Raw genomic sequence first — 136811 nt, 5'->3', positions numbered from 1 at the left:
GGTCATCCAGGGGAAGGTAGGGACAGGAGCTAGAAGACTGGTCATGTGCTCCACAATCAGGAAGCAGATGGTAATGAGTCCATGATGCTCAGCTCCTTTTCTCTACTTATATAATTCTGGACACCAAATGGCACCACCTACAGCAGGTAGGCCTTCACACCTTAGCCAACTCAGTCAAACAAGCATCACCAACAGGCATGCCTGGAGGTTCTTATCCATTCTAGGTGATTCCAGTGTCTCTGAAGTTGACAATAGCAAAAAACATGCATTCCAAAGAAGACTGAGGAAACATAGACTATCAGAGAAGTGAGAGGAGATGAAGATGATAAAATATATCAAGCCTAAAAAAGAATATTAACATTTCACTTGAGTTATATTAAAAATCCTTCAACAACTACCAAATTGGACTATGAACAAATTTCTCAAGCAATGTGCCATTTCAAAATGGGTCAGTGTCACCAATCTTGAGAGTCAAGTGTGGATCCCCTATTGACTCAAACAATGGGTGACCATGTTTACTGGAAAGGATTAGCATCTTGTTTTGTTGATTTAGTGTTTTCCCATTAATGTATATAATATCATATATTTTTGAAGAAATTTTTATTTATATTTTCAATAACATAAAATTTTACAAAAAAACAATTTGATATACTTTTACTAACAGTCAGCATGATAGTTCCTATTTTCATTAAAAATTATTGATAGAACTATAGATAAACAATATTTAGAGTTCAGAATGGAAGTAACCAATTGCAATCAGTGTAGATGGTCCCAAGAGAATCAGAAAATGAATCTCCATACCTATCAATCACTTAATTATTTATGTTGAATCACACAATAGATGATACACTGAGCATGTTCAATGAATTTTTGAACACTCAATCATTGTATGGTATATTAAATTTGCTAGTGTTCTGTGGCACAGCCCTCCTGAAGAATATAACATGATTCCTGAGGGAAATTCATGCTCCAGTTATGGGTTTATCTCTTGACACAACCTTCAGGATGATGGGTTTTTCTGGTTGGAGAATTGGTTGACTGCTCAACTTTGGCGGGATCTGTAATAGTTCAACAATCACAGTGAGAAGCAATGGGTAACACACCAGCAATGATAGAAGCAAAGAGAACAGATACATTAAAGAACATGTTTTATATACATAAAAACACTATGTATCAGTATCCTATATCCTGAGTTTCTTATACCTAAATATTCACTGAGACTGAATGGGAAAAGCACTTATCTATCTTTTTAATCAGACAAGTATTAGTTGAGCACCTATTGTGTGTACAGAGCCAGGGAAAAGGTTATGTTGGTTTGTGTTATTTAGTGATTTAAATTTTAAGTCAAAAGGCCACGTTAAAAGTTTAGATTATTTCATAAACATAAAGAAAATGAATTAGAAGGCAATATAAAGTTAATTTTGCATTCATTGAAGTATAAGGTAATCCTGAGCCTATATCACAATTCTGTCCCTATGGAGTGACTCAATTATCAAAGTGCCTGGACACCAGCTTTGCTCATTCTGGTTGATGGTGGACAAGGACTCCAGGAAGCATCGGCCCTGGTTCTCTTAGCTTCTCAGGGTAATTTGAAAGGTAACCTTGAGTAATTCAATGTTTTCATATAATCATTTGCCTTAGTTTCTTCAGTCTTGAGGGGATGAGGAAGCATACAACATAGCTGTTTGCTCTTATTACAGGAAAGGAAAGAAAACTGTCATCAGAGAAGGGTGTCAGACTGTGGGTGACTGGAGCTTATCTGCTGTCCCAGAGTCTTGTTTGCTTCCAAGACAAATGCTCTGTCCATCTATTCATCTAAATAACCCACTGCACACATTTACAGGACAGCTACATTGCAACTGTAGGCTGCTTATATCCTCCTCAGCTCCCATGAAGAAAGACAATGGAACAGGAAAGCACTGCATTCTTCATGCATGTGTGTAAGAACTTAATTATCGGGCAGTGATTTACATAGCATGTTCATAGTCTTAGTCACCATTGTCTTCCTATGAGGAGACACCATGACCATGAGAGCTCTTATAAAAGAAAGGATTCAATTGGGGACATGCATAGTTTCAGAAGCTTGGTCCATTACCATCATGGTGGGGAACATGGCAGCAGGCACGGCAGCTGTAGTTCTGGAAAAGGAGCTGAGAACTACGTCTTGATCCACAAGCAGAGAGACTAGCAGCATTGGGCCTCGTGTGGGCTTTGTAATCCTCAAAAGCCATCCTTAGTGACACACATATCCTGTGTCACATCAGGGACTTTCAACTTTGGTTGTGAAGGAGACTAACCTGTATCTTTAAAAGCCACACTCTGGGTGAATCATTTCAACATGTCTGATATGACCAGACATTGTGAATGTTTAAGGCTCTTTAGCAGTTCTAAAGCACAGCCAGTGATTGGGAGCCCCTGACACCTGGAAACTTCTCTTAAGTCCTAATGACACCCACCAGTCACACATCATGATCAGGTCTTTATTATATGCTGTGTGTACAATATCTCTCCATCTCCAGTTAATTTGAATTCCATTTCAAGGAGATTTCATTCAGTCTTCCACTAATCTGCACTAACTCTAAATGAATTCCTTATTTGTGTTTTATTCAGATTCAGTTCAGTATGAAAGGACTCATATCAGACAACAAATACATTCTTTGTTACATGCGTTATTAAAATGTCAGTGAGCAGTGTGGTGGTTTGCATGAGAATGGCCCGCACAGGTGTATGTTTGAATACTTGGCCCCCCAGTTGCTTGGGAAGGATTAGGAAGAGTGGTCTTGTTGTAGGAGCTGTGTCACTGGGGGTGGGCTTTGAGGTTCCAGGAGACTGTGCCATTCATTTACAGTCTCCTCTCTCTCTCTCTCTCTCTCTCTCTCTCTCTCTCTCTCTCTCTCTCAACTCTCAGCTGTATCTGCTGCCATACCTTCACTCTGCCACCATAAACCTTAATCCTCTGGAACCATAAGCTAATTTAAGCACCTTTTAAGATATAAATTGTCTTAGTCATGGTGTTTTATCACAGCAACAGAAAAGTAACCAAGACAAGCAATTTATTTGTGTATGTAACACTGTAAGTTTTTTAAATAAAAGTTACTGAGAGTTTTCTGCCTCACCTGAGTTTCTTCACAAGGCTGGAGGGTGAAGTTCTGCAGGACGCTGATGACAGCCAGTTTCATGCTGATGAGGGCAAACCTCATGCCAAGGCAGTTCCTGGGTCCATTCCCAAAGGGCATGTACACATAAGGATCAGTGCTGCCCTTGTTCTCCTTGCTGAACCTGGAGACACAGTAGGGATGAAAACGAGGCTATGGAACATTGATCCAAAGATCTCTGTTTGGAGTCCTCACACCCTCAACCAGAGTGGTTCAGCATACATTTATGGACTTGAAACAGAACCCTTGCTGCAGGTGTCTGACAAAGGAATTGTGAGCTTTCACCCCAAACAGGCATTCTCTATCTTGTTGAGACAAGTGGAAATGAATGCTTTTTGAAAGAAAACACATCCTTAAACACAAAATATTCCATTCCAGATGGTGAAGTGTTCTATTCCGAAGGACATATTGGGATTGGCCAAACTGATGGCAAAGTAGTCTCCTGCCTCACACTTAGGAATGGGGAGACAAAAACTCTCTCTGTAACTATCGGAAATGCTAATCCCCTACCCCATTACTTCCTTTTCCTCTCATTACATTCCTTTTTTTGTAGCTTCCCCCATTTGTATTTTCCTTGTCCACTTCTTCCTCAGAATTGCTTTTGCTTTCCCCCACTCCCTCCACAGAATGGCTAAAGCCAATTATCTTTCTGGCTCACAGGATGAGGCTCTACTATAGCATCATGAATGACATCCAAGTCTACCTTCTCCACTAAGCTAAAAATATGTACTAAACATGTAGCCCTGAATTTATTGAAATTTGACTTTTCATTAATTGATTATATAAGTGAAAAGAAATTATTGTGAAAAAGTGACAAGAACAAGAATACTCGGTGTTTTAAAAACTGTTTTGTTAATTTGTAGGGGGAAAAGAGAGGTATTTACATATAAATGCTATGAAATAACAGGAGAGTGTGGACAAATTAGGCTGTGTGTGGACAGGGAGTTCACATAGGTGAACACGAGAAGTGTATTATATAATTGTATGGGAGTTGGGAGGTGGTTTAGGTAGTAAGGTACTTGTCCAGTAAGTGTGAGAGTCTGGGTTTGTTTCCCAGAAACTACACAGAAAGCTGGGCATGGTTGGGATATAGGAAGGGTGGATTCGGGAACAGCGAAGTATATATACTAACTAAGGGAGCCATCTTAGGGTTGGCAAGAGACTTGACTCTAGAGGGGTTCGCAGATGTCCAGGGAGATGTCCCCAGCTGGTACCTTGGGCAACTGAGGAGAGGGAACCTGAAATGACCCTATCCTATACTGATGAATATCTTACATATCACCTTAGAACCTGCATCTGGCGATGGATCGAGGTAGAGACAGAGACTTAATTTGGAGCAACGGTCTGAGCTCTTAAGGTCCAAATGAGGAGCAGAAGGAGGGAGAACATGAGCAAGGAAATCAGGACCACGAGGGATGCACCCACCCACTGTGACAGTGGAACTGATTTATTGGGAGCACACCAAGGCCAGCTGGTCTGGGACTGAATGAGCATGGGTTGAAACTGGACTCTCTGAGCATGGCGGACAATGAAGGCTGATGAGAAGCCAAGGACAATGGCACTAGGTTTCGATCCTAATACATGAACTGGCTTTGTGGGAGCTTGGCCTGCTTGGACGCTCACCTTCCTGGACGTAGATAGAAGACCTTCGTCTTCCCGCAGGGCAGGGAATTTGGACTGCTCTTCAGTGTCAAGAGGGAAGGGGGAATGGTGTGGGGGTAGGAGAAGAAGAGTGGGGATAGAGGGAGGGGAGTGGGGGAGGGGGCAATATTTGGGAGGAGGGGAGGGAAATGGGAAACGGGGAGCAGGTGGAAATTTTAATTAAAAAAGAATAAAAAAAAAGTCATATTCTGCAGATCTTTGAAATAAAAAAAAAAGAAAGCTGGGCATGGTGGGGTGTGTCTGTAATCCTAGCAGTGGCAAGATAGGAGGTGGAGATGAACAGATCCCTGGAATGTGCTGTCCAACTGCACACACATTTCACACATACATTTCACAGATGTAAAGGGGTACAAAATTACATATATATGCTTTTCTGTAAGAGAAATTATGGTGGTTTGAATAATAATGGCCCCTATACATTTGAATGCTTAGTCACTAAGGAATTGCACTATTTGAAAGGATTAGAAGGATTATTAGGTGTGGCCTTGTTGGAAGAATAGTGTCACTGGAAGTAGCTTTGAGATTTCAAAAGCTCATGCCAAGTCCAGGGTCTCTCTCTTCTTACAGAGTCTCCGTACCTTTCAGGGCGGAACTCCTCAGGCTCTGGCCAGTACTCAGGATCCCGATGAAGAGGATAGATTGGCATCATAACTATAGTCCCTTTGGGAATGAGCATTCCATTGATTTCCACATCCTTCTTTGAGACCCTCTCTAGCCTGTTAGCAATAGGGTACAATCTGAGAGTTTCATTCACTACCATGTCCAGGTACTCCATGTCCATCAGGGCATCATAGGTGACAGGTGCCTGGGAAGAGGAAACATGTTTGCAGATGAGGTTTGGAGTCATGTCATCTCAAATATATTAGAATCTCAAAGGGCTAACCTCGATTAGTAAAGCTTATCCTTAATCATTCTACTCTGATGATGACCTTCATCCTGATTATGGCCCATTAGGATGTGAAGCATAATTTTTAGCACAGGAGCCATTTGGGGCACTCCTCTATCCAGATCCCCTCATTATCATGCACTGATTTCTTTCCCATGTGAGCATATATAACCAACATCTTATGTCAGTTACACTCAGACATCTCCATAGATCATCAGTCTATACCGAGGAAATAAGTCATGGCAAGGAACAAACTCCTCACTCCTGGTCCAATGAGGCTAAAATTGACAATGCCACATCTTGGTAGCCCCTTTGAATATGGGATTAGTTCAGTGAAAGGTACCATAAAGGATTCTGGGTAAGATGACATACTTAGAAGCTGCTTCTGTGTGAGTTGGTTATAGATAAGATTTTGAAGGAGATATATATATATATATATATATTCTAGAGAAAGAAAGAGAAGAAGAACTTCTGCAACATACAAAGGAAGTGGCAGGACAGTTGAAAAGTATGAGGGAAAAATGGATTAACTCATGGAAAAGAAGCCAAGCTGAAGTTGGCTTCAGCTGCCCTTTGCCCTAACATAGGGAGGAAAGTAAGTCAGGGATACTTCAAAAGTTAAAGCAGGTGTTCTGATGGAAAGAAACTGGGGCCCTATCTACAAGAGAAGCTCCTAGCCCTCACAAGCCTAAAATCCAATTTGGGTCTGGGTGAGATAACAATTGTTTCTATGACACATTGAGAGTCCCATGGTCACTCAGTATGACTCAGAGAACTTACTGTTGCAAAATAGCCAGTCACTGGGGCCAGCCAATGGGGCACAACCACAGGACATGGATTCTTTAGGTGCTTCTAGGCTATATATAGGTGACAGTTAATACTATCTGGAACACACGCACACACACACGCCCTTAGTATATATCTAGAAGTCTCTAAACCAGCACACTACAGAGATGCTAGTCAACAGATATTTATTGTTGCACTCTTCACAGTAGCTAAGAAAAGGAACAAAACTTGATGTCCAGCTACAGGTGAATGAGGAAAGCAAATGTGGTACTTATGCAAAACAGAAAGTTTTTCAACCACAGAGATGAATGACACCATAAAATTTGCTGGAAACAGGTACAAGTCGAGATCTTAAGGTTAAGCAAGACAAACCAGACTCAGAAAGAATGCAGACAGAGGGAGGGAGGGATATATGAAATGAAGGCAGCTCTGCATACTCTTTAAGGGAAGGAAGAAGCCCGATAAGAGACATCAGGGAGGATGAGGGAGGGCAAAGTGGGAGAAGGATGGACATGTATCAATTTTAATGGCAGGTATATAAAAATGCCAGAATAAAACGCATTGCTTTGTGTGCTAACTTTTAAAAGGGTATACATTTTAAAATGTTTAAAGCATTTTCCAGTGGGGACCAAAGGTCACAGTTATTACCATCCTTGGTAACTGAATCAATGGATCAGTTGTTGCTTCAGGACCTGAGAGTGGCCCTGGAGGAGATGCATTCTGCACTACTCTGCTCAAATAGTCACACAAGACCTGGGTAACTTCACATTACCAAACCTTGCAGTTTGAGCAAAGAGATGAAGACAGTATGGGCATTATGGCTGTCATTTAGTGTGACATTCAAAAGACTATCCTGTAGATATTTAGAGTTTGGTTTAGGCTGCTAGTGATATGGATTAGGTGGTAAAGGAATTTGCTTACAAGTCTGATGGCCTGAACTGAAACTCCAGAGACCAAATTGTGGAAAGAGAGAGATGACTCTTGCAAGTTATTCTCTGACCTCCATACATGTGCTATGGTATGGACACTTATGCGCTCTCTCTCTCTCTCTCTCTCTCTCTCTCTCTCTCTCTCTCTCTCTCTCTCTCTTACACACACACACACACACACTCACACACAGAATGTGAATAATCAAAATAATTCATTAATAATATTTTTACTTAGGAGCTAGAGACACGAGCTCATCGTTGGCTCCTTCACCTCTAGCTGCACCACTGAGCGTATTCCCATACAGCTGGTGCTAGAACATTAGCTATCTGTGAGGGTTTGACCTGGAGACTTCCAAGAGGGTGAGAGAACCTGTCCAGCACACTGGCTGTAATACAAGCAAGGGTCATCAGACAGCACCGACTCTCAAACTATTAAAGTGACTCGAGTTAGCACTCAAGGCTTCAGAGAAGAAGTAGTCTGGTACACTATCAAAACCACAGAAAAGGAAAGAATCCCCTAGTTGGCCCACACATCCACATATATAAATGCCATGCTATTGGACTGGACAACAGAGCCATTGAGAGTAGTGTCAGGTGAGCCTGCACAGACCAGTGAAGGTCAGCCTACTAACAGACATAGCAGGGACAGCACCCCGAGGACATCAGCAGAAATAATTGTTCAGACACCTGAGGGACTATTGCTTCTTTTCAAGTGTCACACAGGTTTTCTTTGTGTCTCTTAGTATTATTGTCATAATAGATAAAGATACATCAGAGCCAGCACTATATTAAAGACTGCATATTTCTATAGGTTGCATTCATCTGCTATGTCCCTCCCTTTGTTTCTCTTAGTCTCTTGTTGGGTTATAGAACTATTGCATGACCCTCCATAAAAATTCTCATTGCATGTGCTTGTTAGTCCTTTACCCCTGCCCTCCCTCTCTGGGTACCATCCACTCACCTTATTAGGCAGAGCTCTGTCAATCTCATCCTGAAGTTTCTTCTGCACATCAGGGTGGGTGGCCAGCTCATACATGATGAAGGAAATGGATGTGCTTGTGGCATCATAGCCCGCAAAAATGAAAACAACAGTTTGTGCTGCCATTTCTAGATCAGAAAGAGCTAAAAGGAAAAAAAAAACATTGCAGATAAGGAAGATCAAAGCAGAACATCATAGTTGAGATGAGAAGAAATTCAAATGGCGCTCATTGTCTGGGGAAGAACAGAGAAAAGCAGAACAGGGTCATTGGTGCTGAGTTCCACTCTGCTGTCTTTCTGATATACCCGGGAAAGGTCAAATTATTTTTAAATATATTTTTATGGTTATGGGTGTTTTATCTGTACATATGTCTGTGTACCACATGCGTCCCTGGTATCCATGGAGGCAAGGAGAGGGCACCAGATACCTTGCGACTGGAATTACAAGTGACTTTGAGCTGCTGTGCAGGTGTTGTGAACTGAATCTAGGTCCTCTAGAAGAGCAGACAATGCTCTTAACTGATGAGCTGTCTCTCCAGTCCCAAGGTCAAATTATTTTTATTCAGGTTGAGCTAAGATCTATATTATTGGTGATGAAATATTAGGCCAAGGGGGCTGGAGAGATGGTTCAGTGGTTAAGAGCATTACTTGCTCTTCCAAAGGTCCTGAGTTCAAATTCCCAGCAACCACATGGTGGCTCACAACCATCTGTAATGAGGTCTGGTGCCCTCTTCTGGCCTGCAGGCATCATGCAGACAGAATATTGTATAAATAATAGATAGATAGATAGATAGATAGATAGATAGATAGATAGATAGATAATAGATATTTTTAAAAAAGGAAAAAAAGAAATATTAGGCCAAATTCATATCATCACAACTGGGCAATTTCAAGAGAAATAATTCTCTCTAACTTATACTATTATCATAGTGCGGAATGAAAACAAAAGTATTGTGGTACTTGACAGTGATTGACAACTTGACAAGATCTAGAATCACCTAGAAGATGAGCTTCCAGACATGGTGTTGTGATGTTATCTAGATTAACTTGCTTCCTGATAGGCCTGTATGGTTTATCTTTATTAGCTTAACTGACATGGAAAGTCCTATGTTGTTTCTAAGTGTTTATTTTCATTTTTATTTGTGTGAGTATGTGTGTGCACAGGCCAAACAATGGTGTCAGATCCCTGGAGCTGGAGTTACAAGTGAGCTGCGTATCATGGGCCTTGGCAAACAAGCTCAGATCCTCTGGAAGAGGAGCAAATATCCATGACTGCTGAGTCACCTTGTCACCATTCCATAAGCTAGCCTCCTGGGCTTAATAAAAAGGAGAGAGGAAGCCGAATACTGGAGTTCATGTTTCCTGACTATGGATGCGGTGTGACCAGCTGGCTCAAGTTTCTGCTGCCATGGCTATTCCACCATGATGGACCATACCTCCAAAGTTTGAGTCACGAAAAAAAAAAAAAAAAACCCTTCCTTAAATTGCTTCTGTCAATTATTTTGACAGAGGAATAATATAAATAACGAATTCAAATACTGTAGCTACCAGTAAAATATGGAATCCCTTTGCTACCCAAGAAAAATATTTAAGTGATTTTCATTAAAATATAGCTGTCAAATGTTTGTTTGTTATGTCAATGACTCAGAAAGAAAATTCAGGAATTTTCCCTCCAAACACCTTCAAGGGAGCTAAAGAGATGGTACAGTGGTTAAGAGTATTTGATGCTCTTGCAGAGGACCTGGATTTGATCCCATTCTTCACATGGCAGTTCAACATTGCCTATAACTCCAGTTCTAGGCAATCCAACGTCCTCTTTTGACATTCACAGGTACCAGCACACAAGTGGTGCATGTATATAAATATACATGCAAACTTTTATACATATAAACTAGACGTGAATTTTTAAAAAATAAGAATCCTTAAACACTTTAGAAGAGACTCAAAGAAGAACATGTGGCTACAGGGAAACTCCTGCTATTCAAATGTGGTCCATAGATCAGCAGCATCTAGGAGCTTATTAGAGGCACACAATTCCAAACCTCTGTAGTGGAGGGGTGTGGGTAGTATGGTGAATATTACATGCACTCACTGGAGTTTATTGGAGATCTTTAGTTTTCCTCTCAATTCTTCTATGATCAGAAATTGCTCTACAAATATTATTCTCTTATAGGAATCAAAAATTAAATAAGGGTTGGTAAGATGGCTTAGTGATTAAAGGTACTTGCTGAGCAAGTCAGATGAACTGAATTTGATTCCTGTATCCATGTAAGGTGGACAGAAAACCCTGACTCTACAAGTTACCCTGTGACCTCCACATACATAACATAACAGGTGTACTTCCTCATACCCCCACATAAATGATTAATAATAATAATAAATTTAAATTAAAGGGGTCTGGAGAGATGGTTTAGTGAGTAAGAGCTCCTTTTGTGCCAATGGAAGGTTCTGAGTTCAAATCACCAGAACTCACATAAATAGGTGACCATGTGTTCTTGCAACCCCATCAAGGAAGGGAAATGGAGCCAAGAGGGTCACTGGGGCTTTCTGGGTGCCAGGCTAGATCCACATGCATCTAGAGATCCTGTCCCAAATGAATAAGACAGAATGCCAACATTCTCCTCTGGTCTTTGTGAGCCCGTGTGCATGGGTATACACAGACACACACACAGACCACCATGACATAGAAAAGAGCCCTGAGTGAATTTGCATAAGAGAGTTCAATGCAAAGTAACTAGTGGTTAAAGGAAAGTACCAGGGAATTCGTGAGATCACAGTGATAGAAACAACTGAACAAAATTTAGATAACTGATAGAATTAAAAAAGTAAAGAAGAGGACATTCCTTTACATGAGGTAATGGCTGGTAAGCATAGAGTAAATGGTAGTAAAAAAGTCATTGTTCTGTAGCTATAGCAATAATAATAGTTTTCATCACAAAGTATTCACAGAGATAAGAAATCAGGGGGTTAAAAGAATGAAGAAGAGCAGCGTATATAGTTTCCCAGATGCTATTTACACAGAGCAGAATAAATCGCAGATGAAGCTGTTGAACACCATTGCACCACTCTCTGCCAGGGATTACCCTCATTGCTGGACAGTGCACTTTGATGGGGGCCTAGCTGCAAATTCCCGGCAGAGATACAGAATTAGTGGGATTGAATGGAAATGAGAATCAGACTCTTCTCTGACACATGACCCAGTACCAATGAGGACTTCCGGAAACAAAATGTATCTTTCTGGCAGCCCTACAGGCTCTGGTTCAGTGAACTTCTAGAAAGCTACCTTGGACCCCATAGATATCATCAATGTGCACATCTTTCTGAAATTTGTTAGAATTGCTTCCATCCTGGACCACCCCATGTATATGTTCTGATACCCTCTTCTCTCCGGGCTTCTTGAGTCACACACCATGAAGTATCCTGGGTTACCTTTCTGGGACTCTTCGCCTTTTGAGTTCTGAGTGTTCATCATTAGCTGAAGAAAATCCACTCGTGTCTGGAAACAGAAAGAGAAAAGTCAGTGATAAATATTTAGTTGAGAGGTCAGACTTGAAACAAGGGTTCAGAACTTCATCTCCTTTCTGAGAATATGACTACCTGAAGTCACAAGTATGGTTTGAGTTACCAATGAATAAAAGCATCTATGGGGGTGAGGAAATTGCTCAGTGGTTAAGAGCACTAAGTGCTCTTGCAGAGGACCTGGGTTCAGCTTCTAGTACCCACAAGGTGAATCACAACCACTTGAAACTACAGTTCCAGGGGGTCTCATGCCATCTTCTGGCCTCTGCAGAGACTGCACATGGCATACAGATGAACAAAGCGCCCATACAATTAAAAAATAAAGGAAAACTAAAGACTCTCTCAGCCTTGGAGAACAATACATTTCCTGTGAGAAATGCAGCTTTTGGTCTTTTTTCTCCTGATATGTTTCTCTGGCTTTTGAGCAGATTCCTGGCAAAAGAGCTGCTGGATCCTTCTCTCATCATGCTTGCTCAGGAAAGTCCCTGAACACCAACTCTCTCTGTTTTCTTACCACAGTACTCAACCAGCAGCACTTTTTTTTTTTATTAATTCTATCTCTACTCTCACTGCCAAGTTTGGGGTGAGCATCTCCTGACTGTCACACACTCTAGGCAGTACACAATGCCAAGTGTCATAACAGGTGCCCATCTCTGTAATCTCCAGACAACCTTTTTGTGGCCTCCAGGCTACATAGAACAGAGCCAGGTAAGCAGCCTGAAAATTGATTGTCCAGAGGAAGTATTTACCTACTGGGTGAGTGGCTTCTGGTCTCACCGCCAAGAAAATACCTATACACAAAGCAGGAGGTATTCAAATTTAACATAGGCCAATCTCCACCAGGTATGACCATACTTCTTTTGAAGAATATATCAAAATAAGAGGTTTAAAATTAAAAACATCCTTTTGATGATATAAACTTTAGGGGGAGAATAACAGTAGTAGATATATTTTCTAAGTATGAATTCTATTTTTAACTTCTTTCAATAAAGTCTGGTGGCAATATTTTTACTTAATTACTAATTATCTTAGAGCATAGTAAATTCACTCTTTTTGACAAATGTGAAACTGTTTCTCTCAATCATTCTCATATAGAATCACCCATCTTCTATCTTTTTCTTCTCCCTAAAATGTAAACATTGTCTTACCCTAATAGTTTTATTTATTTTTAAGAGAACCCAGAGTAAAGTACATTAGTCACACACTCACAGCCTGATACATGACCAAAGCCCGAGCATCATGACCATACCCTGAGCATCGTGACCAAACCCTGAGCATCGTGACCAAACCCTGAACATTGTGACCAAAACCTTAAGCATCATGACCAAACCCTGAACATTGTGACCAAAACCCCAAGCATCATGACCAAACCCTGAGCATCATGACCAAACCCTGAGCACCGTGAAAGCAGCATCAAAATTTACCTTCTGGTTTGAATCAAGGCGATTTTTCTTCATGGTTGCTACAAATTTTTTGAAAAAGTTCACTGATTGTCTTGGGAAAATGGAGAGACTTAGTAACTCATATATTGGAGTAAGGAATGGAAACAGAACTACAGAGAAAAAAATAAATGCAGAGAATAAGCGACCAAGGATTGTCCAACATCAACTGATATGTCTACAAGGCAATCTCTTTATTTAAGGCTCAGGGTAAATCATGTATGAGAGGGTAGAAAGGGTATAAAACCAAGAATATGAGAAGGTCTGCTATGAGATTGCATCTTCTAGACACAGCCTAGAAACTGGACCCATGAAATCTCAATAATAGTGTTATTTAGATAATATCTGTGCAATGATAACACTGGTTGACATGCCAATGTAGACAGGGAAATCCCACCAGTTCTTACTTCTAGATGAAGAGCCACAGGAAATTAATGACTATTGAGAGAAAGAATGATTTTTCCCCAAGGATGAGTCCCAGATAGATGATCCAATCCCAAGTAGTTAACCATAAGCACGTATATAAGAGCAACACTAAATGGATTCTGTAGGACATATACATGTGCATATATCTATATATAACCATTATAGTAATAAGGGAAGAGTCGTGGATTTAAGGAGTTGGAGACATGAGTGGAGTTAGGGGTACTAGAAATAAAGAAAATATATACTCATGTATAAAATTTTTATAAAATAAGAACTGTAAATAATCTCCCATAAAGTTGGACTCCTAAATGTACTCTAAGATGGCAATAATAAAAAATCATGAAGAAAAAAGTGAAGTTTCAGATGGAATGGTGCTGTAAGAACTCCTTCAGCCACTAGCCTTTAAGACACCAGCCCACTTAGGTGTGGCCTTTTTAGACTATAAATGCCTATGTGAGGCAAGCATTCACTCTCTCTCCCGACTTCTGGATTCAGCTCCTGTTCCCTGTTTGTGCAGAGGACTATGATCTGTGAGTCTACCCCTAAATAAATAACCCTTTAGTATACGCAGTTCTGAGCTAATGTGGGATTAATTTGTAAATTCCATTTGGCACCCAACGTGGGTGAAATTTGGAGAAAATGGAACCCTTCTGAACTACTGGCAGCAAAACAAACAAAAAGTCCTGAAAAAATTTCAGTTCCCCACCAAATCAGGAAAAAAAAATTCCTCTATAATTCATTAATCCCACACCAATTTCCTACTCAAAAACCATGAAAAAATGTTCAGTCATCAGATGGTTCAGAATATGATTGAACATCTCTTTCCCATCTTGCAAGATGGCGGGTGAAAAAGCCGAGAAACCTGATACAAAAGAGAAGAAACCTGCAGCCAAGAAGGGTGGCGGTGATGCCCCTGCCGCTGGTGCAGCCAAAAATGGTAACCCTAAGGCTAAAAAGCTCAAGAAGGGGAAGCCCCATTGCAGCCGCAATCCAGTCCTTGTTAGAGGGATTGGCAGGTACTCCCGATCTGCTATGTATTCCAGAAAGGCCATGTACAAAAGGAAATACACAGCTGCAAAAACCAAGGTTGAAAAGAAGAAGAAAAAGGAAAAGGTCCTTGCCACTGTCACAAAACCAGTTGGTGGTGACAAGAATGGTGGTACCCGGGTGGTTAAGCTTCGAAAAATGCCCAGGTATTATCCTACCGAAGATGTGCCTCGGAAGCTGCTGAGCCATGGCAAAAAGCCCTTCAGTCAGCACGTGAGACGCCTGCGTGCCAGCATCACTCCTGGGACTGTCCTCATCATCCTTACTGGGCGCCACAGGGGCAAGAGAGTGGTTTTCCTGAAGCAGCTGGGCAGTGGTTTACTGCTTGTGACAGGACCTCTTGCCCTCAACAGAGTTCCTTTGAGAAGAACGCATCAGAAATTTGTCATCGCCACCTCTACAAAAGTTGATATCAGCACAGTTAAAATCCCCAAACACCTGACTGATGCTTACTTCAAGAAAAAGCAGCTGCGTAAGCCCAGGCATCAGGAGGGCGAGATCTTTGACACAGAGAAGGAGAAATACGAGATTACAGAGCTGCGCAAGGCTGATCAGAAAGCGGTGGACTCGCAGATTCTGCCAAAGATCAAAGCTGTTCCTCAGCTGCAGGGCTACCTGCGCTCTCAGTTTTCTCTGACGAACGGGATGTATCCTCACAAACTGGTTTTCTAAATTGCTGACGACCTAATTAAACAGCTTTATGTGTAAAAAAAAAAAAAAAAGAATATGATTGAACATAGGAGTGGCAACAAATGATCTGCTGAATATAGGATGTTAAATGATAGAAACTAGTTGCCAAATTCCATATACTCTAAAAAAATATTTGTATTGTGTTTTAATGTTATGCTCAGAATAGGCAATTTTACAGGAACAGACAGCTAATGGAACTTTTCTTATGGTGCAGAGGAATGGAAGATGAGAATGAAAAGGTGTAATTTTGCTTGGACAACACACTTCCTGGTTGACAAGGGTGATGGTTTCTTGTCCCTTTGGTGAACAAAAATTGAATTATACATTTTAAATAGTTGAACTTTTTACATGTGAACTATATCTCAATTATGGTGTTATTTTGATTGGTGTGTGGGAGAGAGGAATAAAAAGAAAGAAGCCGGGTGGTGGTGGTACACACCTTTAATCCCAGCACTCGGGGAGACAGAGGCAGGCAAATTATGGGTGAGTTCAAGGCCAGCCTGGTCTACAGAAGGAGATCCAGGACAAAAAAAGAGAAAAGAAATAGTGTACATACATATGGAGAGAAGAAATGGATCAAAAACTGAAAACTTTAAGAGCTTCTTGGCTTTCTGTACAAATGGATCTTGTGGGTTGTTGAGGGAATCAACGTTCACTCCAAATGATGTGCCAGTGATCACATCCATGCTATAAGCTCCAAGGATGCTGAGTAGAGAGAGAGAGATGGAAATCAACATCTACATCTGAGGCAGCTCTTCCTTCTGAGCTACCCAGGCAGGGAGCCACACAGTCAGAATCTCCTGCTGCATTGGCAGTGAAGTCAAGGTTTCTATAACACACATGCCTGTGGTTGGTTGCAGATGTCATTTTCCTATAGTTGAGGGGATGCTAAGTTCTTTCAGTGCTATCAACCACATCACCACTTACTCTTTCATGGTGACGGGCTTCCCTTTCTCTTCTTCTCTTCTCAAGTTTTTCACCAACGTATGTCCATACTCTCCAATGATGGGAAACATCTAAGCATAAAACACAACATTTGTAGCTAAATGTGGAAAGTCAGATACTAGAAAGACAACTTGTTCCCAGTAACAAAGCAATGAGTCAGACGTTACAGTGGATTTTATAATGGATTCTCTGGGTATGAAAATGAAAGACCATCTTATAGGAACTGTAATGCAGAGGACCGACCCTTGGAAAAGGACTACGGGCTAGTTTTCTACCTGTCCCTAAATTTCAGTAAATTCCCTCTCCATCATCACCTGCTTGAGTTTTCCACTGGTGAATGTTGGAGACAGCAGTGTTCGAAGTCTCTTCCATTCTTCATCCTCGGATATACTGATGGCCTTTTTCATAAGTCCCACTGGCCCAAAAGACTAGAGTTCAAACAGAAAGCATATTTATCGTATTAAAGTTATGGTAATCTTCACAATTCTATAAAGTTGGTTAACCAAGCATAATTTGCTTAACAAATATTTCTGACTGTTAAATGTCTGGACATTACTAAATGTTCAACAATCTTATTTAATTTGTCTGTAATTCCTATTTGTGGAGGTAACACCATACACCAGGCATTGCTTCACATCTTTCTGTGACTGTCTCACTTTAAATGAAAGTCACCCTCACAGAATACACAAGAACAGATAGGACAGACCTACAGCATCCTTCAAAGCTATGCAGACAAAAATGGATTAGTGACAGACAGCAACTGACCTTGGCAATGTTTTAGCTCAGGTCAGTTTCTCTTCGACATCTGTCAACAGTACAAACAATTGGACGCTTTGAAGCTGAGTTCTTAAAAAAGTTATAGATGCTATAAAATATTTATTTGATATTTCAAGAAATAATGCCATGGGATAGAAATTGTTTTATCTTAATTTCCTATATAAGAGCATGAGGAAAAATACTTCTATCCTCTGTTAGAAATGTTCTTCAACCATGTATATCTATGAATATTGGATCAATGGAACACACACACAGTTTTTTTGCCGTTGTTTTGTTTTACGCCAGAGTCTCACTATGTAGCTCTGTCTGTCCTGTAACTCATTATGTAGACCAGGTTGGCCTTGAACTTACAGAGATCCTCCTGCCTTTGCGTCTCAAGCACTGAAATTAAAGGCATGCATTGCCACACCTGGCTCCCAGAACTGTAATTTGTGCTAATAGGGACACTCCCAATGTTCTTTCATGACAAAAGTCTAGGATAGCACATGCACACAGACTTCTTCCTCTTCATGATATAGGATGATACAAAATTCTTCAATTAACTTCACACTTAATGGTGAAATTCTGAATGTTTCATCCATTGATCTGTAGCAACTTTATAAAGTCTGCTGTGTCAGCCTGGTCTACATAGTGAGTTCTAGTACAGCCAGAACTATACAGAGAAACCATGCCTCAAAAAAACAAAATAGTCTACCATTTCCTCTGTCATTCAGTACCACCCTAGAAGTACCAACTAATGCAACAATGCTAGAAAGGATATGGATTCCAAAGTAATAACAAAGTTATTCTTATGTTCAGGTAACATAATTGTCTGTGTACAACATATCATATAACTCACAGAAAAAAATCTTAGGAATAATAATGAGTTTGGCAATTATTCTATGATACAACAGCAATTTAAAATCAATTGTGTTTGTACTTAACTGCAATTATACTGAAAAAAAATTCAAGAATAATACATGATTGTCAACCATGCCCAGACATATTATAAGTCATTTATACTTAAAATATTAGTATAACAAAATATGTACAAGTCTTTCAGTTCAAAGAAAATTTCCATGTAGCAATCAAAATAAATCTAAAAGTGTATAGCAAGCAATAGTCATGTATTAGAAGATTGAACACAGAAAATGTTTACTGTCCCATGGCAACTTCAAATTTTTAACAAACTGAGATCATTATCAATATAGACAAGCTTGGTCTGATTGGCTAGAAAGATAAAGGGCCAATAATATTTCTAAAAACTCTAGAAATATTTGGTAGAATGAGTCCACATGATGTAAGTATTCAATTCTCAAGAAGGTGTGGCCCTAGAGTATAAAAAGACATTGTGCTCAAGGGATGAAAATAAAGCATGAGAAAAGGTCCTATACAAATATAGTTAAATATGTGTAGATTTATTTATTTTTATATTTTTATTTAAAATTATTTATATTTTATATTTTTTGTGTGTGCTTATCTGTATGTGTGTTTTTACACCACATGTGTGCAGTGACTTCAGATACCAGGAGACAGCATTAGATCTCTGGAACTTGAGTTACATATGGTTGGGAGCTATCATGTGGGTTCTGGGAATTGAATTGTAGTCTTAACCACTAAGTGATTTCTTCAGTCCCTGAATAAGCTTTGATAATTCTTTAGAAAGAATTCTATGGAGGGAACAGTTTGCCTCAGAAAACAGGTAAAGGACTGGACATGGATGGTGCAGCATGAAACTTTACCTGAGTTCCATACTTTATATTCCAAATTCCAAACACATCATAGATAAGTAATGTAAAGTATGAAACGATAGGCACATGTTGTTTAAAAAGATAAGGCATGCCTGAGGATGGAGCTCAGTTGCCAGCGTGCTTGCCTAGTATGCATAACATATTGTGCTTGATCCTCAGAGCTGCATACGCCAACTAGAGTGGCACAAGCCCACAACAGCAGCACTTGAGAGGTTGAAAGTTGAGGCAGGGACATATGAAACCTTATTAAAAGAAGACCGCTGAACAAAATATAATCAGACTTGACCCCAAAAGCACAACCATGAAAAGAAAAATGGATGAGACTTCACAAGGAAAAGACAGGTGATCCATGACCACTATAACATACTTGCTAGGGAAAAAAATCTTTGCATCATTAAACAAATGGTCCACAGCATAAACAAATGTAACACATCTTAAGCCATTATTCTACAAAAGTGGATAATTGTGGTGGTTTGAACAGCAATGGTCCTCATAGGCTCATAGCTTTGAATGCTTGGTCATTAAGGAATGGTGCTGCTTGACAGGGATTAGGAGGTGTGGCTTTGTTGGAAGAGGTGTGTCACAAAGGGTGAGATCTGTGGTTTCAGAAGCCCAAACTAGGCCCAGTGTTTCCTTCTTCTTACTGTCTGTCAATCTGGATGTAGAACTTTCAGCTACCTCTCCAGTACTGTGTCTGCATGCATGCTGCTGTACTTCCCATCATGATGACAATGGACTAAACCTCTGAAACTGTAAGCCAGCCCCAATTAAATGTTTTATTTACTAAGAGTTGTCATGGTCATGATGTCTATTCACAGCAATAAAACATTATTAAAATGAAGACAATAGTAAAGATTTATATTTTTTCAAAAAGGACACCTACCCGACGGTTTGTAAAGACTGAGTAGCATTCTTTCACCAGCACTGTTTTGATGATCTCTGGATCCGTGATAGCTAGCACAGGCTGTTGACCATCATATAACCTGAGGTGGGAAAAGAGGTGGATTGAACCTCAGAAGTCAGATTCTGCACCTGGATTTACACCTGGGATGCCAGACTCCACCCCCGAGGCTGCACAGGCCATACCCCAAGCTCTATAAAGCACAGTAACCTGAACTCCTACTTTAAATTCTGACTATAGAAGCCACTGGAGTCTTGTGAAATGAAGGGTAGTGTGGCTAAAGCAGGGAAGAGACACTTAGGATGAAAACAGCTTTTCAAAGACGTTCTTATTAAGAATAAACACTGGTACATCAGTTTAGGCTAGGCAAATATACATGGTTATTGCCAATACCATTCTTTCGTGTTTAAATAGTTCAGTATCTCTGTTGGGCATGCGGCTCAGTGGTAGAACCCTTGTCTGTCAAGTGTGTGGCTCTGGGTTTGACACCCCAAGAGATAAAAACAATTCAGAAAAAACGAATAAATGCTTCTGAAGTCAAAACAGAGTGTATCAGAGGAAACTAATCATGGTTCCTAATAATGTTGCAGGAACAGCTGTTTGGGGCCACCAGAGGGCAGCACAGCCTGTGCTTAGCATTGAATCACACGGTCTCTAAAGACTGCATCACCTCAGAAGATCCTGTAGCCTATGGTTTCTGGGGATGGTTGAGAGGAGATGAAGAGGCAGAGGCTCCTCCCACTAACCTGTGTCTCACAGCACTTCCTCCAAGCCTCTGACAGGGAAGGGCTTTGTCACAAGCTCAGCCACTCAGCAAAACTGCTGAAGGCTTAACTTTGAAGGAGTAAAGAGTGGCTTAAACATTCCCTTCATTTCTTCTTCAATGTCAACAGAATTAAATGGACAGGAAATATCTAGCAAAAGTTCTTATCTTGAAATTAATGATGGACCAAAATCAAAATAGTGATACAGACGCCCCACATAAGGTTGAGCAATCTGGAGTCTCTTGTCTGCATATTGACCAGTGTGGGCCTCTATGTCAGTCATGACCTATTGAAGCAAGGAGCTCTGCTGATGAGCACTGAGAGGCAAACCAATCTCTGGGCCTGCAGACAAGTCATCTGGAGTACATTCAGCACTATGTCTAGTTTGCATAGTGATAGTAGCAGATCCTTCTTCTAAGGCTCAGGGATGATAGCAGAAGAGGTGTAGAAAGATTCTAAGAGCTTGAGGCAGAATACAACAAGGAAATTGTCTTCTGTACTCATATGCAGTGGTTGTGACAGCATGCACAAGTACTTCTTAAAGTCAGGCCAGAAAAAAAGTCCCAGCATAGAGAAGGGAGGTGGGCCGGAAGTCCCATCCCTAGCTGACAAGCCATTGGTGATGGCCAGAAGACCATTCCCATTTCCTCACCTCCAATCCCTACCATCACTATTCCCCTCCAATTTCATGTGCTTTTTCTTTTTTTCTAACCTACTCTATCTACTTAATACTGCCAGTGTGTTGATGTGCGTAGGGTCATCTATTGGAGCATGGGGTAGTCATTCAGGGGCCCCATCCTTGTTTTCTTATCAGCCATGCTTTGCCAACTTCTCAGCTAGGGGTGGGACTTCATGCCCATGTCCCCCCACCATGCTGGGATTTTGTCTAACTTGATCTTGTGTGGCTAGACCAGTCACAGGCCCAAAATGGACAATAACAAACCAACTTCCAAAAGTCTTTTTACACCTATAGATTAGCACAGGTCTCAACCCTCATTAGAGAAGCTTCTTTTAGCACAGTGGTTCTCAACTTGTGGGTTGTGACCATCAGAAAATACATATTTTCAGTGATCTTAGGAACTGAAATACCACTCAGTAGCAAAATTTAAGTTATAAAGTAGCAACAAAAATAAACTTATGTTCCTAAGACAATCAGAAATATTTATTCTCTGATGGCCATGACTCAACAGTTGAGAACTGCTGCTTTAGCAGAAGATGGTGACTAGCATCTAGTCAACATGAATAAAATAAGACTGTGGTGTGCTTGCTCCTAAATGGGACATCTCTGTCACACCCTCTCTTAGTCAGGGTTATTATTGCCGTAATGAAACACTATGACCCAAACAAGTTAAGGAGGAAGGGGTCTATTTGGTTTACAGTTTCATGCTATCGCTCATCACTGAAGGAAGTCAGGACAGGAACTCACACAGGGCAGGGTTTTGGAGGTAGGAGCTGTTGCAGAAACCATGGAGGGGTGCTGCTTATTGGCTTTCTCCTCATGCCTTGTTCAGCCTCCCTTCTTATGGAACCCAGGACCACCAAGCCAGAGGTGGCACCACCTATAATGGACTGGGTCCTCATATATCAATAACTAATTAAGAAAATGCTCTACAACTGAATATTGTGGATGCATTTTCTTAACTAAGGTTCCCTTCTTTCAGATGACTTTACTTGTATCAAGTTGCTACAAAACTAGCCAGCACATCCTCCTCCTCCAAGGCTCAGGCATCATCCTGGAAGATGGGGTTGGAAGAACTATAAGAGCTGGAGGCTGCGAATGACCCCCATGAAACTGTTTTCTAGATCCAACAATGCAATTCCGCATTTGAACTGACACTACCATGACTGCATACATAGGACTTTCTATTTTTAAAAATAGACTTGATGTATGAGAAGGAAGAGGCAATGAGCTGTTCCCAAGAGTCACAAAATCCCAGAGGGTGTCATGGCAGACAACACTCTCAACTGAATTCACACTGTTCAACTTGATGCCTGTGATATGTATCATCTTTATCAGAACAAACCTTCAAAGGTTTTACCCCAAGAACTGTGTCCTGACAGTGTCCTCCCATGGGAGTTGTGTTATCCTAACAAGTATTCTGAAAGGCCAATTTCAGAAGACTCACCCCCATGTTTTCCCATACTTCTTATAGCAATATTCATCAAATTTCCATGTACCCTGGGAAGAGAAGTAAAATGAAATTCGTTATTTTTCTGTTACCTACTAACCCTTCCTAACTAGGGCACAAATGACTCAAGTCTCATGCAATCGGGCTGCTGGTCTCATTGGCAATCAGATGCAAGTTATCATTAGAGATATCTGAAGGGATGGGTAGACTAGAGGAGTTGTCTGGAATAACGAGTTTAAGCTGTTCTTGCACTTTCTCGGGGGTTTAGAACACTATAGTAATAAAAATGGGACATGGAGCCTATAGTTCATGATCCTACAGAAGCTAAGTTATAAAAGAAAAACATATATGGACCCACCTGGGGGTTGGAGACAGACAGGGTAACCTGACAGGATTGGGAGCATGGGAGGGGGTTAGAGGGATGGAAGGTTGAGGAGAGCTTGGGGGGATGGGATGGTCAAGATGGAGGGGGGACAGATATGACAGCAGGGAGAGAGAGATCTTGATTGGGGGAGCCATTGTGGGATTGGCAGGAAGCCTGGCTCTGGAGAGGTTCCCAGGAGTCCACAGGTATGGCCCCAGCTAAGACCCTAGGCAATAGGGAAGAGTGTGCCCAAACTGACATTGCCCTGTATTCAGATTGATGATTATCTTAAATACCACGATAGAAACTTCATCTAGCAACAGATGGAAACAGAGGCAGAGTCCTACATCGGAGCACTGGACTAAGCTACAGCTGAAGAGTGGAAAGAATGAGAATATGAGCAAAGAGGTCAAGACCATGATGGGGTCATTCACTAAAGCAGTTTGCCTGAGCTAATGGGAGCTCACCAACTCCAGCGGGACTAGGAAAAAATAAGCATAGGACCAAGCTAGTCCCTCTGAATGTGGTTGACAGTTGTATGACTGAGGGGCCACTGGCAGTGGTACTGGGATTTGTCTTTGCTGCATGTACTGGCTTTTTTGGGATCCTATTCTCTTTCGATGTATACCTTGCTCAGCCTGGATGTAGTGGGGAGGGCCTTGGATCGTCCACAGGGCAGGGTGCCTTGTCCTCTCTTAGAATTGGAGGGGGTGGGGTAGGAGGGTGGGTAGAGGGAATGGGAGGAGGGGAGGAAGTGGGAATTTGGATTGGTATTTTTTTTTAAATCTAATAAAAACAAGAAAAGAAAAAAAGATGCAATAAACAAAAACAAAACTAAACAAAAAAAGAACATTAGTTACTCTTTCAGAGGACCTAAGTTAAATTCCCAGCCATCTGTAATTCCAGTTCTAGGGATCTGAGATCCTCTTCTGGCCTCCTCAGGTAGTGCACAGATGGTATACAGGCAGACATCAGGAAACACTCATACACATCTAAAAATAAAGCAAGAGCGTGACACATGCCTGCAAATCCTAGTATTCCAGAGGTGGAGGCAGGAGTATCACAAATTTGATAGTTGGCATGGGCTGTGCAGTGATATTTGATACCTACAGCTATAAAATAAATAAATAAGCAGATAGATAAATAAATACAGAAATGGGGAAACACCTCTAGAAAGAGGTGAAAAAGAAACAATACAGAAGGTGTCAATGTGAGTGAATGAGTGGAGACTATGGAAATCACAGACAAATGGAGATGCCCTTTCTACAGGAGGGCAGAGTAAAGGAAACTCACTGGGTCTCATTTTTCAGTACTACAGATGAGAAATGAAGGCTTCCTATCACTGAGGTACAGCTATGATGTAGTGCGATGGGCACAGCACCTGCCAAGCTCTCCCAAAGCCCTGGTTTGCATCTTTGGAGACTTGTCGTGGCTACCCCTGCACTTAATCCCGGCACTTGGGGGGTGGAGACAAGAGGATCAGAAATTCAAGTCATCCTACCTTACATAGTGAGTTTCAGGCCAAGCCGTGGTTACGTGAGACCTCATAAGGAAATAAAAGAAGTTTCACTATAGCAAGTGTGGTCTAGCTTTTGGGGGAATGTCTATTAGAGAGTTCACCTGGAAAGGCTGGAGTCACAGGTGCATGCTTGAAGGCCTGGCTTTACCTCTCACTTTTTCTCTCAGGAGTATTCCTTCCCACAGGATATACACATGCAATCTTATGTGAAGAATGAAGCGATGGGAATCCATGAAGTGAGGGAGGCCTCATTTAGCATTCAGGCCTGTAGTAAGTTTCTAGCTATAAAATGTAGAATCTGACAGACAACTGGAGTCTTTGGGGGCATAGAATCTTAGCAGAGAGCAGCCCACATGCGCTTGGAAGTTGATCTCATTACTTTCTGGCCAGGCTTCAGCCTCAGGCCAGGGTTAGACCAGGCTATTCACAAGAATCAGTCACTCATAGTAGATGGTACCAAATTTTTGGTAATTGTTGCTAAATCATCTTTCATATGGTGATTCCATGAAGTAAGTTCACCTTTACATAGAAAAGCAAAATTTGCTGTGGTATCTGAGGGTGGAAAACAAGCACCATTTTGTCTCAGTTGCAACCACATCCTGCTCAGACTGACCTTCAGGATGCTGCCTTGAAGAAAAAGCAGCAATACAGAACACTATTATTCTGTCAAATCCCCAAAGATGGCCTGGGTACTAAAGCCTGCATGGAGCCATTGAAGTAACTGCAGGGGACTTAGCAGTCCCTGAGAGGTTTCTGGTAAGGGGGAGTTCCCTGTAGTCAATACACAGACAACCTGATCCACGGATGCTGCAGAGCTGTCCAGCAGGAAGAAAACAAATGCTGCTCCAGAGTCGGATGTGAAGTCTAGTCTAGTGCACACAGGCTGGCGCAGCGCTACTGTGACCAGGCATGGTTTCCCATGAGTGCTGGCTTAGGAACGTGTGCCTTCCTGGAGGCTCCACTGAGGAAAACCCTAGACTCCTGCTGCTCCTTACAACCTGTGTGTGAAGTCCTGAACACCAGGCTCTAACTGTGGTCACAATTTTCTAACCAAAGCAAGTTGGAAGTTTTAAGCAATGTCAGCAAACCCTAAAAAGGAAGCCTGAGCACTCTCCTGGTTGGACACAGAGTTTCCAGTGGTCTGACACCCCAGAACTTCCTCCCAAGGACTGGCATTTCCATCTATGGAAGTGATCCATAAATGGATGCATAAGAAGTTGTAGTTGGGCTGAGTGTGTTGGTACATGCTTTTACTCCCAGCACTTGGGAGGCAGAGGCAGGAGGATCTTTAAGAGTTCAAAGTCAGTCTGATCGACATACAGTTCCAAACCAAGTTGGCTACATAGTAAGACCCTGTCTCCAAAAAGGCCCCAGAAATAGCTCTGCAGTTGAAAGAACTGGCTGCTCTAGCAGAGGAACCAAGTTTAGTTCCCAACACCCACATGGTGGTTTATAACCATCTGTAACTCCAGTTCTAGGAGACCTGATACCTTCTTTGGACCTCTGCAGGCACTAGGCTCACATGTGGTGCACAGATGTAAGTGCACACAAATACTCATAATCCAAAAAGAAAATAGATAAATCTAATTTTAGAAGGAATTGCAACTCTAAGAAATGATAAAGAAGCCAGGTAGTAGCTGCAGTGGTGCATACCACCTTTAATTCCAGCACTTGAGGGGCAGTGGCAGGTGGATCTCTGTGAGTTTGAGACCAGCCTGGTCTATAGAGTGCATTCCAAGACAGTCAGACAGTCGGGGCTGCTGCACAGAGAAACCCTGCCATGAAATACCAAAAGCGGAAAAGAAATGAATGGAAAAATTTAAACACTACTCACTTCACGATAGGAAAGAATGTTGCCAAATAAAGGCAGAGGTTTTGGTCCAGGAATTCCAAGTTTCTTAAAAAGCCCATGAGAATAGGTCCCATATCTGTAAAGTAACAGAGAAATCCAAGTTGTTGGGATTGCCATTGTGACTTTACACAGGTGGACATGTGTCAGTCATTGACTAAAGAGTTGCAAGAATCAAACCCCTGAAGTATCATCTAGGCAACAAATAACAGTAAAAACATAAACAACTACAATCCCAAAAGCTGAATGGCCAAAAGCTAGGAAGGATTTTTAGGGCAGAGAGAACACTGGAAAGAAAAAGGGTAGAGATGAAGAGAGTTGGCAACCAGACAGAGAGCAAGCAGCAGGGGGAGTGTAGAGTAAAGGTAATAAAGCCTTGAGGGAAACAATGTAGATTGATAAAAATGGGTTAATTTAAATTGTAAGAGCTAGCTATCAACTGAGCTTTCTGAATTAATAATAAGTCTCTGTGTTGTTATTTGGGAGCTGGCAGGTGGGACAGAAAAATCTGCCTACAGAGCACCTCATCAAGACCTGATTAGCAACTGGGATTCTTCTCTCAAGATTGTGCTGGATGCCTTTCACTATTAACAAATAAACAATAAATCAAAGAAAACAACAACAAAAGCTTTTAGTGTTAAGTGGTTTCCATATTGCAGGGTTGAAACACGGGTTATAGGAAGGAATTGTGTTCCAAATAAGGACCAGAGAAGAGAAGAACAGATGTTGGCCTTTCTACAAGAGCTTGGGTATTGTGCAAATTAGGTTTTTTGTTTGTTTACTTGTTTGTTTGTTTCTTTTATATTAACTTGACTCAAGCTAGAGTCATCTGGGAAGAGGCAACCTTAAATGAGAGATTGCCTCTGTCAGATTGACCTGTGGGCAAGTCGTGGGGCATTTTCTTGATTAATGATTGATGTAGAAGGCTTGAGTTCACTATGGTGTCCTTGGTTCCTGGGTTGTAAAAAAGCTGGCTGAGTGAACCATGGGGAACACACCCATATGCAGTGTTCCTCCATGGCTTATGCTTCAGTTCCTGCCTTCAGGTTCCTTCCTTGGCTTCCCTTCTTGATGAACTGTAAGCTGTTATGTGAAACAAACCCTTTCCTTTTCAATTTGCTTTTGGACATGGATGGTATTTATCACAACAGTAGAAAGAAAATTAGAACAGAGGCACTGTGTGACTTTGTGTAAACCAGGTTGGAAGGTGTGACAGATGAGAAAAAGAAACACCCACATCCATAGAGCACCCGTCATATACACATCACGTAAGCTGACAAAAGAGAGAAGGAAAAGAAAATGAGGGAAAAAACACCTAAACAAACAGGCTGTTGGAGTCTCAAATCCTTGGAAAAGCCATGACTGCTAATGTATGTTAATAAGAAGCAACATAGGGAGAAAGGGCTTATTTTCCTGACAGTTCTGCATTGCAGTCTATTGTATCTGGGAAGTCAAGACAGAAACTCGAGTATCAAATACAGCTAAGAGCACAGAGAGAATAGACAAAACCCTCCGAGCAATAAGATTAGATAGAGTTCTGAGTGGGAGCTCATAGGATGGTCAACGATGATAGGAACTACCTAAGTGCTGATTTGCCACTTCCCCTCCATGATCTCTTTGGCTGTTTCAACAGGAAAATGAAATGGTACCCTGGATATTACACCAAATCCAGTTACAGGTAGGGGAGGAGCCTGGACAGCTACTCACATGTAGACAAGCACCAGGCTGGTAGCCAACAGCACCAAGGTTTCTGTGGAAAGGTTGGGGATGAGCTCCATCTCAGCTCTCCTTCAGTAGTTCTGGCTCCAAGATTCCCTCCCAACTGAGAGTCTTGCTGTGGCCAGCTGAGATCCAGTGAGGCTAGTCTACAGGGTTTAATGCTCTGGGAAAGGAGGAGGTGTCGGGGCTGCAGCCAGTAGATGAGCCACTTGCACATTGCCTGAACTTGGAGGTGTGGTCTGTCCACATGGCACTGTGAAAATGTCAAAGTTCATAAATTTCCCTGCTCTGACCTTTGAGTTTGCATTCTGTGTTTATTTGTTTTTTCAGAAGCTCAAATCCATTGGTACTGCTCTCTTCTAATTTGCAATTGTGTCCGTGGCTGTTCTAATTCCAAAACACATTAAGTCCACACAGTTAAACTGTAGATACTGATCTTTGCCTATGCAAGGCCTTCTTCCTTTAAGGTCCCCATGTGTCCCTGAAGATGTGAAACCCACAACTGAAAACCACTTCCCATTCTCCACTCCTTTGTTCCTTGGCACAAAATTCCATTGTTTTTCCCTGTACTCTTACATTTATTTTCTCTTTATGACGTTTCATGGCATTTTTTCCTATCCTCCAGCTCTTGCCTTCTTTCTTCCATCTTTTCTAAGGTGTTAGGGAACTGTAGCCTTGGATAGGAGAGTTGATAGAGATATCTCATTTACAGCAAGACACTTGCAGTCACTATGTCTCTTTTAATAGAGCCTTATCAAGTCTGTTGAGTATGTTATGGTGGTATTTTCATTATCACTTTATAGACACAGAGACAGGAAGAGATGAAAGAAGTGTTTAAGACAGAACCACGAAGGCAGGAAACAGACAGAATTCTGATGAATTGTAATTTTGTAGATAGCATTGTGCTTGTCTTTGAATAGGCTCCTAAGAACCTTGCTGATGGAGTCAGCATCACACACGGTAAATATTTCATTGTACACCTCCTAAAATACTCCTAGTGTGGTCAAAATTGTTACAAATTCCCAGTTTTTGCCCGGCAATCTTGTCTACTTCCCCTCTCCAGGCGGATGACTATACGATTTTCTTTGGGTTCACTTTCTTATTTAGGTTCTCTAGGATCACAAATTATATGCTCAATGTCCTTTATTTACAGCTAGAAACCAATTATGAGTGAGTACATCCCAAGTTCCTCTCTTTGGGTCTGGGATACCTCACTCAGGATAGGATTTTCTATTTCCATCATTTGCACGCAAAATTCGAGAAGTCATTGTTTTTTACCGCTGAGTAGTACTCTAATATGTATATATTCCACACTTTCTTCATCCATTCCTCCATTGAAGGGCATCTAGGTTGTTTCCAGGTTCTGGCTATTACAAACAATGCTGCTATGAACATAGTTGAACAGATACTTTTGTCATATGATAGGGCATCTCTTGGGGATATTCCCAAGAGTGGTATTACTGGATGTTGGGGTAGGTTGATCCCAAATTTCCTGAGAAATCGCCACACTGATTTCCAAAGTGGTTGTACTAGTTTGCATTCCCACCAGCAATGGATGAGTGTGCCCCTTTCTCCACACCCTCTCCAGCAAAGGCTATCATTGGTGGTTTTGATTTTAGCCATTCTGACAGGTGTAAGATGGTGGGATGAGAAACGTGAGAAGGGGAGGATGGGAGGAGCTTGAGGGATTGAGATGGTTAGGATATAGGAAGGATGGATACGGGAGCAGCGAAGTATATATCCTAACTAAGGGAGCCATCTTAGGGTTGGCAAGAGACTTGACTCTAGAGGGGCTTGCAGGTGTCCAGGAAGATGTCCCCAGCTGGTACCTTGGGCAACTGAGGAGAGGGAACCTGAAATGATCCTATCCTATACTGATGAATATCTTACATATCACCTTAGAACCTGCATCTGGTGATGGATTGAGATAGAGACAGAGACTCAATTTGGAGCAACGGTCTGAGCTCTTAAGGTCCAAATGAGGAGCAGAAGGAGGGAGAACATGAGCAAGGAAGTCAGGACCACGAGGGGTGCACCCACCCACTGTGACATTGGAACTGATTCATTGGGAGCCCACCAAGGCCAGCTGGACTGGGACTGAATAAGCATGGGTTGAAACTGGACTCTCTGAGCATGGCGGACAATGTAGGCTGATGAGAAGCCAAGGACAATGGCACTAGGTTTCGATCCTAATACATGAACTGGCTTTGTGGGAGCTTAGCCTGTTTGGACGATCACCTTCCTGGACCTAGATAGAAATGGGAGGACCTTGGTCTTCCCGCAGGGCAGGGAATTTGTACTGCTCTTCAGTATCGAGAGGGAGGGGGAATGGAGTGGGGGGAGGAGAAAAGGAGTGGGGATAGGGAAAGGGGAGTGGGGGAGGGGCAATATATGGGAGGAGGGGGAGGGAAATGGGGAACGGGGACAGGTGAAATTTTAATTAAAAAAGAATAAAAATAAAAAATAATAATAATAATAAATAAATAAATTGTTACAAATTGGCTTTGTAAGCACAAAATCCACATGAACATCTTAATAGCCATTATTAAATTGTGTGCACATTCTCTATTCCCAAGTAGTAGGATGCTATGAGCTAAGTTCAAAATGACCAAGAAAGTGGACTTTGAGGTCAGTCGGAGGTAGGTGTCTTCATTACTCTGCTATTGCTATGAAGAGATGCTATGACCAAGGCAACTTATAGAAGAAAGGGTTTATTAGGGGCTACAGTTTCAGGGGCTTAGTCCATGACTATCATGACAGGAAGCAAGGCAGCAGCAGGCAGGCATAGATTTGAAGCAGTAAGTGAGAGCTTACGTGTTAAAACAACAGCTGCAAAGCAGAGAGAAAGCTAAGAATGGCATGAAGTTTTGAAATCGTAAAGCTGGATCTGGGCGGTGGTGGCTCATGCCTTTAATCCCAGAACTCAGGAGGCATAGTCATGTGTATAGAGTGAGTTACCAGACAGTCGGGACTACCCAGAAAAACCCTGTTTCAAAAGGAAAAAAAAAATGGAAGGGAGGGAGGGAGGGAGGGAGGGAGGGAAGGAAGGAAGGAAGGAAGGAAGGAAGGAAGGAAGGAAGGAAGGAAGGAAGGAAGGAAGGAAGGAAGAAGTTTCAAATACTACTCTCCAAAAAGGCCACACTTCCTAATCCTTCCCAATTTGCTGGTTGCATTAGCTAGGGACCTAGTGCTCAAATATCTGAGCCTTTGGAAGCCATTTCCTTTCAAAGCACCACAGCAGGTGACTGAAGCTATCCGCCATCTAGAACTTCTTGCAATTAGAGTTAAGACACTAAGTATGACAAGTAGTGATTGTTGTCATGTAGAACCATAGGTCTGAGATAATCCTTCATAAATATTAAACAAAGACTTCATCTAACCTCACAAACTTTATGACTTTCACTTTGTCTTCACTCTGTGCTGGAAACTCTGATGAGAGAGATTTGGCTCAGTCCAAATGCATAGCCTTAAGAACAACTCCAGTGCTGGCCTTGGCAAAGATGACTTTAACAGCTTTTCATAAGGCAGTGTACATTGAAATGGAACCTAAAGACAGTTATGGAAAAGCTTCCAATAATGACATGGAACTAATGCTTTCATATAACAGAATCTCACTGACATGTCTTTGTTGATGAAGAAACAAAGATCTCAGCCTCGAATCTTTAGGAGATTCAGAATTCCTTTCTTCTAGCCGGGCGGTGGTGGCGCACGCCTTTAATCCCAGCACTCGGGAGGCAGAGGCAGGCGGATCTCTGTGAGTTCGAGACCAGCCTGGTCTACAAGAGCTAGTTCCAGGACAGGCTCCAAAACCACAGAGAAACCCTGTCTCGAAAAACCAAAAACCTAAAAAAAAAAAAAAAAAAAAAAAGAATTCCTTTCTTCTCCTTTCCTCCTCCTTCTCTTCCCTCCTTTCAAGTTTGTTTGGTATTTTTTTATTCACTTTAAATGTTCAATAATCATACTCCCCCTGTTACCCACCCCATCATCTCCCATGACTCTCATCCCTTTGCCACTCCTACTGACTCATTCTTTTAAAATTAATTTATTTTAATATTACATGTATGAGAGCTTGCCTGAATGCATGTTTTTGCAACATGTATATGCAGTGCCAGAAGAGGCCAGATGAGAGTATTGGATCCCCTGGAACTGGGATTAAAGATGGTTGTGGTCTGCCATGTCCATGTTGAGAATTGAACGGGGGTTTTTGTCAAGAGCAGTCAGTGTTCTTAATAACAGAGCCGTCTCTCCAATTCTTCACTTCTTCTAAATTAGCCTCTCTCACATATCAGGGTCTATTTTGCATGCAGCTCCTGTGCAGTTAGCCACAGTTGCTGTGTGTCCATTATTTGGAATGGTCCTGACATATCTAAAAGACAGCATTTCACAGTATTCTCCCCTCATCCTCCATCACTTATAGTCTCAGAGGGTCTTCTCTTTGGCATATATAATCTATAGATATGGGGGCTGGAGAGATGTCTCAGAGGTTAAGAGCATTGCCTGCTCTTCCAAAGGTCCTGAGTTCAATTCCCAGCAACCACATGGTGGTTCACAACCATTTGTAATGAGGTCTGGGTCTGGTGCCCTCTTCTGGCCTGCCGGCATACACACAGGCAGAACATTGTATACATAATAAATAAATAAATATTTTTAAAATATAATAATCTATAGATATGCCATTAAATGCCTTTTATGGTAAGTATAGTTGTTGCTCCTATTCTGTACTTGAGGAGAGTCAATTTCAACATCTCCACCTGCCTGAGATAGGCTGACTACAGTCTGAACTAACCAAGGCTTCTGAATGAGCTGACATCATACTTTGATATTCAACAAAGTATGTGCAAGTCAGCACTATAAAAAGCAAGAGGTAGGTGAAGTTTTCTTCTGTTTTGTTTTTGGCATTCAAACATCTGCTTTTTCCTTAAAAATTTATTAAAGTTTTCTCTTAAAATTTATTTTGATCCTGTTTTCTCCTTCCCCAATTCCTCTCTGATCCCCCCTCCTCTCCTTTCACACCCTACTTCAATGGTCTGTCTCTCTCTCTCTCTCTCTCTCTCTCTCTCTCTCTCTCTCTCTCTCTCAAAAACAAAAAACAAAAACAAAAACAAAAAACAGACTGCCTTAGTTTCTATTACTGTGAAGAGACACTATGACCATGGCAACATTTATAGAGAAAAAATATTTTATTTGTTCATTTTCTCTGTCAGTTTCAGAGGTTTAGTCCATTATCCTCATGGTGGTGAACAGGCAGACATGGTGCTGGAGAAGGAACTGAGATTTCTATATCTTGATCTGCAGTCAATGGGTAGTAAACTTGCTGGGAGCAAAGACCTGTATTTGGTTATAGTCAAGCCATCTTAGTTCACAAGTTAAGTAAGCTATTCACCAGAAGCTCTGTAGGGCAAGTTCCTGGCCCAGGAAATAACCCAGTATTTCCTTATCTCTCCCCATGAGTTAAGAATGCCTGCAGACCTGCAGGTCCCAGGCCCCAGAAGTAATTAGCATCGCTCCTCTTAGTTAACATTTACAGACCCTCAGCATTTCCTTATCTTTTCCTGTCAGCTAGGAATGTCTCCAGACCTGGCATTCCAGTTAGAGCAATTGCTTAGAAATCTACCCACCCCCTGCCCTTTTGCTTTATAATATTCCTGAGAAAAAAATTAAATTTGCAGCATGATCAAAATACAGACTTGCTGTCCATTTTCTCGTGTCTCTCATCTCCATTTCTCTCCTCCAGGGTCCGGGTACCCAATTCATGTCCCTCTGGTAGGGACATAAACTGTGTCCCACACGGGGAGTAGTTTGAACATAAGAGACCACAAAACCCACCCCCACAGTGACACACTTCTTCCAACAAGGCCATACCTACTCCAACAAATCCACACTTCCTAGTAGTGATATTCCCTATGGGGGCCATTACTTTTTAAACTACCACATAGACTGTCTTAGTTAGGGTTACTATTGCTACAGTGAACCACCATAATCAAAAAGCAAGTTGGGGAGGAAAGGGTTTATTTCTCTTACTGTTCGTCATCAAAGGAAGTTGAAACAGGAACTCAAGCAGGGTAGAATTCTGGAGGCAGGAGCTGATGCAGAGGCCATGGAGGAATGCTGATTACAAGCTTCTTCAACTTGACTTGCTCAGATTGATTTCTTATCGAACCCAGGGGTGGCACTATCCAGAATGTGCTGGGCCCTCCCCCATTAATACATCAATAACTAATTAAGAAAATCCCTAGAGCTGGATATCATGAATGTTATGATTTTTTTTAAAATGCTTCAAGATCCCCGGTGGCAGTAGGCAGCAGAAATGCTGTAGGTCCCCAAATGGTGGTAGCGGGTCATGTAGCAGCAGGCAGAGTGCCCTGGGAGCAGCCAGTACCAGGAAGAGATGGCTGCCAGTCCCCAAGTGGTGGCTTGTCCCAGGCAGGGAGACACATGGCGGGCAGGCAGGAGATAGGGACAGACACATCGTACAGAATAGAATTGGATATTTATTCCTTAGAGGAGAGAGAAGTTTTGGTTATAGTCAAACCATCTTAGTTCACAAGTTAAGTAAGCTATTCACCAGAAGCTCTGTAGGGCAAGTTCTGGACCCAGGAAATAACCCAGTATATCTTATACTAATAAGAGAGAGAATATATTTATTCTTAGAGGAGAGACAGGGGGAAGAAGGAGAAGAGGACAGAGAGAGAGAGAAAGAGGGAGCGGAGAAGTGGAGAGAGAGGCAGAAGCGAAGCTGCCTCTCTGAGAGGAAGACAGAAAGGAGAGCGAGCTCAGGCCGGAAGCTGAAGATCAGCTTGCCTCAGCCGATGGGGGAGGAGGTGGACATGGCTTGTCATAACAATGAAGTCCTTTTTTTTAAAATTTTTCAACTGAGACTCCCTCCTCTCAGATGACTTCAGCTGTGTCAAGGTGACATGAAACTATATGGCACAAAGACAAAACAAATCAGTGCCTGCGCAGCTTCAAGCCAGGTTGAGTATCAGCACTGCGAGGGGGAAGTAGACAGGGGCTCCCACCTCTAACCAAGAAGCTATTTGCAACTGATAGCCCTTGGCAAAGAAAAACTCCATTTTCTCCAATGAAGTTTCCCGGGTATTTAACCATCTCTGGCAGGGCCATGATCAGGAGTGGTTGGCTAACACAAAGCAACTGCTTTTTAAGGTTCTGTTTTGTTTTATGTTTTCTGGGAGAAAGGATCAGAGAGATCTTGAGTGTCGGTGGCCAGTCCTAAAGCTGTTCCAAGGCCTGAGTTTCCAGGGTGAACTAAAGTCCCCTTTCCAATGCTTAGTGGCATGATAACATTAAACTTACAAGGTTAGCTGAGTTTTTTGTTTAATATTTAATGAAGTTTATGACAGTGAGCTAGTATTGTAGGAAAATATCAGATAGGCGTTGCTATTGATTTTATTCAAATTGTAACATAGTCTGGCTGACTGCTGGTCTCAACCACCACCACCATCTTCTTCTTCCCTGCCACATCTCCTCAGTCTGCAGCCTTTTTGGGCATTTTGCACCTCTCTCACACTATTGATAACTAACCTGGGAAGTAATACAATGTAGTTCTAAGGGTTACAGAGCAATTGGGGGGGGGGGTGAAAATTGTCTCCCAGTGTTCAGATGAGTGAGCTAGAGTTCGTTGTTTTATAACTTGTTTGTCAAGATAAGCAAGAGGGGGAGTGTCCTAACTGATGCCAGAAGTAAGGGCATTACAGAAGCAGGATACAGTACATCTTGTTCACAGTTACAGGCACAGCAAGGGACTTTAAATCATTCTAATCCTCCACATCATTAAGACTTACTTTCACCACTTGAACAAAATGACAATCCTAAATAATAATTCATGGAATTTCTTATGATTCAGCGATATAAATAGTAAAGCCTTTGAGATAGTTTTCTCTCATGGTGTGAATGCTCCCCCTGGAGTATTTTGCTCTGTTGACTTATTCCTGAAGCTCTGCTCCCTGGAAAGGACTATAGGAATGGCTTTTCATCCAAGAGAGGGGTATCGACTGTGGATGAGGTGATTCTGGTTTTCGATGCTGTTGTGTTAGGCAAAGGTAACCCCTACTCACCACATATGACGGACAAAGAACAGATGGCAGAAACATTCCTCCACAGTGCAACTTGGTAAAGCAGCGAGCTTATTAGGGTCACTTACAGAAATACAGATGAGGGGTGATTACTGGATCAGGCCCCACTCAAAGGCAGCTACATATCCAAAACCACACTCCGGGATAGGTGACAATTCACACAAACCACATCTCTTGGCACAATGTACAATTTGCAGACATTGGACAGATCAGTCTCTCCTCCAGGAAGAGTGGCTAATCCCAAAGTTCTCCTCTCTTCAGCAAGTGTTTAATTTTTCTTTCTTGGAGAGGAGTCTTGCAGACCTTCTTAGTTTCAGCATAAGAGTGTTTACTTCCTGAACCCTCGGAGCTTCCTTCCTTTCTCTAGGAGGGAATGTTTCAGTTCAAAGCAAATCGTTATTCATCAGGTGCTCCAAACTTCTCTCCACCTACGATGGTACTCTGCTAAAGCAGGGCTGTGAGTGAAACTGGGAGAGAAATGTTCCATTTCTTAGAGATATAAATAGACCACTCACTTGGGATGAAGGGAGAAAATTCTCCATGGGAGAATGGCTGAACTGGGGTATCAGTCCTCAAAAGCAATGTAAAGGGACTACATTTGGACAAAATTATTCACAATATCAATTGAATCTGGTGTTTCTGTCATGGGAGGTGGACGATGGATGGACAAAAAGTAGAACAGATGACAGACAATCAACAAACACTATGTAGACATAGATAAAAAGTAGATAGACAGATCTTCAGAAATTAGAAACTAGGGATTATTAATTGCACAGCTTCATATAAGTCATGATTGTAAATTTAATTTCTCCGGAGGTGGAGTAAAGATTCAAAAATCTTGAAAGAAAAGAAACCTTGATGTGGAGATGGGCCCAGGAATTTAGTTCCTTCTCTTGTTCTATGTTTGTTTTTGTTTTGCTTTAGATGCATATTCAGTGCTGGCTAGATTTTATCATGAATTTAGTACAGAATCCAGAGTCATCTAGGAAGAGGGGACCCTAATTTAAGACCTGACTAGCTCAGACTGGCCTGTGGGTGTGTCTGGGGGGGCATTGTCTTGATTGATAAATGATGCAAAAAAGTCCAGCCCACTGTGGGTGCTGCCATCCTTAGTCAGGTGGGCCCGGGTACACGAGGAAGGAAGAGGAGCATGAGCCTGAGCAAGTCAAAGATGGAGCCAGCAAGCAGCTTCCCTCCATGGCTCCCGCCTCCAGGTTCTCGCCCTGAATTGCCTCAGAAATAGGCTACGAGATGGAAAGGAAGTGAAATAATTCTTCCTTTTGATTAGACTTTGCCTCTGGGTTCCTCCAGGCAGTGACATGCAGGCACAGGCCTGGAAGGCTTCCACTCTGATGACTGAAGCATCCTCACTGAGGACAGAGGTGGCCACAGGTCCTCTCAGTCCTTCTCTGGCTATCAGCCCTGCAGCCACATCACACTCTGTGTAGCTGCTGACTCTTCTCTCTTTTTTGATTGGTTTATACATCTTTATTGAAAAATAAATAAATAAATAAATTACTAGGAGAGCTATTAGTTGATCACTCATCCCCTGACAACTTGCATCATTTTATTCAGTGCCAAATTAAACAATTGAAATGAAAATTCCAAAATGTTTTGGAATACAAAGGAATATTTGGCTTCTAATTTCCAATCTCTGAAGAATAAGGAAAGGCCATTCCTAATCGACATGCATAAAATACATCACATTTTCTGATCTCCTGATGCTATAACTCGGTGTCAATTCCCCATCACATCACTTATGAGCATAAAGTATATTCTGTAACCTCAAATCTATGGCAGTGGAAGGCTTAAATAAGAACGGGTGCTGTTTGACTAATGCTGCTGCCTTTGATGTGACAGCTGAGCATCCTCCCCCCTCCCCCAGATGGTTTCTTCAGCATGTAAGAGCAGGAGGATAGATTTAGTTTTATAACCAGTCCCTCAGGTGTCTTAAGAGTTATCTCTGCTGATGTCCTCAGGTATTGCCCAGGCTATCTATGGTGGTAGGGAAGCCTTCGTTGGTCTGTGCAGGCTGGCCCAACGCTACTCTCAATGGCTCTGCTGTCCAGTCCAATAGTATGGTATTTATGTGGGTGGGTGTGTGAGTCAACTAGGGGACTCTTTTCTTTCCTGCGGTATTCATAGTGTGTCAGAACACTTGCTGTTTGAAGCCCTGAATGCAGGTCACATCATTTTTATAATTTCTTGGAGTGTCACTGCCCTCTGCTGACCATAGCGTGCATTACAGTCAGTGTGCTGGGCAGGTTCTTGATGAGGTGGCTATTGAATGTTTCTGTGAATGTTTGTATGTATGTAATGAATGTAGCTGTGTGGGAATGCGCCTAGATACGCACAAAAGTGTCTGCCTTTACGCTTTCAAGACCTCTTAAGTATCAATTACCTGCTGAAGGCTGCAGCCTGTCAAGGGCTTTATTATAGGGGCTCTAGGGCAGAGACAAACCTGCCTGCTGAGTTTGGGCTCAGGGCTATGACACTCTACAATTATTCTCAGTATAGGAGACCTGGTCAGAACAATCAATAGGGTGACACCTTTCTCTGAACACTTTCTTTCCTCAGCCTCCTGCCCATGTACTTTTAGGCTCCTAAGCATCTAACCCTCCCACGTTACACAACTGTCTCTCAGGTAGTCTCTTGCCCTAGGGCTGTGGCACATTAAGTTCAGCCTCCTTGTCTTGTGGTTGGTCCCTATCTTCTGCCTCCCTAAGCAGCTCAGTTTCCAATGGAAGGTTCTCTATAAGAATGTCAACTGGCTTCTACCTTCTCAGTCATCCAGAGTGACAGCAGGATTCTTCACTGACTAGTGAGTGAAACTCTCATTTTGTATCTGGATGCTAACAGGCTAGACAGGATCTCTAAGAAGGAAGTGGAAATCAAAAGGATGTTCATTCCCAAAGGGACTACAGTTATGGCACCAACCTATCCTCTTCATCAGTCCCTGAGTACTTGCCAATGCCTGAGGAGTTTCACGCTGAAAGGTACAGAGACCTCGGGGAGGGGTTTCTACTAGGAACCAGGCAAATTAAACGCATTATCATGCTGCCTTTTGGAAATGGCACATATGTGACATTGTAGCTTTTTGCATCTTTATGTCTCTGGGGAATTAAATTTTTTTAAATTATGAAGTGATAATTATTAAAACTATGGTAAATTTAGGCACAGAATACATGAAAAAAGAATAAGAATCTTACATATGTAAAGTTTAGATATCACTTACATCAACCACTGCCTAGTGACCAAACAAAACATATATATCTAAATCTATAGATCTATCTATCTATCTATCTATCTATCTATCATCTATCTACCTATATACCTATCTATCTATCTATCTATCATCTATCTACCTATCTACCTATCTTTCTATCTATCTATGACAAGCTGTGATGCATAGGTTAGTGGAGCAGGCTTTCCTTAGGCTGCCAACCAGTTCCCAAATCGTGACACAGACTATTATTAGTTGAGAATGCTCAGCCTATGCTTGTCCTACCAGCTCTAATAACTTAATTTAACCTGTTTCTCTTCATTTATGTTTTGTTTTGGGGGCTTTTTACCTTTCTTTCATTCTGTGTGTTCTACTTTTCCTGCTTCTTACATGACTAGCTGGCTGATGGCTGTCTGCCTGGCTGACTCCTATTGTCTCCCTCTCCTTCTCTCTTCCCTCTTCTCTTCCCCTTCCCCAGCCTACATTCCTCCTCCTACTTATTCTCTCTGCAGGTCATCACTGCCTATCCCTCTACTGCCTAGTTTTTGGCCATTCAGCTTTTTATTAGACTAATCAGGTGCTTTAGAAAACACACTTTAACGAAAATAGAGAGGTACTTTCTAGACACACACAGATAACAGTTGGTTTGTTCAAAGCTGGAGGACGATTCTGAACATATCTTTGAAGTGTAGATGTCTCAAGAGGTCTGTGGGCTACCCATATAAGCTGTTTCCCAACCTCACTTAGTAACACTGAATAAACTCTTGCCCCTGAACTTAATATGGATAGCTGAAAGGGAGGTCGTACCCACATAATGGTGTTTTTCCAAGGCAACCCTGGGTTAATGTGTGCCCCTTACCCTAATCGGAGTTGAAGATTTCCTTTTTTATTATTTTGTAAGTACCCTTCTGTTCTTTATTATTATTAACGTTTTTTCTTTAGTTTGTGTATGTGTACACATGTGTATTCACAGAGGCCTGACATCTGGAGTCCTTTGGATCTGGAGTTCCAGGCACTTGTTCGGTTTTTTTTGGTTTTCTTTCTTTTTTTTTTTTTTTTTTTTTTTTTTGGTTTTTTGAGACAGGGTTTCTCTGTGGTTTTGGAGCCTGTCCTGGAAATAGCTCTTGTAGACCAGGCTGGTGTCGAACTCACAGAGATCCTCCTGCCTCTGACTCCCGAGTGCTGGGATTAAAGGCGTGCACCACCACCGCCCAGCAGTTCCAGGCACTTGTGAGCAGCCAGATGTGGATGCTCAGATGCCAACTCTAGCCTCAGTGACAGCAGTAAACACTCTTAATGCTGACTTGTCTGTCTAGCCCCTCCTCTCCATGTTTTTACATGTCTTCCCATCTGCCACGAGCACTCTATAAAATTATGATATTATAAATGCTTCGATGAGAGACCACTGGCCTTTTCCAAACAAAGAAGCCTTAACATGAAAAACTGCAGTCACAATTTCCACTTCATTTTATTATTTTCCATTTTCATGTATGTAAGTGTATGGTGTACGTGTATGTGCATGCATGCTTTTGCAGGTGTATGCACACACATACCGTGGCTGTGCATTCATGTATGTGCTTGTGGCAGCCCAGGTTAATATTGAAGGTCGTCCTTGATTGGTCTTCCAGCTTATTCACTGAAGTGGAGTCTCTCCATCAAGCTCAAGCTTGTCTGCATGGCTATTCATGCTCGTGTAAGACTGGGCTCTGCCTTGAGGTTGGAATTACAGGCAGGTTTTGAGGCACACAAGTCATTTTACATGGATTTCAGAGGAATTTGAACTCCTGTCCTTACACTGGTGTGGCAAGCACTTTAACTCTAGCCAATTCTCTAGTCCCTGCAGTAGACTTTATACAGAATCGTTTATATTTTTCTCATGGGAGATGTCCAGCACACGTGTATAGTAAAGTACTTTTAGGATCATCTGAAGCACATATGTACATTGTGTTTCTATGCTACCTCCGAAATGCTGGGATTACAGGTGTGTGCTACACAATGGGATCACCAGTCTGTGCTACCACGCCTGACTTCACGCAGTTATAAATTGGACTAAGGGACCCATGCGTGCTAAGCCACTAAGTCAAAATATTTGTTTACTAGTTTATCCAAATAATAGAAAAGTATCAACTCCCTTCAGTGTGATAACTGTCAAAAAAAAAAAAAAAAAAAAAAAAGCCTGACAATGATTCCAAATTCCCAGAAGAGCCTGCTCAAGGACAAACCCTGAAGGAACTTCTCAAATACCTAGAGAGCAGCTGACTTAGCTTTGGAAGAGGCACCAGGTCTACCCTCCCTCATAGCCCATATACCACCTCGGTCCCCTGCAAATCATAACCAGTTTAGTATCAAGATGCGGTTCCAACAGGGAGTTGGGAAGAGGGTGGTGTGCCCACTGGGCCCCAACAAGGGAGCCAAACCGCCCCCTTCAATTGTCAACCATCCTAGAACTGACAGTGGTGGATGGATATGCAAGACCATTTGAGAGCCAATAGGGGAAGTATTGGTGGACCAATAAGTGGTGGCATTGGTGAAGGGCTAAGAGATTGTGGCTATGGCTGTGCCTGTATCTGGCCAGGCCAGTGTGAGAAGAACAGATGCTCCTTTCTCACACCAGAACAATCAGGAGTTTTGGTCTGACCTTTGAGCATCAGCGCGAAGATGAGGAGCCTGGGTGAAAAACACAGACTATAGCTATGGCGCTGAAACAGATTAACAAGGAATTTAGTGTTTTGACCTGTGTCCCTCCAGTGCAATATTCTGCAGGTTCATTTGGAGATGATATGTTTCATTTTTGGTTTTGAATATGTGTTTCACTTTCTTTTGCTCATCTTTTAGTCATCATTAATAAACTATGACAGAACAGAGTTATCATTTCTTCATAACCCAAATTTTAAGGAATATGGCAAGTTTTTCTGAGGCTGGGTTGCTTCTGTGACTATAAGAATATTTGATCAAAACAATCTTCAAGCCATCCGGGCATACTGCCATGTCCCAAGCAGCGTATTATTAACCCTTAATCATCAGAGTGCCCAAGAAATACCCTCAAGCCAAAGCTGTTGCTGTTATTATTTAAATTTTGGCATAATATAATGTTTATAGTTTGTATTTTTATTTAAATTTTGGAATATTATAATGTTTATATTTTATATCTTTGTAGAATACTTTTATCATCTTTTTACATCACTCTTTGCTCATCAGTATAAGCTTCTGTGTAGGACAGAGGTAGCTTCAGTTAGTCTAACTTCCCTGCTGTATATGCTATGTAATTGCCTGCGGGTATAGTAGGAAGAGGCTTGTAATCTGAACTGTGGTCAACTCCTCTAGCCCACTGAATCTTGTTGACCTTTTTAAGTTTACTTTGCTTTGGTTATCTTGTTACTCAGTAAGTACAGAGACAGATGTTTCAAAAATGTCTCATAGCCTCATAAAAAGACCTCTGGCTTCTTTATGTGTGTCACAACCTCCAAGGTGTAAAGAAGACCTTCAAGTAGATAAGGATATCTCCCTGAAGTGGGGTGGGGAAGTAGTATGTTCAAGACTGTCTTGGGGAAGCTTGGAAATAGCATTCCTGGGGGAAGGTATAAATGATTCATAAGAAATTTTCCATTAATCCAATATTACTAAATTGTACAAATATTAAAAGTCCCTCAAGTATGCAACAGGTGAAGATGAAAAGTAAAGGAGGCACGGCAGCCATCATATAGCTGGATCTTTGTCAAACAGCTGTGCCATCCCCATCAGATATGGCTGTGCCATCTCCCCCCACTTTTGGTTTGTGAACTTAAGCTCTGTCCTGAGACAAAAGAAGTAAGAGATTGTGAGAGACTGTAAATTGTTTTTTGTAATCTCGAAAACCAATGCGTCCTCCAGTTAAGCTGAACTCAATGGCTGTCATTTGCTGATGCAAAGACTGCTTGTTTGTAGCTAGCTCAGAATCTTTCCATAGGCCAAGGAGGTGGGGAAACAGGCTGTTGACTCTTAGTATTTACCTGGGATCCATTACCTGTGAGAGGTGGAATCAAGTAAACTACCTGAAGCTTACAGGATTCCCTTTTAAGTTTACAAAAAGGAGGTAAAAGAACATCAAGTTTCCTAAAACTGTTTACTTTGCCTTCGGGAGGGTACCAAGGCCTGTCATTAACTTTGTAATCAAGAATGTTTTCCTTGTTCATACTAGTTCTGTGTTTCTGAGTCAAAAAACAAAACAAAACAAAAAACTAATGATTCAGTCATAATTTGTCAACTTTGAAAATTTCTCTAAGTTTTCTTCTTAAATGATTCGTTCCAGATCCTATATATCATGCTCATTGGTACACTTAAGTACTAATTTCTATAGAAGACTCAATTTCTTATGCAGCTAATTCTTCCAGGGAATCACTATAAATTTTATTCTTAACATCAGTTTTTACAAGGAACGTTACATTGTCCCAGGTCTAGCCTTCGGTGAGAGGCCCTTAAGAGCAAGGGAGTCAAACATTAAACATGTCAAAGTCATAGGCAAGAGCCTTGCAGCAACTTCCAGCAAGGGCAGTTAAGGATCAGTCCAAGTCATCCAAGCACTGTGATCTTTGTCAAACAGCAGCTCCAGGATGTTTGGCATCACCGTTTCCCCCTTTTCTTTTACGTTGTGAAGCATGGAACTCAATTGTCAAGACCCAACACTTGGGCTAATTGTTTGATAATGACTGGGAATAAGAAAGCAAAAAAGCAAAATTATAAAAATGTAATGCCCAATTAAAAGGACCAAGAGTTGGTACATCTCACATAGGAACATACAGCCAGCAAGAAAGAGTCAGTGGCCTCCTCCACAGAGGAGGAAGCAACAGGAGTCTGAGCTACATCAGAGATTTTCATTTAAATGGTTTGGAGGCTTCGAGCTATTAGTTAATCTATCTTCCAATACTGTTTAATATAACACTGAATAAATGTGGGTCGTCAATGGATGAGTGATCAACTAATAGCTCTCCTAGTAATTGATTTATTTTTCTTCAATAAAGTTGTATAAACCAATCGAAAAAGAGAGAAGAGTCACCAACTACACAGAGTGTGATGTGGCAACAAGGATGATAACCAGTGAAGGACCAAGAGGACCTGTGGCTGCCTCTGTCCTCAGTGAGGATGCTTCAGTCATCAGAGAGGAAGCCTTCCAGGTCATGTGTCTGCGTGTTACTGCCTGCAGAAACCCAGAGGCAAAGTCTAATCAAAAGGAAGAAAAGTTGCAAGTGGAGAACTATCTAAGTTCTTCGAGAGTGAAGCCTTATGTGTTTGAGACAGAACTACAGGAATTGTTTTTGTTTTGTTTTTTATTCTGCCGAGTTTTAGTCTTGCTTTGGTCCAATCTTCCTCCACAGTGTCCACATTCCTCTCTTTTCTTTATAAAATTCTTCTCTCATGCAATGCATCTCAACTATAGCTTCCCTTCCCTTCGCTCCTCTCACTTCCCTCCCCTGCTCCCCTCTCCCCCAAATTTCCTCCTCCTCCATTTCCCTTCTTAAAAGAGATCTTCCAGGGATGTCAACCAAACATGGCATATCAAGTTACAATAATACTAGGGATAAACTCCTATAGCAAGTCCTGAAGACGTAACTCAATAGGAGGAAAAAGGTCCCAAGACCAGACAAGAGTCAGAGACACCTCCCACACATTATTAGGCATCCTACAGCATACCAAGCTACAAAATACCATGCAGAGAACATGGCACACACCCATGTGGGCTCCATGATTGCTGCTTAGTTACTGTGGACACCTATGAGGCCTGCTTAGTTGATTCTGCAGGCTGTGTTTCTCTGCTGTCCTTTTTGAGAGAAAATATTTTGGCTGTGAGTTTTTTTTTTAATAAAAAATATATTTCTGGGTCTATGAGCTGCAATTTTTCCTTCTATTTCTATTATTCCTAGTTTTCCAAAATTCCCAGATGTTACGTTTCAGGAATACTTCAGATTTAAAAATTTTTCTATCATATTCTGAACACTAGAGATTCTCTCCTCCATCTCTTCTATTATTTTGGTGAAGCTTTCCTCTGTAATCCCTGTTCACTTACCCAGATTTCTCATTTCCAGAATTCATTGAGTTTGTGCTTTTTTTTATTGCTTATATTTCCGTTTTCAGGTTTTGAACACTTTTGTCCATTTTCTTCAACTGTTTGTTTTTTCTTGGCTTTCTTTAGGGGATTTATCCATTTTCTCCAATATTCTGTTTATTATTTTCTTGCCTTCTTTTTTTTTGGATAAATTTCTTTTTTATTTATTTATTTTTTGTTGTTGTTGAAAAAAATTTCTGCCTCCTCCCCGTTTCCCACTTCCCTCCCCCTCCTCCCACTCCTCTCTCCCTTCCCCCTCCCCTCCCCCTCTCCCCACTCCATTCCCCCTCCCTCTCAATACTGAAGAGCAGTCCAGATTCCCTGCCCTGCGGGAAGTCCAAGGTCCTCCCACTTCTATCCAGGTCCAGGAAGGTGGGCATCCAAACAGGCTAGGCTCCCACAAAGCCAGTTCGTGCAGTAGGATCGAAACCTAGTGCCATTGTCCTTGGCTTCTCATCAGCCTTCATTGTCCGCCATGTTGAGAGAGTCCGGTTTCATCCCATGCTTATTCAGTCCCAGTCCAGCTGGTCTTGGTGAGCTCCCAATAGATCAAATCCACTGTCACAGTGGGTGAGAGCACCCCTTGGGGCCCTGACTTCCTTGCTCATGTTCTCCCTCCTTCTGCTCCTCATTTGGACCTTGGGAGCTCAGTCCAGTCTCCAATGTGGGTCTCTGTCTCTATCTCCTTCCATCGCCAGATGAAGGTTCTAAGGTGATATGCAAGATATTCATCAGTATGGTTATAGGATAGGGCCATTTCATGTTCCCTCTCCTCAGTTGCCCAAGGTACTAGCTGGGGACATCTCCCTGGACACCTGCGAGCCCCTCTAGACTCAAGTCTCTTGCCAACCTTAAGATGGCTCCCTTAATTAGAATATATACTTCTCTGCTCCCATATCCACCCTTCCTTTATCCCAACCATCCCATTCCCCCAAGCTCCCCCCATCCTCCCCTTCTCACGTTTCTCATCCCATTTCCCCTTACCCCCATCCGACTTCACCCCCAAGTTCCCCGTTTTTGCCCAGCAATCTTGTCTACTTTCCATATCCAGGCAGATGACTATATGTTTTCCTTTGGGTTCAGCTTCTTATTAAGCTTCTCTAGGATCACAAATTATAGGCTCAATGTCCTTTATTTATGGCTAGAAACCAATTATAAGTGAGTACATCTCATGTTCATCTTTTTGGGTCTGGGTTACCTCACTCAGGATAGTGTTTTCTATTTCCATCCATTTGCATGCAAAATTCACGATGTCATTGTTTTTTACCGTTGATTAGTACTCTAATATGTATATATTCCACACTTTCTTCATCCATTCTTCCATTGAAGGTCATTTAGGTTGTTTCCAGGTTCTGGCTATTACAAATAATGCTGCTATGAACATAGTTGAACAAATGCTTTTGTCATATGATAGGACATCTCTTGGGTATATTCCCAAGAGTGGTATTAGTGGGTCTTGGGGTAGGTTGATCCTGAATTTCCTGAGAAATCGCCACACTGATTTCCAAAGTGGTTGCACAAGTTTGCATTCCCACCAGCAATGGATGAGTGTACCCCTTACTCTACAACCTCTCCATCAAAGGCTATCATTGGTGTTTTTGATTTTAGGCATTCTGACAAGTGTAAGACGGTATCTCAAAGTTGTTTTAATTTGCATTTCCCTGATCGCTAAGGAGGTTGAACATGACCTTAAGTGTCTTTTGGCCATTTGAATTTCTTCTGTTGAGCATTCTCTGTTCAGTTTAGTGCCCCATTTTTTAATTGGGTTAATTAGTGTTTTAAAGTCAAAAAACCCAGGATAGCCAAAACAATCTTATACAATAAAGGAACTTGAAGAGGCATTACCATCCCTGACTTCAAACTCTATTACAGAGCTTCAGTATTGAAAACAGCTTGGTATTGGCATAAAAACAGAGAAGTCGATCAATGGAATCGAGTAGAAGACCCGGATTTTAACCCACAAACCTATGAACACCTGATTTTTAATAAAGGAGCTAAAAGTATACAATGGAAGAAAGAGAGCATCTTCAACAAATGGTGCTGGCAGAACTGGTTGTCAACCTGTAGAAGAATGAAAATAGATCCATATCTATCACCATGCATAAAACTCAATCCAAATGGATTAAAGACCTCAATATCAGTCTGAACACACTGAACCTGATAGAAGAGAAAGTGGGAAGTACTCTACAACATATGGGCACAGGAGATCACTTCCTACGTATAACCCCAGCAGCACAGACATTAAGAACAACATTGAATAAATGGGACCTCCTGAAGCTGAGAAACTTCTGTAAAGCAAAGGACACTGTCACTAAGACAAAAAGGCAACCCACTGACTGGGAGAAGATCTTCACCAACCCTGCAACAGTCAAAGGTCTGATCTCCAAAATATATAAAGAACTCAAGAAACTAGACTTTAAATTTTCTTGACTTCTTTAAGGGATTTGTTCACATTCTCTGTTCAGGACCTCTACCATCTTTATAAGGTTTGTTTTCAGGCCTTTTACTTGTACTTCAACTATGTTGTAATATTAAGGGTCATTGTAGTAGGATTCCTGGGTACTTGTGGGGACATATTACCCTGGATATTGTTTGTGTTCTTAAGCTGGCATCTATGCATTTAGGTTTTTGGTGATTGTGAGTCTAGGTTCCTGTTTCTCATTTTGTCTCTTTTGAATGGCTGTATTGTTCTTTGGTTTCTATTTACTCTCTGTTCTTCTGGTCTGTAGGGCCTATTGTTGTGGGAGGTCCTTCCGTTCCTCCAGCCAATAGCCGCTGAGATACCAGCCCATTGGGGCGTGGTCTCTCTCCCTTTAAAAAAGCGGCCACTTCCCTCCTCACTCTCTCTTACTTCCTGCTCCGCTTCCTGCGACTAGTCCCTTCCTGATTGCCCAGAGGGCTGTTGTCTGGGACGGTGATCTGTAAGTTTTTTCCCCTTTAAATAAATAACCATTATATTAATCATAATTCCAAACTAGCGTGGGATTGTTTGTGACTTACATCTTCTTCAGCCTATGATTCAACAGAGGTCTTTCGCAATCGTGTTTGGGGCTGGTAATCTGGTTACTGGTGTGGTCTCTGTTCTGTCAGTGAGTCTTAGTGCAAGTTGAGGGCTGAGAAAATGTGAAGAGGGGAGAGCGGATGTGGACAGTGTGGTGCGGGGGCTTCTGAGAGTAGGGATATCTGTGGGCAGGTGGCATACATGGACTTCTCACAGCTGGTGTGTTTTCTGTTCAAAAAGAACACCTGCACTCATGTTGAGGACTAGGACACAGTGACAAGAAGGCAGGTAGGACTAGGGACAGTTGTAGTGGCATTTCAATTGTATTTTAATAGATAAAGACTACCTGAACATCTGAGAGTAAAACAGTCCCACTAGTCACCCTTATAAACCAGGTTATAACACACGCCTTTAATCTCAGTCACCACAACAACATACACCTTTAATCCCCATAGCCACAATAATGTGCATTTAATCCCAGCAGCCACTATAACACCTTTAATCCCAGTGGTGCATGCCTTTAATACCAACCCTAGAGAAGAATATAAGGCAGAGGGAGACACCTCTCAGACACACAGTCTCATTCTGAGATTCCTAGAGGCAGGATCACCATTTCAGACTGAGATCAAAGTAACAGCCAGTGGCTGACTGTTTTACTTTACTTACATTCAGGTTGGACTCCACTTTCTGACCCTGAGATTTTATTAGTCATGCATCAGGTAGTGTTTGGAGGAGGTTCTCAAAGAGTAGAGGAGTTCCACGTGTGGGCAGTCTATCTCGATTTCTAATGTCTGGTGTGGACTGTTTCATCAGGGAGTCTTTGAGTTCACCTGCCTGTTTTTCTGACTGGTGTGGCCTGCTCTTGAGCAAAGGATTCGCACCCAAGTTGGGGGTGGGGTTATGACTCAGGGGTAGTGTTAGGACAGAGGTTGGGGGATTTTGTCTGTGGAAACTAAAGGAATGGAGAAGTTTCACGGACTGGTAGCCTAAGTGTTCTTCTGGTTTGTGTGGTCTGGATGTGAGTATGAGATGTCTGCCCAAGTTGGGGACTGGAACAGAGACAGTCTCATTCCTCCCTTTCTGACACAGAATATATCCTGTGCCATTGTATGTCAGAAAGATTTACTTTGTTTCTTGAATTTACAAGATGTCACACACAAGATATTGTCTTGAGTATCAGAAGAAGCTTTGAATACTTGAACAGTGTTGAGGCTGTTAAAGATTGTGAGGATCAATGATGTTAAACTAAAAGCAATTTCATTTCTTCTTTTCCATTCTTTTTATTTCTTCTTCTCTCATACAGTACATCCTGAGCACAGCCTCAGCTCTGTCTACTCATCCTACTCCCTCCCCCAAAACTTCCCACTCCTCCAGATCCACTATTCCTCTATTTCCCTTCGGAAAAGAGCAGGCCTCACAGGGATATCAAATGAACATATAATAACAAGATACAATAACAGTAGGCAGAAACCTTCATATCCAGACAGGATTAGGCAACCAACCCAGTAGGAAGAAAAGCATCCCAAGAGCAGGCAAAAGTGTCAGGAAACACCCACATTCCTACTGTTAGGAGTCCCAGAAAACCACCAAGCTAAGCAACCACAGCATGCATGCAGAGGACTGGACTCAGAATCTAGAAGATCCATAATTGCTGTATCAGGCTATCTGAGCCCATATAACCTTTGCTTAGTTGGTTCTGTGGGCTGTGTTCTCCTGGTGTGCTTTAAACCTCCAGCTTCTAAAATCCTCCACCCAAATATCTGCAGAGTTCCAAGAGCTCCGGCTACTCTTTGTGTTAAGATCTCTGCATCTGCCACAATTAGCTGCTGGAAAAGCCCCTCTGATGACAATTAGGCTAGGAAACCAATCTATGATTATATCAGATTAGAACCAGGAATCATTATGTTGTCCATTTTTTGTTGTTGTTGTTGTTACTTGTATTTTGTTCCACTCTAAATCTCTGAGTCATCCAACTTCTTGCTCCTCGCCATACAGTCAATGTTAGGCATGGGTTGCGTCTTTTGGCTTGGGCCTCAAGTTAGTCTAGTTATTGGTTTGCCACTACACCATTATAAGCCACCAATTCCCTGGTATATGTTCCAGACAGAACAAATGTGTGTTGAATATTATATGTCTGGCTCTCTTTCCTAAGTCCACACTGGGATCCACATGTGATTACAGAAGTTGGCTACTTCTGACTTTATATTCTTAGTTACTGGGACTCCTCACTAGGGTCACCCTCATAAATTTCAGAAAATTTCTACAGCACTAGGTTTCCACATCAACCCTAAAAGCTTTCCTAGTCCTCTCGTCTCTCCCTGTATTCTCTCCTTCTATCCTCCATTACTTCCATGATTCTTTCTATTGCTGCTCCCAGTCCAACCACAAAATCTAGTCTATTTCCTCCTCCCATGGAATATCTATGTATCCCCTATTACAGACATCTTTGTTATTTAGCCTCTATGAGTTTGTGGATTATACTGCGATGATTCTTTACTAAACAGATAATATCTACTTACAAGTAAGTATGTATCATGTTTTTCCATGTAGGTTGAGTTTACTTGCTCAAAAGGAAAAAACTGTAGAAACTACACATCAACAAATCAAGTAATCCAATAAAAATGCAGTATAGATCTAAACAAAACTTTCTAAATAGATGAATCTAAACTGGTTTAGACTCACTTAGCTAAATATTCAACGTCCTTAGCCATCATAGAAATGCAAATCCAAACTACTCTAAGAATTCACCTTACACCTGTCAGAATGGCTAATGTCAATAACACAAGTGAGAGCTCATACTGACTGGCATGGAGGTGGTGTAAGGCAAACACTCCTCCAATGCTCCTGGTAGTCAAAACCTGTATAGCCAGTTTGGAAATCCTCAGATAATTGGGAATCTCAAGACTAAGCTACACCACTGTGGTAGTTCAAATGTAGTTGGCCACCATAATCTCATAGGGAGTGAGAGTAGGAGAAGGTGTCTCATTTTTTGGGTAGGCGTGGCCTTGGTAGAAGAAGGGTGTCACTGTGGGGATGGTATTTGGGTTCTCTTATTTTCAAGATACGTCCCAGTGTGTCAGTCAACTTCCTGTTGGCTCTGAATTAAGACCTAAGTACTCTCAGCTCCAGCATCACACCTGGCTGCCTATTGACATGCTCCCAGTCATAATGACAATTGACTCTACCTCTGAAATTGTAAATGAAACACCTCAATTGAATGTTCCCATGGTCATGGTGACACTTCCTAACAATAAAACCCTAACTAAAACAGAAGTTGGTTCCAGGGACTGCGGTATTGCTGTGTTAGGCCTGACCATACTTTTGATTGAAATAATATGGACTTTGGCTTAGGAAAAGTGTAGAATGCTTTAAGCAATTGTTTTTAACTGGTAAGCCATTTTGTTATCTTGATTTTTTATTTTTAGTTTTGGTTTTGAAAGACAATGTTTTTCTGTGTAGCTCTGACTGTCCTGAAAGTAGCTACTTAGACCAAGCTGATGTCAGTTCAGAGATACAAATGATTCTGGCTTCTGCTCAAGGGATTAATGGTGGGCCAACAAACTTGTTTTGTTTTTTTTGTTTTTTTTTTGTTTTTTTTTTGGTTTTTCAAGACAGGGTTTCTCTGTAGCTTTAGTGCCTTCTGAATCACTGGATTGGAAGTGTATGACAATGTACCTGCCCGGTTTTTTTGTTTTGTTTTGTTTTGTTTCAAATTCTATTGAATGAATATGAGTTTTTACCTCTATGAATGGGTATGTACCACATGGGTGCCTGTTCCTCGTTGTAGTCAGAATAGGACTCAGAACCCGTGAAAGTGATACCACACTAAACATTTCATTGTTTAAACATACAGAATGTGTCTGTATAGCAGATGAAAATCTGACTAGTACAATATGAGAGTAAAAACCAAACCAATTAACTCACATAAATCCTTTTGTCATGTCCCTTTATTCTTTCAACGTCCCCATTGCACACACTGTTCCTTACTCTTTGCTTGTACTACTGTTCTTGCTGTGCATGCTGTTTCTGCCTCCCAAGAGGACAGCAGTCTATGTAACCAACATAGACACTAATAATGGTATTAGCACGCATTACAGAATCATAAAAAGCTGGTAGGACCTGAAAAAGCAACACTCCAATCAAAGGTAATACCATGCAGGAAGGGCCCTCATCCAAATGGAAATATATAACATTCCAAGCCATTAAATAGGATCAGTAGCCTTTCCTGAACCCTGAACTCACCCACTCCTCACTCCAATCTCTATTGTCATAGCCAGTTTGGGGGACACAGAACTTATTTGTCATTAGGGGCAGGCACACTGTCTTCCTATTGTTTTGAAATTTTTATGTAATCTATTAATGAAGGTAATTTGGGGGGACTGACTTTACATAGATGTGAAAATAAATAAGGCCCCATGGTGTAGCGGAATGATGGAAGGTCACCTACTACCCATACTCTGCTTAGGTATTTTGGGATGAATCCCTTTCTAAAGGGGAAAAAAAAGGCACGATCTCACAAGATTTCTACAGAATTGACAGTAACTATCCAAAAGACAAGTGTGCTTGAAGTTCTGCAAGCAGGTTCTCCATAGGGAGTGTGTACTCCCATGGTCTGTCTATTGGACTCTCAGCTGTGCATTCACTGTCTAATACTTGTGGTTTCATCATCCTCTCTTTGTTTCAACTGCTTAGAACACAAGGTGTAAACTTCAGATATAAAAAGCCTTTAGAGCTTGTTAACAAATGTAGAAAGTGTTAATGGACCAAGGGACAGAAGCTTCCCCTGCTTGTTTACATATTTTGCCTGGTTATCCAATACTCTATGCCTGCTAGGGGGAAAAAATTGGTTAAAAAAGCAGTCTTTGCCTTGCTCATAATTTGTACGGGTTATAAACTTTATCTAATCACTTAAGAATCTAGCATAGCACACAAGTCTCCCCTCTCAATTTCTCAGATAATTTAATCTCTCCCATAATTAACCTCTTCTCACTATCCACAGCCACCTTGTGTCATAAAGTAAGCTGGCAGCTACTGCTTTGAGTTAGAAAATCCTTATCTGTCTTTTATGGCCCTGAAAGAATTCCAGTTCTGGTCTCTGCTAGGGCTGGAGAATTGCTGGTTATAAGGGTATAAAAATTGAAAATCTTTGCAGCATAAAGAGACCAAGAAAGAGAACAATAAAAAAGACATATTGAGGAAAAATCGCATGTGTGGGGACTTATGTTGTACTCTTAAACATTTTCTTTGCCAGTTGCAATGCCTAAGCTGGATGCTGAACTGATCTGAGGGACTTGTACCCCAAAAGACTGTGTTTACTGTCCTTACCATAGTCAGTAATTATTTTCATAATGGTGAGATCAGAAATGGATTTCCTTCCCTGTCCCCCCCCCCTCCGTGGTATACTCAATAATATTCCTCCTATTCTGATCTGAAGGCAGAAACTCTTATAATTCATGAGGAAATGACTGGCGGGTCCCATGGTGAGTGGGAAATAACTACTTGTGACCCAGTGCTGGCCCACAAGGGTTGGGACAAGTGACCTGAGGACTTGGCAGATGGCCTGAGGCCATGGCAGATCAGAGACAGAGATTTACTTTTACAATATTCCTGTCTTTATCTTATATTAAAATGGTGGGGAGTTAGGCACGGCAGTTTGAGGTACTGGGACAGCAGGTTCTCAAAACTGCTTCCTGCTTATTTTTGGGCATTAAAGTCTTTCTTGGGTGGCCTGAGAAAGTTGGGTGCTGTTTACATCCTGGGGTAGCTAGTTAGCTTTACTCTTGTCCAGGATTTGTGGTGTGGAACTGTCTGGTGTCTCTTGAACCTGGCGAGGTGTTGACATAGTAGAGGACAAAGTTAAGTGTAGTAAAAATTTTTTTAACATAAAGGAATTGAAAGGGGTATATCTGACTTGTTTAAGGTGACTCCTTCAAATTGGCTCCCTGGAAATCATAAGAATTTTTTGAGTTTGTAAAACGTAAGTTTTAGAAACATACATTGAATGAAAAGCAGCCTATATATGTCAGAATGACTGTGACAGATGCTTTTATACAAAGAAAAGTATTTTTAGAGAATGGTCAATGAACAGTATCTTTAGAGAATTACCAAAGTGAATTTTAAATCTTGATCTGGCAGTAGTGGTAATTCTCTGCCGGAGTTATATTAATAGCTTATTAGCATTTTATTGTTGATGTTAAGACTGTCAAAGGCAGTGTGTGAGAGAAATTTGATAACTCAGACCTTTATAACTTGGAGGTACACCTTAACAACTTGCATTTGAATGTTTTAAAACACTCTTTATTTAGCATTTGTTCAGAAGTTGTACTGAAATTTGATTGGTGAAGTTGTCGTTTTTAAGTGGCAAAACCTTTCAGCTGAGAAACTGCATCATAGATCTTTGAGAAGGATAAAATTTTACTTGAGTTTTGGTTTTAAAAATGCCAGAGAATTCCTAAATTGGCTACCTAGAGCCACTCCTTAGCATCTTTTATGCTTTTCAAGAGCAGGGGCATCAGGACTGTATTTGTTAATGCTGTTTAGACAGCGTCTGCAGGGTTCTAGAAGATCTGTCAGTTAGGAAAGCTGTAGGAAGACAAGCCTATCCTACCCTGAGCAGCTAGGCCATCAATTCTATTTTATTCTTTGTACATATCAGGAGTTCTTCAAGAGTTTCGATAAAAGGTAGTGCTCCGCAGATTTTAGCGCTTTCACGTGATGAAGTGAACTGCAGATGGGTGATGTTCTGTGCCCATTCTGTGCACATTTGTCTTCTGGTTTTGTTTGTTTGTTTGTTTGTTTGTTTGTTTGTTGAGGCGGTGGGTTGCTACTACTAGGAGCCAATCTGTCTCTCTGTTACGAAAAACCTCTTACTAATTAAGCATTTAAATGCCATATTCCCTAGATTGCTGAACACTTGAGGGCTTCTGATTGGGTATATATGTTATGATTACAATATAGGATTTGCCTGGAGAGCTGTGTCCAAGCTGGTCTTAGTACTAGCTTTTAACTTAACAAGTGAGATACTTGTGAAAGACAAAGAAGAAAAAACTGTTTGCCATAAAAGCTTAGTGGTAGAACTGGCAATAGTGGAGAACTGCTCACAGAAAAGGCTGTAGGTTAGCTTTTTAAAAAAAATTTATTTATTTTTTATTGAAAATTTCCACCTCCTTTCCTCCTCCCACTTCCTTCCCCTCCCCCACCCCCTCCCTCTCCTGGGGGAAACAGGGAGGACCTTGGACTTCCTATAGGGTAGGTTAGCTTTTAAAACATGAAGAGTATTAATTCAACTGTATCCATGAATAATTAATGACATACATGCTAGACTGGGTAACAACATCTCAAGAAAATTTGTGAAAATATGAAAAACAAAATATGAAAGATAATCCTCTACGGTTTCACAGATACGCTTACTTCAAAAATATGATCACACACTGCATGATATTTAAATAAATCATGTGTCACTTACACAATGAACACCTCAAGCTAAATATTTCATCAGAAACCTATCATTCAGTGAATAGAAGGTGTACAAAAACAGAAAAAATACAAAGACCACAAAATAAACTTTACTAAATGGGTTTGCTGTATGTATAGAACACTTTAACATCTATACCAAGCATTGCTAAGTATAAACCACAATGCAGTGATCTCCGCCATCTGTCTTTTCTGTTTGTTTGGTTGGTTGGTTGATTTGGTTGTCCCCCCCCCCCCCGAGACAGGTTTTCTCTGTAGCTTTGGGGCCTGTCCTGAGCCAGGCGGTGGTGGTGAACACCTTTAATCCCATCACTCTGGGAGGCAGAGGCAGGCGGATCTCTGTGAGTTTGAGGCCAGCCTGGTTTACAAGAGCTAGTTCCAGGACAGGCTCCAAAGCTACAGAAAAACCCTTTCTCAACCCCCGCCCCCCAAAAAAGAGGGTTTTCTTTTGCATGAGTTCTTCCCTGCTACCTGATATCAAGATAAGATAATACAAAAAAAGATTTAAAAGATTTACAGGGCTAGAGACATGAACAAGCAGGTATGACAAATTCATTGTCAGGGAGAACGTCAGGTATTTGAGAACTTCCTAAAGTCCCTGCTACAGGAATACACAAGGGTCTAACCTTCTTGGGAACAAGAATGAACATTCGTGTACCACAAAAAGACACACTGACATCATGTAATTAAAATTAAATCAAATCTGTAACCAAAGAGATTTTCATTTATGAATGAATCCTATAAGTATTCATTCTAGTAACCAATGTGCTGAGGTATTTAAAGGCTTACGTACAGAGTTTTTCTTCATCATGAATGGATTCATGTAAAAGAAAGTAATTGGTGGCATCATTATTTAGGAAGACTTAGGAAATACTCTAGTGCTGAAAGAAATATGTCACTGGGGTTGTGCCTGAGAGTTTACATCCCCACGCCATTACCAGTTCCCACTCTCTGTTCACGCTACAGGATGAGGAGGTGAGTTCTTGGCTTCTGACTTTAGCTGTCATGTGTGACACTTGTTGCCTGGACACTCTCATGGTGATCCTGTACCTTCTGGAACCCAGGGGCAAATTAAAATCTTTCATAAATTAATGTGGTCATTATGATTTATCACAGAAACAGAAAAGGCACTCATATACATCTATAATTTTTTATATCTGGATACGTTTATTTATGTAATTGAAGAAAAGTGTGAGATCAAAAGGGGTTACATTATAAATAAATTCACAGGATTTTGTCCATATGATTTTGCAGCTAGAAAGAAAATAGAGACCTCATAATGTTTGAGTAGAGACTTTTCCCCCAATCTTATGTAAGTAACTGTGTTTCTGAAGATATTTCCAAAACGTACAGTTATGTGACCTTCAGTATAGAACTTGAGGTCCCAAGAGTACTGAGATATGCAAAGACTTAATAGACCTATTATCCACTAAAGTTTTACACTTGTATAAAGATTATCACGAAGAGGAAAATTTTACCGCATTGATTACATTTAAAGAGTTTCTCTGGCCAAGCTGTGGTGGCACATCCCTTTAATCCCAGCACTTGGGAGGCAGAGGCAGGCGGATCTCTGACTTCAAGGCCAGCCTGGTCTACAGAGTGAGTTCCAGGACAGGTTATAAAGCTACAGGTTATAAACTCTAACCCCCCCTCAAAAAAAAATTAAAGAGTTTCTCTGCAGTATGATTTTTATTTTCTCATGATTGTAAAGACTGATAACACATACAAAGGCTTTACCACATTGGCTAAAATTTCATATATTGCTATCTTTTTATGTGAGATTTTTCTACATATTTGAAAGAAACTGGAGCAACTCAGTTTTAAATAAGCTTTACCATAATTATTGAATTCTTAAGTTTTCCTATAATGAAAGACATACACATAAGAAAGTTTTCCATGACAAACAAAAGTAAGTATAAAGTCCAACATTCATAGGAATTTTCTTTTTTGTTTTGTTTTGTTTCTATTAAAACAGTGCTTGGCCCATCAGCTCAGTCTTCTTATTAACTCTCATAACTTATATTAACCAATTATTCTTTTTATACATTTTTATTGATATTTATTCAGCTCTACATTTTTCTCTGCTCCCTCCCTGCCTCTCCCTTCTCTCCTTCAACCCTCCCCCAAAGTCCCCATGCTCCCAATTTACTAGGAGAGCTTGTCTTTTTATACTTTCTACTTCCCATATAGATTATATCTATGTAATATAAGTCTTAGTGTCTGCATGTTGTCTAAGTCCTCTGGGATTGTGTTTGTAGGCTGGCTTTCTTTGCTTTATGTTTAAAAACCACCTAAGAGTGAGTACATGTGATAATTGTCTTTCTGTATCTGCGTTACCTCATTCAAAATAATATTTTCTAGCTCCATCCATTTCCCTACAAAATTCAAGGTGTTGTTATTTTTTCTGCTGTGTAGTACCCCATTGTGTAAATGCACCACGTATTCCTTATCCATTCTTCGATCAAGGGGCATTTAGGTTGTTTCCGGATTCTGGCTATGACAAACAAAGCTGCTATGAACATAGTTGAGCACATGTCCTTGTGGCACGATTGAGCATCCTTTGGATATATACCTAAAAGTGGTATTACTGGGTCTTGAGGAAGGTTGTTTCCTAATTTTCTGAGAAATCGCCACACTGACATCCAAAGGTAACCCATTATTCTTATCTATGTTATCCCCCTCTTTTTTTTAAGAAAACAAAACCTCCATAGTCCATTTTTGGGGAATGTGGGCGTACTTTTCCAGGCTACTTCCTACTGATTGAGGGCACTGAAAATTTTATGGGGATCTAAAGGAAATTTAGAATTATGATCAAGTCCTGCCTGGAGTATCCTGTGAGTCTTGATCATCTCACGCAGCAGTGTTGAATCTGTTCTGGATGTAGAACTTTGACATCTGGGTCATCTGTTCCTACTGGAGATTTCTCAGGTGATCTCCCTTGATCAAAACTGACTTTTCTTTTTCTTTTCTTTTCAAGACAGGGTTTCTCTGTGGTTTTGGAGCCTGTCCTGGAACTAGCTCTTGTAGACCAGGCTGGTCTCGAACTCACAGAGATCCACCTGCCTCTGCCTCCCGAGTGCTGGGATTAAAGGCGTGCGCCACCACCACCTGGCATAACCTGACTTTTCTTAACTCAGAATGAATCCACAGCCTCTCATTTCCTGTGGAAACAAAAGCAAAATCTCTTCTCCAAAGTAACATAACTTGGACTTCAATTTTGAAGTCAAGATATTTTAAAAATACCTATCATGGATTAATTCAGCAGCATTTATAAGCAAATATCTTTAGGCAGCTGTTGCTTTTTCCTCAGCATTCAAAAAATTCAAAGAGAGCGTAATAACATACAGTATTCAGTTTCTTTGTGTATTTTCCATCTTTATGTGGCTTTACCTTAACCTCTATTTCTTTTATTTTTACTTTTACTTTTTGAGACAGGGTCTCTGTATATCTTTGGCTGCCCTGGAACTCCCTGTATAGATCTGGCTGTCTTTGAACTCACAGAGATCTGCCTGCCTCTACCTCCCAAGTGCTGGGATTAAAGGTGTATGCTACCACACCTTGAACTCACAGAGATCTGTCTGCCTCTGCCACGCAGGCATTGGGATTAAAGGTGTGTACCACCACACCCAACTACTCTTTTTTTATTTTAAGAACTTTAACCTTTAGCCTGCATATATTTTTAACATACTGTAAACCATTTGGAGGATTTCTTCATCTTGAATCTCTCTTTACTGTATTTCTCTCTCTCTTTTTCTGACCACATGAGTCTTTAATTTGTTAAGCAATATGGAGAGGATTAAAACCATGGTTTTGATGGCTGGATCCAGCCCATTTTTGAGCTTTCAGCTCTGTCTGATGTGGGGTTAGTGAAGATCTTTTCCCATTCTGTAGGCTGTCGTTTTGTCTTGTTGACCATGTCCTTTGCTTTACAGAAGCTTTTCAGTTTCAGGAGGTCCCATTTATTAATTATTTCTCTCAGTGTCTGTGCTGCTGGGGTTCTATTTAGGAAGTGGTTCCCTGTGCCAATGAGTTCAAGTGTACTTCCCACTTTCTCTTCTATAAGGTTCAGTGTGGCTGGCTTTATGTTGAGGTCTTTGATCCATTTGGACTGGAGTTTTGTGCATGGTAATATATATGAATCTATTTTCATTTTTCTACATGTTGATATCCAGTTATGCCAGCACCACTTGTTAAATATGCTTTCTTTTTTTACATTTGATATTTTTTGCTTCTTTATCAAAGATCAGGTGTTTGAAGATGTGTGGATTGATATCTGCATCTTCTATTTGGTTCCATTGGTCCTCCTGTCTGTTCTTATACCAGTACCAGGCTGTTTTCAGTACTGTAGCTTTGTAGTAGAGTTTGAAGTCAGGGATTGTGATGCTTCCAGAAGTTCTATTATTGCCCAGGATTTTTTTGGCATCCTGGGTTTTTGGTTGGGTTTTTTTTTTTGTTTGTTTGTTTGTTTTGTTTTCCAAATGAATTTGAGTACCATTCTTTTGAAGTCTTTGAAGAATTTTGCTGGGATTTTGATGGGATGTTTATTCCTTTTCTTAATCTGTTTATCTCCTTTAGCTACATTCCACTTTCACCTGCCCCCTTTCTTCTCAAATATTCTCTTGTTCACCTTGCTCCTTTCATTATATATCTCCATTAGAGTTACCACTAATATCCACATGACAGAATCGAGACTAACATCTTTTGAGATTACTTCTGTCAATGAAATTAATCAAAAACTCTTCATTTTGGCCTTAGGGAGATTCATTTGCAAAATGCAGCCTCTTCCTTCACCACCTATCACAACAATGATTTCTAGGAATCACATGAAAATCCTCTGAAACCCATAAGCTATCTCCTACTATTTCATACCATTTTCAAGGCCACGTCACTCAGGCTCTTACTAGTACGCCCACTGCACTTTCCTAACCCAAGTACTCAAAGTCCATATTATTTCAATCAAAAGTATGGCCAGGCCTATCACAGCAATACTCCAGTCCCTGGGACCAACTTCTGTTTTAGTGAGGCCTTTATTGCAGTGAAGTAACAGCATGACCATGGAAACATTTAATTGAGGTGGTTCACTTACAATTTCAGACATAGACTGTGGAGGACCAAGGGACTTTATACAGAGAGAGATCAGCAATTAGACTTTGATATGACAGCATATGTCCAAGTTAATGTAGCTGCCAAGAAGGCCTGGCATATATTTCCATCTTCTAAAGAACAGGCTGAGGAGTTGTCTAGTATAAGATAGGGACGAGATAAATTATTTCAAGACTTTGTCTCCAGACTGACACAGACATCTAATAGGTTGATTGGAGACACAGAGGCAGAGAAATTAATAGTAAAATAAAAAAATAGTAAAACAAAAAATAGAAAGGCAGGGGCTGGAGAGATGGCTCAGAGGTTAAGAGCACTGCCTGCTCTTCCAAAGGTCCTGAGTTCAATTCCCAGCAACCACATGGTGGCTCACAACCATCTGTAATGAGGTCTGGTGCCCTCTTCTGGCCTGCAGGCGTACACACATACAGAACATTGTATACATAATAAATAAATAAATATTTTTTAAAAAAAATAGAAAGACAAACACGAAAGTTTAAAGGATTATACCTCCCTCAGTCAGCACCCAGAGTCAGCCAATGGAAATACCTATAGGATAATTGACCCATGAGACAAAAAGCCTATAATAGATAAATCTATGGCTTTTAACAGAGGAGAGGATTCAGAATTCTTCTAATTGTGTAATTACAAGGTTAAAATAATAAAGCAAGTATAGTAAAAATCGGTATGACTGTACCCACTTAAGCTTAAGAATGTGGCAGTCTCAAAGCCTCTGTAATGGTAGACACCTGAGAACCTGAGCTAAATTTGCCATCTGGTCATAATCTGTAATGGGTCATAGTCTGTAGCTCTTACGCAATCTTCTGGCAGGAGAAAAAGATATCAACTTAGTTGTCATTTGGTTCTTGAGTTGCTCTCACGGCTGTCAGAAGTGCCTGTGACTCCTGATGTCAGCATGAAGCCACAGAACAAACATTATCTTTGGTTTCCTAAAATCTGTACTCATTAGTATTCTGTGCACCCTTCCATCTAGACAGGAGAATCAGTCTACTCCACATTGTGTAATAGGCTGTGCTTGCTAGCCACGTCATGTCCAAGAGGATAAAGGCAATGTGGTTGTGGATTGCAAGAAGACAGCTGTATCATCTATCTGAGAGAGGCATAAGCGATATTGAAATACATACATCTGCAGATCTGTAAAAGTCTGGGTCTGGGGTGGAAGCCAGGACCAAGAAACCCTGTGCTGTGTCTTTAAGCACACTGTAAGGCTGAGGGAGGTACTCTTGTCACTCAAGACTCACTAGCCAATTAAGACCTCCAGGCCGACCTGTCAGTCAGAAGTCAGGCAGGACACTTCCTGGCGCCATGCTGCGGGACTGATTTTAAAGCTGAGCAGGCGCCAGTGGATTGCATTCTGTCTTTGACTTCTACTGCTGGGAGTTCTGAGGAGAGCATGGGTGAGCCTGGAAGCCACGACATGGTGAGTAAGGGGTTGCTGTCCGAAGATGAGGAGGAGAGGATCGTAAGCCACGGGAGACAGTGTGGCAGGTCCTCCTTGAGCGAGTGTAGGAACCCGCCGCTACCATCAGTGTTCTCTGAGGTCTCATGTGGTCCTTGCAACTCCCCAGAATTAGGTCTTGGCCTCTGAATAACTTCCCTCTGTGGGCTGCATCTGTGAAAAGCATTTCCAGCAGGGAACTGTGTGTAGAAACATCTTTGTGGTCCACATCAACGTGAATTTGATACCTATGGAAGGCAGGATCCCAAACTTGGAGATGCCTAGTTTTTCCATTATCTTTCAGAAGCTTTGCCCTATGCATTTAACATTTGGAGTAATATCCCTTTGGAGTTAATTTTGTGGAGTTTGTAAATGGCATTCTTGCATTCGTTCCCACTCCACTACTAACCGGTGGTGCAGAAGAGTAGAAATTTGATGTAAAGGCATCACCAATGCTTAGGAGATATTAGCTGAGGAAGCCTGCCTCTAAATTACCCAAATATAGCAAAGTAGTGTGCTAACTAGGCTTGTTAGAGATTAAGATGCTAGGATACAAAATTGTTTACAAGGATTGTTACAACATTTGGTTCTAGAACATGACAGAGACACCACTGATTTATAAACAGCTACTACTCCCGCCCTCATATCAATGAACAGACCTCTAATATGTTGCTCATGGTCCTCATAGGATCATAATGAACATTAGGGTATGGTGTGACTTAAAGGTCCAGTTCTTTTTTGAGAAAATTATAGTTCTGTCAGATGTATGTGCTGAGAGAAGTGACAGTCATTTGAAAAGGAAAATGCTGGTGTGTTGAGAGCTGGCCATATCAATGATGTCTTTCCATTTAGGGTCCAACTCATGGAGAAGGAACTTAGCTCCTTCTCAAAACCAGGAATGCTCTTGGCAGAGCCAGGAACAGCCTAGTGAGTGTCTAGGACTTGGGGTTTTGCCTAAGGTCCTGAGTTATGGAGAATAAAATAGAACTCTTTCACTGAAACCAGGAATATGTTTGGGAGAGATGATAAGGATCTGGAACCAGTGTCTTTCTGAAGAGGCTCTTCAGATCCTGAGAACCCAACTCTTCCCACCACAGTGAGCTATGGTCCCAAGGCCATGTTGGGCATAGTCCATAATATTCTTGATATCGCCTTTGTTTTCCTTGTGTTGCGTTTATTTTTGAGACAGGGTTTTTCTGTAGCTTTGGAGCCTGTTCTAGAACTAGCTCTTGGAGACCAGGCTGGCCTTGAACTCCCAGAGAGCCACCTGCCTCTGCCTCCCAAGTACTGGGATTAAAGGCGTTTGCCACCACCGCCCTGCTCTTGTATTTCATTGTTTGATTAACCTTATTCTGAGTTTGTCCCATTTTGTGGTAATTTCTGCTGATTTCCTAGAAGTCTCCTAGTTCCTCCCATTTCCCCTTACAAATGGTATACAAGAAGCTATTCATCTTAAGAAGCTTACTTAAAATAAGGCATAGCTTATACAAGACTTCTCTGTCCCAACTTTTATCATACTTTAGTTCCAGTTTTCCTGCCTTTCTCACCTTATGGCACTGCACTCAGGGCCCTGTCAGTAAAGTATGGCCTGCTGCTCAGGTCACTTACATACTTTTGACATAATTGCGGCAATATCCTTGCTGTGTAAGTATCCCAATTGCATAACTGGCAAGACTTGCAGTTTCCCATGGCTATTTAATTTCTTCACAGTGTAAGCTAGAGTCTGCACCTAAAAGAAACTCAAGGATGTAGTGTATGTGGAATGCAATGTTTATTCTAGATTCTCTCCTCTTTGAGCATTTGCTAGAGATGGATGCAAGCTATCATTGTGCAGATTTTTCTTTATTAATCTCTTAAGTGTGTACAGTGTTTTCTCACTGGAAAGGTATATTCTAGACTAGCTGCACTTCCAGCATTGTAGAAAAATATTGCTGAGATAAGGTCTCTTATGTTTTTATATGAGACCTCGATTTCATCCTGTGACATACCAGGTCAAAGACCTTGCTGTCTTGATTTAAATTTTTTTTTTTTTTTTTTTTTTTTGGTTTTTCAAGACAGGGTTTCTCTGTGGTTTTGGAGCCTGTCCTGGAACTACCTCTTGTAGACCAGGCTGGTCTCGAACTCACAGAGATCCACCTGCCTCTGTAAAATTCTTTTTTTTGAGACAAAGTTTCTCTGTAGCTTTGGTGCCTGTTTCAGAACTAGCTTTTCTAGATCAGGCTGGCCTCGAACTCCAAGAGATCTGCCTGCCTCTGCCTCCCTAGTGCTTGGATTAAAGGTGTGTGCCACCAGCACCTGGTATTGATTCAAAATTCTTTTTTTTTTTAATTTTTATTTAATTTATTTATTTATTAAAGATTTCTGCCTCCTCCCCGCCACCACCTCCCATTTCCCTCCCCCTCCCCCAGTCAAGTCCCCCTCCCTCCTCAGCCCGAAGAGCAATCAGGGTTCCCTGCCCTGTGGGAAGTCCAAAGACCACCCACCTCCATCCCAGTCTAGTAAGGTGAGCATCCAAACTGCCTAGGCTCCCACAAAGCCAGTACGTGCAGAAGGTTCAAAAACCCATTGCCATTGTTCTTGAGTTCTCAGTAGTCCTCATTGTCCACTATGTTCAGCGAGTCTGGTTTTATCCCATGCTTTTTCAGACCCAGGCCAGCTGGCCTTGGTGAGTTCCCGATAGAACATCCCCATTGTCTCAGTGTGTGGGTGCACCCCTCGCGGTCCTGAGTTTCTTGCTCGTGCTCTCTCTCCTTCTGCTCCTGATTTGGACCTTGAGATTTCAGTCCGGTGCTCCAATGTGGGTCTCAAATGACTGTGTGGCCTCAGACTTTTAAAATTACCCACTTGAGTCATGAAGTCAACTATTGATTACACTCACAGGAGAAGGATCTACATGTGGAACATGGTTTCTGCCTTCAGAGCCGAGTAGAAAGAATAGTTTACTGAGTGCACTGCAGGGAAATGGGAGGAAATCAGATGCTGGAGTCAGCAGTCTGAGAAAGGACCTGATTGTGGCAGTGTGGTAGTTTCAATGTGTGGCTTCTATAATTTCATAAGCATTGGTGCTATTACAAAGTGTGACTTTGTTTGAATCTGTATGGTCTTGTTGAAAGAAATGTGGCACTGGGGATGGGCTTTGAGAATTCCTATGTTCTGGATACTGACAAGCATTTCAATCAACTTCCTGTGGCCTGCATATCAAGATGAAACCAGAACCAAAATTGTCCTGCACAACATATTCTCCCCACCATAATGACAATGGACTGAACTTCTGGAAGTCTAAATGAGCCACCCTGATTAAATGTTTTTTTTTTATAAGGGTTATGGTGCTCATTGTATCTCTTCACATCCATAAAATTCATGACTAACACAGGTGGCTTCAGTAACATATATATATATATATATATATATTGGTTTTTTGAGACAGGGTTTCTCTGTATGTAGCTTTGGGGCCTCTCCTGGAACTAGCTCTAGTAGACCAGATTGGCCTTGAACTCACAAAGATCCACCTGCCTCTGCCTACCCAGTGCTGGGATTAAAGGCGTGTACCATCACTGTCCAGCTCAGTAATACTTTTTAATATTCCAGGATGTACTAATTCATGTCATGTGAATGAAGACAGTCCTGATTTGTGAGTTTATAATAGGAAGGTTAGCTTGAGCCAGTGAATATTGAATTTCAAATTAGGTAACTGTCCTGTGCAGACATGTTCAATCCTGCTTTATCCAGTTAATACATCACCAAGGACTGAGAAACAGGCCATTGAGTGTAACTCTGTATGTCAGGTTCCAGATCTCAGCAGCAAACATGAACATGTGAGCAATATCATTCTGTCTTTTATCAGAGGCATGCCATCTAAAAGGGAATGGCCTACTCCTTATCAAAGTCAATATACTTGAGGTTTATCTTATTGATTTTTTTAAAATAATTTATTATGATTTATTTAACTTTATGAACATTGGTGTAAAGTTGTCAAATCCTCTGGAGCAAGAGTTACAGATAGTTGTAAGCTGCCATGTGGGTGCTTGGAATTGAACCTGGGTCTTCTGGAAGAGCAGTCAGTGCTCTTAACTGCTGAGCCATCTCTCCAGAACCTATCTTACTGATAAAATACATTATTTTCATCTTTTTAAAAAGCCCATTATTTGTATTCTCTTTCAAATTTCATTTCTTTAAATGTGTTACTGTTCTAATGTCTACTTTGTTTTTTTCCCCACTTTTTAAAAACATTATATTCCTGTTTTTCCTGAGTGTTAATGATTTTTTTTGATTTCTCTTTATATCTGTGTTTTCTAGCTCCAGCTTGCCCACACATTATGTATCTGAGAATTGCTTTGACCACTGCTAATTCTGCTGCTGTTGCCCAGTGCTGGGAAAACACTCTTGCAATTGCTTCCAGGCTAGGCTTTGACTGGTCATTGTGAAAGAAAAATAAACCAGTTAATGAGAGTCCTCTAATCCGTCTGACTTTTCCCGGGGACTCATAATTGAAGAGAGACATGTGAAAGAATTGAGTCCATTTACCTACTCTGTAGCTGTTGAAGGCAGAGTGCAGAAAGGGTAGGGAAGGAAGCAACATGAGAGACTTACTGCTTTTGTAGCTGTTAAAATTTATTGGAGCCCACAAGGGTATACAGTCGATGCACAGACCAATAAGCAGATCCACGGGAAGTGTATATGTGCTCATCCACAGGAACAACCTAGTTTGCAGAGCTGTGGGAACACTTGTCTTTTGGAAAAGTCACCATCATATCTGTAAAAACCTTGTTAAGCAAGATTCTTCTCTCTGAAATGGGCCTCATTCCCAGAACACCACAGCAGAGCAACCTCTGCTTGATCAGTGGACTGACCTTGCTCCATTTCCCCACACAATGAGGCCTTGGAGCAATGGCATTAGTAGAAATTTCTATAGAAGACAGGCACTGAGCTGGAAGGCAGCATGCCCCACCTTTGCCAACAAACAAATCTGGGTGTCCCAGAGGTGTGTATCACAGCAGAGATTAGATGAGGACTATGGGTGAATCAAGGATTCTGGGATGTTTAATATCTTTATCTAAGGGCTTGGAATATCAGAATCTTCCCTTTGGATGCTGGCTCTTTCCTAGGTCAGGTCACCTGTTCTGGAGTACTGCTTTGTCAGGTTCTACCTGCCACTTTTGTGAATTTGATATGCATATTACTACTGTCCTTGTCTCATGGAGATCTGCCCTTACTCTTCTTCTTCTTCGCCTCCACTACTTCTACTACTTGCCCTTACTCTCCTTTCTTCTCCTTATTCTTCCTCTCCTCCATGCCCCCTTTACTTCATTTTTCCTCTCACATGAAAAATAAAGAAGATGCCGAGGTAATATACTTGAGTTATATGTTTTAGCCTGACATCCTTGCTTGCCATAGATATCCAGTTCTGAATCCTGAGGGGTACTTGGGCTGGTACTCAAGGCTGCCAATAAAAATTAGTAATATGGAGTTTTGTAATCAGTTTTCAATGATTGATAAATGGCATGAGTGGCCATTTCTTGGGGTCCACAGACAAAGGCAAAGAAAAATCTGGATAAAGAACTGACTTTATCATGAAGCCAAATTGCTGTAGTTTTATTACTTCAACCAATATACAAGATCTCTGTAAACTGTAATGACCTTGTCTAACAGGACCATTGTCCCTATTTACTCAGGAGATCTTGTCTATTTCCCCTTACCAGGTGGATCCATATATGTTTATGTTAGGTTCTCTTTGTTACCTAGCTTCTCTGTGGTTGTGAACTATAGACTGGTTATCCTTTGCTTTATAAGTAGTATCTACTTTTGAGTGAGTAATACTGTTTTCTTGATTTTGACTCTGGGTTTCCGCAAACAGGATGGAATTTTCTGGTTCCATCCATTTCCATTGTAAGATGTCATTGGGTTTTTTTTGTTTTGTTTTGTTTTTTACCACTGAGTAGTACTCCACTGTGTGAATGTATCACATTTTCTTTATCCCTTCTTTGGTTGAGGGGCATCTATGTTTCCAGGAACGCCAGCCCGCAGCTCCCCACAACAGTAATCCATCGTATAAACAAACAGAAAGATAAAAACTGCATGATCATCTCGTTAGATGCTGAAAAAGCCCTACACAAAATTCAACAACCCTTCATGATAAAGGTCTTGGATTGAGCAGAGTTATAAGGAACATACCTAAACATAATAAAGGCAATATACAGCAAGCAAACAGCCAACATCAAGCTAAATGGAGAGAAACTCAAAACAGTCCCACTGAAATCAGGAACAAGACAAAGTTGTCCACTCTCTCAATATAGTTCTTGAGGTCCTAGCTATAAGACAGCAAAAGGGGATCCAGGGGATACAAATTGGAAAAAAAGTCAAACTCTCACTATTTACTGATGATATGATAGTTCACATAAACAACCCCAAAAATTCTACCAAGGAACTTCGACAACTGGGAAACACTTCCAGTAATGTAGCAAGATACAAGATAACTAAAAATAAATCAGTAGCCCTCCTTTACCCAGATGATAAATGAGCTGAGAAAGAAATCAGGGAAACATCACCCTTTACATTAGCCACAAACAACATAAAATATCAGAGTAGCTCTAACCAAACAAATGAAGACCTGTATTACAAGGGCTGATTTCTCAGACAAAGTGTTGCTTCTGTTGGATGGTGATTATTTTTTTTATTTATTTATTATGTATACAATATTCTGTCTGTGTGTATGCCTGAAGGCCAGAAGAGGGCACCAGACCCCATTACAGATGGTTGTGAGGCACCATGTGGTTGCTGGGAATTGAACTCAGGACCTTTGGAAGAGCAGCCAGTGCTCTTAACCTCTGAGCCGTCTCTCCAGCCCCTGGATGGTGATTATTGATGACTCATTCAAGTCTACAGTAAAAAATGAAACAAGTGGGACAGAAAGAAAGGAAAAGTTTGTTTGGTAGAAGAAAAAGCATTGGGAAGTTTTAGATGGCAGGCCTGTGGAGAAACAGGCAGAAATTTTCAAGTAGATTGTCACCATTAAAGAAAAGCCCATTGCTCTACAGTGAAAGCCTAGCAAGTTGCTTTAAGGGTAAGATTCCTTACAGCTAAACTTTCTTTTTTTTTTTTTCTTTTTTTTTTTTTTTGGTTTTTCGAGACAGGGTTTCTGTGTGGTTTTGGAGCCTGTCCTGGAACTAGCTCTTGTAGACCAGGCTGGTCTCGAACTCACAGAGATCTGCCTGCCTCTGCCTCCCAAGTGCTGGGATTAAAGGCGTGCGCCACCACCACCCGGCAAAACAGTACATGTACATATCTTTTTTTTTTTTTTTTTTTTTTTTTTTTTTTTTTTTTTGGTTTTTTCGAGACAAGGTTTCTCTGTAGCTTTGGAGCCTGTCCTGGAACTCCCTTTGTAGACCAGGCTGGCCTCGAACTCAGAGAGATCCGCCTGCCTCTGCCTCCCAAGTGCTGTGAGTAAAGGCGTGCGCCACCACTGCCCGGCCAGCTAAACTTTCAATTGATGGAAGGAGTAAGCAAAATGTTTCCTAGTTCCAGGAATCATCTTCCTAAAAAAATCTACTGCGACTCTAGTCCATGCAACTCCATTAGGGTCCATCCCAACATGTTGAAGCCCATGTGGGTTCAACACAGACAATTATATTCCCTAACTGGACTGAAACATAGTCACAAGGAATAATCAGACGCAACTTACATGGTCGTCATGGAAGGGCAAGATCTCTCTCATTTATTCTCCAAATAGTTTATATATAATCCCATAAATTAAGCGGGAAAACACATTAGGCTGTATCCTAGGTAACCCTGGTGAATGGCCTTTAGTCATGTCCATCCGCATCTACCTGTATGCTAGCTGTCACGTAGACCATGAATTAGCATCTCTATGAGACTTCCTCTAAATTACCAAGAAATAAGCACCAAACATGCTGACCAGTTTCAGCCAACTCCTCTCCTCAGGAGATCTACATTTCTAACAAAAGAAGGAAGGAGCAGTACATCCTTGCTATTGTTACGCAGAGACAGCTTGTCTGCAGAGCTACGTGATCAGCTCAGACCCGGCCTATGGCTTTTATGCCTGGCTGGTACACCATACAGAAATATGGGCCTACACCAACATAGAAGCCAGACTTGTCATGATCATCCATGTTGTACTGGTTCTGGAAATAAAGATGCCAAATGTAAAGGTCATGGATTCTTCCTCTGTAGGCTCAGTCCAGCACTGTTGAACCCATCTGTGTTTGGCAGGGTCAGAAACCTAGTGAGGATCCTTTGAGAGTTGATCTCATGAAGCTGTAAAGATGAAATTGTGTTCTTTTGAGAACACAGGATAGTGACACAACTAAGGGATGAGGCATTTGCCATGGGTAGCTGCACACAGAGAGTGGAATTAGCAAATGAGGGACTTGAATGAAAAGATGCAGGGATAGCACTATGTAAACTCTTTGAGAATGAAGCCCAGTGTGTTTGTGACAGAACTATAGGGTTTGGTTTTTATCCTGCTGAGTTTTAATTTTGCTTTGGTCCAGTCTTTCCCAACAATGTGCACATTCCTCTTTCTTTTCTTTTCTTTTTAAAATTCTTCTTTCATACAATACATCTCAACTACAGTTTCCCCTCCCTTTGCCCTCTTTCCCCTCCCCTGCTCCCATCTCCTCCAGATCCCGCTTCCTCCATTCCCTTCTTAAAAGAGAAGACCTCTCAGGAATATTAATCAAGCATGGCATATTAATTCACAATAAGACTAGGCACAAATCCTCATATCAAGGCCTGATGAAGTAACCCAGTAGGAAGAATAAGATTCCAAGACACCTCCCACACATAGTTTTATGAGTCCTGCAAAAACACCAAGCTACACAATCCTAATATAGAAGCAGAGAACATGGCCTACACTCATGCAGGCTTCATGATTGTTGCTTAGTTACTGTGGACGCCTGTGAAGTTATTCTGTGGGCTCTGTTTACCTGGTGTCCTTTCAGTAAGAAAATTTTTGATTATGATTTTTTTTTGAAAATATTTTTGGGTCTAAGAACTGGAATTGTTTTCTATTCCTATTATTTTTAGGTTTGATCTTTTTATAGATTTCCAGATTTCCTGAATATTATGTTTCAGCAATGTTTTAGATTTATAATTTTCTTCTATCATATTCTCAACACCAAAGATTCTCTCCTCCATCTCTTCTATTATTATTGCAAGGCTTTCTTCTGTAATTCTGGTTCACTTACCTAGATTTCTCATTTCCAAAATTCATTGAATTGGTGATTTTTTTTTTTTTTTTTTTTTTTTTTTTTTTTACTGCTTCCATCTCCACTTCCATGTCTTGAACAGTTTTGTCCATTTCCTTTGACTTGTTGGGTTTTTTTTCTTGGATTTCTAGAGATTTATCCATTTTCTCCAATATTTTATTCATCTTTATAAAGTTTGTTTTGGCCGGGCGGTGGTGGTGCACACCTTTAATCCCAGCACTCGGGAGGCAGAGGCAGGTGGATCTCTGTGAGTTCGAGACTCCAAAACCACAGAGAAACCCTGTCTCGGAAAAAAAAAAAAAGTTTGTTTTAAGGTCTTTTACTTGTGCTTCTGCTGTGTTGGAGTATTGAGGACTTTCAGTAGGATAGCTGGGCTCTGATGGGTACAAATTGCCCTGGCTGTTCTTCGTGTTCTTTAGCTGGCATCTGTGTATCTGCGTTTGTGGTGATTATGAGTCTAGATTCCTATTTCTCATTTCGTCTCTTTTGAAGGGATGTTTTGTTCTTTGGTTTCTATTTACTCTCCTCTCTGTTTTTCTGGTCTGTGTGGCTAGCCTATGGTTCAACAATGGTCCCCCTTATCCATGTTTGGGACCAGAAATCTGGTGGCAGATGTGCCCTTTGTTCTTTTAGGGTGTCTTTGTGACAGTTGGGGACTGGGAAAATGTGAATAGCGGATGTGAACAGTTTGGTGTTGGGGACTTTGAGAGTGGGGGTGTCTGGACAGGTGGCCTAGATGGACTTCTAGCAGCTGGTGTGTCTTTTGTTCAGACAGAGCATCCCCACACATGTTGACCACTAAAACAGAGTGACAAGGAGGCAAATGGGATTTGGAGTAGTATGGTGGAGGTACTCAAAGAGTTGAGGAGATCAATTCGTGGACAGTCTGCCTGGATTTGTAATGGCTCATGTGGACTCTGTTTCATCAGGGAGTCTTAGTCTGAGTTCACCTACCTCTTCTTCTGGCTTGTTTAACCTGCTCATAAGCAGGGGTCTCACACCCAGTTTGAGTGTGGGGATGTGGCTACATGGGTGAAGGCTATGGAACTGCTGTGGGATTGAGTCTATGGATACTAAAGGAATGGGGGAGTTTCATGGACTGCTGACATGTTTTTCTGTCTTGTGTGATCTGTATGTGAGTATGAAATGTCTGCCCAAATTGCAACCTGGACCACCACCAGTCACATTCCTTTCTTTCTAAATGGGAATATATCCTGTGCTGAATATATGTCTGAATAGTTTACTTTGTTTATTGATTTTACAAGCTATCACAAGACAATATTTTTTCTTGATTATCAGAGGAGATTTTGGATATTTGAACAACATTGGGGCTGTTAAAGAGTGTGAGGATCATAAGTTAGAATTGAAGCTGCTTTTTCATTTCTTTTTGTTTAGTCTCTTTATTTGTCCTTCTCTCATACAGTACATCCTGACCACAGCCTAAACTCTGTCTATTCTTCCTAGTCCCCAGGATTCCCACTGCCTCAGATCCACTGTCCCTCTGTTTTCTTCAGAAACAGCAGGCCTCCCAGGGATATCAACTGAATATTATGACAAGATACAATAAGACTAGACACGAACCTTCATATTTATACAGCATTAGGCAACCCAGTAGAAGGAAAAGAGTCCCAAGAGCAAGAAAAAGAGTCAGATATGTACACATTCTTACTGTTAGCAGTCCCACAGAGACACCAAGCAAAGCAACCACAATATGCATGGATGGGATTGGACTCAGCCCTGCAAGCTCCATAATTGCCCTGTCAGGCTCTTTAAGCCCTTATGATCCCTGCTTAGTTGATTTCTGTGGGTTGTGTTTTTTTCTGGTGTCCTTGACATCTCTGGCCACTATACAAACTCCCATCCAAATTTCTTCATCCTTCCAAGTGCTTCATCTAGTGTTTGGGTGAAGTTCTCTGCATCTGCCACAATCAATTGTCAGAGGAAACCCCTCTGATGACAATTAGGATAGAAAACAATCTATGATTTTATCACACAGAGTAGAGCTAGGAATCATTATACTGGCCATTATTTTCTTTTTTATTACTTAAATTTTGTTCTCCTCTAAATCTCTGAGCCATCCAACTTCTTCTTCCTTGTCATCCAGCCAGTGTTGATTTAGTTTGGGCCTCAATTTAGTCCAGTCACTGGTTTGCCACTACACCAATTTAAGACACCAATTCCCTGATATATTTTCCAAACAATACAAGTGTGTGTTGAATAATTTATGGCTGGCTTTCTTTTCTAGTCCCACTACTTGGAGCCATATGTCTGTCATTACAGAAGATGACGCATCCACATTTTTAGTTATTGAGAGTCCTCACTAATGTCACCGCCATAGCTTGCGGAAGTTTCTACTGCACTAAATTTCCACATCAACCCTAAAAGTTTCTCTATTTCAGTCACCTCTCCCTGCATTCTCTCCTTCTGATCCTCAATTACTCCCATGACTCTTCCTGTTGTTGCTCCCAGTCCACTCATAAAAACCTAATCTATTTTCTCTTCCCATGGGAAATCAATGCATCCCCTACTACAACCTTCCTCTCTGTGTCTGTGGATTGTACTGTGATGATTCTTTACTCAGCTGCTCATATCCACTGACATGTGAGTATCTATCACGTTTGTCTCTGTAGTTCCAGATTTATTTGCCCAGAATCAGAAAAGTAGATATCAACCAATCAAATAAGCCAATAAAAATTATTGTACAGATCAAAACAAATAATTCTAAATAGATGAATTTAACCTGGATTAAAAACACTAAAATTAATGTTCGATATCCTTAGGCATCAAGAAAATGAAAATAAAAACTACTTTAAGAATTCATCCTATACATGCCTTATTAGCTAGGATCAATAGCCCAAGTGGCATCTTATAGATGTGGAACAAAGGGTATATTTCTCCATTCCTGCAGGGATTGCAAACCTGTAGAGCCACTATGGATATCAGTATGGGAATTTATCTAAATCAAGACTCAGCTATAACACTGTGGTAGTTTGATTGCAGCTGGCCCCCCGTAACCACATAGGGAGTGGCAGTAGTGGGAGGTGTGGCTGTTTGCAGTGGACATGACCTTGTTAGATGAAGTATGTCACTGTGGGTTTTTGAGGTTTCTTATCTCAGTGTGTCAGATGACTTTCTGCTGACCCTGAGTCAAGATCAAAGGACTCTCAGCCTTAGCATCACATCTGGCAGCCTGCTTACATGCTCCCTGTAATGATGATAGTTGACTCAACCTCTGAAACTGTAAGTGAGCCACCTCAATAAAATGTTTTTGTTATAAGAGTTTGAATAGCCGGGCAATGGTGGCGCACGCCTTTAATCCCAGCACTCGGGTGGCAGAGGCAGGCAGATCTCTGTGAGTTCGAGACCAGCCTGGTCTACAGAGCTAGTTCCAGGACAGGCTCCAAAACCACAGAGAAACCCTGTCTCGAAAAACAAACAAACAAACAAAAAAAAACAAACAAACAAAAAAAAAGAGTTTGAATAGTAATGGTGTCTCTTCATGGAAATAAAAACCTAACTAAAACAGAAGTTGATCCAAGGGACTGGGGTATTGCTGTGCTATGCCTGCCCATACTTTTGTTTGCAATAATATGGACTTTGGGAATTTGGCTTAGGAAAAACAGAGAATGCATTAAGCACTCCATACTGGCTCATACTAGGAGGAGCATGGGAGAGAGTGACCTTGATAGTGATGTGAAATATCGGGAGCCAGATCAAGAGGTTCTGGAGTAGGATTTTAGTATGTTGCTTAGAAGTCATTATTGTGATATTTTGGTGAAGGATGTGGTTGACTTTTGCCATGGTCCCAAGAATCTGCCTGAGGCAAAAGTGAAGAGTTTTTTGATTAACTCCATTTGAAGAAGAAATCTCAAAACAGTGTAGGATAGATTCTGTCATATGGATATTAATGGTAACTCTATTGAAGATATATATTGAAAGGAGCAGCTAAGAATGAAAAATACTTTAGGAAAAGTGGGGCACCCAAAAGTGGGATGTAGCTACGTTCACAATTTGAGGAGATAAAATGATTAAGAAACGGAATAAAGGGTTTGGTGACCTGAGGGGTTGGTGGCACATGCCTTTAATCCTAGCATGCAGAAAAGAGAGGTAGGTATATCTCTGAGTTCAATGCCATTGTGGTCTACAGAGCAAGTTTCAGGACAGCCAAGCTTTGGCAGTGAAAGACAAAAAGCTGGTGAAGATGTATTTAAACAAGGGGCCCAGTTCCAGCCCCAGTAAGCAGCAGAACCTGACAGCTTTGGCCACATGGTTCTGGCTTAAGAGTTAAGAATAGAATAAAGGCATTAAATCCTCAGCTTCTGATTAGCTGGGGCTGAAGAATCAGCTGTGTTGAGCAAGTTATGAGAAGTGTTTAAGTGAAACTTTGCTTTGCTGGGTCGTTGAGGCTGGTCAGGTAGAGCTAAGAAATTAGTGTTGATTAAGAGACCAGCACCACAAATATGAAAATGTCTTGGAATTATTTCCTCAGAGCACAGAGAAGCGGTCTTCCCGATGTAGCCAAGGTTGTACCTCATGTTGGTAGATAGACTTGGTAATGTGCGTCGCCCAGGTGGTACTGGTTTTGAAGGTATGGATGGATGTGAGGCATGGCACTGTAGAGACCAGAAAGGGCCATCATGAAGGTGTAGTCTCATTGACAGTTAAAAGCCCTGGACTCTAGAAGTCATGCCAAGAAGTTGAGGTGTGGCACCTTGAGGAGATCCTATGAGAGACTACTGGTGAAAGTGCAACCCAGTTGTAACAGAAGACCCCAGTGTTTTGGAGATGCTAGCACTGTGAAATGAACATCAAAAATAGCAGGAGTAGTGAAATTGAGCCAGCTGGAGTCTAGAAAACCAGTTGTCTGTACTTCAGAGGCAGAGTCAGTGTAATTGACACAAGGCCTGTGAATGAGTCTGGAAGATCGTAAGTGGATCTTTGATATTGGAAGTTGTAAGTATTTAACTATGTAAGATGTTAGTGATGCCAAGGTCATAGGTTACCTGCCAAGGAGAGCTGCTAATGGGGAGTGCACAGCCCAAGAAAAAGAAGTGTGTTGTACTCAACAAGGCTGAACAGAATTGGAGACCTGAAGAGCCATTGGACATAGAGTTAGGTATCATTACATTGACTTTTTTTTTCTTTTTTCTTAGTTATATTTGGTTCTACCCTAGTTCTCTGAGATATCCAACTTTTGATTCCTGCCTATATAGGCATACGTCCTGGTCAACTTGGGCCACTAGACCAATTATGAGCCACCATTTCCCTGAAATCTATTCCGTACACACCAAGTGTGTGTCAAATATTTTATGGTTGGCTAAGTTTCCTAGTCCAACTACTGGGAACTGTATGTGGTTACAGAAGACGGCCAGTTCAGGCTCCATATTCTGAGTTACTGCTAGTTCTCCCCAGAGTCACCTTGTAGAAAGTTGCTACCGCTCTGTTTCCACATCACCAACGAAAGATTTCCTATTCCAGTTATCTTTTGTTGTTTCTTCCCCTCTGTCCCCCCATTTACTTCCCCTCTGTCCCTCCATTTACTTCCATGATCCTTATTGTTTTTGCTCTGTGTCCATCCATAAAATTTAGTCTATTTCCTGTTTGCATGGGGCCTCATTGCATCCCCTGCTACAGACATCCTTGTTACTTACCATCTTTGGGTCTTAGGATTGTACTGTGATTATTCTTTATTTAACAGCTAAAGTCCACTTAAAATGAGTATATGTCATGTTAGTCTGTGTGGTTTGTGTTTACTTGCTCAGAAGGAAAAAGAACTGAAGAAGTTACACATCCAGAAATAGATTAATCAACTAAAAATATGGTAGAGATCTAAACAAAGAATTCTAAATAGATTGAATCTAAACTGGCTTAGAAACACATAACTAAATGTTCAACATCCTTAGCCATCAATAAAATGTACATCAAAACAGCTTTTAGAATTCACCTTCTAATGTGAGAATGGCTAGGTTCAATAACACAGGTGACCACTCATTCTGGCTAGAGTATTGAGCAAGGAGAACAATACTCCATTGCTGATGAAATTGCAAACCCCTGTAATCATTATGAAATCAATATGGTAATTCCTCAGATAATTGGGAGTCTATATACCTCAAGACTCAGCTAAACCACTGTGGTATTTTTCTTGTAGTTGGCTCCCATTATCTCCTGTGGAGTGGCAGTTTTAGGAGGTCTGGCTTTTTTGGATGGGGTATGGCCAAGCTAACTCAATATCATGAGTGTTATAAGAAATTTCACATTGAAGCGGGGCGGTGGTGGCGCACGCCTTTAATCCCAGCACTCGGGAGGCAGAGGCAGGCGGATCTCTGTGAGTTCGAGACCAGCCTGGGCTACAAGAGCTAGTTCCAGGACAGGCTCCAAAAGCTACGGAGAAACCCTGTCTCAAAAATCAAAAAAATAAAATAAAGTAAAGAAATTTCACATTGAACCAGTTCAGGGACTGTTCCAGGCTATGACAATCATTGAAGTTAGACAACATACTTTTTTTCTTATCATAAGATGACTATGAATATTTAGTGACCATAATCAAAATACAGTTGATTGAAGGAAAAGATCCCCATATTGGATTAAGCATTTGAACACTTGTCTATTAATGATGCCCTTCTTTGTTGTGTTTGTAGAACCTTTCGAAGGAGGAGCCTCTTGAATGAAATTCCTCGTTGGGGATTGGATTTACATGTCTATAGCCTCAACCCATTTCTGGTTATGTGTGTCCTGCTGTCATGACTTCACCACCGTTATAGATGGTGTCACTAAATGACAAAACATACAGTTGAAGTAATTGATACTCAATGTTAATCCTCTTTGCTATCCTGATTTTTATTTTAATTTTTTTAATGGAGAAAAACATTTATTTGGCTTATACTTCAAGTTTACAATCCGTCACTTAGAGAGAGAACTCAGAACAGGAGCTTGAAGTAGAAACCGTGGAAGAAACGCTGCCTCACTCACCGGCTCATGCTCATCTTGCTTCCTAACTGAGCTCCAGACCACCTGCCTAGGGATGGTGCCACCCACAGTGGGCTAGGCCTTCCTGTGTCAACAATCAAAACAGCTCCTGGAAGACATACCAGTACAGACCAATCTAATAGAAGCAACTGGTCAATAGAGGCTCCCCTTCATAGGACTCTAGGCTGTGTTAAGTTGACCCCAAGTTAACCAGAGCAATGCCCGAACCTGAAACTCAGCCCCCCCCCCCCTGGTGGTTTCTGCCAGCATGTATATTGAGCTGAAAGGCTCATTAGCATCAGGCAGGAGGAGCTGTGCTAAGCTGACCCCCTCAGTGCTTTGCGTTGGGGTTAATTTTTTTTTTTTTTTTTTTTTTTTTTTTTTTGGTTTCCGTTTTGTTTTTGAAAGACAATGTTTTTGGTTTTTCGAGGCAGGGTTTCTCTGTAGCTTTGGTGCCTGTCCCGGAACTAGCTCTTGTAGACCAGGCTGGCCTTGAACTCCCAGAGATCCGCCTGCCTCTGCCTCCTGAGTGCTGGGATTAAAGGCATGCACCACCACCACCACCACCACCACCGCCCGGCTTGAAAGACAGTGTTTTTCTCTGTATCTCTGGCTGTCCTGAAAGAAGCTCCTTAGAGCACACTGACCTCAAATCAGAGATATAAATGATTCTGGCCTCTGGACACAGCATGTGGGCCAATATGCTTCTTTTTATGCAATTTTTATTTGCTGATAGACCTTGAATGTAGATTTTTGTGCATTCCAAGCATTTGTTATGCTGAACTTCCCTACATCTTAATCTTGATGTTTAGTGGAGGGTATCCTTCTCTTTCCCAGGATAGCAGTATCCATTATATTAATACCTTGACTTCTGAATCATTGGATTGGAGGTATATTATATGCTTCCTGCATGTTTTTCTGTTTTGAATTCTATTGAATGAACATGTGTTTTTTTCCTATATTCATTGGTTTGTATCACATGTGTTCTTGTTCCCAAAAGTAGTCAGAACAGGCCTCAGAACCCAGAAGGTGAAGTAATGGATAGTTCTAAGCCCCCATGTAAGTACTGACAATTGAGCCCAACTATCTGCGAGACCAACAAGATCACCTTAAGTGCAGGGCCATTTCTCCTGCCCTGTGTTATTTATGATCAACATTTACATTGCTGATGTTATCTTTGATCCATTTGTAACTTTTGAAACAGGCCCACTATTTAGAAAGATCTTATTCTGTTACACTTTAAACTGGCCCCCCTCAGATTCTGGAAGATGAATGCAGAACAAGAAGGAATGCAAAGCTTTTTGTAGGACATTCAGTAAAAACCTCTGATTTCTTTTTACATTTTTTTTAAGATTTATTTATTTATTTATTATGTATACAGTGTTCTGCCCGTGTGCATACCTGCACCCCAGAAGAGGGCACCGGATCTCATTACAGATGGTTGTGAGCCACCATGTGGTTGCTGGGAATTGAACTCAGGACCTCCGGAAGAACAGTCCGTGTTCTTAACCACTGAGCCATCTCTCTAGCCCCTTCTTTTTACATTTTTTATTTGAATGATTTTTTTGGGGGGAGGAGACCTAGTTTTATCCAATTTGTAACTCTGGCTAAACTGTAACTCACTGCATAGGCTTTGGCTGGCACCTAACTCAATTTATCAACTTTTACATAGAATACTGGTATTAAAGGCATAAGCCAATATACCCAAGTTATCCATCTCTTTTGTAGTTAATAATTGTCTATGCATTCTTTCTGATGTGTTCTCAGTAGCACTGATCTGCTTGCTTGTCTGTCTCTGTATGTCTGTTCATTGGCATTTCTTTCTCAAGAATTTTAAAGGCCAGGGAATGGCACATGTGGTCCTCCTGTTCAGTTTCTTTCTAAAGTAACATGATAATTACCTATGTAATATACATAGGTAGTTATAATAGCTATGTCATGGAAGAAGTGTGGGACATACCAGAATTATGTGAATATATTACTGTAAAAGAAGTATCCATTTACAATATCAGGATCAGACCTTGTTTTACTGTTGGTTTTATTATTCTAGAATACCATCAACTATGATGATGTGCACATTGACTTCACTCAAGATGAGTGGGCTTTGCTAAATCCTTCCCAGAAGAGTCTCTACAAAGATGTGATGCTGGAGACCTACAGGAACCTCACTGCTATCGGTGAGACTGTAAACTTTCCCTTACATTTTTAAAGAAGGGGACAACTGTGTCTTGGTTACTGATACTCTTGTGTAATTTTGTTGGAGAAAGTTTGAGATATGAGCTGAATGACGAAGGCATGGTTCACTTAAATTATTAATTTTTTTACAATACCCAATAATATATCCTATATTTTCTGGTACTATATTTTAGGCTACAGTTGGGAAGACCATAGTTTTGAAGAACATTGCCAAAGTCCTAGAAGACATGAAAGGTAATTTTCATGTGCAACTGGATATAAATTTACCTCTGAAGAAATTGTAATGTGTCCTAGAAGATTTAAAGCAAAGCAACAGTATAAATATGAACAGATTAAAGTATATTGATCATTATTAATTTCTCACAAAATCATAATCTGCAATATCAGGTAGCTGTTCTGTGTTTTTAAGGCATCCCTCTAAAAAAGAAAACAAGCAATGACTTATCTGACACCACCATTTGAATTATAGCCCTTTGATAACTATATTATAGAACAGCCAGTCCATTTAGTCTCATACAGCTCTGATACTATACAAGGCATACACATTGAATAGATAATAGATAATAAGTACATGTCAAAATCTGTCTGAGAAGTAAACAGTCTGTAGTAAAGGTAGAGTTACTCATATAATTGTGATATTATTAATCCTATTGAAAGGGTGAGATCATGAGAGTCAAAAAGGCTCTTGTGGAGAAGCTTTAATCCCTGTACCACATAAGCTGGAGGAACAGAAAGTGAAGCTGTGTGAATTCAATGAAAAAAATATTTGTTCTTCATTTAATAAGAATATCATATGTCACTCTGAACACAAGCAAGTGAACATTCAGGTTATGGAAAGGACTGGACCTCACTGAGAATAATGAGAAGATGTGAAAGGTATTTTGTATTTCAACATTGAATAGATTATTTGAATGTGATACAAGTTTATATTTAATTAGTTTTCCAACTTTATTGTGAAGACAAACTCACAGTGAAGAAAAGTCCTATGAATGTTGGACTGTATACTTACTTTTGTTTGTCCTGGCACACTTTCTTATATAGTATGTATTATATTATAGAAAAACTTAAAAATGCAATAAATATGGTAAAGCTTATTTAAAACTGAGTTCATCCGGTTCTTTTCAAATATGTAAAAAATCTCATATAAAATGATGCTATAAATGTGGTCTATGAAATAATGACTCTTATTATTACCATCACAGGTTCTTCAAAGACACAAAATACCCCATAATGAAGGAAAGTGCCAGGAATGCAAAACTTAAAATCTGATTCCTCTTTATAATTAGACAAAAGTATAAAATTAATTCATAAAGATATTAAGATTCATCAATCTAATGCATGTGGTAAAACATTTACATGTGTCAATTATCTTTGCAGGGATGGAAGAAGCCATCCTGGAGACAAGCCTTCTGAATATACTCAATGTGTTAAAGCCTTTGCATGTTACATTCATCTTCAAAGGCATGAAAATAACCATTCTGCAGAGAAGCCATACGATGGTGTGCAATATGATGAAGCCTTTGCAGGTATCAGTTGTCTCCAAATACTTGAAAGAACACAAGCTAGAGAGAAACCCCATGAATGTAATCAATGCAGTAAAGCTTTTGCCGGTCACGATCAGCTCCAAAAACATAAAAGAACACATACTGGAGAGAAGCCATTTGAATGTAATCATTGTGGCAAAGCCTTTTCATACCCGAGTCATCTCAAAAAACATAAAAGAACACATACTGGGGAGAAACCTTATCAATGTAATCAATGTGATAAAGCTTTTGCAGACAATGGCATGCTTCACAGACATGAAAGAACACACACTGGAGAGAAACCTTATGAATGTACTAAATGTGGTAAATTCTTTGCAGATCACAATTATCTTCGCATACATCAAAGAACACATACTGGAGAGAAGCCCTTTGAATGTAGTCAGTGTGATAAAGCTTTTTCACAACACTCTAAACTCCAAAATCACAAAAGAACACATACTGGAGAGAAACCCTATGAATGTACTGAATGTGGTAAGGCCTTTGCACACCTGCATCATCTCAAAACTCATAAAAGAACACATACTGGGGAGAAACCTTACCAATGTAATCAATGTGATAAAGCTTTTGCAGATCATGGCACACTTCTCAAGCATAAAAAAATACATACTGGAGAGAAACCTTATGAATGTACTGAATGTGGTAAATTCTTTGCCTATCACTATTGTCTTTCCATACATAAAAGAACACATACTGGAGAGAAACCCTACACATGTAATCAATGTGGTAAAGCCTTTTCACAGAACAGTCATCTCCGAGTACATCAGAGAACACATAAGTAGAGAGAAACCTTGTCAATGTAATCAATGTGGTAAAGCTTTTGCAAGTCATGGCAAGCTTCACAGACATAAAAGAACACAGACTGGAGAGAAGCCCTTTGAATGTAACCAATGTGATAAAACTTTTTTTTCCACAGCTCTGCAAACTCCAAAGACACAAAACAACACATATGGGGGGGGGAACCCTATGAATGTAATCAATGTGATAAAGCCTTTTCACACCTTAGTAGTCTCCAAAAACATTAAAGAACACATACTGGAAAGAAGTCTTATAAATGCCATCCATGTAGTAAAGCCACTGTATGTTGTAGAAGTCTTCACATCCAACAGAGAACACATACTGAATAGAAACCTTATAAATTCAGCCAATGCAATAACACCTATATAGGTATCATCAGTCTTTAAGATCATGAGAAAAAAAATCATACTGCAGAGAAAAATTTTTTTTTAAGTTTTTTGAGACAGGGTTTCTCTGTAGCACTGGGAGTCTGTCATAGACCAGACTGGCCTTGAAGTAACAGAGATTCACATGTCCCTGCTTCCTGAGTGCTGGGATTAAAGGGGTATGCCACCAGACTCTGGCCAGAGGGACTCATTAAGTGTAATGAGTGTGGTAAAGTTTTCCTCTTTTTAGTATTCTTTATACAAGAGTAAAACTTTTTTGAATAATAGGTCTATTAAAGCCTTTGCATATTACAGTACCCTTTGAGGCACTGAGAAAATTCATACTGAAGGGAATATGACTATAAATTTTTGGTAATATCTTCAGTCAACACATAGTTACTTACATAAGATTGTGAAGAAAAAAATCTACAGGTGTAGGTTCAAGCATTGTGTAATATTTTCTTCAATTACATAAATACACTTATCCAGATGTAAAATTTTATAGATGTGTATGAGTGCCTCATCTTTGTCTGTGATAAAACATAATGTCTATGTCAATTTATGAAAGAGTTTAATTTGATCCTGGGTTCCAGAGGGTTATATGATCACCATAAATGTATCATGTCAAGTGTCAGGCATGGCAGCCACATTGGGAAGCTAAGAACATACGTCCTCAGCCTGCAGCATGAGCCAGAGATAGGAACTTGAAATGGTCTGTGGATGTACAATCTCAGGCAGAACTCCAATGACAAACTTCTTTCAGAAGAACAGTGTTTTTTAAAACATCCCAAATGACGCCACCAATTGAGAAGATTTATTTCTTTAACTGCAAGTCTACATGCTTGCTTTCTATTATATGACCCCATGAATGATGAAGAAAACCTCTGATAGTAAGCCTTTAAATGCCTCAACACCTGTGTTACACAAATGAATATTCAGAGGAGACAAACATGAGTGAAAGTTTGTTTGCTTGTAGATTTGATTTGATTTGAATTATATGATGTCATTGTATGGTCTTGGAATCTTTGTGCTTGTTCTCAAGAAGGTTAGACTTTTGTGTATTCCTGTAGCAGGATCTACAGGAAATTCTCAAAAACATGAATTTTTTTTTGCTGGCAATGAACTGAGAAACCTCAAGTCTTAGACTCTTGAGTGTAAATCTAATGGTACATGATGTACTCAAACATTGCTGTTTTGTCAATATATTTTAACAAAGTTAATGTTAACATGCTTAATAGAGAATATAAAAAATCTTAAATACTTCAAATGTGGATCCAAACCAACCTCTACATCGGACTGGTAGAGATGTAATAATGTAGGATGATCAGTCATCAATTGCATATTTCACAGTACAGCTTGAAGTCCTAATGGAATTGCTTTCTTCTGAGGGAATTATCTACAGATGCCAGATAATGTAATATCAATAAGATGTATTTTTAAAAGCTTCTATTATATGTATGTGTAATATGATTATAGGGTTTCAGGCCTGACAGATATGTGGAGACCATAAGACAACACTGTGTGGTTGATTTTTGTCTCACTTCATATGGTGATCAAGATTAGGTCACCAGCTTTGCACACCATACACATTTCCCACTGGACCATCACCCTGATAAGTTGAAACATTAAGTCAGTAAAATATTGCCTTCTTTTCAGATTGTAAACATGTTTTCATTGCAGGATAGAAGAAAACAGTACAATTTGAATAATAAAATCTAACAATTTAAAATGATAAACTGGTATTTTTTTCCTTTTGTATGGAATGTGTTATTCTGTGGACTAAACACTTGTTCATAATATTTTCTCAGAACACCAAATTAATGCTGTAGTATTGTCTCAGGGAATAAAGTTTGTGGCTGCTAACCCTGATGACTTGAATTTCTCAGTGTATATTCCAAGTGGATGCCAGGGACCAGTGGAGCCACAGGAGGGTATCTGATCCCCTGTAAATGGATTTAAAGAGAGTAGTAAGCTCCTCTGGTGGTTGTGGGATTCAAAGTCCAGCCCTGTGGATGAGCAGCCAGTGTTCTCATCTGCTGAGTCATCTATTCAGCCTAGTGAACGTGTCATTATAGCAGTGAGGTGTGAATGGGTGATCCTGAGTTCATCTCTCCCTCACTCCTTGTGACCCAAAAGAAATACAAGATGGATAATAGCATCATAAACTAACTTAGACATGGTGCACAAAGATGTCTCAGAGCCCAAATATCCACTAAACAAGGAAAACTCTTGAGGAGAGAAACTGATAATACAAGTCTTTAAAATGTGACTGACAGGATAAAACCACAAGACTGGGTTTCGCACAAAAGTGGTAAATAGTCAGCAATGGAAGAGCACAAGGATAAAAGTCAGGTGGACCCCTGCTGTAGTTTACACTTCCTTTAAGGAAATAAAGGGAAGTTGCCGTCAAGAAGAATGACTTCTGATTGTGGTCATTGTCTGCTTCCCTGATGACTGTAAATTTTTCAGTTTTACAGGAGCCTTGACCTGTGGTGACTCCCAACGAGATGCAGATTTTTAAGAAATTCTGGGACTTAAAGTGAAATCACTCTAAGACTTGGAAAATCAGGCATTTACAGAGAGCTGTGGAGCATTGAATTGTTAGTGGGGTTGTTCTGCATGAGGAAATCAGATCAAATGGAGAGAGGGCAATGCTTGTGCTGTACTTGAGGACAAGTTCACTCTACTGCTCTCTTTGAATCCTCTCAGCTGTGGTGATCCACCCCCCTCAGATCTTCTACTGTTTTTTTTTTTTTTTTTTTTTTTTTTTTTTTGACAACTATATTTACCTATCATTGACATTTTCCTACAGACTGATACTTTCAGGTCACCACGTGGACAATAAATTTTCAAAGTCCCGATCCTTTCAATCCCTGTAATGTGCCTGTCTCAGAGGACTAAGAATATTCTAAAAGACAAATCTCTCCCTATGGCCAACAATAGTAAAATTGTGGACCCAACCACAACCGTCAGCTGTAACAGGGAGCCATGGGTAAACATCATGGTATTAGGAAGGCCCATCTTTCTCTTGAACACCAGAGCCACATACTCAGTACTGAGGGAGTTCTAGGGGCCTACCTCTCCTAGTTTTCTTATTGTTGGAGAAAGGGGAGAGCCTTATCTACCTCAGCAGACCCCACCACTTAACTGTGTTTTTAGGGGTATTTATCACTTTCATTCATTTTTAGTCATGCCAACTTTCCCGGTACCTCTTATGGGAAGAGATTTCTTTTAGCAAACGTAGGAGCTTCCATTTCATTTACTCCTTCTGTTCACCTTACACCAACTTGCCAGCAGCTCCACTCCTTCAAGCCTCCCAATCTCCAGCCCCAATGTCTACTTCTACCAGTGTTTTCCTCTACCAGCCTCCCAGGATGACCCCCAAGTCTGTGACACCCAAAATTCCTCTGTTTCTAAACACCATTCCCACATTGTTATTCAATTACAAGATCCTACTAAGTACATTACCCAAGCTTAGTACCCCCTCTCTCTCCAGGGGCTTAAAAGACTTAAGCCTATTTTCTCTAACCTTTAAAAAAACCTACTTTGCCCCACCTCTTCTTCCTTTAACACCCCTATACTTGGTGTTAAAAAACGTAATGGAACCTATTGCCTGGTTAAAGACCTCCAGCTCATTAACTCTGCAGCAGTCCCTCTTCATCCTGTAGTACCTAATCCTTACACACTTCTTCCCGCTATCCCTCCAGGAGCCTCCCACTTCTCAGTTCTAGATCTCAAGGATGCCTTTTTCTCTATTCCTCTCAGCTTACAATCTCAAAACATCTTTGCCTTCACCTAGACTGATCCTGACACTCACCTCTCCACACAGCTCACCTGGACTGTCTTTCCCCAAGGATTCTTGGACAGCCCACACCTGTTTGGTCAGGCTTTAGTTTCAGACCTTCTCTCACTGTCTCTCCCTCAGTTTTAAACAGGATGTGATATTTTACTTTGCAGTCCATCTTTGGAGATCAGCAAACTGATACCTATGCTCTTTTAAGTTTCCTGTCCAAAAGGGGCTATCGAGTCTCACCTTCTAAGGCCCAACTGTCTACCCCTCAGGTCATTTATTTGGGATTAACTATAATTCCAACTCGAAAGGCTATTACCCTAGACAGAAGGAAACTAATTCAGTCCCTTGCAGTTTCTTCCACAAAACAAGAGGTTTTATCATTGTTAGGAATAGCTGACTTCCTGCGTTCCTGTATCCCCTCTTTTACTCTCCTCGCCTGCCCTTATACGAGGCAGCTCTTGGCTCTCTCCTTGAGCCTCTTCATCCCATTACTAAACCCTTTCAGAGACTCCAGCAAGCCCATATCCAGGCCCCAGCTCTTCATCCCCCAGATTTAACATGTCCTCTCTCCCTCTATGTAATAGAGAAGGAGGGATATGTCCTTGGTGTCCTAGGACATCAGCTGGGACCTTCTTTTTCACCTGTAGGGTACCTGTCAAAGAAGCTGGACCTCATTACACAGGGCTGGGCACCCTGCATACCTGCTTTAGTGGCCACTGAGCTTCTTATTCATGAGTCAAAGAAACTAAATTTTGGGTCACCCAAAACTGTCTTCTCCCAGAACAATTCATCCCATCTCTTAATTTACAAACGCTTATAAACTTTATCCCCTTCCCAAGTTCTTTCCCTCCAGGTGGAATTAGTAGAAGATGCCTCACTCACTTTCCAATGTTGCCCACCTTTTAATATTTCAAATCTCCTACTTCAACCTAACATTAATTATTCCCCATCTCACACCTGAAATAGTTTTAAAAAGTATTATATTGCCCCAATTTTCTAATTCTGCTATCTGGAATGTTATTCAGTTGTGCTTTTTCTCTCTGTGTGTGTTTATGTCTATGTAGACTATGTAGCACATATTTTGAAACTCACAATGATATTCTTTTCACTCTGTCTGGAGTACTGGTACTAAAGGAATTTTGGAAAATAGTTTCTTTGGTGTATATCATTTGTCTTATGGTTTTGTTGTGATTACTTTTTTTAAACTTTTTTTTATTTATTATGTATACAATATTCTGTCTGTGTGTGTGTGTCTGCAGGCCAGAAGAGGGCATCAGATTTCATTTCAGATGGTTGTGAGCCACCATGTGGTTGCTGGGAATTGAACTCATGACCTTTGGAAGAGCAGGCAATGCTCTTAACCACTGAACCATCTCTCCAGCCCCTGTTGTGATTACTTTTGAAAATTATTTTTAATCATTATTTCATATGTATGGGTGTTTTTCTAGTTTGCATATCTTTGTGTCCCATTCATGTATGGTGTCTAAGAGGCCAGCAGATGGTGTTAGAACACCTGATACTGAAGTTACAGAGAGTAGTGAGCTTCAACATGTACTGGAAATGGAACCTGGTTACTCTGGAAGAATCTTCAGTCTGCTTAACTACTAAAGTATTTCTCACCTCAAGTTTTCTCTTCTTCATTGTTTCCTGTCCAAGACAGCCTAATCACAGTCAGACTCCTGATACTGATTTAAAACAGTTTAATTTCCCTCCATGTGATAGAATAAGCCACCAGTAGGGCTGAAGTTCCTAATTGTTTATCAAATACAGTATTGTTAGCCCCTAAACCACAGAACTACAACTAATAAAACAAAATCATCAGACTGTAATCTTATATTTCAGTATATTTGTTCACACATACTTAGTAGGTAAGACACTACAAGGGAAATATTTGGTAAGAGATGGAGGAAAGTGATGTTATGTCTTTTAATAAATAATGTACAGAGATAAATATTAAATAAAAGAAGTGAGTCTTGAGAAATGGCTCAGCAATTAAGAGTACTGGGTACTGTTACAGAAGAGTGAAGTTCCATTCCATACCCCACATGGTAGGTACGACTTGGCATTACTGTAGTCTCTGGATTATTGTCCCTTCTGACTCTTTAATTACTGTGCACATACACATGCAAACAATACATATATAACTATAATTTATAGTTTAGAAAACGTAAAGAGTCAAATTCTCTAGAGTAATGCCACATCCCTGAGACAAGAAGCAGGCAGGGTTAGTTAAATAAACTAATTCTGGTCTTTCATGGAAGCAGCTGTGGCCTTCTTCTGAGCCAGCCTGCTCAGAGACTAAAGCAGCTGGTGCTCAGGTTAAAGATCACTAGAGCCGTTCCTCTAATAACAGATTAGTGATGGGTAACTCTTCCTTGATGTTATCTGTGTTTGTGTTCTCTGTCATTTGGTTATGGAGAATTGTGTCATTGCCACATTTAACTTTTAGATCTAACATCACAATTATGTTATCAAACATAACAAAAGGGATCCAAGCATTCTGCTTCACAGTCTCTTTTATTTGATTCTCAACTAAGAAGTTTTAGTGTAAGATAAACTTGCCAGGGGAATTTCTTTTTATTTTTTTTTAAGTTTACATAGGTTCCTGCATGTTTTAGATAAGAATGCCCCTAAATATCTTTCTTTCTACATTGTGATCATGTTGATCATGTTTAGAAGTGGATTTGTTGACTGACTATGCTTAGGAATTAGGCAGAATTCCACAGGAACATGTCCAGATTCTATAAGTAAAATCTCCATGCTTTCCTTCTTTAGGAACAACTTTGCTTTGGAAATAATACCCATGTTCTCCTTGTCACCTGAGGTAAGTAAGCTGTCTCATTTCTTCAGTTTTGGCTGAAGTGTGTTCTAGGTAGTCAATCTGTCTACCTCTGAAATTAATTAAAACTCAAAACATGGGTACACCTTTAGGGGTTTTTCTTATTTAAGGTTTCAAAATGGGAAGACTCATCTATAATTTGGATCTTTTTTTTTTTTACTCTTTCACAATGGAGATTTTATTGGTTGAGGAGTAAAGTACACAGACATTTCTTAAAACATGTACCCAAACTCTGAGGAGTCATACATTGTGTTCACGTACCCAAAAGAAGAGCCATGTGTTGTTTCTCTTTGAACTTATTCCAAGTGATCTTCCATCCCCGAACATGGCAAGTCTTCCCCAAGACCTCACATAATAATAAATTGCTCACAATCCTCAACTCCACTGACTCACCATTTTATGCCACGGCACAGGACACACTCTAAAGTTCAATGTTTCACAGCACATTGTTACACTTGTTAGGAAAACGGACTGCCATGGGCAGACAGTCCTGACAGGGCAAGGACCGAGGAGTGGGTTTTTAGCCAACAGTTCTACAAAACACGACACCGGATATAACGGAAAATATTCCAGACACAAACGCACAACCGAGACTCCAAATTACCAGTTAGTATATGCTTTGTATTGTAGGATATAAAACTAGCCCCCTCTACGGAATGTTATGGTGACCCTTGAGACAGTCACAGCCTCTCTTGATTCAGTATCCTGCTATTTTCTGGTTGTATCAAAAAATAAACAACCAGCAAGTGATTTAACCTCTTAAAAAAATCATTTACACTTAAAAAATGGAATGAGGCAGGATTTCTCCCCACCTTTATTTATTTGTTTGTTTATTTATTTGGTTTTTCGAGACAGGGTTTCTCTGTGGTTTTTGGAGCCTGTCCTGGAACTAGCTCTTGTAGACCAGGCTGGTCTCGAACTCACAGAGATCCGCCTGCCTCTGCCTCCCAAGTGCTGGGATTAAAGGCGTGCGCCACCACCGCCCGGCTCTCCCCACCTTTAAAAATGTTTCTAGAGCTACTAAAATTCTCGCATTTACAAAATAGTTGATAAAAATATTCCTCTGGATTGTACAGAAGGGAGGCGGGGACACCGACAGACGTGATGGGTGGTTAGTCGGACTTCTTCAGAGGCTGGACTCTGGTTTTCGGTCTCTCCTTTCTCTGTGGGCAGATCCGTGGTTTGCTGGTCGGCCACTTCAGCTTCTTTGCCCTTTGCTCCCCGCTTCTCTTTTGCTTGCACTTTTTTATCCGATGACTTATCCTTTCCCGCGGCCTTTTTCGGCTTCGCGTCCACCTTGGCAGGGGCGGGCTTGGCCGACAGCCTCGCGAAGCGGGCGCTTGGGCTCCGCCTTCGCCGCTCCACCCGCGCTGACCTTCCTCTTGGGCCTCGTGGCTGCGGTGGCTGGGAGGCGCATGCTAGGCAGAACCTATCATGGAGCCGCCGCCCTATAATTTGGATCTTTTGAGGTGAAAAGATCCACCTTTCCCAATTGGTGGTGGTGAGGATCTTTAATCCCAGCACTTGGGAAACTGAAGCAGTTGGATTTTCTGAATTTTTGAACAGCCTGGTTTAGAGAATGTGATCCAGGCCAACACAGATAAACAATGTCTTAAAAAAAAAAATCAAGAAAATCGATCAAACAAAAATATCCACTTATAATCTGGATCCCCACCCTCTTTTCTGGTGCAATTTACTTAATAGGGATATTGAAGAAAAAAAAAGCACTGTCTGTATTTGTCTACCATAACTCAGTCTCTCTGTCTCTCTATCTCTGTCTCTCTGTCTCTCTCTCTCTCTCTCTCTCTCCCTCCCTTCCTCCCTCCCTCCCTTCCTGTTGGTTCCATATCTGGCTAGGAAGTTTATTCCTTTAATAGATTTAGAGCCTTCATCTTTGGAATTCTCATGTATACTGCAAATCTTCTGAGACATCTAGTTCATGGATTTTCATTCAGTTTTCTATTAGTAGGTAGCCATTGTTGGAATAGCTGAACCACAACCTGTGAGACATTCTGATAAATCCACCTTCTACATATATGAAGAATTTCATTCTACCAGTCCTGTTCAACTAGAGAACCCCGAATAATGCAGGGATTTTTTCACCTGCTCACCGAGGAAGATGTGCGGACTCCTCATACTGCCCATAAAGGCATTCTTCTGGCCCTGTTCTCTCTAGGTGTTCAGCTACCATGAGACAACACTTGTTATTATTATTCTTTTCCCAAGATTTGGACCGCAAATTCAAGAATTAAAATCCTGGGTGTATCAACTAGTTTTCTTTCAGGAAAAAAATATATTATCTTGTTGGTGATGTGGTTCCTGAATTGCTCTCATGGTTGTCAGAAGTATCTGTGTCAACCAGGTAAAAATTACCCTTAGTTCTTCTGATGTCAGCCTGAAGCCACAGAACGAACTTCAACTTTTGTATTCTAAATGTGTAATTTTGTAATATTCAGGGCACCCTTCCACCTGTTGAACAGGAGAATCACTCCACTCCATAGTGTGTTATGGGCTGTGCAAGCCAGGCACATTGTATCCAAGAGGAAGAAGGCCATGTGCCTATGGGCTGCAGGAAGATACCTCGGCCATCTACTGAAGACAAAGTTAATGATATTGACATTCATATCTCTGCAGATCCATAAATTCTGGTTCTAGCATGGAAGCCAGAACCAAGGACTGCTGCGCTGTGCCTTTAAGAACACTGTAACGCTGGGAGATTTGTTCTTGTCACTCAAGTCTCACTAGCCAATCACAGCCTCCAAGATGACCTATCAGTCAAAAGTAGGTGGGACTTCCTGGCGCCATATTACAGGCTTGATTTAAAAGCGGACCACGCCTCAGTGGATTGCGTGCTCTTTTGTGAGTGCAACAGCCGGGAACTGTGAGGAGAGCATGGGTGAACATGGAAGCCACGACATGGTGAGCAAAGGGCTGCTGTCCCGATATGGAGAGGAGAGGATGGTGAGTTATGTGGGACTGTGTTGCCGATTGTCACTGAGCCTGAGTGGGAGCTTAAGGCCACAGTCAGGGTTCGCTTAGGCCCCATGTGGTACGGGCAACTCCCCAGGCAGTTTCTGGTCTCTGAAAAATTCCTCTGTGGGCTGCATCTGTGAAAAGCATTTCGAGGAGGGAGTTGTGTGTAGAAACGTCTTTGTAGTCAATATCAACGTGATTTTGATGCATATGGTAGCCAAGCAATCAAACTTCTAGAGTTTTTCTACCTTCTCCCAGAAGTTCGACATTTTGTGTTTAACATTTAGGAGTAAGAGCCATTTGGAGTTAATTTTGTGGAGTTTGTAAATGGCATTCTTGCGTTCGTTCCCACTCTACCACTAACCGGTGATGCAGAAGAGTAGAATTGTTGATGTAAAGGCTTCACCAATGCCTAGGAGATATTAGCTGAGGAAGCCTGCCTTTAAATTACCCAAAGATAAGTCGTATGCTATCTAGGCCTGCTAGAGATTAGGATGCTAGGAGACGTATTTGTTCTCTAGGATTGTCCAAACATTTGGCTCTAATCCAGGACACAGTAGACACTGCTGATTTACAGCCACGTGGCCTATTCCCCTATCAAAGAACAGGCCTCTCACAAGCTGCTCAAGGGGCCATTACAGGGTCACAGTGAACTCGAGGGCATGGTCTGCCATAAATACCCAGTTTTCTACAATGGAAACGTAAAAGTTCTGCCAGATGCACAAGATGAGAGCAGGTTTCAGCTGTTTGAAAAGGAAAACACTTGTGCAGAGGACTCGGCTGATCAAGGAACACTTTTCATTTCAGTTCTCCCTCATGGAGACGGAACATAGCTCCTTCTCAAACCCAGGGACTTTTTGGCAGAGCCAGGAACAGCCTAGTGTCTAGGCATTAGTAGCTTTTCCTAAGTTCCTGAGCTATGCAGAATAAGACAGAGCTCCTACATTGGAAGCAAGAATGTGCTAGGGAGACGTGGTAATGGTCTCGAGCCTGTGTCCTTGTGAGCAGGGTCTTCAGATCCTGAGAACACTACTCTTCACATCACACAGGGCTACAGTTATCAGTCCCAAGGCCACTGAGGGCTTAGTCCATAATATTCTAGAGATATCCTGTGATCCCTTGTGCTGTGGTATTTGATTCACTGTCTCCTGAGTTTGTCCCATTGTATGGTAATTTGTGCTGACTTCCATTTTCCTCTGGAAGTAATATGCAAGCAGCTGTTCCTCTTAAGAAGCTTACTTGGAATAAGACATAGCATATGCAAGACTCCTGCCTCAGCTTTTATCTTTGCTTTGTCCTACTTTTTCTATCTTTCTCACCTTTGGGCACCTCCACCTCAGGCCCTATCACTAAAATATGACCTGCTATTTCAGGTCTCTGGTATACTTATGTAATAATTAGGGTAATATTTTTGCTTTGTAAGTCTCCCATTGGCTGACTGGCTAGACAGTTTCCTGTCACTATTTAAATTCTTCTGAGTGTAAGCAAGAGTCTGAACCTAAGAGAAAGTTTAGAATGGCAGCACGTGTGGAATACAGTGTTTGTTCTCGTCTCTTTCCTCTTTGAGCATTTACCAGAGATGGGCGCATGCTATCATTACAAAGATTTTTCTTTATTAATTTCTCAAGTGAATGGAATGATTTCTCACTGGAAAGACTACTCTAGAACAGCTAGTCTGAGAAAGGACCTGATTGCGGCAGTGTGGTAGTTTGAATGTAATTGGTCCCTATAATCTCACAGGGAGTGGTACTGTTAGGAAGTGTGGGTTTTTGAAATGGGTGTGGTCTTGTTGAAACCAGTGTGTCAATGTGGATGGGCTTGGAGACTTCCTGTGTTCTGGATACTGCCAAGCATGTCAGTCTATTTCCTGTGGTCTGCATTCCAAGTTGTAACCAGCACCACATCATCCTGCTCGTCCACATGCCCCCACCATGATGAAAATTCTCTGAACTCTGAACTCGAAATGAGCAAACTTCATTAAATATTTTCTTTATACAGGTTATGATGGTCATGTTGTCTCTTCACATCAATAAAAATCATAACTAATACATTTTTAGTTATTTTCTAACGTGCCAGGATGTATTAATTTTGTCATGTGAATGAAGACAGACATGATTGGTGAGTTTATAATTTGGGAAGGTTAGCTTGAGCCAGTGAATATTGAGTTTCCAGTTAGGTGACTGTCCTGTGCAGATGTGTTCAATCCTGCTTGACTCAGTAAAGTCAGCTGTGAGGATTGAGAAACAGCCATTGACTGTAACTCTATATGTCAGGTTACAGAGCTCAGCAGTCTGTATGTGCATTTGCGTTATTCCAATCAGTCTATTATTAGTGACATTTAGTCTGCAATGAAATGTCCTAATATTTTTCACAGTCAATAAACCTGAGGTATTTCTTATTGTTGTTAAAATAAATTGTTTTTTTAAAAAGCACATTATTTGTATCTTTTTTCAAATTTCATTTCTTTAAATGCATTCCTGCATTATTTTCTGTTTAGTTCTGTTCCCCACTCTTACTTCGTTATTACAGATTTCATTTTTTATTTTTTCAAGCATTGTTGACTTATTTAATTCTCTTTAGAGCAAGGCATTTTTTCATTCAGGCTTGCCCCCACATGATGTAGTTGGAAATTTGAAATTGGATGCTAAAATGAAATCCTACACTAGCCCAGAATTGAGGATAATACAGCGTTATTTATTTAGATCACAGTCCTCTGCTCGAACAGGGAACAGCAACCAAATCCTGCAGCCAGATGTGAGAGTGAATGCATGCTTTACATCAGCATTTATAGTATAAGACGCCTACGCCCAATTGAGTAGGTAACATAAAGGCTACTGGCTGTAGGATTTCCTACAGTATTTCCTCCTATTATTTAAGTAAGTTCTAAGCCTAATACCAAATTATATACAATAAGAACAAATATCAGGTATAAAAATTAGAATTACAACAAGCATAAACAATATCAAGTAAGAAATGTGATAAATGTTTCAATAATTATCCTATCCTAAGGAGTTTAAATCTTTTTTTTTTAATATTTATTTATTTATTATGTATACAATATTCTGTCTGTGTGTATGTCTGCAGGCCAGAAGAGGGCACCAGACCTCATTACCGATGGTTGTGAGCCACCATGTGGTTGCTGGGAATTGAACTCAGGACCTTTGGAAGAGCAGGCAATACTCTTAACCACTGAGCCATCTCTCCAGCCCAGGAGTTTAAATCTTGTGTTATAAATTAATTGGAGAGGATTGTAACTATAGCTATCTAGTCTTCAACCCCATTTAAGACCCGAAAAGGGAAATAATATTTCTGGAATAAGCAGGAAGTGCAATCAAGCAACTTCCAAAAGGTACAACAAATGACAGAGACAACTGGCTACCTGGGCAATCACCCAAAGGCTTATTTGCAACATTGGAGCAACCAACTTTGGCTAAGGCCTAGAGTAACTGACAGACTATTTTCAGAGGCAGGAAATTTTTCAAAACCATGTTATCCTGTCTTTGCAAGAGTTGACAGTCGTTTTTCTTTTGTCCTGCTTGTCCTGTCCGGACATCATGCATTTTGTGAGTAGTCGATGCCTGGGCAGTTCCATGCCCAAAGGCCAGTTTTGCCAAGAAGATAACAAGCTCCAAGTGGAGTGTCTTCCATGCTCAACATTCTCTCGGGCATAGATTTGAGCAATCATGTCTCAAGTTAGCAAAGCTAAAAGTTATTTGAATGTTCTACAGCTCTTTGAAGTGGGTGGAGACTACCTATCTATGCAGAATACAGTTTCTATGTATGTAAAAACCTGATTAGTCTAACAATAAGTATGACAAAATATGGATGACTATTGACCTTTAATTCTTTTTTGATTTTATTTTGGGTTCTTTTAATTTTTTAATTTTTTTTTTTTTTTCGTGACAGGGTTTCTCTGTGGCTTTGGAGCCTGTCCTGCAACTAGCTCTTGTAGACCAGGCTGGCCTGGAACTTACAGAGATCCTGACCTTTAATTCTTAATACTTATATATAACTTATACTTATATGTGACTTCATATATAACTTCATATATAATACCTATATATAACTTATACTTATATATGACTTCATATTAGAATATTAAACAATCTTTAAACAACTGTCCAACAAATGAGGATAATGTCCTCAAAGTGTAAACAGTGTGTAAGTATCTTAATCAGAGGTAGAAATGTATATGATAAATACATCCTAAAATTGTATTGATATCCAAAATGTCTTAAGCAGAGGTAGAAGCATGCATGCATACAATATGACAAAATAATTTTGCTTAGGTATATAAATAGTATAGATGAAAATAAGAACATATTCAAATTTAATTTAAGTTTGTATAAATAAATAAGATTCTATACCAATGGAAATTGCCTGTTGCTCACAACTAAAAACCCAATTAAATGCTCCATAGCCAAAAGTCCCAGAGTCATTACTCCACTACTATAATCCTTGCTGTGAGTACACCCACAAAATCTAGTCTATTTAATCTTCCTGTTTGGAGCCATGAATCCCCTGCTACAGCCATCTTTGTCACTTCCCCATCTGGGTCTGTAAATTGTATTGTGATTAGTCTTTACTCAACAGCTAATATCCACTTACAATGAGTACACATCATGTTTGTCTATGTAGTTTGGGTTTACTTACTCATAAGCAAAGAACTCAAGAAGCAACACATTAAGAAATAAATTAATTGAATAAAAATGTGATACAGATTTAAACAAGGAGTTCTAAATAGATGAATCTAAACTGTCTTAGAAACACTTAACTAAATGTTCAATATACTTAGCCATCAATAAAATGTGTATCAAAAGAGCTTTTAGAATTCACCTTACACCTGTCAGAATAACTGGGTTCAATAACACAAGGGACAACTCATGCTGGCAAGGATGTTGAGTAAGCAGAACATTCCTTCATTGCTGCTGGGAATGCAAACCTGTATAGCCACTCTGGTAACCAGTATGGCAGTTCCTCAGATAATTGGGAATCTATCTACCTTAAGACTCAGATAAACCAGTCTGGTAGTTTGAATGTAGTTAGACCCAATAATCTCCTAGGGATTGGCAATATTAGGTGTGGCTTTATTGGGCTGGGTTATGGCCAAGTCAAGTCTGTATCATGATTGTTATAACAGACTTCACACTGAAACACTTTAGAAACTGTTCTAGCCTATGACAATTATTGAAGTTAGACTAAATACGTTTTTTATCATGGGATGACTATGAATATTTATGGATCAGGGTCAGAACGTAGTTGAACGAAGGAAAAGGTCCCAGATTAGAAGTGGTTGAACACTTGTCTCTCCAGGGTGCTCTTCTTTGTTTTATTTTTCAAACATTTAGTAGCAGAAATCTTTTGGATGAAATTCCTACATCAGGGATTGGATTTACATGTTCACAGCCCCAACCCATTTCTAGTTATGTGTGTCCTGTTGTTATGACTTCACCGCCATTATAAACGGTCATGCAGTTGAAGCAATTGCTATTCACTCTTAAGCCTTTGCTATCCTGATTTCTATTTTAATTTTTTTTGTTTTTACTTTTGTTTTTGAAAGACATGTTTTTCTGTGTAGCTCTGAGTCTTGAATGTATCTCCTTAGACAATGCTATCCTCAATTCAGAAATACAAATGATCCTTGCTTCTGCACAGAGGGATTAATTGCAAAGCAACATGCTTGGCTTTTTTTGTGTGTGTTTATTGTTTTATTGTCTGATGAGCCTGGAATGTAGGTTTTTGTACATATCAAGGATAAGTTTATATGCTGAACTTCAGCTACATCTTGAAATTTGAAGTTTGGTGGAGGGTATCATTCTCTTTCCCAGGAGAGTAGTATCCATGACATTAATACCTCTGCCTTATGAATCATTGCACTGCTGGGGTGTGACTTTCTACCTGCCTCTAATTTTTTTTTGTTTTGAATGCTTTCAATGAATATGAGGTTGTATCTCTATTCAAGGGTATGTACCACACGCGTGTCTGTTCCTCATGGTAGTCAGAAGAGGCCTCTGAACCTATAAGGTTGAAATAATGGATAATTACAAGCCCCCTTTTAGTACTGGCAATTGTACCCACTTATCTGCAAGGCCAGGAAGACTGCTTAATTGCTAACCCATCTCCCTTACTGTATGTTATTTATTATCATTTGCAGGGCTGATGTTTTCTTTGGTCCATTTGTAAGTGTTAAACATGCACTCCCTTTATTAAGATCTTATTATGAAACAGTTTAAACGGGGCCACTGTAGGTTCTGTAAGAAGAATGTAGAACTAAAGGGAATACAAAACTTTGTGTAAAAACTTCAGTAAAACCTCTGATTTCTTTTTACATTTTTTGTTTGAATGCTTTTTGGATGGATACTGAGTTTTATTAATTTGTAACTCTGATTTACCTGTAACTCATTGCATAGGCTTTGACTGACATCCAACTCAATTTAATTCTTCTGCTTTTTCATTGATTGCTGCAATTAAAGGCAAGAGTCAATATATCAAAATTTCCCCATCACTTTTCTAGATAATTATTGTTCTTACTGTTTCTCTAATGTTTTCTCAGTAGTGTTGATCTGCTTGATTGTCTGTCTGTATATCTGTTTATTGGCATTTCTTTCTCAAGGCTGTATTCTATTTAAAGGGCCAACGAATGGCACATATGAACTTCCTCCTCAGTTTCCTTCTAAAGTGACTGGTGATTACATTAATTGTAATGTCATGGTAGAAGTGTGAGAAGCAGCATTATAAAAAGATATCATTTTAAAAGAAGAATCCAATGTCAGGATCACACTTTGTTTTACTGTTGGTTGGATTATTCTAGAATTCAGTGACCTATGAAGATGTGCGCATTGACTTCACTCAGGATGAGTGGATTTTGCTGAATCCTTCCCAAAAGAGTCTCTACAAAGATGTGATGCTGGAGACATACAGGAACCTCACGGCTATTGGTAAGATTGTGAACTTTCCTTCATGTTTTAAAATAAGGGAACAACTCTGTATTATTTATTGATACTTTTCTATATTTTTGTTGGAGAAAGAGTAAGAATGAGCCAAATAACTAAGGTATAGTTCACTTAAGATATTCAATTTTGCACAATATTCATTAATATATTATCTACTTTCTGTTACTATATATTAGGCTACAGTTGGGAAGACCATAATTTTGAAGATCATTGTCAAAGTGCTAGAAAACATGGAAGGTAATTTTTATTTGCAACTTGGTATATATTTGTCTTTGAAGAAATTTTAATTTGTCCTGGATGATTTAAAGAAAAACAATAATATAAATAAACACAGCTTAAAGTATATTGATGATTATTGAATTCTCATAAAATCATATGCCTCAATATGAGGTAACTGGTATATGTTTCCAAGGCATTCCTCTAAAGTCAGAAGAGAAGGAAATGATTCTTTACCCTATACCACCATTTGAATCATAGCCCCATGAGAACTATGCTGTAGAAATGCCAATCCATTTAGTTTCATAGCACTCAGATATTACACAGGGAACACACATGCATACATGTGTATGTTTAAAACTGTCTAAAAAATAGACTGTAGTAAAGCCAGTGTTACTCATGTACTTTTGACTTTGCCAAACTTATTGATAGACTTAGTTTATGTGAGTCAAAAAGGCTCTTTTGGAGAAACATTAATTTCTACACCACATGTCTGTGAGGAACAGAAAGTCAAACTGTGTGAATTCAATGGACAACCATTTATTTCTTCTTCCTTTAATAAGACTGTCCTTTGTCACAAGTAAGCTTCCCAAAATGGAAAGAGGGACTGTATCTCTATCAGAATAATGAGAAGATAGGAAAGATATTTAGTATTTCAACACTGGGTAGATTTGTTGAATGTGCTGTAAGATTATATTTAATTGGTTTTCAAACTTCCTTGGGAAGACATCAGCAAACTCACACTGAAGATAAGGCCTATGAGTGTTGGACTGTGTACTTACTTTTGTTTGTCCTAGTACACTTTATTGTGGTAGGTATTGTACTTCAGGAAAAGATAAGAATGCAAAAAGAATGTAAGGTTATTTAAAACTGAGTTCGTCTAGTTCCTTTCAAATATGTAAAAAAAAAATCTCATAGAAAACGATGCTATAAATGTGGATCATTTAAAAAAAGACCCTTAACATCAAAAGATTTTCAAATATACAAAACATCCCATACTGAAGGAGAGCACCATGAATGTAAAACTTAAAATCTGACTCCTCTTTACAATTAAACAAAATCATAAAATTAAATCATACAGATATTAAGATTCATCAGTGTAATGTACGTGGTAAAACTTTTACATATGTCAATTATTTTTGCAGGTATGAAAGAAACCATAATGGAGAGAAAGCCTCTGAATATACTCAATGTGATAAAGCCTTTGCATGTTATAGTCATCTTCAAAGGCATGAAAAAATTCATTCTGCAGAGAAGCCATATGATGGTGTTCAACATGTTGAAGCCTTTGGAGGTACCAGTTGTCTGCAAATACTTAAAGGAACACATGCTGGAGAGAAACCCTATGAATGTAATCAATGTGATAAAGCTTTTTCAAAATGTGCTAACCTCCAAATACACGAAAGAACACATACTAAAGATAAACCCTATGAATGTAATCATTGTGGTAAAGCCTTTGCACGTCAGTGTAGTCTCCAAGTACATAAAAGAACACATACTGGAGAGAAACCCTACACATGTAATCAATGTGGTAAAGCCTTTTCACAGAACAGTAGTTTTCGGGTACATAAAAGGACACATACTGGAGAGAAGCCCTTTGAATGTAATCAGTGTGGTAAAGCCTTTTCACTGAAGAGTAGTCTTCGAGTACATCAAAGGACACATACTGGAGAGAAACCTTATCAGTGTAATCAATGTGATAAAGCTTTTGCGAGTCATGGTGAGCTTCACAGACATAAAAGAACACATACTGGAGAGAAGCCCTTTGAATGTGATCAATGTCATAAAGCTTTTTCACAAAGCTGTAAACTCCAAATACACAAAAGAACACATACTGGAGAGAAACCCTATGAATGTAGTCAATGTGGTAAAGCTTTTTCATATATCAGTAGTCTCCAACTTCACAAAAGAACACATACTGGAGAGAAACCATATGAATGTAATCAATGTCATAAATCCTTTTCACAAATCAGTAGTCTAAAAACACATAAAAGACTTCATACAGGAGAGAAACCCTATAAATGTGATCAATGTGGCAAAGCCTTTTCACGTCAAGGTAGTCTCCAAATACATAAAGGAACACATACTAGAGAGACCTTATTACTGTAATCAATGTAGTAAAGAATTTGCATGTCGTAGAAGTGCACACATCCATCAAAGAACACATGCTGTATAGAAACCCTACAATTTTAGCTAATGTGTTAGAGCCTTTGTATGTGTCATCAGGCTTCAAAATCTTGAGAAAAAAAAATCATACTGCAAAGAAACTTTTTTTTTTTTTTTTTTTTTTTTTTGGTTTTTCGAGACAGGGTTTCTCTGTAGCTTTGGAGCCTGTCCTGGAACTCCCTTTGTGTCTGGCCTCGATCTCAGAGAGATCCGCCTGCCTCTGCCTCATACTGCAAAGAAACTCTTTTCTTTTTTTTTTCTTTTTTTTCTTTTTTTTTTCTTTTTTTTCTTTTTTTTTTTGGTTTTTCGAGACAGGGTTTCTCTGTAGCTTTGGAGCCTGTCCTGGAACTGCCTTTGTGACTGGCCTCGAATTCTCTCTCAGAGAGATCCGCCTGCCTCTGCCTCCCATGTGCTGGGATTAAAGGCGTGCGCCACCACCGCCCGACTCTTTTTCTTTTTTGGTTTACCTAGATAAGAGTTTTCTCTGTAGCATTGGAATCTGTTCTGGAACTCACTCATAGAGATTTGTCTGTCTCTGTCTCCCAAGTGCTAGATTAAAGGGGCATGCCACCACAGTCCAGCCTGACAAGCCCTTTAGGTGCAATCAGGGTGGTAAAGTTTTATTCTTCTTGATAGTGTTTATACAAAAATAAACTTTTAGTGGATATAAAGTCTATTAAGGCCTTTGCATATCACAGTACTCTGAGGACCTCAGAACAGTCATACTGAAGGGAATGTTACTATAAATGTTTTGAAAATATGTTCATCCAACACACATTTACTTACATAAGACTGGGAAGAAAACAAGTCTACAAGTGTGAAATCTGTTCAAGCATTATGAAGTCTCTATTTTGTTTGCACCTGCAAAATTATATGGACAGAAGTCCTATGAATTCAATGATAAGGTGACCCTTTTTGATTTCTCACTTTTCTTCAGTTATATAAATACAAATATAAATTTATATAAATATAAATCTGTAGAAGTTATCTCGATTCAGGAAATACTCAAGCTAGCCTAAAGATAAACAATTATATTTTTACTTATTATAAGGGGAAACTCATGCTACAAGAATGGAAAGTTCAAGTTCCACTGTGTGCCATGACAATCACCCAGAGAGCAAGCACCTGGTCCATCCCAGTTTTTCTCCTGGGCTCCAGGAAGCCACGCCTTAACTGGGTTCCAGTTCTTAAAGACGATTGATTAACAGAGCTCCCCCTATCACTTATCCAGTTGTAAAATTTTGTAGATGGGTATGAGTGCCTCTTCTGTGCCTGCGATAAAGCATAATGTCTAAGTCAATTTATAAAAGATTTTAATGTGACTCTGGGTTCCAGACGGATACATGATCACCTTGACTGTGGTGTCACAAGAAGTGTCAGACATGACGGTCACATTGGGAGGCTAAGAACTCACATCCTCAGTCTGCAGCATGAACCAGGTGTTGGAACTTGAAATGGTGTGTGAATGTATACTCCCAGGAACAAAGCTGTGACATATTTCTTCCAGGATGACAATATTTTCTAAATTTTCCCAAATGATGCCATTAATTGAGAATGATTAATTTCTGTAACTTCAAGTCTACATTCTTGCTTTCTATTGCATGATCCAAATCACGATCGAGAAAAACTCTGGAAGTAAGCCTTTAAATGCTTCAACACCTGGGTTACAGGAATGAATGCTTACGGGAGAAAAACATTCATGTGTGAAAAATTGTTTAGTCAAAGATTTTATTTAATTTTAATTATGTTATTTTAGTGTGCCTTTGTGTGGGTATATGAATATTCATGCTTGCTCCCAGGAATGGAGTGTTCCTATTGCAGGACTACGGGAAGCTCTCAATAACCCGACCTTCATCCTGACAATGAAGTTGTCCTAGCTGCTTATCCATGTCCCTAGCTCTGTAAATATTCTGAAGACTTTTTTCTTTTTATAATCTTAACATCAAATAATAGGGAAGAACTCCTGCAAGAGAAAAATCTTCTTCATGTAAATGATATGGTAAAGACTTTAGACATCACACTGGTCTTTATTGTCAGAAATTCTTGTTTCATATCTTTTTCATTATGAACAAACTTAATCATTTACTATCTTCTCTCTAGTGTGATGGTGGACATTTCTCCATTGCAGTTTCTGGTTAGTGGGAGATATTAATGAAGTTTATTTTGTGCTCTTTGTATTTTTTCTGTGATATTTGTACATCTACTACTCTACTATCACTTAGCATTAGATATTTTGCTGCTGAAATATATAAAATGAGATGTCCATCATCTAAGTGGAACATTATTTTAATATTAAGCAGTGTATATTCATGCTTTTTAAGTAATGCTGTCTGTGAAGGGGGGGTGGATTTTTTTTCTGGATTTCTTTTTTCCTATAGTCAAAAATTCCCTTGAGATGTCATTTGCTATCCAGTCTTGCTTGTATGTCACTAATTAGTTATGAATACATCTGAACTCATAATCATCATGGGTCAGTCTCTTGAATATAAGGTACATGTTAGATCCCAACATTTGCTGTTTTATCTACATAGTTTATCAAAATTAATGTTAAAATGCATAATAGGTTAGAGTATAAGAAACATCTCATATATGTGTCCACAGCATCATTTTCATCAAACTGGTAGAGATATAAAATGTGGGATAATCAGTAATCAATTGAATATTTCAGAGTATAGTTTGATGTCCTGTGGATATGTGTACATTATTTGAAGTTCCATGCATCTTCCTGTCCCCATTAGTTACCCATTTGTCACTTCATCATGAAGTGCTTCCTTCTAAGGGAATTATCCAGAGATGCCAGGCAATGTAACATCAATGAGATTTATTTGAAAAAGTTTGTTATATGTATGTGTGATATGGTTATGGAATTTTAGCCCTGACAGATATGTGTTAGACCATAAGACAAGTTTTTGGGGTGGACTCTTGGCTCTCTTCATGTGGTGATCAAGATTAGGTTACCAGTCTTGCACAACACACACATTTCCCACTAAATCTGCACCCTGATTAATTGAAACATTCTACCAGGAAAATGTTGCCTTTTTTCAGATTGTAAACATGTTTTCATTGATGGATAGAGGAAAAACAACAACAACTTAAATAATAAAACCTATTTTCAATTGAAAACAATAAACTGCTGTCTCTTTGGTTTTTCCCTTTTTTTGTAGAGTGTGTTATCCTTAGGACTAAACATTTTTCATAACATTTTCTCAAAACCGCAAGGAATACCATAATATTTCTCAGTACATAAAGTTTGTTGCTGCTGTCTGATAACTTGAGTTTGTCATTGTATATACCGAGAACAAAAGTAGGGGCCATAAAAGGGTATCTGATCCCCTTTAACTGGAGTAAAAGAGAATTGTGAGCTGTTTTGTGGGTTCTGGGAAGCAAAGTTAGGCCGTGTGGATAATCAGCCAGTGTTCTCATCTGCTGAGCCATCTATTCAGCCTAGTGAACATGTCATTAGGTTGTAGAGGGGAGCCCAGAGTTTGAAGAAAGACTGTGATTGGCTCAGATGAGTGTTCAGAGTGCTCTCTGCAGGTCCAGAAATTCAGAGTCATTAATTACACCTGCAAGTATCTGATGAGGTATTTGCACCCAGGGTTTTCTTTTTTTTTTTTTTTTTTTTTTTTTTTTTTTTTTTTTTTTTTTTTTTTTTTTTTGGTTTTTCGAGACAGGGTTTCTCTGTGGCTTTGGAGCCTGTCCTGGAACTAGCTCTGTAGACCAGGCTGGTCTCGAACTCACAGATATCCGCCTGCCTCTGCCTCCCAAGTGCTGGGATTAAAGGCGTGCGCCAACACCGCCCGGCAGCACCCAGGGTTTTCTAATTTTGATAATGTTTCCTACCCAAGGAATCCTAGGTCACTCTGGGGTCAGATCATTTTGTTCATTAATTACTGGAGATTTTCTTTAAGTGGGAGAATTTGACTCAGGCAGGGATGAGCTAACTGAGTATCCAATGGAACATGTTCAGCCCTGGAACTATATATACACAACCAACAGAAATGGCCTCAGCAGGTTTTATACATGTATTTGCACACACTTAGTCACACATGCATATAAAGGAGAAAATTAAAAAGAAATAATTTATGAACATGTGAAGAGGACAAAGAAGGGTGAAAGTTATATAAAGTAAAATGTATGAAAATAAATTTTAAATAAAAAAGCAGCTGTAGAGACAGCTTATAAGTTAAGAGAACTGTCTGTTGTTAAAGAGGAAAAGGATCCATTGCAAGAAATCATGTTTGCTAACCATCTCCTGTAACTCCAGTCCCATGGGATCTGATGCCCTTTTCTGACCTCTTAGGTACTGTGCACAGAAAATGGCAGGCAAACACCCACATACCAAAGACATAATAAAGCCCTAAGACAGGCAGAGGGGAGGTCTGGATAAACTGAACTTCTGGTTCTGCAAGGAAGCAACTGTGACTTTAAAATCTAGCTAGCCCTCTCAGAGGAAAAGGCAGCCTTTTTCTAACATTTGAAGAGCTCAGCAAGCCTGTTCATTTAATAACAGCATTCACAGCGGGATTGGTGACTTCCTCGATTTTCCCTGTTTTTGTGTTATTTCTCTTTCATATGTGTGAGGATTATGGCAATGGTACATCTTTGAAATGTCTTAGTGCTTCTCTTTGGTGCAGATCATAATGTATGATCTAAAAGATAGATTTGCTCTGTAAATTGTCATCTTCCTAAATGGCTAGACTTGCAGGCTCCTGTCACTGTTTATATGTATAACTTGGGACATGAACTAAAAGAAGAAAAAGGATGACGGCATATGTGGAATGCGAAGTCTGTTCTAGGCTGGCTCCTCTTCTAGCGTTAGCCAGAGCTGAATGCATGCTGCTATTAACCAGACTTTTGTCTGTCTTTGAAGTGTGTAATATGCTTTATCCCTGGGAATGCAAATAAATTCTTATATTAAGTGACTGTAACACCACTGAATTTAAAATTCCCCATCTGAGTCATGTAGTCAACTGTCCATTGAAGTAACAGGAAAAGGATTTGCATATGGAACCTGGTTTCTCCTTCAGTGCAGAACAGGAAGAACAGTTTGCTGAGTACACTGCGGAGTTTTGTGGGGATGGGGGAGGGGGCACGGGACGGGACAGGGAAGGCAGTCTGTTTCCGGAGTGACCATTATGAAAAAAAAATTACGAATTCTGGTAAGGGCAGTAAACAGCGTCTTTTGGGGGTACCAGCCCCTCAGATCCCTTTAGGATCCAGCTAAGGCATTACAACTGGTAAAGGAAATCTTTAAGTTTAAAAAATGCATCCAGAGCCGGGCGTTGGTGGCGCACGCCTTTAATCCCAGCACTTGGGAGGCAAAGGCAGGCGGATCTTTATGAGTTCGAGACCAGCCTGGTCTACAAGAGCTAGTTCCAGGACAGGCTCCAAAAACCACAGAGAAACCCTGTCTTGAAAAACCAAAAAAAAAAAAAAAAACAAGCAAAAAACAAACAAACAAAAAAATGCATCCAGAGCCTGTGGCTAGGCCTTCAGGCCGAGTACAGGAGGGAGCTGTCCTATTTGGGGATGAAGGTGGCTATTGTAGAGCCTGGAGGCTTCAAGACTGCTCTGAATGACAGGCATTCGTCAATTATCAAGATGCTGTGGGACCAGGCCAGCTCAGTGGTCAAAGAGATCTATGGAGAGAAATTTTTGCAGTCCTACTTGTGAACAGTGACGTCATTGGTGGAAACATGCCCAGAGGACCTTACTTTGGTGACGGACTGCATGGAACATGCATTGACTTCCTGTCATCCTCGTACCCAGTACTCAGCCAGCTGGGACGCTAAGCTCTTATACCTCCCCATGAGCTACCTGCCCACCTTCCTCTCAGATGCTTTCTTCTGCTGGAGCTCAGCAAAGCCTGCCCAGGCCCTGTGAAATCTGCCCTTGTGCAGAGTGGGGAAGTTAGGTGGATGGAGGGAGGGGATGGTACCAGGGGACATTGTTCACCATGTTCATGAAAATCATTCTGCTTTCACACTGCTCTCGACCAGTGAAGTCTAAAGGAAAGAGCCAAAGAATTCACCAAGGAATAGGGATACAAAGGTACTGGCAAGAATTTCTTAAATTAGGCAACTTCCCATGAGTCTGTGCGTCATGGCTGATTGTGAGAATCCACAGAACTGGGGGAGGTTACAGCCCCTTTCCTCAGGATGTGCATGGGCCTGGCTTCTCACACCATTATGTAGCATGGAAAGAACCCTCTCCTCAATCATCTTTGTCCATGCTGTCAAGTGGGAGGGCCACCGCCAATACCCCATGTCCTAATGCCACATTAGAACATAACACTCATGGTATAGAACCTGCTCAAGACTGAGAAACCAACTTTTGATTTGTACTGAAACATGGCTTTCTTTGGATTCCTTTCATTTTAGAATAAATGTTGGAAAGATTAAAAAAATGCATCCACTGACTGGTGATTTTTCCTGAGCATGTATGTCTCCTTATTGTTCTCTCTTTCTTGTTCTCTCGTGCTGCAAAGATTTTCAGTTGTTATACACTTACAATTCTCCACCTCTAGTAGAGTCCAGGACTGGAATTCTTTCATGGCCATAAAAGACAGAGAAGGATTTTTACACACAAAGCAGTAGCTGCCAGCTTACTTTATGTCTCTAGGTGGCTGTGGATAGTGAGTGGAGAGGTTTATTAAGGGAGAGATTAAATCATCACTGAAATCTAGGAGAGGGGACCTGTGTGCTACGCTATATCCTTAAGTGATTAGATAAGAAGTTAATGAGTTTATCATCAGTAAAAATTAGGAGTAAGGCAAGTCTCCTTTTTACTGAACTAGTTTTTCCCCCAGTAGGCATAGGGTAGAGGGGAACAAGGCAAACTATGTAAACAACCAGAGGAAACACGTGTCCCTTGGTCCAAGAGCACTTTTGCCAAAGATTAGCAGCCTCTAGGGGTTGTTTAGATCAGATGTTTACACCTTTTGCTCTAACCAGTTGAAACACAGAGAGGATGTTGGAGCCACAAACACTGCACAGTGAATGAATGTACTGCTGCCAGGCCAGTAGACCTTAAGTGGAGTTCAGATCCCTGCCTGCTCTGAACAGGTTTCTTTACTGTAACTTGCTGAAAGCTAAATGATCAAACTTGTACTTTAAACCCTAAAAGTGTCTTGTAGGCAGCCCAGGTACCTACCCTTGGTGCTTCTCATTTAAATGACAAAGCAAGTTTCACTAACAGGCCCACAGAATTAGGCTCTGTATAGAGACCGTTTTAGCTGCTTTAAAAACCCATATGATGATTTCTCAACATTGCATAAATGATTCCCACAGTTTTTCTTCCTGTCACCTGTCTAAAACCTCTCATCCTTTCTGGGTCAGGCTATCCTTCTCCAGTTATGTTTACAAAAAAATAAGTGGCCAGGCACAGAGAGTTCCTGCTAGCCCATCCAAACCAAGTCCCTGAGAGGATGCTCTCTCCGATGACTTCTGAAAACTCTACAGGATTTTTCCACTTGGATTGGAGACATTCAAGATAACGAAATAAATCTTACTTTATATTGCACATTAACTCTGCATCAGTCTAATTGTGTGCACTCTCCCACACAGCTGTTTCTGCCCCTCCCCCTGCTCTTTCACTGTCTGTCCCAGCTTGCTCAGGTATCAGCAAGCTGCCACTCTCCTACAGTCCTAGGCCATCCCAGCCATCCAAAAACAAAAACAAAACAAACAACAAAAACACATGCTGCTGTTCGCTCTTTAAATTTAAAACCTGTACTCTTCGTTTAACTCTAAACATTTTTTTTTCATTCTAATACTAGGGCCCTATTTCTTCAACTGTATAGTTGTCATATTAAGTGCTATTTACCTTATGGGTATAGATAAAATATAGCTGCAAAATAGCTGTCTCTTTGCTTCTTCCACAGTATGAATTTCAGTACAGACCACAAATAGTAATAATAACCTGATAGATATAATATTTTTGCCTCTTAAAAATGATTCTTATGAGCTTCAAGAAATTGATTTAGATCCAGCAACATTGTCACATCTAAAAGTAAACTCAGGTAAGTATTATTTGTTTGTAATTTGTTTTCCAACCTGCCTAATTCTTTTGTGCAGGAGAGGAACTTTCCCTGTCTCCCTCGCCTGGTTTGCCTTTTTCTAATCTGCCAAAACTGTGCACTTAAATATTTCCAGTGTGCACCTAAGAGATAAAGTTTCTTCTTTAAGATTCCGTTACTTCCTATTCTTCCATTAACATGTATTTATTCCACCAGATTTATAATCATTTAAGCTGTTAGAGATTGCTAGGCAGCTTCCTTGCCACAGCTGTGCGCCTTGCCCTCCAGCTCTCTCTGCAGCTCTCACCCAAGGAATCCCTATTGCATTGTCCTGACAGAGACTGCTCCAAGGCTGCCTGCAGGCCTCACAGAATCTGAGGCAGCCTGCTCTTCCCTGGTCTCCATGGGTTTCCACTGTGTTCCAGCCTTCAAGACAAGACCTACAACTTCTCCCCTTATCAGCAGGAAGCAACTATGAGAGAACCTCCCATCTTTTGTCACCTTTTACTGTGTTAAACTCTATGCCCCAGAGACTAGACTTGCCTTTAAAAATATTCTATCACTAATGTCTATATTCTGCCCATGAGCCTGTAATGTATATGTTATCAGACACTCTCCTCGTGTATTTCTGACAACTGTTCTGCTATGAAAATCTAGCTCTGTATGTTTTGAGAAAGTTGCTAATGCCCTATCATGAATAAATCGGGTTATTTTTGCCTTGATCACAAACTTTACTTATCAGGTCTATTTCAGCTGCAACCATGGTCCCACAGATGCATACCAGGTAAACTCTATCTAACCATTCTTCATCAAAGTACATTCTAATAATCAATGACTAATAGACAAAAGTAGCCTTCTAAACTAACAATTCTTTCTTTAAGAACTCAATTCTACAACTTTTAGATGGACAACTTCATCATGTCATAATAACTGTGAACTTTTATATTACTGCTGTGTTTTACCATAGATGAGAGATATTCTTAAATCCTATAAAACTCATCTGCAGGATAGACAAACTAGTTCTCTGGTTGCCATCAATAGATTATTTGGAATTAATTTTAAAATTATTATTCATTTCCCAGAGAAATATGCACAGTCTGTTTTTATTAAACAAAGGAAGGGGCGATGTTGCAGCCACAAGTATTACACAATGAATGCGCAGCTGACAGACCTATAGGCCGATTCTCAGGAATATACACTCCATATGGAGAACCTGATTGCAGAGCTTTGGGAACACGTGAGTTTTGGACAGTCACTGTCAAATCTGCAGAAATCTTGTGAAATCATGGCATTTCTCCCCTTCAAAAAGTTATTCACACCAAAGTACCCAAGCAGTATATGGGTACCAAATAACCTTCTCTCATTCACAAATGCCATGTGACTTTTGAGCAATAACTTTCACTCTATGTTGAATAGTCAAGTCTACATTACATTAATACCCCATAATTTCCTTTGGTAATAGACCATATAGAAATTCCAAAAAGAAAGAAAAACAACATGCGCACCCTTACTGGCAAACAGGTCTGGGTATCATAAGCTGGTGATCACAGTTGAGATTGGGCTGAGGGGAGTGGGTGAGTCCAGGGTTTATGGATGTCTACTGATCCTATCCAAAGGTTTGGAATGCCAGGTATGTCCTCTTGGATATGGGCCCTTCTTGTGTGGTGTCACTTTTCCTGCAGTGCTGCTTTGTCAGGTCAGTCCTACCTATTTTTTATGATTCTGTAGTCCATGTAGAGATGACTGTTAATGTCTGTGTGGGTTATATAGGCTGGAAACCTCATGGTAGGTGGGAACAGCAAGCACAGCATAACCATCAGGAGCAGCAAAGAACTATGAACAGCATAGTTAATAGAGAGGCCATAGAAAGAATAAACAGGACACGATAAAAGGATGTATGTGAGTTAATTTATTTATTCTTTCTGCTCAGATCCCATTAGTCAGAAATCCCACTGCTATATCAAATCTTTCTAAACGCTGAATGGTTTAGTGGGGTTTATCCCCAAAATAAATCTTGGTAAGAGGTACTGAAGCTCTAAATGATCAGATGTGGTTTTTGCTGCCTCTCTGCCACTCTGGTCATTGGTAGTGTAAGTCTGGAGGCCCCAGAAAAAGATGGATTGTCTTCTTTGGGCTGTGGGCAGATATTTAACTCTTTTTCTTGCTATCTGGGAGAGTAAAATATTAGTAGTAAATCTCATGGACTAAATTCATCTATAAATTTAGGTGAAGGCGAGTATGAATATTTAGGAGTCTTTCACAGCAAGGTTACTTTAGGCCAATCTCTTATCTGTAAATGAGGTAAAACCAGAGTATACTTATTTTTCTGTCTATTTGAGTGACTATCAATCTACAGTCTTATGAATGTATTATTTCTATGCCATTGAAATCTATGAATGGTTTTTTTTTTTTTTTTTTTTTTTTGGTTTTTCGAGACAGGGTTTCTCTGTGGTTTTGGAGCCTGTCCTGGAACTAGCTCTTGTAGACCAGGCTGGTCTCGAACTCACAGAGATCCGCCTGCCTCTGCCTCCCAAGTGCTGGGATTAAAGGCGTGCGCCACCACCGCCCGGCGAATGGTTTTTTTTTTTTAAAGATTTATTTTATTTATTATGTGTACAGCATTCCTTCCATGTGTGCCCGCAGGCCAGAAGGGGGCGCCGGGTCTCATTATAGATGGCTGTGAGCCACCATGTGGTTGCTGGGAATTGAACTCAGGACCTCTGGAAGAGCAGTCAGTGCTCTTAACCACTGGGCCATTTCTCCAGCCCCTCTATGAATGGTTTTAAAGAAGTACTTTTGCCTGGACACAATACTGGCCATATGACTGCCAATAAAGATAATCACAAGAAGTTATAGTTCTGTGTATACATTGGAAAAAAGAATGAAGATCGGGTAATGGGGAACAGGTTTTTTGTGACACTGTGCCTGCTTTTGCACATAGCTAGGGGAAATTGTGCCCAAAGTGAGATCAAATCATGCTGAACTGTGGGCGATATATCCCCAAAGATAACAGATGAGAGTAAACTATGGGAGAATTCTGTAGCTAGGAAACATCCAGTTCATTTACAAGGCAATTATGCCGATATGCCTTACGTCTTTTTTTTTTTTTTTTTTTTTTTTTTTAATTTTTCGAGACAGGGTTTCTCTGTAGCTTTTGGTTCCTGTCCTGGAACTAGCTCTTGTAGACCAGGCTGGCCTCGAACTCACAGAGATCCGCCTGCCTCTGCCTCCCTAGTGCTGGGATTAAAGGCGTGCACCACCACCGCCCGGCTGCCTTACGTCTTGATTAAATTCATCACAACAGAGTCATTGATTCTGATGGGTGGATCGCAAAAAAATGTATAATTACTGCATAATTCTGTGGCTCACAGTAGGGAGTGATTCTGTAATTTCCCAGGGTGTATTAATGCATGTCATGTGAATGAAGACAGACCAGATTACTGGGTATACAGCTGGGGGGATTCTCTTGAGCAAATGAATATTTAAGGAAAAGGTTTTTTTGTAGATTTTTGTTTTGTTTTGCAAATAGGTACTCTGTAATACTCCTATATACCATGACAATGTGTTGACATCATTATTAGTAACAAAGTATAGGAAAGAAAACCAAACTGAGGACTCTGGGAAGAGGAAGAGCAGAGTCAGAGAACTCACAAACCAAATGCAGACATATAAGGAGATGGAATGTGTTATGCTAATAAATGTACCACCACATGGCTGAGCATAAATAAGAAATACGGGTTAATTTTTTTTTTTTTTTTTATTTTTCGAGACAGGGTTTCTCCGTAACTTTTGGTTCCTGTCCTGGAACTAGCTCTTGTAGACCAGGCTGGCCTCAAACTCACAGAGATCCACCTGCCTCTGCCTCCCGAGTGCTGGGATTAAAGGCGTGCGCCACCGCCCGGCCCAGGTTAATTTTAAATGTTAGAGTTACCCAGTAATAAGCCTAAACTCTCTACCATGCATTTATAATTAAGTCTCCATGTCAGTTTTTGGAAACTGTCAGAAAAGGAAATCTCCACCTACAAATCTGTATAGTCCTGATTGACACAACTGGGTTATTCCAAGGTTTCAGACCCAGGCCATTGACTGTAGCAGTGGTTTAATGTCACAGATCTAAATCAGCTCACATTACATAAATTCACAGCTCTATGGGATAATGCTTCTGTCTTCTTTGAATATGCATTCCTTTCATTGGTTAATAGTATACCAGAATCGGCCTATAGTTAGACAGAATAAGGATAGGCAGGAGTGTGCAAAGGAGATACAGAGAGCAGCAATTAGACTTTGATATGACAGCATATGTGTAAGTTAATGCAGCTGCCAAGAGGCCTGGCATAGACTTTCGTCTTCTAAAGAACAGGCTGAGGAGTTGTCTAGTAAAAGACAGAGACCAGATAAATTATTTCAAGACTTTGTCTCTAGACTGACACAGGCATCTAATAGTTGATTGGAGATACAGAAGCAGGGCAATCGATAGTTAAAGAGCTAGCGTTTGAGAATCCTGATGCTGTGCGTAAAGTGGCTCTAAAACCTTTTAGAAAGTAAGGTGTCATTGTGTACAAATGGCAGCCCAATATGCCACAGTCAGCCAACAAATGGCACCTAAATGTGGGGCTGACAAGTGAACCCCAAAACATACAGAAGTGTGGTCATGTGTACAAGGGAGCATGTGAGGGATCCCAGAAGAAAACTGCACCACAGGTGGAGAGGTAAGTAATGAGTGCTCAGAAATTAGTAGTAGATATAAAAAGGAAAGAGTTAAGCTGGGCATAAAAGTGGGAGTAAAAAGGCAAATATTTGTAAACATGGCACAAGGAAATAGTACTCAATTATCTGTACAGTTGCTAAGATGGATTTTGATAGTCAGAGGAGCTGAAAAGAAGCAGAGACAAAGGCAGAAATTTTTAGAGTTTTTAAATATTATAGTCCTCCCATAGCACTGGTAGTGTATCCACTGCCATCTCAGACAGCTCCAAGACTTGGAGAGACCAAAATAAGTTTTGCCTTCACCCCTGCAACCAGCAGTGCTGTGGTCACCAAGCCACAGCTTCTCCCACTTCTGTCTGGGTGAAAAGAATGAAGGGGTATGGTGTTTGCCCTAGAATTGGCCTAGGTTACTGCTGACATTGGGGTAGTCCAAGCATACATGCTGTGGCCAGCTGAGTCTGACCCATGCTGTGCCAGGGAGCCAGGAAAGGCAGACAGGAAAGTTTAAAGGGCTATACCTCCCACAGTCAGCACCCAGAGTCAGCCAATGGAAATACCTATAGGCTAATTGACCCATGAGACAAGGAGCCTATAATGGATAAATCTATGGCTTTTAACAGAGGAGAGGATTCAGAATTCTTCTCATTGTGTGATTACAAAAGATAAGATAATAAACCAAGTATAGTAAAAATCGGTATGACTGTACCCACTTAAGCTTAAGAATGTGGCAGTCTCAAAGCCTCTGTAATGGTGGACACCCGAGAACCTGAGCTAAATTTGCCAGCTGGTCATAGTCTGTAATGGGACATAGTCTGTAGCTATCATGCAATCTTCTGGCAGGAGAAAAAGATGTCAACTTAGTTGTCATTTGGTGCTTGGGTTGCTCTCATGGCTGTCAGAAGTGCCTGTGACTCTGATGTCAGCCTGAAGCCACAGAACAAAATCATCTTTGGTTTCCTAAAATCTGTACTCATTAGTATTCTATGCACCCTTCCATCTTTTGAACAGGAGAATCAGTCTACTTCACATTGTGTAATGGGCTGTGCTAGCTAGCCACATCATGTACGGGAGGATGAAGGCAATGTAGTTGTGGATTGCAGGAAGACAGCTGTATCATCTATCGGAGAGATCATGAGTGATATTAAAATTCATATGTCTACAGATCTGTAAAAGTCTGGGTCGGGGGTGGTAGCCAGAGCCAAGAAATCCTGTGCTGTGTCTTTAAGCGCACTGTAAGGCTCAGGGAGGTGCTCTTGTCACTCAAGTCTCACTAGCCAATCAAGACCTCCAGTTGGACCTGTCAGTCAGAAATCAGGCAGGGCACTTCCTGGCGCCATGCTGCAGGATTGATTTTAAAGCTGAGCAGGCGCCAGTGGATTTTTTTCTGTGCTGTAAATTCTACTGCAGCGAATTCTGAGAACATGGGTGAGCCTGGAAGCCACGACATGGTGAGTAAGGGGTTGCTGTTCCAAGATGAGGAGGAGAGGATGGTGAGCCGTGGGAGAGAGTGTGGGAGGCCCTCCTTGAGCGAGTATAGGAACCCACTGCTACCATCAGTGTTTTATGAGGTCCCATGAGGTCCTTGCAACTCCCCAGAACCAGGTCTTGGCCTCTGAATAACTTCCCTCTGTGGGCTGCATCTGTGAAAAGCATTTCCGTCAGGGAATTGTGTGTAGAAACATCTTTGTGGTTCACATCAACGTGGTTATGATACGTATGGAAGGCAGGATCCCAAACTTGGAGATGCCTAATTTTTCTATTATCTTTCAGAAGCTCTGCCCTTTGCATTTAACATTTAGGAGTAAGATCCCTTTGGAGTTAATTGTGTGGAGTTTGTAAATTGCATTCTTGCGTTCCTTCCCACTCTACCACTAAGCGGTGGTGCAGAAGAGTAGAAATTTGATATAAAGGCATCAGCAATGCTTAGGAGATATTAGCTGAGGAAGCCTGCTGCTAAATTACCGAAAGATAGCAAAGTAGTGTGCTAATAGGCCTGTTAGTGATTAAGATGCTAGGATACAAAATTGTTTACGAGGATTGTTACAACATTTGGCTCTAGACCATGACAGAGACACCACTGATTTATAAACAGCCACTACTCCTGTCCCAAATCAGTGAAGAAACCTCTAACGTGCTGCTCAAGGTCATTATGGGATCATAATGAACTTTAGGGTATGGTGTGACGTAAAGGTCCAGTTCTTTTTAGAGAAACTTATAGTTCTGTCAGATGTATATGCTGAGAGAAGTGACAGTCATTTGAAAAGGAAAATGCTGGTGTGTTGAGAGCTGGCCATATCAATGATGTCTTTCCATTTAGGGTCCAACTCATGGAGAAGGAACTTAGCTCCTTCTCAAAACCAGGGATGCTCTTGGCAGAGCCAGGAACAGCCTAGTGAGTGTCTAGGCCTTGGGGTTTTGCCTAAGGTCCTGAGTTATGGAGAATAAAATAGAACTCCTTCATTGAAACCAGGAATATGTTTGGGAGAGATGGTAAGGATCTGGAACCAGTGCCTTTCTGGAGAGGTTCTTCAGATCCTGAGAACCCAACTCTTCCCACCACAGTGAGCTATTGTCCCAAGGCCACTTTGGGCATAGTCCATAATATTCTTGAGATAGCATTTGCTTTTCTTCTGTTGCTTTTTTTTTTTTTTTTTTTTGTGACAGGGTTTTTCTGTGGCTTTGGAGTCTGTCCTGGAACTAGCTCTGGAGACCATGCTGGCCTGGAAATTCCTGAGAGCCAACTGCCTCTGCCTTCCTAGTGCAGGGATTAAAGGCATGTGCCACCACCACTCTGCTATTGTGTTCCATTACTTGATTAACCTTATTCTGAGTTTGTCCCATTGTCTGGTAATTTCTGCTGATTTCCTAGAAGTCTCCTAGTTCCTCCCATTTCCCCTTACAAATGGTGTACAAGAAGCTATTCATCTTAAGAAGCTTACGTAAAATAAGACATAGCTTATACAAGACTTCTCTGTCCCAGCTTTTATCATACCTTTGTTCCATTTTTCCTGCCTTTCTCACCTTATGGCACTGCACATAGGGCTCTGTCAGTAAAGTATGGCCTGCTGCTCAGGTCGCTCACATACTTTTGATAATTGCGGCAATATCCTTGCTGTGTAATTTTCCCCATTCCCTAAGTGGCAAGACTTGCAGTTTCCCATGGCTATTTAATTTCTTCACAGTGTAAGCTAGAGTCTGCACCTAAAAGAAACTCAAGGATGGCAGTGTATGTGGAATGCAATGTTTATTCTAGATTCTCTCCTCTTTGAGCATTTGCCAGAGATAGATGCAAGCTATCATTGTGCAGATTTTTCTTTATTAATCTCTTAAGTGTGTACAGTGTTTTCTCACTGGAAAGGTATATTCTAGACTAGCTGCACTTCCAGCATTGTAGAAAAATATTGCTGAGATAATGTCTCTGATGTTTTCATATGAGACCTCGATTTCATTCTGTGGCATTCCAGGTCGATGACCTTGCTGTCTTGATTTAAAATTCTTTTTTTTTTTTTTTTTTTTTTTTTGAGACAAGGTTTATCTGTAGCTTTGGTGCCTGTTTCAGAACTAGCTTTTGTAAATCAGGCTGGCCTCGAACTCCAAGAGATCCGCCTGTCTCTGCCTCCCAAGTGCTGGGATTAAAGGCGTGTGCCATCACCGCCCGGTATTGATTCAAAAGTCTTAAATGACTGTGTGGCCTCAGTCTTTTAAAATTACCCACTTGAGTCATGAAGTCAACTATTGATTACACTCACAGGAGAAGGATCTGCATGTGGAACATGGTTTCTGCCTTCAGACCAGAGTACTAAGAATAGTTTACTGAGTGCACCGCAGGGGGAAATGGGAGAAAATCAGCTGCTGGAGTCAGCAGTCTGAGAAAGGACCTGATTGTGGCAGTGTGGTAGTTTCAATGTTATTGGCTTCTATAATCTCATAGGGATAGGTGCTATTACAAAGTTTGGTTTTTTCGGGATCTGTATGGTCTTGTTGAAAGAAATGTGGCACTGGGGATGGGCTTTGAGATTCCTATGTTCTGGATACTGACAGGCATTTCAGTCAACTTTCCTGTGTCCTGCATATGTAACCAGCAGCAAAATTTCCTGCACAGCATGTTCTCCCCACCATAATGACAATGGACTGAACTTCTGGAAGTCTAAATGAGCCACCCTGATGAAATGTTTTTTGATAAGGGTTATGAAGCTCATTGTATCTCATCACATCCATAAAATTCATAACTAAGACAGGTGGTTTCAGTAATTTTTTTTTTTTTTTTGATCTTTTGAGACAGGGTTTCTCTGAAGCTTTGGAGCTTTTCCTGTTACTAGCTCTTTAGACCAGGTTGGCCTTGGACTCACAAAGATCTACCTGCCTCTGCCTCCCCAGTGCTGGGATTAAAGGCGTGTGCCATCACTGCCCAGATCAGTAATATTTTTCAATATTCCGCGATGTACTAATTCATGTCATGTGAATGAAGACAGTCCTGATTTGTGAGTTTATAATTGAAAGTTTAGCTTGAGCCAGTGAATATTGAATATCAAATTAGGTAACTGTCCTATGCAGACATGTTCAATCCTGCTTTATCCAGTTAATACAGCTCCAAGGATTGAGAAACAGGCCATTGAGTGTAACTGTGTATGTCAGGTTCCAGATCTCAGCAGCAAACATGAACATGTGAGTAATATCATTCTGTCTTTTATCAGAGGCATGCCATCTAAAAGGGAATGGCCTACTCCTTTTCAAAGTCAATATACCTGAGATTTATCTTACTGATTTTTTTTAAAATGATTTATTATGATTTATTTAACTTTATGAGCATTGGTGTGAAGTTGTCAGCTCCCCTGGAACAGGAGTTACAGACAGTTGTGAGCTGCCATGTGGGTGCTGGGAATTGAAGCTGGGTCCTCTGGAAGAGCAGTCAGTGCTCTTAATTGCTGAGCCATCTCTACAGCTCCTATCTTACTGATTTTAAAATACATTGTTTTCACCTTTTTTAAAAGCCCATTATTTGTATTCTCTTTCAAATTTCATTTCTTTAAATGCATTACTGTTCTAATGACTATTATATTCTCTTCCCCACTTTTTTTAAACATTATATTCCTGTTTATCCTTAGTGTTATTAATTTTTTTATTTCTCTTTGCTTTGAACACAGATAATTCTGCCTCTGTTACCCAGTGCTGGGAAAATACTCTTGCAATTTTTTCCAGGCTAGGCTTTGACTGGACACTGAAGGAAAAATAGACCAGTTAATGAGAGTGCTCTAATCCATCTGACTTTTCCCGGAGACTCATAATTGAAGAGAGATATGTGAAAGAATTGAGTCCATTTACTTACTCTGTAGCTGTTGAAGGCAGAGTGCAGAAAGGGGAGGGAAGGAAGCATCATGAGAGACTTACTGCTTTCATAGCTGTTAAAATTTATTGGAGCCCACAAGAGTATACAGTCAATGCACAGACCAATAAGCAGATACACAGGAAGTGTGTATGTACTCATCCACATGGAACAACCTAGTTTGCAGAGCTGTGGAAACACTTGTATTTTGGAAAAGTCACCATCATATCTGTAAAAACTGTGTTGAGCCAAGATTCTTCCCTTTGAAATGGGTCACATTCCCAGAACACCATGGCAGAGCAACCTCTGCTTGATCAGTGAACTGACCTTGCTCCATTTACCCACACAATGAGGCCTTGGAGCAATGGCTTCACTCTTTCTTCTAGCACTCAAATTTACATAGAGCCAATCCCACAAAATTACCTGCTAACAGACCACATAGAAATTTCTCTAAAAGACAGGCACTGAGAAGGAAGGCAGCCCACCTTTGCTAACAAACAACTCTGGGTGTTCCCAGAGGTGTGTATCACAGCAGAGATCAGATGAGAACTATGGGTGAAACAAGGATTCAGGGATGTTCAATAGTTTTATTTAAGAACTTGGAATGTCAGAATCTTCCCTTTGAAAGCTGGCTCTTTCGTAGGTCAAGCTACCTGTTCTGGAGTACTGCTTTGTAAGGTTCTACCGGTCACTTTCTGTGATTTTGATATGCATATTATTGTCCTTGCCTACGGATTTCCAACCATGTCTGTAAAAACTAGAATTCTCATGGAGATCTGCCCTTGTTCTTATTCTTCTTCTTCTTCACTTTTACTACTTTTCCTTACTCTCCTTTCTTCTCCTTATTCTTCCTCTTCTCCATGCCTTCTTCCCTTCATTTTTCCTCTTGCATGAAAAATAAAGAAGGTGCTGAGGTAATATACTTGAGTTAAATGTTTTACCCTGAGATCCTTGTTTGCCATAGATATCCAGTTCTGAAACCTGAGGGGGTACTTGGGCTGGTACTGAAGGCTTCCAATAAAAATTAGTAATATAGAGATTTATAATCAGTTTATGATGATTGATAAATGGCATGACTAGCCATTTTTGGGGTTCACAGAAAAAAGCAATGAAAATATCTGAATAAAGAACTGACTTTATCATGAAGCCCAATTGCTGTAGTTTTACTACTTCAACCAATATACAAGATCTCTGTAAACTGTAATGACCTTGCCTAACAGGACGATTGTCCCTATTTACTCAGGAGATCTTGTCTATTTCCCCTGTCCAGGTGGATCCATATATGTTTCTGTTAGGGTTCTCCTTGTTACCTAGCTTCTCTGTGCTTGTGGACTATAGACTTGTTATCCTTTGCTTTATAAGTAGTATCTACTTTGGAGTGAGTAATACTGTTTTCTTGATTTTGAGTCTGGGTTTCCTCAAACAGGATGGCATTTTCTAGTTCCATCCATTTCCATTGCAAGATGTCATTTTTTTTTTTCCACTCAGAAGTACTCCATTGTATAAATGTACCACACTTTCTTTATCCATTCTTTGGTTGAGAGGCATCTACGTTTCCAGGTTCTGGCTATTACAAATAATGCTGGTATGGATATAGTTGAGCAAATGCCCTTGTGGTATGATTGACATCCTTTGGTACATGGCAAGGTGTGTTATTGCTGGTTCTTGAGGTAAGATGATTCACAATTTTCTGACAAACTGAAATACCGATTTCCAACATGGTTGTACAAGTTTGCTAACCCACAGGCAGTGGAGGAGTGTTCCCCATACTCCACATCCCCTCCAGCATAAATCAGTTTTTGTATTCAGAAAATTTAGTATGTTATTCTGACTTCCTTGAGGTTTTGTTGGTTTGGGTGCTGTCTGTGGCCAGACAATTTTAGGTTTTTTTTTTTCTTGAATTTAGAGGCTTGCTATATTTCTACGGAGATCTGTGTTTTCTAACTGTTGCTATCTCTGTAATGTTTTTCTTCTCCTTAAGTGATTAATATGGTGAATGCACTGGTTTTGATTTTTACAACTTTTTCATGTATTATAGTCCCTTTGAATTAGATTCACCACTCAACATGATATAGCCTTGAGTCTATCTTGAATTTCTATCCTCAGATTCCATGTTGATGGCTTTGTGATCTTGCAGTATCAGTTAAGTAAACATGGAGATGCTTTTGATTAGAATTAAGTCAGAGCAAATAACAAGGAAGTTATAAGAAAATGTGGTACAACAGAGTGATATTGTTACTGCAAAGAACTTGAAATTGATGACTTTTGGAGGATTGTTGAGAATATTAAGATTGAGATGGCAAAATCCCTAGAAACGAACACACAGAGCTTCACCAGTCATTCTTATGGGACTGAAAAGATGGGAGCGTTGAGAGGAATGCAGACAGTGAAGGTGGACTTCATAGGAGTTCAGTCGGAAATAGATTCCATGAAAAATTAATCTAGAGGTTATTGGATTATATTTTTGTCCCAAACAGTTCTTACTTTCTCCATTATGTGAAAATTGAGTAAGCTGAAATTAAAAAGCAGAGGCTGATTTCTTAAAAGTATTGATTCAGTTGGGTAGTTTTTACAGATGACTGATTCAGGTCTACAATAAAAAATTAAACAAGTGGGACAGAAAGAAATGAAAAAGTCTTTTTGGTAATGAAAAAAGCTATGGGTACTATTAGGTGGCAGAAACTTTCAAGTAGATTGTCATCATTAAAAAAATTCCTTGCTCTAGAGAGAAAGCCTAGCAAGGTGCTTCAAGGGTAAGATTCCATCTTGCTAGGAACTTTGGGAGTGGACATGTCAGTGCACAAGAGCCTACATGGACTTCTCACAGCTGGTGTGTCTTGTTCAAAGAGAACATCTCCACCTCTTTTGGTGTCTAGGACACAGTGACAAGAAGGCAGATTGGATGGCAATAATGTTTGGGGGAGATAGTCAAAGAGTGGAGGAGATCCATGGGTGGACAGCCTGCCTGGATTTCAAATGATTGATGTGGACTCTGCTTTATCAGGAGTTTTGCCTGAGTTCAACTACCTGTTCTTCTTGCTGGCCTGGCCTGCTCTTGGGGCCTGGGGATATGTCTCAGGGGTGATGGCTGGAGAGTTGTTTGTGGATTGTGACTGTGGAAACTAAAGGAATGAAGAAGTTTTATGAACTGGTGGCCTACCTGTTCTTTGCCTGGTGTGGTCTGTATTGAATATGGGATTTCTGCCTGAATTCAGGACTGGAACACAGACAGACATATTCCTCTCTTTCTAAATGGAATATATCCAGTGTCATTTTATATCTGAAAAGTTTACTTTGTTTATTGATTTTAAAAGATGTCACAAGACAATATTTTATTTAGAGTATCAGAAGAGACTTTGGATATATGAAGAACATTTTGGCTGTTAAAGATTGTGAAGATTATGAAGTTAGATTCAAAGCACTTTTATTTCTTTTTCTTTATTCTCTCTATTCTTCTCTCATATAGTACAATCTGACTACAGCCTCAACCCTGTCTAAACTCCCTAGTCCCCAACATTCCCACTGGCCCAGATCCACTGTTCCTCTGATTCCCTTCAGAAAGAGCAGGCCTCCTCGAAATGTCAACAAACATCATGATTAGATACAATAAGACTAGACACAAACCTTCATGGCCATGCATGATTACACAACCCAGTAGAAGGAAAATAGTCCCAAGATCAAGCAAAAGAGTCAGAAACGCTCTTACAGTTAGCAGTGCCACGAAAACACCAAGCAAAGCAACCTCTATTGAGAGGATAGAACTCAGACACTGCAAGCTCCATAATTGCTCTCTCAGGCTCTCTAGGCCCTTATGATCCCTGCTTAGTTGATTCTGTAAAGTGTGGTCTTTTCCATGTCCTTGACACATCTGGCTTCTAAAAAACCCTCACCCAAATTTCTGCTTGCTTCCACATGTTTTAGCTAGTGTTTAGTAATGTTCTTTGCACCTGCCACAATCAATTTTCAGAGGAAGGCCATCTGTTGACAGTTAGGCTAGGAAACAATCTATGATTTTATTAGAGTAGAGCTAGGAATCATTATATTGATTGTTATTTTCTTTTTTGTTACTTGTATTTTGTTCTACTCTAAATTGTGAACCATTGAACTTCTCATTCCTTGCCATCCAGGCAGTGTTGGTCATGGATCGCCTCTTTTCACTTAGGCTTCAAGTCAGTCCCGTCATTGGTTTGCCACTACACCAATTTAAGCCACCAATTTCCTGGTATATCTTCGGGACAACACACTGTGTGTCAGATATTTTGTGGCTGGCTTTCTTTTCTATTCCCACCACAGGGAGCTAAATGTCATTGGAGAAGATGACAGGTTCAGGCTCCATATTCTTAGTTACTGGGAATCCTCACTACGGTTGCCCTCTTAGCTAGCAAAAAGTTTCTACTATATTAGGTTTCCACATCAACTTTAAAATTTTTCCTATTCCAGTCATCTCTCCCTGTATATTCTCCCTCCATCTCTCCATTATCCCATGGTTGTTGCTGTTGCTATTCCCTGTTCATTCATAAAATCTAGTCTATTTTCTTCTTTCATGTGGGATCCATGCATCCCCTGATACAGCCATTCTTGTAATTTACTCTTTCTGAGTCTATGGATTGTACTGAGATTATTTTTACTCAACTGCTAATATCCACATATGTACGAGTACATATCCTGTTTGTCAGTGTGCTTCTGGTTTTACTTGCTCAGAATAAAAAAAAAACTGAGGAAACTAGATGTTAAAATCAAATAATCAAATAAAATATGGTACAGATGAAAATAAAGAATTCTAAATAGATGAATTTAAAACTGGTTTAAAAACAGATAAATAAATGTTCAACAACCTTAGCTATCAAGGAAATATAAATCAAAAGTACTTTAATGATTAATCTTATACCTTTCAGATTGGCTAGGATCAATAACACAAGTGACATCTCATACTGGCAAAAATACAGGCAAAAAGGAACACTCCCCCATTGTTGCTGAGACTGTAAACCTGTATAGCCAGTATGGAAATCAATATGGCAGTTCCTCAGATAATTGGGAATCTATCTACCTCAAACTCAGCTATACCACTGTGGTAGTTTGAATATAATTGGCCCCCATAATCTCTTATGGAGTGGAAGTAGTGGGAGGTGTGGCCATTCTGGAGTTGGGATGGTCTTGTTGGAGGAAGTATGTTACTGTGGTTTTTTGAGGTCTCTTATTCTCAGGATACTTCCCAGTGTGTCAACTATGTCCTGTTTCCTCTTAGTCAAGAACAAAGGACTCTCAGTTCCAGTATCACATCTGCCTGCCAGCTTACAGGCTTCAAGCCATGATGATAATTAACTCAACCTCTGAAATTCTATGTGAGCCTCCTCAATTAAATACTTTTGTTATAAGAGTTTCTCTGGAGCTGGGCGATGGTGGCCCACACCATTAATCCTAGCACTCGGGAGGCAGAGGCAGGCGGATCTCAGTGAGTTCGACGCCAGCCTGGTCTAGAAGAGCTAGTTCCAGGACAGGAACCAAAAAGCTACAGAGAAACCCTGTCTCGAAAATCCAAAAAAAAAAAAAGCGTTTCTCTGGTCATGGTGTCTCTTTATAGTTCTAACCATGCTTTTGTTTTGAATCATAAGGTCTTTGATTTTTTGGTAAAAAATTGAAAGAATTCATTTGGCAGTGCATACAGGGTCATACTAGGAGGAGCATCGGAAGGAGAGACCTTGATAACGAAATGAAATATCAGGAGCCAGCTCAAGAGGTCTCAGAGAAGAATTTTAATGTTTCTTACAAATGATTCTTGTCATATTTTGGTGAAGGAAGTGCCTTGGTTCAAAAAATCTGCCTGAGGCTAAAGTAATGGGAGTTTGATTAACTCCCTGGGAAGAAGAACCCTCAACACAGCATAAGATAGACTCTGCCAAGTGGCTGTTAGTGATAACTCTACTGAAGATACTTAATAAAAGGGATTGGTAGCCTGAGGGGGTGGTGGCACATTGACTTTAATCCTAGTACTCTGAACACAGAGGCCTGCACACCTCTGTTAGTTCAAGGACAGCTTAGTTCACAGATCAAGTTTCAGGACAGCCAAGCTTATACAGCCAAAAGCAGAAAGCTGGTAAAGATAGAATTAAACAAGGTGCCATGTTCCAACCCCAGTAAGCAGCAGAACCTGACAGCTGGGGCCACATGGTTCTGGCTTAAGAGTTAAGGATAAAAGAAAGGCATTATATTCTCCTTTTCTTGTTAGCTGGGGCTGAAGAATCAGCTGTGATGAGCAAGTTATCAGAAGTATTTAAGCAAAATATGGTTCTGCTGGATACTTAATGCCAGATGGCTAGAGCTAAAAATTTAGTGATGATTACAAGACCAGCATCACTGATGTGAAAATGTCTGGGAAGTGTTTTCTAAGAGCACAGAGCAACTGTTTTCCAGGGGTAGCCAGAGTTGTACCTCAACAGGTGGGTGGAGTTTATAATGTGTGTCACCGGGTGGTAATATTTTGAAGGTATTGATGGATGTAAGGCTTGGCACTGTGAGAGGTCAGGAAAGGACATCACTGAAGGTCCAGTGTCATTGGCAGTTGAATGCCCAGGACTGTAAGGGTCAGATCAAGAGGTGCGGCACCCTGAGGAGATTCTATGAGAAACACTGGTGAAGGTGAAACCCAGTTACAACAGAAGACCCCAGTGTCTGTAGAGGCCAGCACTGTGAGATGACCACCAAAACAGCAGTAGCGGTGGAATTGAGCCAGCCAGAGTCTAGAAGACCAGGTGTGTGTACTGCAGAGGGCAGAGTCAGTGTATTGACCCAAAGCCTATGGAAGGGTGCAGAAGATCTTGAGTGGGACTTAATATTGGCAGGTTGGAATTCTTTAATTATCCAAGATGTTAGAGATCCCAGGGTCATAGGTTACCTGCCAAGGAGAGCTACTAATGTGCAATGGAACCAGCCAAAGAAAAAGAAGTGTGATGTTCTCAACAAAGCTGAACAGGATTGGAAACCTGGAGAGCTATTGGAAATGGAATTAGGTATCATTACATTGACTTTTTTCTTTATTGTTTCTTGTATTTGTTTCTACTCTAGTTCTTTGAGCCATTTAACTTCTGGATCCTGCCCATCTAGGCGCTCTTCATAGCCATGTTGGGCTTCAATTTGGGCCAGTCATTGGTTAGCCACTACACAAATCTTGAGCCACCATTTTCCTGATATATCTTCCATACACCACAAGTGTGTGTCAAATATTATGTGGATGGCTTGCTTTTATAGTCCCACTACTGGGAACCATATGTGATTACAGAAGATGGCCAGTACAGGCTCCATATTTCTGAGTTATAGGGAGTCCTCATTATAATGACGCTCAAAGATTGCAGAAAGTTGTTACTGCACTGTTTGACCATCAACCATTGAAAGATTTCCTATTCCTGGAATTTCTTGCTGTGTTTTCCCCCTACCTACCTCCATTTACTCTTATGATCCTTCCTGTTCTTGCTCTGTGTACTCCCACAAAATCTAGTCTACTTAATAGAATCTTTGGGATCCATGCACCCCCTGCCACAGCCATCTTTGTCACCCTATCTGGGTCTGTGGATTGTACAGTAATTAGTCTTTATTCAACAGCTAATATTCACTTACAGTGAGTACACATCATCTTTGTTTATGTAGTTTGGATTTACTTGTTCAGAAGCAAAAGACCTCAAGCAACACATCTAGAAATAAATTAATTGAATAAAAATGTGGTATAGATTTAAACAAGGAGTTCTAAATAGATGAATCTAAACTGTCTTAGAAACACTTAACTAAATGTTCAATATACTTAGCCATCAATAAAATGTACATCAAAAGAGCTTTTAGAATTCACCTTATACCTGTCAGAATAGCTAGGTTCAATAACATAATGGAAAACTCATGCTGGCAAGGATGTTGAATTAGTAGAATGTTGATGTGCTAGGATCAATAACACAAGTGACATCTCATACTGGCAAAAATATGGACAAAAAGAAACACTCCCCCATTGTTGCTGAGAATGTAAACCTGTATAGCCACTATGGTAACCAATATGGCAGTACCTCAGATAATTGGGAGAGCCACTATGGTAACCAATGTGGCAGTACCTCAGATAATTGGGAATCTATCTATCTTAAGACTCAGATAAACCACTCTGGTAGTTTGAATGTAGTGAGACCCAATAATCTCCAAGGGAGTGAGTGGCACTATTAGGTGTGGCTTTATTGGCCTGAGTTATGGCCAAGTCAAGTCAATATCATGATTGTTATAACAGACTTCACATTGAAACACTTGAGGAACTGTTCCAGCCTATGACAGTCATTGAAGTTAGACTAAATACGTTTTAATCATGGAATGACTATGAATATTTATGGATCAGGGTCTGAATGTAGTTGATCGAAGGAAAAGGTCCCAGATTAGAAGAAGTGGTTGAACACTTGTCTCCCCGGGGTGCTCTCTTTGTTGTATTGTAGAACATTGAGTAGGAGAAATCTTTTGGATGAAATTGCTATATTAGGGATTGGATTTACATGTTCATAGCCTGAACCCATTTCTGGTTATGTGTGTTCTGATGTTATGACTTCACCGCCATTATACATGGTATCGCTAAATGACAAAACATGCAGTTGAAGCAATTTCTGTTCACTCTTAAGCCTTTTGCTATCCTGATTTCTATTTTAATTTTTTTTGTTTTTACTTTTGTTTTTGAAAGACAATGTTTTTCTGTGTAGCTCTTGGTCTTCAATATAGCTCCTTAGACCATACTGTTCTCAACTAAGAAATACAAATGATCCTGGCTACTGCACAGAGGGATTAATGGCAGAGCAACATGCTTGTTATTTTTCTGTATTCTTTTACTGTCTGATGTGATGGAGGAAGGTCATTGGTTAAAAAATAAAGAAACTTCTTGGCCCTCATAGGTTAGAACATAGGTGGGTGGAGTAAACAGAACAGAATGCTGGGAGGAAGAGGAAGTGAGCTAAGACGCCATGTTGCTTCTCCCCAGGGCAGACGCGATGAAGCAAGCCGCCAGGTAAGACAGGCTGAATCTTTCCCGGTAAGACTGGTGCTACACAGATTATTAGAGATGGGTTGATTGGGATATGAGAATTAGCCAGTAAGGGCTAGAGCTAATGGGCCAAGCAGTGTTTAAAAGAATACAGTTTGTGTGTTGTTATTTTGGGGTATAAGCTAGCCAGGCGACCAGGAGCTGGGGCGGCAGGAACACAGCCCACAGCTCCTACAACACTAATGAGCCCGGAATACAGGTTTTTGTACATTTCAAGAATAAGTTCCGATGCTGAACTTCTTGAAATTTGAAGTTTGGTGGAGGGTATCATTTCCTTTCCCAGGAGAGTAGTATCCATGACATCAATACCTCTGCCATCTGAATCCTTGCACTGCAGGTGTGTGACTTTCTACCTGCCTCTATTTTTTTTTTTTTTGTTTTGAATGCTTTCAATGAATATGAGGTTGTATCTATATACAAGGGTATGTACCACAGGCATGCCTGTTTCTCATGGTTGTCACAGGTGGCGTCAGAACCTATGAAATTGAAGTAATGGATAATTACAAGCCCCTTTTAGTACTGGCAATTGTGCCCACTTATCTGCAAGGACAGCAAGACCGCTTATTGCTGACCCATCTCCCTTACTCTATATTGTTTATGATCATCATTTGCATGGCTGAAGTTTTCTTTTGTCCATTTGTAAGTGTTAAACATGCACTCCCTGTATTAAGATCTTATTATGAAACAGTTTAAACTGGGCCACTGCAAGTTCTGGAAGATGAATGTAGAACTAAAGTAAATACAAAACTTTTTGTAAGAACTTCATTTAAAACCTCTGATTTCCTTTTACGTTTTTTATTTAAATGATTATGGGTGGATACTGGGTTTTATTGATTTGTAAGTCTGGCTTACCTGCAAGTCATTGCATAGGCTTTGACCGACATCCAACTCAATTTATTTCATCTGCTTTTACATTGATCACTGGGATTAAAGTCACAAGTGAATAGACCCAATTTTGCCATCCTTTTTCTAGATAATCATTGGTCTCATTATTTCTGTAATGTTTTCTCCGTAGTGTTGATCTGCTTGCTTGTCTGTCTCTGTATGTCTGTTTATTGGCATTTCTTTCTCAAGGCTGTATCCTATTTAAAGGGCCAACGAATGGCACATATGAGCCTCTTCTTCAGTTTCCTTCTACAGTGATTTTTGTTTATATTATAATGCAGTGGCATGGAAGAAGTGTGGGAAGCAGCAGCATTATACAAATATATCATTTTAGAAGAAGTATCCAATGTCAGGATCACACTTTGTTTTATTGTTGATTGGATTCTTCTAGAATTCAGTGACCTATGAGGATGTGCACATTGACTTCACTGAGGATGAGTGGATTTTGCTGAATCCTTCCCAAAAGAGTCTCTACATAGATGTGATGCTGGAGACATACAGGAACCTTACCGCTCTTGGTAAGATTGTGAACTTTCTTCCACATTTTAAAATAAAAGGACAACTGTGTATTATTTATTGATACTTTTGTATAATTGTGTTTGAGAAAGAGTAAGAATGAGCCAAATAACTAAGGCATAATTCACTTAAGGTATTCAATTTTGTACAACATCCTTTAATATATTATCTACTTTCTGTTACTATATTTTAGGGTACAGTTGGGAAGACCATAATTTTGAAGAGTATTGTCAAATTGCTAGAAAACATGGAAGGTAACTTTTATTTGCAACTTAGTGTATATTTGTCTCTGAAGAAATTTTAATTTGTCCTGGAAGATTTAAAGAAAAAATAGTATAAGTAAGCACACCATAAAGTATATGGTTTATTAATTTCTCATAAAATCATATGCCTCAATATGAGGTAAATGGTGTGTGCATTCCTCTAAACAGAAGAGAAGAAAACAATGTCTTAACTGATACTACCATGAGAATTATACTGTAGGGCTGCTAATTCATTTAGTTTCATACCACTCAGATAACACACATAGACACATTGAATAGATAATAAGTATATGTTTAAAACTGTGCCATAATACTCTGTAGTAAAGCGCATGTTACTCATGTACTTGTGGCTTTGCCAAACTTGTTGAAAGAGTTGGGTCATGAGAGTCAAAAAGGCTCTTGTGGAGAAACATTAATTCCTACACCACATGTCTGCCAATTACAAAAAGTCAAACTGTGTGAATTCAAGGGACAATTCTTCTTCCTTTAATAAGAATGTCATATGTTACAAGTGAGCTTCCCAAAATGGAAAGAGGGACTGTATATCTTTCAGAATAATGAGAAGATAGGAAAGATATTTAGTATTTCAACACTGGGTAGATTTGTTGAATGTGCTATAAGATCATATTTAATTGGTGTTCAAAATTCCTTGGGAATATATCAGCAAACTCACACTGAAGATAAGCCCTATGAGTGTTAGACTGTGTACTTACTTTTGTTTGTCCTAGTACACTTTCTTGTGGTAGGTATTGCACTACAGGAAAACATAAGATTCCAAATGTCAGATTATTTAAAACTGAGTTAGTCTAGTTCCTTTCAAAAAAATTAATATAAAACGATGCTATAAATGTGGGTCATTTAAAAATAGACCCATACTATCAAAGGTTCTTCAAAGGCACAAAACATCCCATACTGAAAGAGAGCACCATGAATGTAAAACTTAAAATCTGATTCCTCTTTACACTAAACAAAATTATAAAAATTAATTCATACAGATATTAAGATTCATCAATGTAATAAACATGGTAAAACTTTTACATGTGCCAATTATCTTTGCAGGGATGAGAGAAACCATAATGGACAAAAGCCCTCTGAATATACTCAATGTGATAAAGCCTTTGCATGTTACAGTCACCTTCAAAGGCTTGAAAAATTTCGTTCTGCAGAGAAGTCGTATGATGGTATTCAGTATGATGAAGCCTTTGCAGCTACCAGTTCTCTCCAATTACTTCAAAGTACACATGCTGAGGAGAATCTCTATGAAAGTATTCAATGCAGTAAAGACTTTTCATATGTCAGAAGTCTTCAAGTTCACAGAAGACAACATTCTGGAGAGAAAACTGATGAATGTAATCAATGTGAAATAGCTTTTTCAAAATGCTCTAAACTCCAAATACATCAAAGAACACATACTAAAGAGAAACGCTATGAATGTCATGAATGTGGTAAAGTATTTCTACATCAATATAATCTCCAAGTACATAAAAAAACACATACTGGAGAGAAACCCTACACATGTAATCAATGTGGTAAAGCCTTTTCACAGAACAGTAGTCTTCGAGTACATCAAAGGACACATACTGGAGAGAAACCTTATCAGTGTAATCTATGTGGTAAAGCCTTTTCACGGAACAGTAGTCTCCAAACACACAAAAGAACACATACTGGAGAGCTACCTTATAAATGTAACCAATGTGATAAAGGTTTTGTGTATCATGGTGAACTTCAAAGACATCAAAGAACACATACTGGAGAGAAGCCCTTTGAATGTATGCAATGTAATAAAGCTTTCTCAGAGCGCTCTAAACTCCAAAGACACAAAAGAACACATACTGGAGAGAAACCCTACACATGTAATCAATGTGGTAAAGCCTTTTCACAGAACAGTAGTCTTCGAGTACATCAAAGGACACATGCTGGAGAGAAACCTTATCAATGTAATCAATGTGATAAAGCTTTTTCAAAACACTGTCAACTCCAAATACATGAAGGAACACATACTAAAGAGCATCCCTTTGAATGTAATGAATGCGGTAAAGTCTTTGCTTGTAAATGTAATCTCCAACTTCACAAAAGAACACATACTGGAGAGAAACCTTATCAGTGTAATGAATGTGGTAAAGCCTTTTCACAGAACAGTAGTCTTCGAGTACATCAGAGGACACATACTGGAGAGAAGCCCTTTGAATGTAAGCAATGTAATAAAGCTTTTTCAGAGTGCTCTAAACTCCAAAGACACAAAAGAACACATACTGGAGAGAAACCCTACACATGTAATCAATGTGGTAAAGCCTTTTCACAGAACAGTAGTCTTCGAATACATCAAAGGACACATACTGGAGAGAAACCTTATCAATGTAATCAATGTGAGAAAGCTTTTTCAAAACGCTGTCAACTCCAAATACATGAAAGAACACATACTGGAGAGAAACCTTATCAGTGTAATGAATGTGGTAAAGCCTTTTCACAGAACAGTAGTCTCCAAATACATAAAAGAACACATAAAGGGAAACTCAGGCCACAAGAAGGGAAAGTCCAAGTTCTTCTGTGTCCCGTGGGAATCACTCAGAGTTCAAGTACCTGGTCCACCTCAGTTTTTCTTCTGGGTTCCAGGAGACCACGCCTCAACTATGTTCCACTTCTTAAATATGATTGATTAACCAAGCTTCCACTATCCCTTATCCAGATGTAAAATTTTATAGATGTGTATGATGCCTCTTCTGTGTCTGTGATAAAACATAATGTCTAAGTCAATTAATATAATAGTTTATTGTGACTCTGAGTTCTACACTGTTATATGATCACTTTGAAAGTTGTCACAAGAAGTGTCAGACATGACAGTCACATTGGGAGGCTAAGAACTCACTTCCTCACCCTGCAGCATGAACCAGGTATGGGAACTTGAAATGGTGTGTGAATATATACTCTCAGGAACAAACCCATGACATATTTCTTCCAGGATGACAATATTTTCTAAACTTTCCCAAATGATGCCATTGAGAATGATTAATATCCGTAACTTCAAGTCTACATTCTTGCTTTCTATCGCATGATCCAAATCATGATTGAGAAAAACTTTGGAAGTAAGCCTTTAAATGCCTCAACACGTAGGTTACAGGAATGAATGCTACAGGAGAAAAACATTCTTGAATGAAAATTGTTTAGCCAAAGATTTTATTTAATTTTAATTATGTTATTTTAGTGTGTATTTGTGTAGGTATGTGAATATTCATGCTTAGACTCTTGGGTGTTCCTGTTGCAGGACTATAGGAAGTGCTCAAAAATCTGACCATCCTGACAATGAATTGGTCCTAACTGCTTGTCCATGTCTTTGCCCTGTATATATGTTAAAGACATTATTTTTTATCATCTTAACATCAGATAATAGGGAAGAACTCATGAAAGAGAAAAGCCTTCATGTAAATAATATGGTAAAGACTTTAGACATCACAGTGGTCTTCATTGTCCAGAAATTCTTGTTTCATATCTTTTTCATCATGAAGAAGGTTAATCATTCACTATCTTCACTCAAGTGTCATGGTGGACATTTGTCCATTGTGGTTTCTGGTTAGTGAGAGACATTAAAGTGATCTATACATTTAGCAAATCCTTTCAATGGAGTTTATTTTGTGCTCATTGTATTCTTTCTGTGACGTTTGTACATCTTCTTCTGTGATTTCACTTAGTGATAGGTATTTTTCTGCTGACATATAGAAAATGAGATGTCCATTATCTGAGTGAAACATTATTTTAATATTAGGCAGTATATATTCATGCTTTATAAGTAAGGGTGTCTGTGAAAGTGTTTTGAAATTTTTTCCTGGATTTGTTTTTCATCTTTTCACAGATTCCCTTGAGATGTCATTTGCTATCCAGTCTAGTTTGTATGTCACCAATTAGTTATGAATACATCTGAACTCATAATCATCATAGGTCAGTCTCTTGACTATAGGTCCAAGGGTATATGTTAGATCCCAACATTGACTGTTTGGTTTACATATTTTATCAAAATTAACATTAAAATGCATAATACAATAGAGTAAATAAACATTACTTCATATGTGTGTCCACAGCCTCATTTTCATCAAACTGGTAGAGATGTAAAAAGTAGTTTAAAAGTAATCAACTGAATATTTCACAGTATAGCTTGATGTCCTGTGGATATGTGTACATTATTTGAAGTTCCATACATCTTCCTGTCCCCATTTGTCACTTCATCATGAAGTGCTTCCTTCTAAGGGAATTATCTAGAGATGCCAGGTAACGTAACATCAATGAGATTTATTTGAAAATACTTTCTATTATATGTTATGTGTGATATGATTATGGAATTTTAGCCCTGACAGATATGTCTTAGGCCATAAGACAACTTTTTGGGGTAGACTCTTGACTCTCTTCATATGATGATCTAGATCAAGTTTCCAGACTTGTACACCACACACATTTCCCACTAAGTCAGCACCCTGATTAATTGAAACATTTTACCAGGAAAATGTTGCCTTTTTTTCAGATTGTAAACATGTTTTCATAAATGATAGAGGAAAAACAACAACTTAATTAATAAAACCTATTTTCAATTCAAAATGATAAACTGCTAAACACTTGTTCGTAACATTTTCTCAGAACCCAATGAATACCTTAATATTTCTCAGTACATATAGCTTGTTGCTGCTGTCTGATGACTTGAGTTTGTCATTGATTATACTGAATATAAAGTGAAGGTAAAAGAGGAGGCCATCAGAGGGTATCTGATCCCCTTTACCTATAGTTAAAGAGAATTGTGAGCTGTTTTGTGGTTTCGGGGAAACAAAGTCAGGCCCTGTGGATAAGCAACCAGTGTTGTCAGCTGCTGAGCCACCTATTCAGCCTAGTGAAGATGTCATTATAGCAGTAAGGTGTGAATGTGGGAACTTGAGTCCATCTTTGCCTCACTTTTTTAAAAAATATTTATTTATGTATACAATATTCTGTCTGTGTGTACTCCTGCAGGCCAGAAGGGGGCACCAGACATTACAGATTGTTGTGAGCCACCATGTGGTTGCTGGGAATTGAACTCAGGATCTTTGGAAGAGCAGGCAATGCTCTTAACCACTGAGCCATCTCTCCAGCCCCTTTACCTCACTTCTTGTGACCCAAAAGAAATACAAGATCGACAGCATCAGAAAGCAACTTAGAAATATGCACAAAGATGTCTTTGAGACCAAATCTCCATAAAATATTGGAACAGTACAAAAATTCTTCAGAATAGAAATTGGAAATACAAGTCTATAAAATGTGACAGACCCTTAATGAAACCACAAAACTGAGTTTAGCCCAAAGTTGGTAAATAGTGAGCAATGGGATACCACAAAGATATAGGGCAAGTGGACCCCT

General features: G+C 40.3%; 5 protein-coding genes and 1 pseudogene across 5 annotated transcripts; 4 read left to right on the top strand and 2 right to left on the bottom strand.

Moving 5' to 3' along the window:
• Positions 1–962: 962 nt before the first annotated feature.
• Positions 963–28273, bottom strand: LOC130870852 (cytochrome P450 3A25). The gene is made up of 13 exons (XM_057763752.1): positions 28203–28273; positions 26481–26574; positions 22761–22813; positions 19853–19952; positions 16777–16890; positions 16445–16533; positions 16074–16222; positions 13340–13467; positions 11826–11892; positions 8380–8540; positions 5396–5622; positions 3117–3279; positions 963–1058 (listed from the first exon to the last, which is right to left on the bottom strand). Exons 1-13 carry the CDS (start codon positions 28271–28273, stop codon positions 963–965), a joined length of 1512 nt encoding a protein of 503 aa, XP_057619735.1.
• LOC130870855 (60S ribosomal protein L6-like) lies at positions 14616–15529 on the top strand. The gene has a single exon (XM_057763762.1). The coding sequence runs from the start codon at positions 14618–14620 to the stop codon at positions 15497–15499; it is 882 nt and encodes a 293-aa protein (XP_057619745.1). The 5' UTR covers positions 14616–14617; the 3' UTR covers positions 15500–15529.
• A 34324-nt stretch (positions 28274–62597) lies between the features above and the next one.
• On the top strand, positions 62598–90922 carry LOC130871366 (zinc finger protein 844-like). Its single transcript, XM_057764707.1, has 4 exons — positions 62598–62666; positions 80883–81009; positions 82406–82623; positions 90827–90922. The coding sequence occupies exons 1-4, from the start codon at positions 62598–62600 to the stop codon at positions 90920–90922; spliced, it is 510 nt and encodes a 169-aa protein (XP_057620690.1).
• Positions 90923–91456: 534 nt separating this feature from the next.
• Positions 91457–91781, bottom strand: LOC130871365 (non-histone chromosomal protein HMG-14-like; annotated as a pseudogene).
• Positions 91782–93256: 1475 nt separating this feature from the next.
• Positions 93257–102615, top strand: LOC130871364 (zinc finger protein 431-like). Its single transcript, XM_057764706.1, has 5 exons — positions 93257–93325; positions 100149–100275; positions 100467–100527; positions 101652–101800; positions 101876–102615. The coding sequence occupies exons 1-5, from the start codon at positions 93257–93259 to the stop codon at positions 102613–102615; spliced, it is 1146 nt and encodes a 381-aa protein (XP_057620689.1).
• Positions 102616–111817: 9202 nt separating this feature from the next.
• Positions 111818–134727, top strand: LOC130871363 (zinc finger protein 844-like). Its single transcript, XM_057764704.1, has 6 exons — positions 111818–111929; positions 116807–116889; positions 131051–131177; positions 132498–132652; positions 132806–132883; positions 134701–134727. The coding sequence occupies exons 1-6, from the start codon at positions 111818–111820 to the stop codon at positions 134725–134727; spliced, it is 582 nt and encodes a 193-aa protein (XP_057620687.1).
• The last annotated feature ends 2084 nt before the right edge of the window (positions 134728–136811 follow it).

The sequence above is a fragment of the Chionomys nivalis genome, chromosome 3 (assembly GCF_950005125.1).
Source record: "Chionomys nivalis chromosome 3, mChiNiv1.1, whole genome shotgun sequence".
Taxonomy (NCBI): Eukaryota; Metazoa; Chordata; class Mammalia; order Rodentia; family Cricetidae; genus Chionomys; species Chionomys nivalis.
This window is presented reverse-complemented; position numbering and strand designations above follow the sequence as displayed.

Bases quoted from the DNA above. Each gene is read 5' to 3' on its own strand.
- LOC130871363 (XM_057764704.1), top strand. From the start codon at position 111,818: ATGTTGCAGCCACAAGTATTACACAATGAATGCGCAGCTGACAGACCT. The intron at 111,930-116,806 runs GTGAGTTTTGGA...ATTCTACTGCAG, and splicing joins TTGCAGAGCTTTGGGAACAC to CGAATTCTGAGAACATGGGT. The intron at 132,653-132,805 runs GTTCTCTCCAAT...AATGTGAAATAG, and splicing joins TGAAGCCTTTGCAGCTACCA to CTTTTTCAAAATGCTCTAAA.
- LOC130870852 (XM_057763752.1), bottom strand. From the start codon at position 28,273: ATGGAGCTCATCCCCAACCTTTCCACAGAAACCTTGGTGCTGTTGGCT. The intron at 5,623-8,379 runs GTGAGTGGATGG...TCCTCTTCCCAG, and splicing joins ACAGAGCTCTGCCTAATAAG to GCACCTGTCACCTATGATGC. The intron at 3,280-5,395 runs GTACGGAGACTC...CTGTGTCTCCAG, and splicing joins GAGGAGTTCCGCCCTGAAAG to GTTCAGCAAGGAGAACAAGG.
- LOC130871364 (XM_057764706.1), top strand. From the start codon at position 93,257: ATGGGTGAACATGGAAGCCACGACATGGTGAGCAAAGGGCTGCTGTCC. The intron at 93,326-100,148 runs GTGAGTTATGTG...GGATTATTCTAG, and splicing joins GATATGGAGAGGAGAGGATG to AATTCAGTGACCTATGAAGA. The intron at 101,801-101,875 runs GTACCAGTTGTC...AATGTGATAAAG, and splicing joins ACATGTTGAAGCCTTTGGAG to CTTTTTCAAAATGTGCTAAC.
- LOC130870855 (XM_057763762.1), top strand. From the start codon at position 14,618: ATGGCGGGTGAAAAAGCCGAGAAACCTGATACAAAAGAGAAGAAACCT.
- LOC130871366 (XM_057764707.1), top strand. From the start codon at position 62,598: ATGGGTGAGCCTGGAAGCCACGACATGGTGAGTAAGGGGTTGCTGTCC. The intron at 81,010-82,405 runs GTGAGACTGTAA...TTATCTTTGCAG, and splicing joins CAGGAACCTCACTGCTATCG to GGATGGAAGAAGCCATCCTG. The intron at 82,624-90,826 runs GTAAAGCTTTTG...TACACTTGTTAG, and splicing joins CCATGAATGTAATCAATGCA to GAAAACGGACTGCCATGGGC.